We start from the raw sequence: 114,585 nt of genomic DNA, 5'->3' as shown, positions 1-114,585 counted from the left end.
ACTGGCGTAGCTGAAAGCTTCAATGAGAGAACGGCTGTATTGTGAACATTTTGACAGTGTTTAGGAAGAAACCTGGGCTCCGTGAGTTCTGCCCTGATAAAACCACTGGACAACGCTGTATAGGTGAGAGATGGTGTGTTAGTGAAAGCAGGTTCTCAGTGGAGGAAAAACGTGGAAAAGCACAGCGGTGAGTTCTGTCTTTCTGCAGACAGCATCCTTCAACTTGTCCAAATGTCTCTGTCAACATAAAGTGAGAAAAGAACCTAATGCAAGTCTACTAGTCATATTCAATAGACTAGAGAAGACCCTGACACAGTACTAAGTCTTATTTGTTTTGTCATTTTAGACACAGAAATTTTAATCACTTAAAATACATGAAACGGCACATACACTGAGAAAAAACCCAAACTCATCCAAAGTCTATTAATCCTTCAGTCTGCAAACAACAATAATATGAACATCATCAACCAACAAACCTTTAGGTAAAGTCTTTATCATGGTTTTGTAGAACAGCTTCACAGTATGCTACTTGGCTGTGCCATTCATCACACTCAGGTCTTCAGAATTACGTGTCCAGTTAAGGGTCCCAAAACACATATCTTGTTACCCGTGGTGCCTGAGATTACGTGCCATGACCTAAAATCAGCCCCAGGTCTTCTAGTGCAAATGCACCTAGATTTCCTGAGTTAAAGCAGTTTAAAGTTCCTAAAACAGATCCTGGGTTACTGGAAAGGTTTCTGTAGAGGAAATAATCCTCTTCCTTCTGTGGTGGCTTATCTACAGGGGCAGGTGAGACAAAGCCCCACCAATACAGTGAAGTCCAAAAGTCTGAGACCAGTAGTGAAACTGCTTCTGTCTGGCATTCTTTTTCAATTCAACACAAAGGTTTTCATTACAGATGATATCAACAATAACTTGAGTGAAAAATAGAATCTTAGAAATATTTACATGAATTTGACATGAAATAGTTACAATGAGTTTCTTAGTATTCAAGTTGACACAGATGCCACAATTTTGTATAAAACCTGATGATCCATGTTAGATCAAATCCACCAGCAGGTCATCTGAACACGTGCTTCACTGGAAGAGATAAGACTCACGGAAAATCTGGCCCTTCTGGACAAAGCAAGCTTTATAACATGGTCAATATCACAAATTTGCTTACATTTAAATACCTGGAAACTTACCTAGAAATTGTGCAACCGCTTGAATAATGAATAGTTGCACATTTCCTTTTTTATTTTAGAATTTTCAAAATTTTATTTATTAAAATTCTGTTTATTTTCAGTCTTAAAAAAAAAAAAATCCCAGATTTTCAGTGTGTTCTCCGACTTCTGGACCCCACTGTATATCAGCCATTCAACAGCTGTTAATCTTCATAAAATCCTCAATTACAACTCCATACATTTTAAATTCTGTTGAAATACTATTCACCTCTTGAATTTTTTCCACCGATTTGCTTACTTTTCTAGATGTTGCACAATTTTGGGGCAGCATGCTCACTGTTTCCACAGAGTTGGGAAAATGGGAACTACAACAACCCAATAATAGAGGCACATTGGGACAAGTATCACACAACCCCATGCTTGGGGAAATGAAATCAAATAAAGTGCAGTGTGTGTATGATGTACAGAACCATTTCTATTGTAAGATATACATATCAAATTTTATTTAAAAACATTTTATGTTGCAGTTTAGAGTTAAATTGTGATACAGCAGCCTCCTTGACAGTGGCTAATATGTACTAGTTTGATGTGTGTTATTACTACGCTTGTTGGAATTTTTTAACCTGCGATTTCTGAGGCTATTCTCACTCTAGTGGATGGGCTATTAGTCTGGACAGGGTGTTTTTTTTTTTTTGCTTTACTCAATGTGTCAAAAGTGTCATCACTCCATCTCATCAAAATCTTCACATGGTACACTCAGTAAAACAGGCTTTATAGTCTTTAATGTCATATATACACATACAGTAAAAATAAATTCTTTTCGTTGCATATCCCAGCTTATTATTAAGCTAGTGGAGTCAGAGTGCAGGGTCAGCCTTGATATGGCGTCCGTTCAGCAGAGAGGGTTAAGGGCCTTGCTCAAGAGTTTGATGATGCTGGGGCTTGAACTCATGACCTTCTGATCACTAGCCCAGAGCCTTAAGCTATGAGTGACCCCTAAAAGGATTATTTGACAGCAGTGATTTCTTGTTTCTCCCAAAGAGAGATTAAGACTTTCACTTGTACCAGATTCTCAGAACATTAAATATATTTGCAGTATTTATATGCAAAATAAAAAGGAATTGTATTTGAAAATTAAACCTTACTGATAGGAAATGTCCTTTCTATCTTCTTACAAGATAGTAATCAAGATAGTTCTATTTGTAACTATATATACAGTATTGTCTTAAGTCATCCAAATAAACTGTGCTTAAAGTAATTAGCCAGTAAGTGTTTATATAAGTTAGAATAGATTAATATAATACAATTAACAAGATTTACTTTTTCAAAGCAGTTATTGGTATCTTGTGAGATGGTTTTAGAAGAGGACTGCTTGGTTTTCCAATCCCTGGCTGTATTTATATAGTCATGGGTGGGGGAATTTAGCAAATACATAAGTGTCTTGGGATGGTAGTTAAGGACAGATAATGTATGAAGTCCTAAAATCTCTTTGCATCTTAGAGGTAATTTCTTTAAAGGACACAAAGACATCCAGTCAAAGTCATGTTCAGCATCAAAGTCAGTTTGGATGACAAGTCCCAAAGTCCTTTTGAGATTTGAGATTTTGAGTTCACAAAATTCCAAATTTTGGTTTTTTGGTTCACAAAATCATATAACGTAACATATGGCGAAACATATAAAGTATATGTCTGGAGGGTCCTGTGAAAAACAGTGTCATGGTCTGTTGCATTTCAGTCAGTAATGTAGGGGATCTGGTAAAAGTCAGTGAAAGGATGAATGCTGGGAACATCAACATATTTTGCTTCATCATGCTCCATCTTGATAAGTACGACCCAGATACACTGCAAACACAATTAACACACCCGAAATAAATGCCTCAGAGCTTTGTCCTATACAATATGCAATACCAAAGCTGTGTGGATTCACCGGGCAGCTACATCCTTCCTGAATTCATGAATTTATTCTTTCAATACATTACATTAGTGCATTAGTCCTTCAACTGCACATTCTAAGAGAAAAAAAAAACCTTTAAAAACAAACAAAAATGTTTCTTTTTACATTCAAATTGTAGTAATTTTCATTGCTGATTATTGTAATGAAATATGTTGTTTCAGGCAATCATACTATAGTGTATAGTATGTATCTATATTCATATTAATTACTTCACTTAAGATGTAACATGCCATTTAGGAAGCAACCTACTTTTGAGTAAGATATACAGCAGTTTATGTAACTATAATATTTTGTATGTTAAATGTAACACATGGCACTCTTAAAATGTTTTGAAATGTATTCCCTCAAGATGATTTCAATATCTTGTCCACACCTTCTGCATAGCAATGTGTGTATGTGTAATGAGGCAGAGTGTGAACAGAAAGGAGGAGGATGTGCTTATATTAACATGCAGATGAGGGTTGAGAGCTACAGGCCTACTTGAAAAGCATCTGTGCTCCAATGCCCCTGCAATCTGCCACTTCACTGAAAGAGAGAGAGAGAGAGAAACAGATATAGAGAAAGAATGTATGTGGTTAACAGGGTACTGCTTGTCTAAAAACAACACTAACATTTGTGATACAATACCATAGCATCACCTCTTCTGTTTGGCATAATGAAAAAAGAACGATTAAACTGAATCGTAGCTCGTCTATAAATATTAATTTTTTTTTTTTTGGCACAGCTGGTGTTCAGCTCCTTCCACTCTGAACACTAGGGCATTATTAGGCCACTTTAAATACATGTGGCAAGTTTTTATCTTGTGAGAAAATATATTTCTCAGTACACATTGCAAGGTCTCAGACATCAACATTTTTGTCTCAACATCAATGACTTTAAATGTTTTGGTTGCATTCATCATTTGTGATAAATAATTTAGACATTAATCTTTTTTAATTGACTGATTTTGTATTATGCTTCTCTTTCCCTAAATTCTCAGAATACTTGCTTTCTCTATGAAAACATGTAGAATGGTATGTTTATGATCTATCATGATTTTACTGATACTTGTTTGCCACCTAGTGGTGTAAATGTGATGTTATTCTCTTGCCTCTGGCCACATCTATTTCCCCATTTCCTTCCATGTCATATAAACCGTATTTGTGAGGAACACTAAAACTAGAAATCCGACTAGAGCATATCTCCAGTCTCCTCATAGTGAAGTTTGAGAGAGTTTGCTGCCAGCATCACTGGAAAAGAACAGATCCTCAGCAGCTCACTCCTTATTAAAAAAGCACCCTAAAGGGTTCTTTGGTTTGCCCCTCTGGGGGAACCTTTAGGGCAGGGGTCATCAGTGTTATCCAAAAAACAGCCGGTGTGGCTTCAGGCTTTTATTTCAACCAAGCAGGAGCCACACCTGATTCCACATGTTTAATCAGTTCATCCAACCAACTATCAAATGTGCCTTCTATTTGGGTGGAATAAAAGCCAGTAGCCACACCGGCTCTTTGTGGATAAGATTGAAGATCCCTGCCTTAGGGCTTCTATATAGAATCCTGTAGAGATTTTACCTTTCAAAACAATGTCAAGTGGAACCTCTTTACGAAGCTATGAATCTTTAACTATCCAAAGAACCCCTGAAAAAGCCTTTTTTCTAAGTCGTTGCTGTTACGCATGTGATTGTGGCTACAAATGGGACTTGCCTTCAGCTTTATACTGTATATCTTGCACACATTACTGCTTGCTACATATTTGTGCGTGCGGTGTGTTTGATACATGCAGTTCATATAAATCTTTTAATTTTTACAACAAATTTAAATTCACTTATTTTGTATAGATCATCAGCTACCTGTCCCTTTTGTGTTGCAGTGCTGTGTCCAGGTGTTTAGACATTGGCTGGGTGGGACCACCTTAATTATATTTAGGACTGAATTATATAAGGTTACATCCTCAGTAATGTTCTCAGCATACTTGTGTTGACTATTTGTTAAATTTTTCCATCAGTTTCTGTGTGCTGGATTTTTTTAATAAGATAAAATCAGGCTTGGGTGCCACAGTGGCACTGCAGCAGGTAATGTTGCCGCCTCACAGTTCCAGCATCCCCAGTTTAATCCTGAACCCTGGTCACAGTCTGAGTGGAATTTTGCATGTTCTTCATGTGTTTCCTCTGGGTTCTCCGGTTTCCTTCCACTTCCCAAAAACATACCACTTTACCAGAATAAAACGGTTACTGAAGATGAAACACTCAGGTAATTAAAGGTCAGGACTTTGAAGAACACTATACATAATAATTTTGCAGATTACAAAGGACACAATTTGACTACAATATCTATAAAGAAATGTCTACTTTATTACAAAGAGTTTTCAGGAGCAACATTTATGAATCTCATTAACATCGCATGAAAGTTTCATGTTACCAGTATGTCAAACTTTACTCTCACATGGATGCTTGAGGAAGTAGGATTGTCAGTATTTTCTAGTTTATTGTTAAAAACACTCACCAGAGTCTTAGTCAGCTCCAAAACATGAATCATCACTGTGTGATTGCACCATAAGGTGAAAATGAGTAAGATTTAGTAACAAGTACTATTCACTGGAATGAAGCCACTAATACATACACAACAGATTTGTATGTGTTTGTGTTTATGTTTATGTTGACAGAGAGATGCAATGTTCCTCATGTGTAGGAGGGTGGAGTAAGAAAAATTTTATTCATGTATCACATGCTCTGGCCTTTATAAATCATGAGCATGGCCACTGCCTCATCTCTGGTGTGGGAGAGCTAATTATTGGGAATGGAGCTTTAATTAACAGACTTCTTGAAGTGTTCTCTCAAATGCTTTCTCCACCCCCATGGCCAATGAAATCCCTATAAATTGCTAACATCCAGAGAGATTAAGGTAATTAGGGAACCATTGTAACCACCAGATGAGTGAGTGTTCATGTCAGGCTGCCTAACACAAATGACTGCCCTATTTCAGAAGTACTTTAATGTGCATCATTGATTCATACATGGCTAATTACATATACAGTATGTAGTTTAAAACAGCGTCCACTCCTCAAACTCGAATAGACAAAGCAATGCCTTGGGTGTCACACACTGCTTGGATTTTAAGCTTTGCCTCGTCACTCAAAGTTATATCAAATTCATCCCGGTCAAGCACAACTAATGAGATAAACTGCTGTGATGCAACAAGGAACAATTCACTTTTTGTACAGGCATGGAGGGGAAAATGATTCTCACTATTTCACAGTACCATGAATTATTCAACACAATGTTAAACATTACAGTGGCAATGAAAAAATACTGAAATACTATATGAGAGCTAGGTTTCTTTTGGCTAGTATGATTTTTAGCGTGTTTAGGGAATATAAAAATATTGGGGTGGTAGACCTCACCTAGAGGCAGCCCTGGACATACCATTTTAAAAACTATTTTTTTGGAAAGATAAAAAACATGACAAGTTTCATAACAGCCTTACTTACAGGGGTGTAACACAGTGTCACTATGTGTATCTGTGTCTTTTTTAGTGCTGTGTGTATCCTTGTCTTTTTTAGATGTGTGTGGGACTGTTTTAAAGAATCTCACTCACACAGTTATTATTTTTGTTCGTACCTGCCTCGGACATTTCTAATGATTTAGTTGGGTCTTTTCCCAAAATATACCTCAATCAGACAGTTACTCAGGATGAATAAATGAACCCTTAATGAATGTGGTCTTTCTTTGTCCTGCAGACTTCATATCTGGCCACTTGGTTGCAGGATCTCAGTCCCAATTCACACCTCTAGTATCAGCCAGATGGCATGTGAACCTTTCTGGCAAGCTTTATAAAAATAAAAAAATACTGCACCTCCTGTTTGTATGTGTATTGGTATCTGTTCAGAACACATCATCTAAACAGCATGTCTCCTATTCATATTTGTATTTGTATCTGTTTAAAACACTTTATCTGTTCATACTTAATAATGTACTCATATTCAATTTCATCCCTCTTATAAATTTCTCATAGGGTTAGTCACTTAGTCTCTCTTTGTGTCACACGCAATACAGCAAATCCTAACCTCCTAGGTAGAATACAGTATAAACAGTTTATAAGAAAAAAGTTAAATCATTTTTTTAATGAAATCACAGGATTTGCAGAAGGCCTATGATCTTGTGCATTAACATTTCTTGTGAAAGGTAAAGGACAGGGTAAGAGGACAGGGTATCTGAATTTCCTTCTTTGTGAGATCTAGTCTCTGTATGAGTGCAGTGAGAGTTCTTCGTTCTTGGCATTCAAAACCATTTAAGGTGGGTGTTGGACACTGTCAAAGGTGTTTCTTGTCTTCACTCCTGTTTGTGGTTTTCATGGACAGGATATCAAGATGCAACCAAGGTTGGAGAGGTGTCCAATATGGACTGCTAGAAATAACATCCCTGTAATTTGCAGATAATGCTGTTCTCTTGGCACCATCCAACGTGGACCTCCAGGATGCACTCAAAAGTTTTGCTGCTGAGTGGGATGAAGTCAGCTGGGTCTGAGGCCATGGTTCTCTCCCGCAAAAGAGTGAGATGCTACTTTCAGGTGAGAGGAGAGATCATGCCCCTGGAAGAGGAGTTTAAGTATCTGGGATCTTATTCCTGAGTGATGGAAAAAGAGAGAGTGAGATTGACGAACAGATTGAGTCAGCAGTAGCAGTGTTTAGTTTGAAGAGATTTGGGATAGGGTATTGAGGTGTCATGTGACTGTCTATAGCCAATGCTGTGGTTTGCTGTGCAACTTCGATAATAATCTTAGTCAGATTGTTCAAGGGATTTATAGGCTATATAAACAATTGCCTGTAGGGCCAAAACAGCATAAGTGTGCTTTCTAGTGGAGTTTTTGGGTAAATAATTTTAATAATTCCTTTTTATAAACATTTCTTTCCCACAAATACTATAATACTCATATTTACCAAAGATAAACAAATTTACGATTTTAATATTCTCCATACAGTGGGGTCCAAAAGTCTGAGACCACAATGAAAATCTGAGATTTTTTTTTTTTTTGGGAAATAAACAGAAGGTTTTAGAATTTTGAAATATTTAAAACAAAGAAAGTAAATGTTAAATGTCTTGAATATTTACAAATATCTATTTAGTATTCTGCACTATTTCTAGGTCTCTATTTAAATATAAGAATTTTTTTTGATATTGATCATGTTAACTGCTTTGTACAGAAGGTCAGATTTTCCTCATTTCCTAATCTCTTCTACTGAAGCATGTGCTGAGACGACACTCCAATGGATTTGATCTAAAATGGATCATAATGTTTTGCACAAACTTGTGGAGTCCATGCCAGCTCAAGTGCACACTGTCATTAAAGCAAATGGGAAATACCAAATGCTAAGAAACTCTGAAATTCATGTAAATATTTCATAGATTCTACTTTTCACCCGAGTTGTTATTAATTACATAATTTGTAATGAAAATTGTTGTAATAAATTAGAAAAGAATGCAAAATAGAAGCATTTTCACTAATGGTCTCAGACTTTTGTATTCAATATATAATATGATATGAGATTACTCTTCTACTTAATCCATGTTTTTAGTCACCCGACTGTAGGAGTTATTAGCTGGTGATGTTGAATACTGGCATCTTAATTGTTCTCAATATATTTTAAAAAAAAAAGAAGAAAAGCAAGTGCAAAGCAGTTTTGTAGGAAAATACTGAAGGGGTAACCATTTTGAAAACCTCTCCCAATGTCCTACAGACCACAGGCCAGACCTGACGATGATTTTCACTAATGCACTTATAGGAGTGTCTATATAGGACACAGTGTGTAGGTGATGCTCCTGGCAATTTACTGCTCTAGAAAATTGCCATGCCAGGGAACACACTCCTGGTTAGGGAGCATAAATGTGCTGTTGTCGGTTAAAGATAGAAAAGGGTGTACAGCAACCTCACCCACAGACTCAAAAACAAGCTAGTCAACAAAGGTTATTTTCATAAGCATGTCAATTTACAACTCATGAGTAAACTGTGAAAGAAACCAAGACACTGTGAGCCAACAGTCTTTTCCAACCTAAAACTATTTGAACTCTTTCTTTCCTTCTTGCACAAATCTTCCTGAAATTTCTTGCTTTTTTTGTGCATAAATGGACTCTTTTCCCAAATCACACATTCTTCTATAATATACTTTCTGTATGTGGGCAGGAGAGCAAGCACACAACTCATGGTCAATGGGAATCCTGACAAGACAGGCTCTTTATACTCTCTGGCTAAATGAGTAGTAGGTGAGGACACATCCATGTGGAAGAAAGCCATGGCCCATTCCTTACCACTGACACCACCCATAGTAATGACAGCTTTTCTCCACTCTGAAGATGGTATAAATGGCTAAATGGTTCCATTTTTATCACACCTGACCATATGATGCATTTCCATATGATTCTGTTGTTTACCTATAGTTTTAACGTGTGGAAGTGGGAGGCAGGAAGCAAGTGCAGATGCTTAGTATAATATTTCTAAGGACAAATCCAAAAATGTAGGTCGAACAATCTGAGACACACATGGAAACACTGAATGAGACTTTCTGTGTATACACAAAAACGTGGAAAATGCTGGTAAGGTGGTGCCATCTTGTTGTTTTACCTTTCTTTTATGAATGATTGTGACTGGTCCATATTCACACAATGAGCAAAAGGAGTTGCAGAATGGAGGATGTCACCGTAATGCAGCCATTGTATTAAACCCCCTGTAGGTGATATTGGCAATCTTGCTAACCTCTGTTTAGCCACCAGTTGTTTGAGTTTCATCAAATGAGTCCTTCTTCAGTCCCATGTCTTCCATTCAAACGTCTCTCCAAAGACCCTTGGAGAGGTATAGGCTAGGCTAGATAGAAACCCTCGGGTAGATATAAACAAAAGACTAGGTAAGGAAAGATTAAACAGAACAGGAACATAGGTGTGCGTCTAACATAATGTCATGTAGTTTAGTGTCATTTAGTTTAACAGTTTGCAATGGAACACACAATGTGAGCTGTTTAAATATACTGATCAGTGAGCTGGAACAGGAAACAGGTGCACACATACTGCATTTGAATAGAGGTCATAATTCATCATTTCTGACCTCAGATCAAGAAAACCCAAAGAAAATTCTCCCTTAACTCTGAATTCTTACTTAGGAACTTGGCACAGTCTCCTCAAACCTGAGTTCAGGAAGTGAAATCAAATCAACATGGCTGCTCACAGCATCAACAGTAAACAAAGTAGCACCTCTTTCCTTTATTTCCTTTATTATGTATTTGCTTTAGATCAGTCAATATACAGACTTACACTATACAGCCAAATGTTTGTGGACATCTGGCCATCACATTCATGCATGCTTTTTGAATATTCCATTCCAGATTTCACCCCCCACTTGCTGTTATAATAACCTCCACTCTTCTGGGAAGGCTTTCCACTAGATTTTGGAGCATGTGGGGATTTGCCCATTCAACCATAGAGCATTAGTGAGCATTGATGTTGGGCGAGGAGGCTTGGGGTGCAGTCGGTGTTCCAGTTCATCCCAAAGGTGCTCACTGGGGGTGAAGTCACGGCTTTGTGCAGGCCACTCAAGTGTATACATAAATATACATCATTCATCACAGTTAGCTGGCTAGCTTGTTGATAACAAATGATGAATGTGGAGGTGTCCATGTTTTTTTTTTCCATGTTTGTGGATATAGAGTATAATGATATAATATGAAATGTCTGTCTGCAAGCTTTTGTGTCTAAACAAATAATACATTTATCATACTAGACCAACAAACATAGTATACCCACACTGTTTGAAATAGTAGAATTAGGTAGGGATGCAACTTATTGGTTGAATAAAAAAATCTGTTTGGGAGTCCAAAATTTTTTTTGGGAGGATAACAATTAAACCAGAACCTACATGCACAAAATGATTAAAGGGCAGGAAGGACCTCCTCTTTGCAAAGCCAGGGATAGTTACAGAGACAGTTTAACCTAGAGCCATTAACTACCCCAGCCTTAAATATAAAGTAGTTAAGTATAAATATAACATATTCTCAAATGTTGGAACATGATAGTTTATTTAATCTTGCGATTTAATCAAGCAAAGCAGCTACTTTTCATACAGCCATGCTCGTAATTGAACAGAAGTGTGTTTATTGCTGTCAAAGCAGCACTCTGATGTCAATACTGGTAATGCAGTCATTGCACACTCTTCAAACATTTACAAGGACAGCAAGCTGCTTTTATTCTGACCCTTCCAGGGTTGGATAAAGTTACGTTTGATCTTTGTTTACTACAGCTACATCCTCCCAAGTTTGAGATCAGATGTCTTTCACACACCTTTTTAGAGTAGGTTTTATACCAATAATTATCTACATAGAAATGTCAAACTATTTTTCATGTCAAACTGTCTACTATAATTCCAGATGTAGTTCAGATATGATTTATGAGTATGTAGATCTGCAGTCTACGGTACCTGTGAGCTCAATGCTCAGTTCCTATGGTAACGTCCCTGCAGCATGCTCGGGCCTGAGTTTGGAGCACCATGGCCTTTTCAGTTAACAAGAGCTCCAATGCTGTAGGAAGGTGAGAAAAAAACAGATCAGGCTTTTGTGCTCCCACTCACACTCAAGTGAACAGACCTTGTACTGTGCTTGAATTGGCGCATCATGACTTGTCCTTGATTTTTATGTTCCTTTTAGTTATATCAATATGTAAGTGGAGATTAACCCATGAATATTATTTCAAGTGTTTGAACTTTGTTTAGGTAGTGTAATTTAAATGTTTGTCCATTAACCATAAAAATAGCATTTTTTACAAAAGGTAGGCAAAGCCTCAGTGAATCACTTGATGCGTTTCAATTTGTGTTTGCCCTTGATATAAAAATAATAAAGTAAATAGAATAACAAACCTGAATATGAAGGTTAGGCTGTTTTTTTTTTTTTTTTTTTTGGGAGGGTGGGGGTAGGTGCAAGTCATCAATGTTTTAAAATCTATATAGTCAGTGTGTAAACAGAGTGTTATTGCCAGGGAAACCTCTACAGTACCTTTAATAGCAGTAACTTCACTAGCAGTGCTTTTTCAAAACAGATGCTAATGCATAATCATGATGTAGTGAAAGCCAGTCATCTGTAAGTAAATGCCTGGGAGAAGGCAGTGGGTGGTTACTTTCAGTACTCTCAGAATTTAACTGGCTTGAATAAAAGTTGGCACACTCTGCCATAGGGAAAGCTAAAGTACACCAATATTCATAAAATTCAAACATCTACAATAATTCTGAAGTCTACATGTATAAGAGCTTCAGATATTGTTTGCATCAAACATCAGAATAAGGAAAAATCTGACACATTTTTCATGCCATGGTTGTTGATGCCAGACAAGCTACTTTGAGTGTTTCACAAACTGGTGATCTCCTTGGATTTACCTGCACAACAGTCTGTAAATTTTGGTATAAAAAGAATAGTGCAAAAAACAAAAAAACATCCAGTGAACGGTAATTCTGTTGGCAGAAACACATTGTTGATGGCCAGACTGGTTTGAGCTGATGTGACAGTTACGGTAACTCAAATAACCACTCTTTACAACAGTGGAGAGCTGAAAAGCATTTCAGTTTCTAACTTTGAGGTGGATGGGCTACAACAGCAGAAGGCTACACTGATGCTACAGTCGGTACAAGCTCACCAAAACTGTACAGTTGAATATTGGAAAAAGACCAGGAGATGTTTTTTCAGTCTTCAATTTTGCAGTTCAGGTGAACCTGTGAAAACTCTAGAAACTAGATTTAATGCATGAAAATGCCAAGAGCACAGCAGTTTCTGAAATACTCAATCCAACCTGTCTGGCAACAACAACCATGCCAAAAAATCATTAAAATCACATTTTGTCCACATACTGATGTTTCATATAAACATTAACTGAAGCTCTTGTCCTGCATCTGCATGATTTAATGCATTGTGTTGCCCTTTAATTGGTTGATTGGCCTTTCCTTGCTGATTCAATCAAATTTAGGGCTACAGAGAGTTACATGACAGCAGAATAAGAAAAGCCCTGTGCTTTAGTCATGGCACGCAGAGTCACATCAGTGAAAGCTAGCCATATTTAATTTTGTTACATTCTAATGCACAGCTTTTGTTTCATTATACACTCACTGTCCACTTTATTAGGAAGCTCTTGACCTGTGTGTGAAGATCCCAGGAGATCAGCAGTTTGTGAAATACTCAAACCAGCTCATCTGGTACCAACAACCATGCCACTGTTAAAGTCACAGAGATCACACTTTTTCCCCATTCTGATGTTTGATGTGAACATTAACTGAAGCTCTTGACCTGTATCTGCATGATTTTATGCATTCTTCTGCTGCCACATGATTGGCTGACTGGATAACTGTATAAATGAGCAGGTGTACAGGTGTTCCTATTAAAGTGGATGGTGAGTGTATACTGATCATTTTCGACCCACGTGTCTGACTGGATAATTTGTGGAAACATTGCTTCATTAATAAATTGTCTATTCTTATAATTTGGCTGAATGTACATGCATAGGAACATGTACTGGATAGGAACACTGGCTAATTAATAAATACAGGACAAACAGTTTTTTTGGCTTAAACATCATGTGTAGGTGGGGGTCATAATGATATGACATTTAAATGTCATTCTCATCTACCTTCTGTCCTGTAACATAAGTCATGTGATCTTTGACTCCTACACCTTGATTTTAAGCGTGCGTTAAGAGTGCACATGTGGTCCAACGCTTTCATTTTAGTTGTGGCCCTTGCACTGAGCTTCACTCAAACTGACCTCCATCTGACACCAATCAGAAAAGATAGTGCAATAAGGTTCTGATTCACATTTACCCCCTTTATCCACCAATGCTTTACTCCAGTTTACAAAATTACATGGGGAAATGAAAGAAAGAAAAAGGGGTTACCAAGTGATATTTTTCTAGCAAATCATTTCTACTGCCAGTAGCTTACAGTGGCCTTGGGATTGAATGGATATGCTTCACTCCTCCACAACATCAGAAAATTCACTTTGTGTTTACCTGTTGTCCATGGTAACATGGTGTGAGCAGAAAGCTTATAAGAACTCATTTCTATCATCAAGAGAAAAGCATGTTGGCTTTATATGCAGTACAGGCACTTGGATAGCAAAAAAGAGTCATTTTAATCATGTTTTTTTTTTCCTAATTTCCCTTTGTTGTCATGCAATCACATTTGTCGTTATCCTAATAGCTTTCTTTTTTTTGAAAGAACAATATTGTATCTTTTTGAATGCACTCTTTGGGTACTGTAATGAAGGTCATTGCAGTACCCAAAGAGTGCATTCAAAAAGATACAATATTGTTCTCATTAGAGCTGGTCTTTCATCACAACTCTCCTTCTCTGAAGAGCTGTTTCCACTCTGCTCCCCTTTTTCAAAGCTAATTGCAGAGATGCTAAGAATGAAAGAGCATTATTAGTTGCAGAATACCAGACAAGCCACTGCTCTGATATTTACATGGATTTTACTGTATTGTTCCCAGAAATCAATTGCTCCTGATTATGCAGACTTGAGAACAGAGTTGCTGAGAGTTCTGAAGTCAACCCCTTGAAACTCTTATTCAGCTGTTCATCGTAAACCATTAAATTATTAGTAAGTGTTATGAATTATTCAGTAACTACAGTGAAACTTGTAAGAAAGGGATGTAGAGATTGGGTTATGACATTGAGAAAAGTGGACCTACTGAGAAAGGTGGACCTGCTGACTGGGGGTTTAAGGGGTTAACTGTGTCAGGGTGAAAATGTCAAACCATGCCACTTTCAAGAAGTACAATGCTGTAATTCCAATGTGTTTACTTCATTTGACAAATACCCATTGTTCCCAAAATGGCACTGCTGTAATTACGGCTTTGAGGTGCTACTGTGTGTCACTGATACACTACGTACAATTTAAGTGGCTAATCACATGGATGAGGGGGCTGTAAGGGAACACCGATGGACAATCATCTCTGTAATTATGTGCAACGGACTCACACTACTGTGAAACTACTTTACAGAACGCCAGCTTGTATAATATCAAAGCTGTCCTTTTCCATCTCATTCACTTTTTTTGGTGCTACTTAAACCCCCTCAGATCCATTAGCCTAATGTGAGCCGTGAGGACGAGTAAATATTTTGGTGAAATATCAACTAGGGAATAATATTGTAGCTGTGTCATTGAAACAGTTGTGTGGATGCATGATATTCACTTTAGCTTTACTGTATGTGCACACTACCATGCGCACCCACTCACAGCCTGTTGAACTCACAGTGACTACATTGTATTAAAGACATGAATGAATTTATAAAACAGCACAGCAGAGTTAAGTTGTCAGGTGCCAAAGTCAGAATCACTGGTGCTAATGTATTAACACTTGAGTGAGTGGGTTAACAATCAAGGTGGAGAGAGAGTGTTTATCGTGTGCTGTGAGAGCTGAGAAGTGGGGAGGATCTCAGAAAGGGAGGGATAGAGAGTAGGAGAGACAGAGAGAGCGAGAGAGGGAGCTCTGTGTCAGTCTTTCTCTGTGCACTGGCAAATGAGCAGGCCTGGGATGCGGTCAGGACTTTAGAGCTCTCATAAGGGTACTGCAGAGGGGGCAGCCCACCTGCTTCCCAAAACTTCTATTTCTTCATCCTGATCACCCTGACACACACACACACACACACACACACACACACAAAACCACCACATGTTCCTCTGGACCAAGAGAGCAAGTTGTTCATACTCTCCAAACATACACCACGTCTATCTTCAAGGGACACTTGCAGAAGACTGACAACAAGCAAAGAACTATCTATTAAAGCAAGATGACAGAGCCCAGCTCCAAAAAACAAGGATTTAAAAAATGCCGGAGTGCCACGTTCAGCATTGACGGGTTCAGCTTCACGATAGGTAAGAGTGGAAGGAACCATGTGGGGTTGTGGCTGTGTAAAACAACTTCTTATTTTAATCTCATTACTGGCTGTTTGCTTAGTGTATTCTGATTTAAATCTTTGCAGTTAAGAGTAATAACTATTTCTGTGTTAATATCTGAAATACAAAAATAGCAGATATTTGTTTATGAAGCGTTCAAAGAAGTCTTTTTGTGTTAATGTGTCAGTAAAATGGTGAATAAAACAAGAACCAACATTGTGGAAAGTAATACAGTGAATGCTTATGAGGGGTTTTGTGTCTCTACTAAAAATACTTATGTAAGTAATGTTGTTTAAATATTTTCCAAACTTTATTCAACAGCATCCTAACAATTAATGCTTTTTAAAGCTTTTTTCTCTTTGGATCTGATGATAACAGTTGGATTTCATTGAAGTTTACATTTGTGTTATTTAAGACTTCTATCTTTTGAATGTTAAAAATTTCTCATACTCGTGCTGAATAGAATTAGATTACATAATAGCCCTGTTTTTATGTGAAATGAGTCACAGTATCTTGCATTTGTATGGAAGCAGGCACAGAACAATACAGGCGAAGTGGCAAAATGACATGACAGTTGTTTTCAGAGAACATGCAATGGTGGTAATTACAGCCTTACAAAGGTCAAGTGGCACCGCTTATGTTACAGTCGACAATCAGTCTTTATAAAGGCAGCCAAAAGGGCTAAAAAAGCTCTGCACAATTTTACCATGGTTTACATCCAAATAATGTTGCAGTTGTCTGTGAGGTTTTGATGGAGTGCAGATGTGCTCTTCAGCAGATAAGACACTTCCTCTGAGGACCTTCCTGTACCATTCAGTTACCTTTGTGATTAATGTCTCCATGGCCACCAAAGGGGGGGGAGGGGGTGATGTCATCATTACACAGTGATTTCTGTCGCTTTGTAACAAACAAGTCAGTCTCATCCCCTGCCGTGCATTCATGTGTGTGTGTGTGTGTGTGTGTGCTGGGGGGGGGACGACCCAGCAGAGAGCTCATTAGAGTACCTGTTGGCTAATCAGAATCAGGTACAGGAGGTCACTAGAGAGATAGAGAAAAAAAGAAATGGGCTGGAGGAGGAGAGTAAGATGTGTGTCTGTCCCTCAGTGGGAGACCCTCAGTCGTCATGTCATTACTGGAGTAGTCTCAGTAGCTGGGGGGGAATCATTATCACTAATGAAGTGGCCTCTTCCTACTCCTGAGGACACACACATTGAGCACAGTACAGACTCTACCTACTGACTGAGCTAAAAGAGTCCTCTTCTGAAGACCTCTGATCCCTCTTTATTATCCATCTGCCACAATGGAGTGCATGTCCCTACTTACCAGTGTGGTCGTTCAGTCTCTCTTTATCCCTCCCTTCTTCAATCCTTTGGTTTCATTCACCTGTCTGTGTGTTGCATTTTTCTCTTGTAGTCACAACTATGATCCACTACAAATACTACATATACACTTACTGGCCACTTTAATAGGAACACCTATACCCATGCTCATTACATTGTATATTGCTATTACATTGGATGTAATAATCCAATCAGCCAATTATGTGGCAGTAGCTCAGTGCATAAAATCATGCAAATACAAGTCAAGAGCTTCAGTGAATGTTCACATCAACCATCAGAATGGGAAAAAATGTAATCTCAGTGACTATGTCTTTGACTTTGGCCTTGTTGTTGGTGCCAGATGGGTTGCTTTGAATATATAGAGTTTACACTGAATAGTGCGGGGAAAAAAAATAGAGTGGCAGCTCTGCAGGGGGAAACTTGCTGATGAGAGAGGAGAGAGGAGAATGGCCAGCCTGGTTTGAGCTGATAGGAAGGCTATGGTAACACAAACAACCACTCTTTACAAATGTGGTGAGCAGAAAAGCATCTCGGAACACAAAAAAGAACCTTGAGGTGATACAACAGCAGAAGACCCCTTCAGTCAGCCAAGAACAGGAATCTAAGGCTACAGTGGACACAGGATCACTGAAACTGAACAGTTGAAAAATGTTGTCTGGTCTTTTGAAGGTTGGACCTTCAACTGTTCATTTTTGGTGAGCCTGTGCCCATTGTAGCCTCAGATTCCTGTTCCTGTTGTCTGACAGGAGTGAAATGGTCTTCTGCTGTTGTAGCGGTTCCACCTCAAGGTTCGATGTGTGTGCATTCTGATTGCAGTGCATAAGGAAATCTCTCAAGGGTTCTTCCTCATATCGTCTCAGGGAGTTTTTCCTTGCCACCATCACCTCTGGCTTGTTGATTAGGAATAAATTCATAAATTTTACATTTATATCCTGAATTTATATATTTCTGTAAAGCTGCTTTGTGACAATGTCCATTGTTAAAAGTACTACACAAACAAAACTGAATTGAATTGAATTGAATTGAAAATCAGTGCATGGTTCTGTGCATTGCACTGCTGCCACATGATTAGCTGACTGGATAATTGCATGAATGTGCAGGTGTACAAGTGTTCCTATTAAAGTGGATGTTGAATGTAAATTAAGAACTTTACAGTGGTCACCACTTATGTAGTGTTATATATACTTTATAGTGGTCAGTACATATGTATGGAAAGTTACCTGTAATCAGACTAGTGCTAGACAGGTGCATATTTTTGGGTGCCCAATTCAGATTATTGAAATTACCTTCATGAAGGTCACCTCTCTGATTTTGCTAGTTTTTTTTCTAGTATAGTGCTATCAGAGCATCTAGGCTACCTCCTTTAAAAAAAGCACTTGCCTTAATTATGTTAATCTAAAAGGCTAAAGGGCTAAAATGCTAAAAGTCAAATAGCATTGCATTGTTTTTTGTGTATTGTCCAAATCAAATTAGCAGACAGTTCAAAGTTAAGACTTAAGTTCAACGTTTGAATAGTAGATAACTGAGATGCGTCTCTGGGCTGCACAAATTCAGTACATGCAGAATAGATAATTCTGAGGTCTCATACCAAGATGAGCAACTTCCGATTTTGCTAATAAGCATTATCACTCCAAAGTTCACTTTTTCAACATTCTTCACATAGTAAGCACAACAGTGTGGGCCAAACTGTAAATCCTTCTTTATTCCTTTGACACTAAATGCATTTAGTGAACACAGCCTTCAGAATTCTTACATACATTTTGCAATGCATACATGTGTGAGGCTGGACTCAAGTGTGTAAACTCAACGTGTGTATTAGAGCTTCTGTTGATCAAGTTATCATTATTCATTGCAGACGTCAATACACAGTCAGTCAAGGCCATCATAGGAATATTCGTTTAATTTATAGGGAAAAAATAAATTATTAGTATTATTTGCATAAGCGCAGGTTTGGGGGCTTTGAGAAATAAATCCAATATCAACAAAACATGATTGTTTACTTTAATTGTTGGTTACATTTAATTGTGGTTTGTAAATAATTTTGCTTGCTTATTTCTTATGTCAGCTGGTATTTTTATAATGTAATGACCAGCCCACTTTCCCCCTCTGTGTAAATAACACTTCCATGAGTGTTCCTTTTGACCCACGCTGAGCCTCTGCATAGCATTTAAACCAATATCATTTGAGACCTGTGCTGCCTGACACCATAAACATAAAGACTTTCTTGTAACCAGCAGGACTTTTAAGAAAAATACACGTCACATACTCACATAGAGCACATGTCCACTAAACTGTTGATAGCCTGCAGAGCTGTGCAGGCTTAAATTATACCTCATTGCTTCATCTCAGTGTTCTCTCTCAGAGCCAAGCCAGTTCCCTCAGCTCAAAATCCACAGAGGCCACTTACTGATGTTCTCTTATTTTCCATCTTGACACCCACCCACACACATCCCTCCCTAAAGACTGTCTTCACAACCAAACAATAATCTCCCTTCACCTTTACTTTTTGAAAAGTCCCAAAGGACATGTTGGAAAAAGAGCAGCACTGCATCACAGCACTTTCATTTTATTCCATTCACTACTGACAGCTTGAACAACATCAAACTACCATTTCTTTCCTTCGAAAAATATATATTCATATGTAGTGATATCCTTCATACCTAGGTTGTATGTTTCATTCATCACACAGAGGTCAGAGAGTTAAAACTTCCCACCAGGCAAAAGTGCTGGTGTTAAATTATCCTGGTTTACATTTTACTAAAGTGTGTGATGCATTACTTTGAATATAATCAGAACAATTTAAGCTCAACTAAACAAGAGGCTAATATCCAATCACTCATGTCATGGTTAAATATACTATCTTTCAAGAGTGTTAATATGTGAATATTTATTCAAAAACAAGCAAAAAATAACCCAGAATATTTTCATTTACATACTGTCTATTCATTTTTTTTCTAATTTTTCCTTTTTATTATGATTCACTATGTTACATGAAATGTAATGGAACCTTTCCAAAACCATTCCAAAATTGGAACCATGAGTGACATTAAATTCATCATTTAGTAATACAATTCACACATAAACAATTCCCTAAGCCAGCTGATTACTTTATGTCTGTATTTAAAATTTTACACATAACAAGCACGTTAAGTAACTATTTTAAAGTAGTTTTCATCTATGTAAGGTAACATTCCTTATTTTTGTAAATAAAATCAATAAAGTCTGAAAAAGCACAGGCTAGACTACCCATGTTTACTTAGTAACTCACCAAACTATGATGTGCTTCCCTAAGGAGTTTGGTGTGCAATTTGCATAATTCTAACTGGTGTTCTTAAAACTTCTATTCTTTTTTAGCAATGTAAGGAAAACTACCAAACTACTAAAATTTGATGACCAAAAATTGTGCAAAATCATTATTCTCATAAATCTAAAATATTTCACACAAATAAAAATTGTATATCATTATATATATATATATATATATATACAGTACATTTATTACATCTATTGGAACTTACACATAGTATGTTTTTATATGCTTTCCTCAAGGTGTGTGCTTATCCTTCTGTCACTCTTTTGAATTGCAGTCGCAAATGAAACAGGAGAAAGCCACCCCAGGCCTCTGGCCCGCTTTGCACGTGAGTATCTACACTATAACAGTCTGAATATGATATCATTAGACACTATAGTACAAAAGATGTGCATAATAGAGCTTTTAAAATAAATATACTGAAAACTTGAATCTGATTGATCAGAATGTGTTGATAAATTTTCTATAACAACATGGCTCTGACAGTAGTTCAGCTTCAAGGCAAATCACTAATTTTGTTCTAATATGTGATAGTAACAGCTAATTCATGGGGACTTGTATGGAGGAAGTGCCACATAATCTAATGCTAGTAATAAATAGATTTAAGAAGATGTTGTTAAGTAACCAAAAAAAAAACAAAACATATTGTTGATATGGTGAAACTTTCTGCAAGGAGACATTATTTATAACATTTATGGAAGGAGTCACCAGTGTGAGAGCTTTGACAAAATTCAAAGACAAAGCTGTTTGTTCAAGATTTTTTGGCCCATAAAAAGAGAAAACAGATGCTGGAGAGGGAGCAATTGTTTATATAGCTGCAATAACATATGCAGTAACAGGATGTTCCATAACATGTAGATGTAACTATACACTATATACTGTGCTGTAACAGGAAAGAAACACTTTAACATGTACTGGAAATAATCAAATTTGGAGTGTTAACATCTCTGCTTCGTGTTAGGCCACATCACGTTTTAATCATTGTCACTGATTATAACAGCACACCCTGTTATGTATTCCATATATAGTAATATAATAGGCTTTTATAATCTGAATACATCTATGTTTATATTATGTATTGCTGACATTATGATCAAACACCCTGAATGATGAGTGGTATTCAGTTTTCCATTTAATTTTCACTACCCATTTGCTAATCCCCTTATTGCCCCATGTTATTTGTGACAAACGTGAACCTAATGCACAGTGAATGGCTTTCAACATGTATATGTGTAGCAAGTAGGCTAGATGGCAGCATTAGCCAGCATCACCAATGCTCTTTCTTTAGAAAGAGGAATTCATGAATTCCTCACTAGTGGAGCAGCAGTTCTACCAGCACAGATTGAACGGCAGGGGGAGATATAAATCTACAACTGTCATTTCAGTGGGAGTCCATAGCAGTTTTTTTTTTTTTTTGGTGAACATATTGTAAACAAACAAACAAATGCAGAATTGTATTTTTTTGGCTTTGCAAAACACACATTTGTATATACCATGTATAAAAGTTACAGTCAGACAACTTTATTGTTATTATAGCTTTCTAATTAATTGCTCTCTGTTGTACCTTCCTGATCTTGTACCCTCTGTTGATTGCAGGCTCCAAGTCCCAAAATGCCTTGTGGAATGCTATAACAGCGGGCATTGGGATCAGGGACAAAGACAAGAGAGGGATATTAATTGACCCACGCAGTCCTGAGGAGATCCTCTCTGATGAGTTGCCTGCTGTAGACAGTCCTGATGCCATGGAGAAGACTGCAATCAGGTTTGGAAGATGTTACAGTCTTTTATTCTTACTGTTCTTCCATCTCAGCGACACAGGTCCATGCTGCAGAATAAGTGGCTGTTGATTAAAAGGGGGCTAATGGTGCAACCCTATGTCTATTCATTGCTTTGAATCTGACTGGCCAGAATGACCTAATGTTTTGAGAACATACACCCGGTGTTTGTGAATGCTGCCTCTTTAAATAGGGTCAAACTGAAAAAAAATTAGGCTGTCCACATTGTGTTTACAGACATGGCTGTTGTGGGTCAATGGACATGCTACATTGAGCATGCTAGGATTATAGCAATCGAAGTACACTGTTTGTGAACTCACTAAATGTTTGTGTGTGAACGCCTCTTTGTAAGTGCTTAGAGCTTAGTGGAACAGCTGGCAGGTGTTGATTGGAGAGTATTGACTGAACAGATCAATGAGACTTTAAGTCCATATGAGCATGACCTGATTGCTGTGTATGTTCTATGGTAAAATGCTGCCAAGGTTTCTCTAGCAATTTCATTAGATATTCTATGTTGCTTTAGGTGTGTACCATTGACAATAATTGCTACACAGTGAAACAAATAATAATCAGCCATTTAATACATCTCTGTGTATCGGTTACCAAGACCACTGCTTATGGTAAATTCAACTGAGCTACCACCCACTTTCTTTAATGCAATTATGCAGTTTACAGTTGCCATAACTACAGCCAATTGTTTCACCCTGCTCCATTTCTTTTTATTGCAGGCTATCTGTGTATCTATGTAATAACTTTCTTTAGGTATAGTCACTTTGGTTTCATGTGCAGTTTTGCCAAGCGTGTATTCAAGGCATACTGTACCTACTAGTCATACTAGACCACACACAGTATGCAGTATGTGAATAACATACTGCATACTGTGTGTGTGGTATGTGAATAACATAACGTAGCTATTTTCATGTCGTCCTACATCACACATGGCAACACAGCCATTTCTTTTAAAAAAAATATAAATAAAATATAAATAAAATGTGTAAAAGTTGTATATTTTGTAAATATATCCTAGCTAATAAGCCCATGTGAACAGTCAAATGCTAACAGACAACTATTAGCAAAAGCCAAATACAATGCTAGTTTGCTAGTTTTTAATCAGTCTCATGGCTTTAACAATTAATATTTAACAAATTAATCCATTTTATATTTATATTTTTCTTCAGATGCTCAGCAGACCATGATAATACTTCATACAGATGATTTCTGTTCTGCTAGATAGCTTGTTACTGTTACTGTTACTTTATTAGGAACGCTATACTAATACTAAAACAGTCAAAATTCTTCGTGGCATGGATTCCACAAGATGGTGGAAACATTCCTTTGAGATTCTGGTCCATGTTGACATGACTGCATCACACAATTCCTGCAGATTTTTCAGGTGCACTTTCATGCTACGAATCTCCCGTTCTACCGCATCCCAAATGTGCTCTATTGGGTTCAGATCCAGTGACTGATCCGACATGGTCTTCTGTTGTCGTGTCCCATCCCTCTCAGGGTTCGACATGTTGTGCATTTTGAGATGCTTTTCTGCTCACCACAGTTGTACAGAGTGGTTATCTGAGTTACTGTAGCGTTTCTGTCAGCCTGAACCAGTCTGGCCATTCTCCATTGACCTCTCTCATCAACAAAGCGTTTCTGTCCGCAGACCTTCTGCTCACTGGATCTTTTTTCTTTATTGCACCATTCTGAGTAAACTCTACAGACTGTTGTGCATGAAAATCCCAGGAGATCAGCAGTTACAGAAATACTCAAACCAGCCTGTCTGGCACCAACAATCATGCCATGGTCAAAATCACTGAGATCACATTTTTCCTCCATTCTGATGGTTGACGTGAACATTACCCAAAGCTGCTGGCCCGTATGTGCATGATTTTATGCATTGCACTGCTGCCATACGATTAGCTGATTAGATAATTGCATGAATGAGTAGGTGTACAGGTGTTCCTAATAAAGTGCTCAGTGAGTGTATGTTCCCAAATAAAGAATAAAGTGGTTTTTGAGCTTATTTCTGCCATATGCAGAATTTTTTTTTTCCAACACCATCCTTTATCACATTTTTAATCACAGAACTTGAAAATCCACTGCACAAAAGTAAGCAGTGGTAACTCAGAGGTACTTGCATGTACAAATGAATTTGATTAAAAAGAAGTCACATGAAAGTGTACTATATCAAATGATAATTCTTACATACTGTGTACCATACTACAACACATTATGTAAATACGCCATGTTAGACACTATTATTGTACATTATACAGTATTGCTGTAATCCCTCCTACTGATGTTGTCTGATAGTGTCTGTGTATTTCATCAGTTTTGTTTTCTTTTATTACTTTTATTTTTGGTAAACACCATTACTCTGGCTAATGGATACAGCCAGCAATATGGATCTGTGTAGAGTGGAGAAAAAGCAACAGTTATGAACAGTAACCATTGTTAATGCCTAGATCTGTGCTGCTGCATGAACCAACCTACAGTACAAGCTGGTGTTCCTCAGCATGGGAATGGTGTATATAATCATCTTTATGTCCCTCAAGCCAGGATGTTCCAGTGTTTAGTTAGTACAGCCTCAGTTTCTAGATGTTATCTCGATCCATTTCTGACTCAGAGTGCCCAGACCTCAAAGGTATTTGTCTATATTCCAAACTCTGTCATCATTCAAATCTATGCCCACATTCCAGAGTCAGCCAGACAAAATTTAATAATTCTCGCTTCGAATATTAGTGCCAAAACACCTTCCGGTATGTAATATCTAACAGGATCTCCAGTAAACTTCACATGGCAGCCAGTGTCTTGACTTATCTTAACAGTCCCAGCTTGCAGAGCTAGCCTGCTATGGCTCTAGTTATGCCTGTATCAGTGTTTTGCTTTCCTTTATTTATCATCTTTTAATTGCTATCAAACATTTACATCATACATAGTGAGTGTGTGTTCCCACTCTGTGTGGTTAGAGTTAACTGTGGTACCTTTTTAATGTGAATGCATAAAATCTGGACAAGCAGAATACTAAGACGGAAAAAAAAAATACATTTGTTTTAGGTAGACTGTAATGATGACTGCAATTGATTCATCATCAGCTCATGACTGCTGTTAGTTGACCAAGGAAATGTTCATTCTCCAGGCAGAGGACCAGCAAGCAGGAGCAGTCATAGCATCAGTTATTTGATTTGACTTAAAATTCATTTTATTTTTATAACACTTTTAACAGACATTGTCACAGAGCAGCTTTCCAGGTTACGTTCTTATTTTATGCTACACAATATAACCTGGTGTGTGTGCATGTGTGTGTGTGTGTAAGAGATTGATATTTAAATGTTGCAGATGAAATGGCACTCGGTATTTCTGTGACTAAAAGATGCTTTGAAAGCTTAATTATTTTTCATGACCTTTCCAAGTCTTCTGGTGATTAGAAAACACTTTCTGCCAAGAAAATGTGTCTTCATGTGCATGTGCTTGTGTGTGTGTGTTTGTGTGCTTGATTGTATGTGTATCTTTCAGGCTCTTGAGATTATATATGAAAATGTGAATAACATTTGGGGGAAAAACAACTTAGCATACTTACCAGACCAGGACTGAGAACATTTGTGAATTTTAGTTTAAGCTTATGTTATCCATGCTATTTGATAGGCAGGGAATGCACGATAAAGAGACTGAAGAGACTGAATAATGGATAGCAGTGCTCTGAGTGTATAATCCTCTCTCTCATCCACGCTGAAGTGACAGAGAGGGAGCAAGAGTTATAGCAAGCTGCATCATGCACGCAGACCATTTGTGTAAGGTAAACATGTAAGGTCTCCACAAAATGCAGACATATCGGTTTTTTATTCTGCTGTTGCTCCATTATTTAATCTTTTTAATTTCTGTGGCTAGTTACATTGCTTCATAGAGAGCAGCTACAATTACCCTTTTACACTGAGTCTGCATTGTGTTACTGTGAAAGTTATAAGTGCTAATCTATTTTATGAAAATAACATAATTTCCCCCTTTAATACCAGCCATTTGAATGTATAATATTAGAATTCATAACACATTCATATTTTCTATCATTTCAAGTTACTCAAGGAATGTAAGAAATCCTTTTTTGCGAAAGCTTGAATTTCCCATCATGCATATAATATCTGTCTCTCTCTGGAACCTGTCTGCGGTTCTAATGCAGTTATGTTTCAGCAGACAGTAGTGGATGATCCAAGGGGAAGATTATCATCAATCAGTCTAAGTGAGACAGTAAAGGGGTACACATGAGAGACGCGTTTCTGCCTGCCTGCAACACAGTGGCATTAGATCTGACGTCAATGTGCCACTCGGCTTGCTATAAATACCCGGCCATAAACAGCGCTCCAGTGAACTCTATAATGTTCTATTAGCACTTCATTGTGCATGTGGAGGCACTTGTAAAGGGGCACTGGGGAGCAAGCCTGCCTTACTAAAGAGCAGTGCAGTGAAAGTGAGAGGAAGAAAAGCAGTTATTTTTTTAGGTGTTAGGGCTAAGCTGTGTTAGCCTGTCATCACTACCACAAGCCCCACTGCAAAGAGGAGAAAGATGAACTGTGTGCTACATATTCTCTGTTTATTCCCCTCCCTTTTGCAATATATCATAACCCTGTGGCTCCAAACAGCATGGTTGAAAGAATGCTATCCAACCTTTCTCCAGTCTCTCAGGTTGTAACCTCAGCACACACAGTCAAACATCATTTACACAGTAAAAGCATCTCAGTGAGAACATACACAAATGTCACATCAGCAGGGACCCAAAGCTTGTCTTTCAACAGAATGAAAAGATGGAGGAGACCATCAGGGGCTTTGGGATTTTACCCCAACACATTTGTAAGAGTTTAGAGATAGAGGATGAGAGGCAGCTCAGAGAAGAAGAAAAAAAGTTGTAAAGATGAGGACTGTACCAGGGGATTGCTTTCATGAAGATATTGTCAGGAATCCAGACGACCTTTCTTAGAGTGTCTATATAGGAATGGTGATGTCACACCACAGACACTGCTATTCAATGCAAAAGTGGGACCCACATCCTGTATATCTCTTAGTAATGCAAAGGTAAACCTTCAAATTAAGATATAGAAACATTTCATACAAATGTATTTCATACATTTCAGGTCATACAATAAAATAAAAGATTAAAGTAAGTGAAACTCAAAAAAAAAAAAAAAGGAAACCAGTTCTCCAACACCTTTAGTGTAAACTGCAACCTGGTAAACCACTGAGTCCGTCTTCAAAGATTTGGCATTTGCTTGCCTGTAGGTGGATATCCAGATATGTATGCATGTTTTTCATGCTATTTTAGTCAAAGTGTGTGTTGGAACTTGTGACAATATACTGTAGCTTTCTGGATGGTTTTCAAAAAAAAACAAAAAAAAAAAAACATTAGATTGTCTTGGTAACTTCTTCTACAGATAATATGAGCCATCTATCCAACCCCCTGTCATTTGCCAAGATATTATGATGAGATATTAAGACTTTATGTAAAAATCCTAAATGGTAGTCCCATCATGATCTTCAAACATTGGGTTGTCCATCACATGTAGTATAACAATTTTACAGAAGGGGACACTCACTGATGCTGACAGCACAGAAGATCTCAATTTCTGCAAAAGATCTCTCTTTATTCATTGCAGAATAAGGAATTTTATTTTTTCAAAAGTCTAATTACTATTTATTTTATCTTACATATAATCATTTTTTTTCCGTTTCACATTGCTATCAATAGAATTCTTTACACATAGAAAACCCACAGCTCTCTCTGAACATGTGTTGAAATGGAACTGTGGTTTCTGTACGTAAATTCAGATGTGATGCATTTGGCAGTCTGTGGCTTTTGAATGCTCATCAGAAACAGCACTATCTGAAGCAATCTCTCCTATAGTGGATGTATGGGTTGTTGCCTGAAGGTTTCTATGGCATGTATCTTTTGGCGTTTACACATCATATAAGCCAGAAAGGCGAGCACATTTTGTGAGTTCTTTGAGATAACACTGCTGTGCTATAGCAGAATTCATACATTATATTAGAAGCATTGGCCATGCAGACAGATGGTGCTGTCTTGAGATAAGACACAGTGTTATTGTATTGCAATGCATGGAATCTGGAGAAAATAAAAAATAAATGAAGAAATATATAAAATCCATTTCTCGTGTATATGGAAATATTCACAACAGCATGGTGTCAGAATGGAGTCAGAATAGTCTTTCAATGTTAGGTCTGTCATTACCAGGCAGCTCTCATTCCTTCAGATAGCTCTCTTTGCTAACTTATGGATGATTTGACCTTTGCTTTTTTTCCCCACTTCCCAATCTGAAGGCACACAAATCTTCAACAGGAGCACATAAACGTTCATACAGGTGGGTGTAGAATTCTCATTTCACCCAAATGGCTTGGCGTTAATGTTCTTGCGCTCTGCGGATTTTCTCTTGATTATCGTCTCTCTCTTAGCAGAACCTTTTGCCAGCTCCCTGATAGGACTGTGGCAGGCCAGGCTTATTTTAGTGGAGAAACCTAATTTTCCAGTTGACTGCCATCACCCTGGGGAAAATGAGCAGAGGGAAAGCAGAGGTTTGGATTGAGTGAGCGTGTAAAGGCCAGGCCTACTCCCAGGGACAGAGCATACAGCCAGACTGAGCCATTGTATCGCGTAACCAATATAGTGGGCTAGCTGGGCTTTGGGTGTGGATTTAAGCCAAGTTGAGCACACATAAGACAGATTACAGGGGATTTATACTAATAGACTTCTTCCATGCTCTTTAGTGTGTTGGAATTATGATAGAAATTGCATAAATCAGTGATGTAATAATGTTATCCCAGTACACTGTGTATTTAACCCATTCCTAAAACTGATACTGTATAATATTTGAGCTGTGCTTGGACACACACAGTAATTCTTTGTGCTTCCATTTGATTGTCAGATAAGGTTTTCAGGATCAGTGATGAGATTGGATTCTAATAATACTGTACTACTCTATACTGAGAATGCCAATATTATGTAGAACTGAGTAACCTTCAGTGCCTTGTGTGTGCCTGTGTGTGTGTGTGTTATACACTGATACTCTCAACATATTACATCAATTAACAAAGGAATTTAATTCAATTATTTATTTACTTAAATGAATTATTTTCCCATTTGTTGTCTTAGTATATTCCTATGCCCAGTGTATTTCCTTGTCTTGAATATACTATAGCTATTATTTTAAACATTTGCATATAAGATGGTGGGTGATGAAAACATTAGTCATGCTTGACCACCTGTTATTCAGTGATGATTTGTGCCACAATGTCCTTAGATAAACCTTTGTGATTCACATCCTGTGAAATTGCAGCACTAATGGTCACTGTGTAGCCTCTAGCCTTAACAATGACCTCAATTAAAGATCAGTCTGATACTCCTTTTAGCTCTAGATCCAGCAACTTTAGGTCCAGAACGAAACTGAAAACAGTGGGAGGTGTGTGTATGTGTGTGTGTGTGAACATTCTTTGTTCATGGTTTGCACAATTGAGCATTCACAGCCTGTTTTTTCACTCACCAGTGGTTGAAAATCAAAAATCAATTGGCTGGCTTTTTGGGGTTGTACTCAGACTCAGAGTGCATTTAACTATCCACTTGACGCACTGATGATGGTCGGAGCAGAATCATTTATCTGCATGACGTCTACTTAAATGTAGTGTCACCATGTTAGCCATGCATGTGATGAGGACTGGAGTAAATCTCTCCTGGTAAAACACACATACACACACATATAAGCTCACACCTGTTTCTCATTATAAACATTTCCTCTGACTGGGCACTCAATTACTTTGGTGATACGGTAGATTCCCTGTGAAAACACGGCCTCATTAGCATGACTGCCAAGGTCTTTCAAAGGTGGAGAAAGATAATTCATGATTCAAATGAACAAGGACAAGGTGTCCTCATCAACATCCACCTCATTCTATTGGACAAACATAGTAGTGGGGGGTTATCACTGACCACATCATCTATTGACAGGCACAAAACAGGCAAGGACATTCACACAGCAGCAGCCTGAAAGAAACAGCATGGTGCTCAATACAGAGGTGGACGGACGGCAGGCGAGTGCTACATGCAGTGCTGAAGCAGCATGCAATCATTGAGGTGAGGAAACTACAGTGAGTCCATGAGGTTATGCAGAGATAAACTACAGAAACTACTCTTAGTATCTGTAAATCACATGGGTGGGGAAGTGAGATACATGCACAGTACAGTATATTATGGGCCATCCACAGCTGGAGGATTGACCATCAGATGTGGTATAAGCGGAATAACACGCTCCAGACTGTGCAGTTTCCATTTTGGGGTGGTACCTCCCCGATGCGAAGCACATTACCTCACTCCTGAATGGATTTTTGTGCCTCTGCCACTGAGTGATGGAATATGGAATAGTCATTGCAACCAGCAGATGAACTGATTATATTTTGGTATTGATCCAAACAAGGTCAAGGTCACAGCAAGGTCAAATGTCTGAAACAGTTTTTCTTCAATAACTTCTTTCACGTTTGAAATATATTTTAAGAGTATTTCTGACATACAAATTAGCAACAAGAACAACTAGACTTGGTGGTGGTGGAGACATCCCAGTTGGCATCGAGTTCAACTTGTTTTTGTCTGTCATGTGTTATTCCTGACATATTTATTTAGAAGTTTTATCTCTCCATCATTCATTAATGCAACATTATTCATATGTACTATGTTTGGTCTTTCATTCATTCCTCTTGAGTAACTGCTTTATCCTGGTCAGCGTCACAGTGGATACATAACCTATCCTGAGAACACAGGTTACCAGGACCTGAATAGTCCACCAGTCCATTGCAGGGTACCATGTATATACACACATTCACACACACACACCTGGGGGTGATTTTTTTTAGTGTAGCCTAGATTAGCCAGTCCACCTACGGGCATGTTTTTGGGAGGTAGGTTTAAACCAGAGAACCCAGAGGAAACCTACACAGACACAAGAACACATGAAACTCCTCAGTAATCTAACAGTAACCTGAAATCCAAAGTAAACTGGGAATGCTGGAGCTTTGAGGTGGCAACAATGTCCAACCATGCCCATGTTTTTTTTTTTTTGTTTGTTTAAATGAATATTTTATAATTATTTTTCCTGGTTAGTAAATGCCTGAATAAACTGTTGAAACTTTCTCTGATAAGTAAAGGATATGCCTTCATCATGATACATAAGCATCATACTGATGACTGGACATAGCCTGCTACTGAATGTGAAACACTTTGTCACTCAATACGCCTGTGCCTCTTTTAAACTATGTGCAGTGACGGCGGGTCATGATATCAAATGACAGAGCAGAAATCTAATATCTGTCAGCAGCTTGACAATGACCTTATTAGGATTGAGCAATGCATTATATTAGGAGTTCTCATCAATGGCATAATAAGCATTATGTGGGGCAACTATTTTACACACACACAAATGCAGATAGGCAGCTGCTTTTGTGTTTTACATTTGTTTAAGTGATCTATTTTTTTATTTAATTTTTTAAAATGTATATATTATGTGTGTAATACCCTTCTGGCTTCATGCCGTGTTTCCTCCAAATACCAAACATGGTAAACAAAAAAGTTGTAACCCTTTTGTTCAAACCAAAAACACTAAACTTACGGTTTTGTCATCTGTCCTTATGTTTAATTTATACTTTAATTGGACAATCTATTTTTGGTTTCTCTTCCAAACAGATTTTGGGGGGAAAAAGGATGATAGAGTAAATAATCCATGTCATTAGAGATTAATGACGTGTTACAGATGTGTCAGTGACATGGGCTGAACAATATCAGCCCAAATGCACATGAAATCTAGGGTGTGTGTAATCGTGTGACGTGACTGTCACTAACGGTTGCATGAATCTACTTCTCCAGGGTCAGAGGAATCAAACCAGAATTGCATTATACCATTCTGTCTCCACTGGTAGTGCTTTTGCACTTGATTCCACAAAAGTCCAAACTAATCTGCTTATTTGTTAACAGCAAATAATCTGATATGGATGCAAAAAATGAAACCTAACAGTATACTGATGTATTTTTGCTATTGAAAAACAGTATTGCCCTGCTAGCCCATTATACCAGCTACCCCTGACTATGTGCATTGTTTTTGTTTTGTTTGGTCCAATGGGTTTTGAATAAGTATGATGATTAACACACACGACATGACATGACAACTGCATTAGCTCATAGACTGCCAGTGAAGTGGAACGTAGTGTCAAAACTGTAAGGTTCCTAAATAACTTTTATTGAATGACCATATTCCACAGGCTGGAGAAAAGCGTATTTATATCTGGGCCACCTTTTTAATAAATTCATCTTTTTTTCCCTGTGTTTGCTTCTGAAAGCATTTGATGTAGCCTTATTTATCTCCAGTTAACCTAAATGAGCTTGGCTATGCTCTGCTAAATCTGTCAACAGGGATGTCAGTCATCCGTGAAAATTCAAACTACTGAAAGGCACGCAGTGAAATGAGGGCAATTAATCACTTGTTAGAGATATCATCATCCTTTCTTTTCTAGGCTTTGTTCATCTTCTAATTGTTTCATAAAGGGGACCCTGGAGAGTATTCAGTTCCCCTGACCTGCACACGAAAAGGACAAGACGTTGCAGGGTTTGTGAACGAGAGCGGGAGTTTGTTACTCAATATGCCCATGCTCTTTTTAGACACCCAAACCGTGCAGCTCTGAGCTGTCTGCTGGCATTTGGATAGGATTAAAAATTCAATAATACATGAGTCTGCTGGACAATAATTAGCTTGTCCAGTTGGGTTTTTACTCTTACCTTCAGATTCTATCATTCCCTCAGGGTGGCACTGGTTAGGAGGAACAGACCAGGTTTTATCAGCATTCAAAATGTTAGTACCACATAATATAATCTCCTACTAGTTCCAGTGCCTGATATTAGGCAGAAAGAGATGTTTGTTCCCTTTTTATATTTTTGTTGGCCTTTCTTTTGGTACAAATAATTGGAAAAGCCATACTTCAGTAGCAGTTTTATTTCTTGTTGTCTTGTCATTTTTCTTGATCTTTTTGAAAGTGTCTACATGTACAGTCAACAGTTATTGTGATTATTTATTTCATGGTTTTAAATTTTGATATATGCTGTGCTAGGTAATGGTGCTGCTATTTGCTTGCACTGATAGCATAACAGATTTGAATTTCCCTTCGTAATAGCTGTGTTTTGGTTGCAGTTAGTGAGCAATATGAATTATTTTTTAATGAACAGAGAATGTTCGGGTAGGGCATTGATTTCTGGCAGACCAGTGACTGCTAGATTAAATATGCCATTGCTGTTTATTAATAATGCACAAAGGCTGTATTTCTTTTGTCCCGCAATATCTATGTATGTGCATCAGTCACCCTTTTTAAAGAGCACAGGGCTATACATAGACGTGGAGATATCCGGGCACCATTCAGATGAAATTGCCTCTGTAGAGAGGATTGATAAGACTATTGGACTGGTCATCATCTGGCATCCTCTCAGAGGAAGCGCTGGTACATGGGCCCTGTTCTGTGTGTGTGTGTGTGTGTGTGTGTGTGTGTGCGTGTGCATGTGTGCATGCAGTGAGGAATGTGAACAATGTGACTGTGTCCCCAGCAGGCCACAGAGAAAGCCACCAGAACATCACTGCTCAAAAGAAATGAGGCCACATGCATCCGGCACTTTAATCCATTGTTTTATTGCTTTTTTTACCTTATCACTGGCTTCTGTTAAGATGCTCAGTGTTAAACTTTATAATAAAATCTCCTTAAGATGTAAACTGGATAAATTGTCAATATTAATGTGATCTTGCCAAGCTTCACCAGCAAATCACCCAAACTAAAATACTTAAAACAGCACTATTTTAGCAATAAATGTGTAGAGCAGGTCAGAATGAAGGAGCTGTTGGCCATTAAGGTCAAATACTGTTTTGTTAATTGTACAGTCCGGATACAGAAAGAAGACAAATATGAATTTGAGTTAACTTTCAAAACGTTTTTTTTTTTTTTTTTTTTTTTTTTTTTAAATCTGTATAAAAAAATCTATATAAAATCCAACATACATTGATAAATTTTAAACACTGCTTTTACGTTTCTATCCAGTTGTCATGTCATGACCGACTTTGGCCGCAAACTTCACTTCCCACAACGCATGCTGCAAACCAATCACATGACACTTTCACCTGGATTTCCCTTCCCTTGGTTTTCTGATTGCATTCACTTGTGGTTCATAACACTCACTCCATAAATAACACAGGCTTTCACACACTCATTGTGAAGTCTTTCCCTAGCATTTCTAGTGTTGTTACCAAGCCTTCTGTTCTGCTCTTGATTGTGATTGGTTTATTGACTTTGTTTATGTTGTTACTTTGCTCTTTGGCTTTGCCTAGTTTTACCTTAGTGTTTTTTGACTTTAGACTTTCGATTGTGTTTTTGGATTGTTTGATAGTGTTTTTAGTAAACATTAACCTGTACTTGCATCTGTCTCCATCTATACCTGACACCAGTCTGGTTTAATGATGGAAGTACAGTATAAGCAGCTTCTGCAAGGACAAAGGTCCTGCAGCAAATAGATCTCTGAATCCTGCTAGATCTGTTTTAAATGATATATTTATATGTACATTTACAGAATTTAGCAGACAGCCTTATCTAGAATGACTTACGGAAGTGCTTTATGGTTACTATCAAAAATGTATCCTCATTCTAGTTCAATAGGTCAGGGTCTAGGAATAACATCTAGCTAAAACCCAGTTAAAGGGAAGTTTGAGGATAGTACAGCATGGAATGAAATGAAAAGAAGTTAATGGATTTCTTTTAATAAATCAGATTTATCACACTGTTTTTATTTTACTTGATAAGGTCTTGATACTGCTTTGCAAGCAAGAGTTGTCTGTGTCAGTATATAATAATTGTTATTGTTGAGTTGCTTTTTCTGAAATTTGTGCCACCATGAATTTGGGCCACCGTGTTAATGCCTCAACAAAACCATCCTATTAATGCTTTTGTACCCTACTTGCCCTTCAAGTAAAAAAAGGAAATGAGAACCAACTCTGGATATCAGCCAGGGCTGTGTTGTGGGCTGTGGGTTTCCACTGTCCAGATCCATTTTAGAAGCGTGTGTTGGAAACATGGTGCATGTCTCCTGTTGTTAATTGAATTGCGCACAGCTCAAGCCCTCGATCTGAATCTCATTTCAATTGATTTTTCTCTGTCACCCCTTTTACCCCTCAGATAAGCCACAAGGACTGCACAGACTAAGAGCATGTACTTATACAGACACACTCACACTCATTCTCTTTCAGAGATGACAGGGTTAATGGTAATCTCCTGAATGAGGAAGAGGAAATGACATTAATGGAGTTACACATGTTTTCCATTCCACAGTTAGAAAAGGAAAATAAAATAACTCCTGTCCCCTCAAGACATTCCTTCAACATCATGCTGATCTCTCATGCTCAGCTCTCTGTAGTGGAGATAGATGGAGGGGAACAGAGAGACTGGTGAAGTACGGGTAGAGAGGGATGGAGGGAATGATAAAGAAGAAGAAAATGAGTGATGTGATGGAAGGGTAGTGAGCTCCTGTGACACATGAAAAAGAATTGCCCTATTTGTACTTGGTTTGTGACTGTATCCCCCACTTTACATCTGTTTCCTTACATCACCCAATAACAGAAAGAAAAATTGTCAGTTGCGTGTGTGTGCTTGCGGACAGGAAGTGGGTGTTTTTTTTGATTACACATGACTTTCAGTACTGGTTTTGCATAGATTCAGTTCTCTAGTGCAACCATAAACAGAGTCCGGGTTTTAAGCTGGAGGATGCAACAAAAGTGTCCTTTTTCTGACTGATTAAGCTGATTTACTAAAAGGGTCTGTGGCAGAATAGGTCTTTCCCATGAGCAAAATTGAATGTCTTGCGCCTTTTGTGTGTTTGTCTTAATGAATTAGGAAAATACAGGGAAGCATCAATGCAAATAGTTTAGCATTGACATAGTTTAATTGACATAGTTTAGTGCTTGTGGTGTGATATATTAACCTCTTACCAAAGGTTATTCTGTATAACACCAAATAAAGGGTTTTTTTTGTCTTTTTGGTGTCATACAAAACATTTTTAAATGGTTATTTTTCTTCTTTTAAATCTTCTCCATATGGAACCTTTAGGATGCTATAAAGGACCATGTTGGTACGTGTTGGAAACTCAAAATCAGAAATAAGATTGATTACGAAAAATAGCAGTTCAAAGAATTAGAATTTTAGTTATATTAAGTCAACAGTGCTCAAAATTCATATTCACAAATTTAAGAATTCACATTTACCCAGGAACATGTCAGTAACCAACTGCCTTAAAATTTTAAATAAGCTGGAAGAAAAAGTATAAGTTGCTAAAACACAAAGACAGAACATTTTGAAGTGAAAACATTTTGAGGTTGTTCATGCATTACATAAAACAACCTTCAAAGTGAAGGAAATGACTATTTCATGAGAACCTGAAGGCTACATCCACTTACACCAGTATTAACCAGGTCCAGATAGCTAGATGTAACCCTTTATATGGCCTTATTATGGTGACACAGTCTGAACTGGCATCATGGATTACAAAATACTGGTGGTTAAGGTAACAATGTAAAAAAAAAAAAAAAAAGGTCCAGACTGAAGCTTTATTATAAAGATTTTGCAACTTGCAAGACAAAAAAATCTCCTAAAAATTGCTAAGATGCTTAGAAGCTCCACTAACAGAAGACGTTGTAAGAGTGTACAGTGTTCTGTATACTATTTCATCACTTTTCAGCTTTCAGTGTATATGTGTATATTAATAAAATTCACCTGGCAAACAAAATGCGTATTGATAGCATCAATTAATAGAATTGCGGACCAATAGTTTTAAGCAAAAGACAAATGTACCCTGTCAGCCTTAAGTGAATTTTCTGTTCTTTATGTAAAAAATCCTTTCTATTTAATACACTTCCTCATGTTTGCAGTTAAAGGAAAAATGAACTTGTATGCTGAAGAGAATACCTAATTAGTCAAGGTAAAACATTTTCCCAACCCCATGGCATTAACATCTCTAATGCTTCCCCATCAGCAATTATCATGTCTTTCAGGGGATCTGTCACTATCTACCGAGATTTTAATGTAAATCACAGCATGTTGGTCTCATGAATGGTTTAAAAAACAATAATGTAATTTGTGGTGAGTAGACGTAGGGGGAGGATGCAAATGTGGGTGTGTAGAACCCGGTGTGTGAGGGTGGGGAGGAAGACTCGGGAGAAGAGGAATTTTAGCTGAGCTCCAGGCTCGCGTTTAGCAAGGGGAGGAGTTACAGAGCCCATTCCTCCTTCGGCCATTCTCACACAGCTGCCACACACTTGAAGGGCTCCAGGAAGGCCTCCGGATCATCTGTGGAGGCCATCTTGGTGAGTGTGATGTGTGGCATGGTAGCAGGGAACACTGCTGGAGATGTGGTGGGCTGCAGCAGCCTGTGGAGTGGGTTCCTGGCCTGCTCCTGCACAAGGGCTTCAAAGCGCAGCTGCTGCTCACTGTACAGGTCGAGCAGCGCTTGGTGTTGGGTTTGGTGGAGGATGGCGAGGGCCTTGATGATCTTGCTGGGTGGGGAGGCTTCCACGGCAGCGTCGGAGTCTTCCTCAATTCCCGGGTTTCGGCACCACTGTAGAACCCGGGGTGTGAGGGTGTGGAGGAAGACTTGAGAAACAGGCAGAATTTTAGCTGAGCTCTGGACTCGCGTTTATTTAGTCCGTGCTTTTCAGGACACTTTCAAAAACTCAACAAACCCAAAACAACTCAACAGAAACAGGTCTATTCTGGACTCGCGGCTTTTTGTCAAGTTCAAGGTCACACAAGCACCGCCAGCTATATCACCTTCTCTCTTTCTCTCCTCTCTCTTTTACTGGTTACAAGAGTTCCTAAAAGCACATATATAAGTAGACTGGTGGTAAAAAGACTCAGGTGAGAGGGGTTTAAATATTGAAAGTAATATAGTGGTAACAAGAAACAGGTGAAAACAATCAGGGAAAAAATGAGAAAATGAGACTGAAACAGGACTAGAACCAAACCAAAACACACACGCAGCAACAGGGCAGAAAGGAATATGGAATGTCCACAGATGACAGGAAGACTGGAGGTTGGCATAGCTGGGGAGGTGTGGTGACGAGTGCTGGTGGAGGTTCAATGATGTCTGCTGCCAGTAGGCACAGATCAGCGAAGCAGGGTAGCAGGTTAACAAGCACGGTGGCAGGTCAAATCAGCAAAGCTGCCCAGAGGATTTGGAAGCCAACAGGTCAATAAAGGTGGCAGAAGGATCAGGGAACCCAGAAGCCAGCTGAACAGCAAAGCCATCTGGAGGCTCAGGTAATGCTTATTTATACTGATGCTTATTTATACTAATGAATAGAAGCAACATGTCTGAGTTTAGCCACAAACTATCTAGTAAATTAACAATAAGAAAAAGCAGAGCACCTACGATAATGAAAGAAAACTTCTTCAAGATCTGCCTTCTTCACCTAAAAAGTAATCAAGACACAAGCAATAAATAGAAAATGATGCCACTTGCATCAGTCTACAAGTAGATTAGTTGTCCTGTTCCATTACATAACCTTTCACCTTTCTCACCTAATTTACCAATTAATGGCAGAAGTTATAGCTGACATTTTTATGCAATATATTAAGAAATGTACAGCAGTGTATATGCATTTCAGACAAGGACAGTATGGCATAGTGGCTCTGGTCAATGGAAAGGTTGCCTCTAATAGGCAGAATAAGCGTAGTCTCTCTTCATGACTAGCCAATTAGTGTTCACTGCCCTGTACATATGACAGAAAAATTAAGTCAAGTGGCTTTATTTTCATTTCAATCATATACAGCTGGTACAGTACACAGTGAAACAAAACAACGTTCCTCTAGGACAATGGTGCTACATAAAACAACACAGAACTACATGAGACTACACAGAGCTAAATAAGACTACACAGACCTACACAGGCCTACATAAAGCGCATGTGTGCAAACAAGTGCAAACAGGGCTATGCACAAGGCAATTCAACATAGATGTTCACATGAGAGCTTGAAGGAATGCTCCATCATTTTTCATCCTTTCCTCTATCCACTGCATCAGTTGCTTGTGGGTGAAAGCTGAGAATTTTGACTCAAAAATCACTTATAATGAATGTCTAACAACAGCTGTTGAACTCAATCAATAGCCATATCTGTACAATGGTTACACCTCATCAATGCTAGAGAAACACAAGTGAAAAACAATTCTGGTTACTTAGACCTTCCCTAAGGGTTTGTGATATTCATGTACCATCAGGAGTAAACACTAGTGCACTAGTAATACATAATCCCAGATTACTCTCTCTAAAAAAAAGTTCCATTTAAAAAAAAAAGGACCAATTATACACATATAAAACTTAATTTACAAACTTCGCAAATTTACTAAGAATTAATGAAAACATTCTACATTCTATATTGTAGATAAATGTTTATTGACTGCGCCAGCAATTGCCCTTAGGCTTCCATTATCAGTGAATGTTGATTAAACAGATTTTATCTTTAAAAGCGTGTCAGAAATTCTTGTTCCTGGTAGGTGCACATACACTACAGATCCAGTAGATGGAGATTAAGTTGAAAAAAGCTGGGGTGTCCCTTTAAGCTTATGGTGCCTGGCTAGCTCAGTCGATAGCGCATGAAACTTAATTTCAGGGTCGTGGGTTTGAGTCCCACATCGGGTGCCAAACCCAGTCCCTGGCATTGTACGAGCTAATGCACTCTCAGTGCTGGTCCCAATCCTGAATAATGTGGGAGGGTTGCGTCAGGAAGGGCATCCAGCGAAAAGCTGTGCCAAATCAAATAAACTGGATTTCCATAATGGAGCGAGAAGAGCAGCTGAAAGAACATCTCTTTACGTATATGATCTCAGTGTCTTCCACTTCTTGTATGGAGTCATTGAGTCAGACAGGTTGCTGTGAGCAGTGCTGCAGAGCTAAACAGTCCTGAACCTGGCGACCCAGTAGACTAAAACAGTACCATCCTCCTCTTCTACTCATCTCTGCCATGGGAAAAATTGTCTGTGAGGATTCTGGATCAGGTGGTGTAATGTAATGTGTTTTGATTCCTACTATTAAGATAAAGATGTAAGGTTTCCTGACAGAAGAAAACCATAACAAAGTGGGCCTAACACTCAACACTAATGGAGGGTCTCTATTTCTTCTACTAATCTTTGAGTCATCACTTTGAAACGTCAGGGACTCTGTTTGCTGTGATTATGGAGCTCTTTGGAAGTGCCCTTCTTGTCTCAGCCACTTTCTGGAGACGACTGGCTTACCTATTTATGCCCATACACTTTTAATAGTATATGTGCCTATGTCTCATGAATATTTTCTTGTAATTGTATTATGCCTTCTTTTGCTCAGTTATGCTGAAAGGATTATAGCTCAGCCATGCTTGTTTTGCACTGCTTATTTTAATGAAGCGTTTTATTTAATTTAATTTAGTCAAGGTTTTATCATTTTATCAAGGTAATGAATCATCTCCTCTCCTCAGGTTATTTATCATTATTAATAAGATAATGCAGAAGTTGATGTTATCGGCTCTTGGAAAACAAATTCGTGTTCTAGTTTTTAAGTCTCAGTCACACACATGTACATCCATGCACGTAAACACATTCACACAATGGCACACATCTCAACAGAGTGTCAGAGTGCTGTGTTTTTTTCTCTTCCTCATTTCAACACTCACTCATTCTCTCAGTGGCTGACCACACTTTGATTCCTTTGCTCAGAATTGGTATATATAGAGGAAGCTCTCTCTCTCTCTCTCTCTCTCTCTCTCTCTCACTCTGCCAGCCCAAACAGTGTGCTCTGTGCTCAGAGTGCATTGATTGAGTCCCTGCTCTAGCAGAAGGCAGGCTGTGGCACAGGCATGCACTGGTAACTCTTTGATGCACAGATCGTCAGCATTGCTCTAATCCTCTCCGTCTCCACCCCCCTCCCCCTCTTCCTCTTTCTGCATCGTATTCGTCAGAGCAAGCATGGCCCTTCACAGCTCTTACTCGCTCACTGCACACCTGACCACAGAGCTGGTGACAAACACTCTCTCAGCGTGAAGGGGGTAGCCTGCCGAGAGAGAGAGAGAGAGAGAGAGAGAGAGAGAGGGAGAGGGAGAGGATGAGGGACAGGCTCCAGCTGTCACTCTGACAGACTCCGGGCTGTAGCCCACTCACACTCCTACTTTGGAACAACACTTCAGCTGCTGACTCTGTTTTGGACACCGGATAATCCACGTTCATGTCGTTTTGCCTGGTTGACATTTTTGACATGGAATCACCCACCAAGGAGATTGAGGATTTTGAGAACAACTCTCTGAAGTATCTACAGCCGGAGCAGATAGAGAAGATCTGGCTGAGACTGAGAGGACTGTGAGTAGAGCTTTTGCACTTTTTTATATACAAATATGTCTCTTTCTATACAAATCTATGTCCCTGTTTGCTCTTGTATGTGCTTTTGTATGTGCTTTTTTTTTTTTTTTTTTTTTTTTTTTTTTTTTTTTTTTAAATTAAGGCTTTTTAACTTCAGGCACAATCATACTCATGACTTGTAATTATGTTTCATTTTCATTTTCTTTTAACTATGGTAGCAGATGCTTATTTCATAACATTTTCAAGGGTTCTGGGAATTGATTTTGGCAAGCATCCTCTCTCAAAAGTATGTATCCTCTTTTAGAGAGCTACAGTAAATCTCATATATTGCTTCCATTTAAACATGGATAATGTGAGTATTCAGTATACTGTAGTACTAAGTTGAGCTAAACAAAGTTAACTCAAGGCTACCCTGAATTTAACTGACATATTTATTCTTAAATGTGTAGGCAGAAGTTCACTGACCATAATTTAATCATGGTAATTTGAATGAGATATTACAATACAAGGTATCTGCTGATCTCCACAGAATTACAGCCTAATGTAGTAATGTAGTAGAAACAAGCAAAAAGTAGAGAAAGACATTGCCTGGGTTGGATGCATTAATGGAAGCTTTATGTAAAGCCTATAGTCTGTTGCTCTCGGTTATACTGAAGTAGTTAGAAGGAGGTGATGTCCAAATTACACCTGCACACTTTCCTAAATTACAAAAGGAACCATAATAAAAATTCATCTAATATCAACAAGGAAATTAGAGGAAATGAATTTGTGTGGGCAGTGATACACCTTGGAACATGTTTTGTTTCTATTCATTTATACAGATAAAAGTGTAAATCTCAATTTTTGCAATGCAAATCCAGTCTCTGGGATTTTCTGTATTTGCAAATGTATGTATGTGTTCTGATACAAGAGAGCTGGCTACACGCGTGCGTGTGTGTGTGTATGGATGTGTGTGTGTCTGTTTGTGCTTCTGTGTCGTGACAGCCTCAAGACTGTTTCAAATATATTCCCATGTTTCAGTGTAATATTCCAGTTTTTGTATCCAGGTGCTTTTATGACCAGTGGTCTATTTGTAAAAAAATAAAAATTAAATAAATAAATAAATAAATAAATAAATAAAATGATAAGGTGGATGATGGGTTAGTTAACTAGTTAGCATACCTATCAAAATAGAGTAATTAAATATACATTTTTGCTAATGCTGGTTCTAACACCTGCTTTTCCTCTTTTTGAAGAAATTGAAGAAAAGAAACTGACGGCTGAAGCTTGCTGCATCATTAAACATTGCGATTAAAAGCGTGCATTTCTACTTGCCAGTTTGTGATTCACAATTTGGAAAACTTTTAATTTCATTGATTTGGAAATAAATAACTTTATTCTGTTAGATACAATTTAGTATAGATTTAATCTGGCCACCGTGTGACAGTTTATAGTCAAGGGAAGGATTTAAACAGTGATTGGACTCTAAACAGTTAACCCAATCTGGCAACCCTGATTTCTATGCAACTGCATTATCTGCAGAGGGGTGTGTGTGCGTGTGTGTGTTTGTGTGTGTGCTCTTAACTTTACTGATTTGACATGAAATGAAATTCTGATTTGTGCATAGCAAAACTGTGTGAATATTACATTTGGATGGGCTTAAAATATTGATATCGATTAATATCACATGAATTTAAAAGGAATCCAGAGTGAAAGGAAAAAAGAGGGTACAAGGGATATTATTTTATTTCCCTTTTTTAAATAGGGGAAATGCATCCACTATCATCCCCCTTCAGATTGATCTCTGGTTATGACTAAAACACCCCCTTGCCATAGACACACCACTGCAAGGCTTGCCCTAACAATTCATTTTGCAGGACCACAGTCTGAATATACAGGTTCTCCAGAGAGCTATCGCTTGTCCGCTCACTATCTCAGCCCATCAGCAGTGCCATAGACCCAGGCTAATACTGAAGGAGGGGTAAAATGTAAGCCATCATCCATGTTGCACCAAATTACATTTCTCTCCTTGCATTTGTTGAGGCCAGCCACAGGACAACAGATAAGAGTGCTTAAGGAAGGCAAAGTCATGTTCTGGCTGGCTTTATTTCCTTCCTAAATGCTTTTAGTGGGCTCGTTGGTATTTTATGGCTCCCCTGGTACTGCTGGGAGAATTGGGTCTGCTGATGACACACAGGGTCACGGGGAAAGCCAGACTGCCATAAATGCTTCAGTCGGATGATTGAAGCAATGAGAGAGAAAAGGAGCATTGATACATATCAAGATCAATCTAAAGGCCGAGGTGTGTGTGTGTGTCTGTCTGTCTGTCTGTCTTTGTCTTGTGTTTTTGCCATTTGTATGATAGAGATTAAAAGAGATAAGAAGCTTAAATGGTTGAAGATTGAAAAACTGGGGGCCTCCTGTTGTAGTGATGATGATGTGATGAGAGAATTTTTATCACATAGAGTTCATATTTTAGGTTCACCCTAATTTTTTAGAATTTCGACACTATATATAGCCAAGAAAAATCATATAATCAGAGGCACAGATTAATTGGAGTACAGCTTTAGCATAAAACCTAACAATAAAAGGTTATTCAGTATGTAGTTAACTACGAAACAGGCATGGTGCAGTTCCACTTATGCTGTTAGTAATAAAGAAACTAAAAGAAAAAGAACCCAAAAAAATTTACTGAACCTGTATTAATATTTGCGGCTATAGTTAAATTGCAAATTGTCTTGCAAATGTGTGCCTTTTCTTGCCTGTCTCTTCCTTTAAGTCCTTGGCACCTCAATTTGTCCAATTACACAGTTCAAATAAAACAATTCTGAGACATGAACATAGAGACTAATTTGAAGTTTCAATTCAGTATTATTCTCTGATATTTCCTGGCAGTTGTGCAAAGAGGTTACGTCAAAGCTACAGTGGTGACAGTGACACTTACTCCGTACTGTCCAAGTTTTTTCTGTAAATAATTTAAATATCTTAAAATGTCAAAAAATACACCTATATTATTAGTTACATTTTCCAAGAAACATAAATATGTTATCTTTATTAATACAGTATATGTATACATACCGTTGTGTTAATGTGAATACTATATTTTAAAAATATGGGGCTTTTAATATTATTGAATAATTATAATGCATTGTATTACAATGAGCACACAATTTCAATAGCTTTCATGCCAGATATATAAATTAGCAGGTGACTGTATGAAAAGGTATTTGACATTATGAAAAAGTATGTCTTAAACATGCTGGAGTTTCACTGTATCTCTGTTTGTCAGGGAACAATTCATAAGTGCTGAGATGAAAAATGATAAAAAAAAAATATCCTAGTTTTATTGCTGCAGTAAAGGAATGGACAAAAGTCTCTCTTCTACGTACTTTGGCAAGCAACGGTTTGGAGACGCCTGGTCAAAATTTCTGTTACTGTGAATAGTTAAGTGAATAGAAGATGAACTAATCTCCAAAAGGCATAAAGTTAAACACAAAACATTCTTTTCAACATTTTAAACAAGATTAGTATATTATTTTTGTTTTGTACAATTTTAGAGTAGAATCATGCAAAAGTTTGGGTGCCCCAAGAGATTTGAGCTCTCAGATAACTTTTACCAAGGTCTCAGGTCTTAATTAGCTCGTTAAAGCTATAGCTTGTTCACAATCATTGGTGGGAAAGGCCAGTTGATGCAAATTTCAAAGCTTTATAAATACTCTGACTCCTCAAACCTTGTCCCAACAACCAGCAGCCATGGGTTCCTCTAAGCAGCTGTCTAGAACTCTGAAAATTAAAATAATTGATGTCCACAAAGCAGGAGAAGGCTATAAGAAGATAGCAAAGCGTTTTCAAGTAGCCATTTCTTCAGTTCGTAATGTAATTAATAAATGGAAGTTAACAAGAATAGTGGAGGTCAAATTGAGGTCTGGAAGACCAAGGAAACTTTTCAAGAGGACTGCTCATAGCAGTGCTAGAAAAGCAAATCAAAACCCCTGTTTGACTGCAAAAGACCTTCAAGAAGGTTTAGCAAACTCTGGAATGGACTCTGTTCTACTGTGCAGCGACACCTGCACAAATATGACCTTCATGGAAGAGTCATCAGAAGAAAACCTTTCCTGCATCCATAAATATGCCTAATGCATTTTGGAAACAAGTCCTGTGGGCTGATGGAGTTAAAATAGAACTTTCTGGCCGCAATGAGCAAAGGAATGTTTGGACAAAAAAGGGCACAGAATTTTATGAAACGAACACGTCTCCAACTGTTAAGCACGGAAGTGGATTGATCATGTTTGGGCTTGTTTTGCAGCCAGTGGCGCGGGGACCAGTTCACGAGTAGAGGGAAAAATGGATTCAATTAAATACCAGCAAATTCTGGGAGCAAACATCACACCATCTTTAAAAAAAGCTGAAGATGAAAAGAGGATGGCTTTGTACAACAGGATCATGATCCCAAACACACCCCAAAATCCACAATGGATTACCTCAAGAAGCGCAAGCTGAAGGTTTTGGCATGGCCCTCACAGTCCCCTAAACATCATCGAAAAATCTGTGGCTAGACCTCAAAAGAGCAGTGTGGCCCAAGAATCTCACAGAACTAGAAGACTTTTGCAAAGAAGAATGGGTGAAAATCCCCCAAACAAGAATTGAAAGACTCTTAGCTGGCTACAAAAAGCATGTACAAGCTGTGATACTTGCCAAAGGGGGCATTACTAAGTATTGACCACAAAACTTTTGCTTCAGGCCCTTTTCTTTTTTTGTTATTTTGAAACTGTTAAAAGATGGAAATATATTAAAGAAATGTGGCATCTTTATGCATTTTGGAAATTAGGTCATCTTTTACTCACTTAGCTATTCACAGTAACAGAAATTGTGACAAGAGAAGCCTAAACTTTTGCATGCCACTGTAGGTTATTCAGTGTACCATATGTAAGCAGATGCAGGATAGAGGGACTCGTCACTTCAGTGGTCCAGGTCCAGTCTTGGAGGGCTGGAGTCTAGTTTAGTGATTTCTCTTGCTCAAAGACATCTGATTCAACCACCCCAATTAATGACAAGGTTTTTAATAGGTTTGTTAGAGCAGGGAAATCACCAAACTCGGCAGAACTTTGGCCCTCTTGGGCTGGAACTGCTGGAATTGGCGTAGTATGCTATAAGAGAACCATTTTGCAGTACTTTTAGAAATCTTTGTGTGTTTTTTACTGAAGGTACTCTGTCAGCCACAAACATCAGGAATAAGACATATCAAACTTGATAAGTAGCAAAACTCTTATCTCCGTCTGTTATCACTAAGACTGATGATTCAGGGTTTTATGGGAGCCGGCTTTGTGTGGACTAATTAGGATGTTCGGTGAGGAACCAGCAGTACAACTTGCATGATCAGTAAAATGCTGTAAAATCCTATGACCAGATTGCAGATTATCAGTTCATGCAGCAAAGTGAAATAAGGAGTGTTTTATGTTTCTTTTCTCATATTTTTCAGGAGAAAATATAAGAAGACGTCACAGAGGTAAGATCTAAGCCACACAGGATGCAGTGATAGTGGTATCACTGTATAACCTGCCTTCTGTAAAACAAATAAATAAAGAAAAATAAAAAAAATTTAAAAAGTCACTCACACTTAGTAAATACAGCTCTTCCTAACATATCAATATTCCTGTATTTGTATTACATTCAAATACCAAGTATGTGTGTACCATACTATAACCTACTATATGTTTTTTCCAGACATTGTGGTTAAATAATGAGACTTTTTGGATGCCCTCTTAATTGTGTATTTGCTAACTGGAAGCATGTATTTATTAGCACAGACAGAAGGTTTATAATTCGTGTTTGAATAAACTGTCTCTGAGTTCAGTCTAAACCTCAGTGGCTTATTAGGTTTATTTGCTTGTGCATGTATGCTCATACTTGTGCCTGTGTACATTTGTGTACTGTGATGTGTGTGTGTGTGTGTGTATGAGCATGTGTGTGTCTTTGAGCATAAAGTTATGTCAGACAGTTAGGGGGGCGAGGGGCTAATGAGTGCCAGCACGATTATTAGCCGAGTTGATATCACTGCTGTGTCATCTCTGACCTTGGTGTAGGCCTGTCATTCTTTTAACAAATAAAACACACTAGCACATACAAAGGCATAAACTGAGATAAACAAAAATCCTCTCCTGACATTACCCAGAAACAAAACCAAGGAAGTGTTCTGGCCAAAGCTGAATGCAATCCAGCCTGCGAGCTGACATGCAGACATAAACAGCCAGCAATAGCTCCTGTATCTCAGGCCTTCTTCATGTGTCATGGTTTTACGGGTGTGTATGTGTGTCCATTGATAAGTGTTTGATGAGCTGGCAGGGTGTGTAAGAAGAATGCGAGGGCGTCTGTCGGTGTGTATGAGTGTGGACTAATAGCTGTGCAGATGCTGATAACTGTAGGCATCAGATTTAAGGGCAAAACATCAGATAAACAGATAAACTGTACATATAACAACTGAAAAGTAGCAATATTTTAAAAAAAGTTCTATTTTAAAAAATCAACCAAAACCCTAATAGTTTCTTAATGATTTCTTTTTCCCACACGTGCACATAGAAGAGCAACACACAGAACAGCATTGTACCAGGAGAATAAGTCAGATGAAACACTCTATCACCTCCAGGGTGTGTTTGTGTGTGACTTTGGTCTCAGAAGGGTTGTTTTATTGCACATAATTATCACTATCAGCCAGGTTTGTTTGGCTTTCTGTTGTGTTCACACCCAGATAATGCCCTGTCCAAATCCCAACCCAACCTCTCTTCTCATCAGATTCACATACTCACAAACCCATTGATCTCTTGCCCCCTGAGCTAATAGTGTTGACCAGTGTTCACTGAGCAACTCTAGGCTAGGTCACTCTAATGCAGTTACAGAGATCCAAATGAGATGTTCCATGAACTACAGCAGTCATCTACTGTATGATGACTCATACTGTCAGATGAATATTACATTTTGGTCCCAGGTTTATGTGCAATCAGTATGGCTTGAGAAGGTGAGGATGCTCAGAGACGGAGAGACAGATTCATTTAAATCCCAATCATATGGGAGATGGAATCACGACGTCTGTAGCTAAAGTGCAGAGCAGAGCTGTCAGGCTCCTATTGCATCTAAAGTAATCAAGTTCTCAGATGAGCAAATAAATTTACTTACATCTCATTTTCCTTTTTCATCAATAGATGCTTCATTAGATTTTTGAAGCATGTTGCAGTCTGTAGTCCAATGCTTGGCCTGAACAAGTAAAGTAAATAATCACAGAAAACTGCAGAATGTTAAGTATCTGCACTTTTCTGGTTGCTGCATTTTAATAATATATGAATGCATGAATCATGTGTTCAGGAATAACACGTACTTCTTAATGACATCCTTAGTGACACACAGCTCTCTGAATCATAGCATTATTCTAGGCACAGATACGGCCTATTCTGGTCATTTATGAAACCTATTAAAAAAAAAAAAACAGGCAAACTGGCGTAGAAACATTTCTACTTGTTTGTCTCCCTCTGGCTTTTCACTGATTCTTCGGCATTGCTTTAGGAGGAGACAGATTCATAATAACTGATTGACTGCATGCAAAGGCAGCCTTTCCCTTGAGGACTTGGCTGAAGGGAACCTTCTCATATCCACCTTGCTAATATGATCTTATAGGTCTCTGTTTTCATGTTCCAGTCATATTGTTGTCTGGCTGCTACTTTTTCTGTTGAGCTTTCTTAAGAAATTTTAAAAGTTTTTTTTTTTTACCAGAACAGTGACTGCACTTGCATTTTTTGAGTCTGTGTTCTCTACTAACCAAATAGTAACTGAACCAATTTATTATATTAAGTGATTTGACATCACATAGTATTGCGTGTTCTGTACTACTTCAAGTTGGAGTCTCTAAAGAACTTCTTGACTTCTTCCACTGTGTCAAGTACCTCTAGATTTAATTCAGAGTCATTAGTTCCTCATTCTAAACCTTGTTGTAGGCTTTGATGAAGCTCTGTTGCAGGGACACAACAGATCCCTACTGCATAATTAATATATTACATCTCATTCCTCATCTTATCAAGTACTAATTTGAGTCTTTAAATAGATGACACACAGTTTCGCCATTTCACATTGTTCCTTTACTGCTTTGGCCTGGAATTCTTGGTCGATTCACATCTAAGAATTTATCAACAACCTCTTTACATTCAAAACATTTTTCTGGCTACCAGAGCTGAAATATTTTAATTGGCATTGTACAGTTTTTAATTGAACTAGCCATGATCAGGGTTTCAGCTCTCAGCTCTCTAGCACGGATGTTTTTCACTACTTGTCTCTTGACCCAAACTCATTTTCAAGCTATTGAGAAACGGCTCACAGAGTGCATGGTGGATTTAATGGCCATCAGTGTGGCCTTTTCTGATAATCTAATTAGGGCTGGCTGCCCAGTTGGAGGCAGCTCATATTCACACAGCCATAGCAGACCCTCGAACCCTGTCGTCAGCTCAATCTGTTTTTCACACATGGTGTAATAAATGTGATGCTCAAACAGAATGCCCTCCAGATGGGTTTTGTTTACATGCCCTTGTCAGCTTTTAATTATATTTTTCCCGCCTTTCTTTTTAACCTTTTGGCCCTGCATTTCTGGTTCTCCTAATCCAGAACTAACTGAATGGTGAATATGTATTCCACCAATTTGCAATGGCAGTTCTCATTGTAGGGGAGATAAATATTTAGTGACTGCTCTCAAAGAGCAAATTCCTTTGACACATCTGAATGGATTGCAGTGTCTTACCGTTAGACCATGACATTACAAACATGAGTTAGTCACTGACCTAGCACCTTGTATGGTGTTTTATAAGTGCTATTTTCTGTGCTTTCAGAATGCCTAGAGTTGAGACATCTTGCCTCGTCTTGCCTCTCCACTGACTGATTTTCACTTCTTAATTGATTACTTCACACCCAGTGAATCACAGAGTACACATCTGATAATTAAATGAGATAATTATTGAGGCAAACCTGATGTATTTACCCAGTGATTTTAGCCTCACAACTTGACTTTTTCTCCCATGTGCACCCATGGTTCTGTTTTGTGTGAGATGAATGTAAAGAAGGACACTTAAAGCAGCAAAGTAGAGCTTCTCTCACTGACATTGTCATTCATGCATTGTTTCTTCCACTTCCTCATACACCCTAAATGGATGCCTCTAATCCGTTTCACCAATCTTCATAGTTGATCAGATGCTCTGCATGCAACTCATACAGTAATTGCCAGGGGCTATTGGGAATTAAAAATTGTGGTGTTTGTGAAGACAATCCTTCCTGATCTCTTCCTCTCCTCTCCTTCTTTGCCTGCAGAAACAGGGAAAGCATAAATGACTTTTAAGTTTATCTCACAGTGCAGGGAGCACCCTCAGATTAGCCCAGGACTCCTCACGCTCCCTAGGTGTTTTTCACACACTGAGCACAAGAAGACTAAGCTTTCTATTCGTTAAGGTTTCTGTTTACATGGCCGCCTGTCCAATACATAGATTGGACAAAAGAATGTCATAATGTCAAAGGACACACTCAAGGTGAGCCAAGAGGTGATATTCGTGGTTCACATAGATAACATACAATGTTAGTGCTTCACAATATATACATAAAATACACATACATTGTATAATATGTATGTGCAGCCAACCTTTATCTCCCTTATAACACAGTGTGCAAAATTTGAACTTTGCTTTAGTATGTGAAATATAAAATACATGCTATATGACAGTGTTTCTTATTTGCAGTGTAATAAAAATAGCTTTTAATAGCTTTTAATAGACTTTAAATAGCTTAGCGATTTCACCTTAAGTTTGCACCTAAAGGCTTCTTCTTCTTCTTAAGCATATCTGAAAGTATGGACCTTGAAATATCAACACATGAGGTCAGTGAAGAACAGAACAGCTTATCACTCAGTCTATCAGTCCTGCAGGAGGCTTCACATGAAACGTGTTATTGTAGATCAGAATTTGGCACTGAAAACTCATTTTTGGTGAATATAGTACTGGTTTATTTTGACTTCATATAAAGGACTTTCACGAAAGAATATGGTTTGCATATACCTGTAATACTCGAATTTATTCAAAGATTGAAGTTGTTCATGTGATACTAATGTTTTTGCAAGATAATTGAAACCTTTTTTGGCTGTTGTATCTCTAAACATTAACTTACAGCCCATCTCTGTGGATCTCTCTCTCTGTCTCGCCAAACTGTATGGCTTCTTGTCACTGCTTGAATGTAATACCGTCCATGACCCTGGTCAACAATGCACAGATCTGGAGGAAATACAAACTTAACCTTCTCTCAGTTCCAAATATTGGTGGAGAAACAGCAGCATGTTTTCTGGGGGAGGTAGGAGCTTTTGGCAGTGGAAAGAGCAGCAGCTCGGCAGAACTATCCCAGCTGGGCTGGATTTGGCCACAGCTGACTGATCATACACAATACAGCACATCAAGGGCCCAGGTCGTGGGAGCGCAGCAGGGGCAATGTGAAAATATTTTATTTGTGACAGCATTCAGGCCCCAAAGCCAGAAACTAGAACATTGCTCACAGGAAGCTATGTCAACTTTTGGTCCTTGTTCTCCATTGAGATTTGCGTTCTTAAGCTTGTTAGGCAATATATAGGGTTTTAAAGTATCTGATATTATATGCACTTAAGTACTGAAAGTATGCATGCATCAAAAATATTTTTTCAAATAGTAGCAGGATCTTCCAGTGTTTCTTTACATGTTTATGTGGTCAAAACCTTTTCTTATGAACTGTGAACATGGTCCATTAATCTTCTTTATGCTAAACAAGAATGTGTTGTTATAGTAGTAAAGCTATTAACAATAGCACAAAGGGTTTTTCAGTACATAAGCCCATTTCGAAGATGCTTTGCTCTTCAATGGTGGTTGATTTTGCTCGTAGTATGGAGACTTTATATGGGCAATGAAGCTTGAGCATACTTGAGTGACACTCTCCAACTTTACTTTGCCAAGTACGAAGGGCTGAAATGCTTTGGGTCATATTCATACCATCATTTCAGCATAAGCTGGTCAAAACCATGGTAGTGTTACATAACCCTGTTCATTATTTAGTGCACGAGTAGCTAGCAGCCAGTAGCTGATTTTGGAAAAGATTCACTGAATGAAGCAGTGTGTGTGTGTGTGTGTGTGTGTGTGTGTGTGTGTGTGTTTGTGCGCATGTGAGAGAGAGAGAGAGAACTTTTTTAAATTTTGTGACATACTTAAGTTGTGTATCCAACTGTTTTATTGCCTTGGCAACCTCAGTCCACTGTGATCTTCAGGGGTAGTTGACAGCCAGCTTGCCTAATTAGCTAACTTGACAGAATTTCTTAGATTTTAACCATAAAATATGTACACAATTAAAATTTGAGACAAGTAAAAACATGTCATGGACTTTGATGTTCGTGCATGGCTTCCAAAATTGCATACCTTTGCTAAGTTTTGTATTTAGCTAGTTAGCTTGGTTGCCAGTATCATTTATCAGCCTATAAGCCACTAAGAAGTACAGCAGGGGTGCTAAAATATTAATCTTAGAGATCCTAGATTTTCACAGAGTTAAAGGTACACAGAAAGGTAGGACAAATGAGCGAAGATAAGTTCCAAAATATCTAGAATCATGTATATGAAAACGCTGTAATCCATAGGAAAAGCAACAATCAACAAATCAATCAAGTTAATCGTACGTTGCTCATTCTCGCTAGATCATTGTTTTAACCATTATTCTGCTTGTATATGAAATAATGATATTTAGCTGGTTTAAATTTGTAATCTGGTCTGTGGGTAGCCTGGTTCAATATTGCCACGCTTGGTGTCATTGTGACGCTTTGTGTTACCAGTATTCACAATGAACACGATTTCATTCATCAAATATGATTTGTGGGTTTTTCATGGAGAATGAACACATTTTATTAACCTTTCTTTTCTTTATATAGAGCGAGGATGGCACTGTGGGTAGCATTGCCACCTCACAGCTCCAGAGTCCCCTGTTTGATTACTATTTGCACCATTACACCATTCAGTCTGTGTTCTCCCTATCATTTGAGTTTCCTCCTACCTCCCAAAATTTAATGTAAATCGTGAATGAGTGTGTGAATATGTGTACCTGGTACCCTGCTATGGAATCCATCAAGGGTTTATCCCTGCCTTGTTCCCAGTGTATCCAGAACAGGCTTCATTGCAGCTCTAACCATGAGCAAGTGGTTACTGAAGATGTACTGCAATTTTATGTTGTCTTAATTAAAAAATAATCTATATAGCAGATAGGGAGATTTGGTTAATGATTCGGATTATATTGCATCTGGACCGGAGTATACACAGGATAACTAAAGCATGTCTGACAAAACACAGCCAAACATATTTTAGATATAATTTTATTTATTTGTTTATTCTTTTTTTAAACCATTGCAGTTATTTCAGAAACAGGGAGAGAGACTGACAGGCTAAATTTCACCAGCTTTATCAAACTATCACTGTAAAAAATGCATTGTATTCAGTTAAATTTTCTTGGAAACATGGCTGAATCATAATAATAATCAGTTTAAGAACCTTTCTAACAGCCCACAGGAAGCTACATCACATTTTGGCCCTACACAGTATACAGGGTTCCTTGGCTATTTGACATTTCTCTAATTAAGTGTTGCCTTTCTACAGTGCAATTGTATGGAGTTGTATTGTAGAGTATGTGCAATATAAGTAATTTCTGTCTCTTTATTATACACCAGTGATTCTAGTATGCTTGTGATGTAGTCTGTGCTGCAGTCTATACCTTTTACAAATGATGAAATGAAGCAAACTTGCTGTAATCTTATTACTCTAATTCTAGTTCACCACTTAACCTGTTACATGTGATGAATTTATTTTGTTCTCAGTCGTGTCCAGCTGATGCCAGTAGTGGAGCTCCTCCCATTCTGTCATGTGGCTGTCCCTGGGGAAATGATGTCAATACACAGGCAATACAAAAGGGTGTTTTTCTCGACGGAGGACCCTTTGAAACTGACGCTGTGCCCGCAAAATGTCATGTTGTGAAGCATTAGTGAATAAATACTTCCTGCAGCACACAGTCTAAACACGTTCAGCCTCCAAATGTTTTGTTTACCATCTGTGTGTGTAAGAGAAAAGTCACTAGCTGACTGATTAATCTTTGCTTCATAATCGAGTGCACTGGGGAGCTCGGTTGATCTGCAACCTTCCTCATTGCCTTGGGTGCCATTAAATTATACAGACTTTAAGTTTCAGTTCGGAATATATGGTTATGTGCTTTGCTTAATAATTTAAAGCTTCATGTGATGCTATTGACTGACATGGAAATAATTGTTCTGTATGGAATAAACACGTATTCTAAATACTGTGAATGCCAAAGTTTTGTTCTGCTTCTGTTATAAAAATCAGAGCAAAACAGATTGCTTTGAATAATACATATGAAAAGCCTTCAGGCTGAGAGCAAAGATGTGATTGAGGAGTGGAAAACTGAGTTCATGTACAGCCATTGATTCTGTTTATAGGCTGTAACAATATCTGTCAATTGAACGGATTAAGCATTTAGTATTCGGTATTTTCTTTATGAAGGTCGTTGTTATAGAAAAGACAAATGATGCATTAGAAATGACAGCAGCGCAATTGTATGAATTTCATCTAATTGAAATGTTACGTCAATTTTAACGATGTCAGTTAATGTCTGAATTTGGTCTGAAATTGAATTATATGATGAGAACCATGCCAGAACTGGTGCCATTGCTTGCAGTGTTTTGGGATTGTGTGACCCTAATCAGTTCAGTACCCTAACTGGCTGCTCCAAAGGTTTTGCCACTGGACAAAAAAAACTCATACATACTAGACAGCAAACACAAAGGGAACAATGGTCATATTTACATGTTTCTCACCATGGCTATTCCCTTGCCATCCTTCTTAGCATTCATTAGCTGATGTGTGGCTGTAATTGGTGTGCCGTTACACTCATTAAACTCTTCAACCACAGTTATGATTACTAGATGTGCTCCCACGCACTGCAGCTGTTCCCGTGGCTGTGGTTACGGAGGACTCCCCCTATCCCCCTTTCCATCCTGACCCAAGAGGTGTCTTCTGTGTTTATACCTGTTGCAACAAAGACATTTCTTATTTCTTGCATTTATTGAGGTTTTGCATGTTGATTGATTGGCCAATTTCTATATTGTAAATTTATTCTATGACTGTCTGAATACCTTTACCAAAGCTCATATCTTTCACATAATCAGGACGAGTATGTCATCTAATCTGTCAGGTATGATGAAGTCACTGGACATATTGCACACGTTCTGAAACTAGAGCTCCAGCTCATTCTGTCTCTCCTACTCATACAATCACACATGATTGATCATTTGTCACATAGCACTATGTGCGTATGTGTGTGTGTGTGTATTGGGGTATGCCTATGCATGCATGTATGCGCCTGCATGTATGTCTGTGGGCATGCTTCACAGGATATTGATGATTGGGTGTTACAGCAAGACAGAGAGAGTGAGTGAGTGTGAGACGGAAAAGAGAGAGATTATAATGGTGTGTCCCTGCTTGCTGGCTAAAGCTGGGTTGTATCTATGTATTGGATGGTGGGGTTTACACACAAAAGCCGTCTGATGAAATGACCAACACTACAGTAGCGACCAGTAAGGTGTACTGGGTTTCAAAAATAAATTCTCTTTAAATTCCAGCCATACAGGAAATGAAAATAATGTTGTATCTGTTTTCTATGTGAGTGTATTTGCTATGATAATATTTAGAAATGCAGAGCAGGGTGGCTACAGGGGTTATGCTTGTGCTGTGGCAAGAAGAGGCTGGCATGCTGATATGGAATCCTGTTTATGCAGCCTCAATCTGAATATGGCTAAATTTACTGCATAGGACACAGAGGTCATAGAATAGCCTGGGTCATGCTTCATGCTTCAGAGATATGCCACTGCCTCTCAGGCTATGTTTAGACAGCTCACTGTATTTCTCAGATCACACTTTGTTTTTATCACTAGAAGAGAAACCTCTAGGCCAATGCGACCTCTATCATCTGACCTTTACAGGAGAGAGAGAGAGAGAGTAAGAAAGAAAACTAAAGGAGAGGAATAACATCCATTTGCATAAATTACATGATGGTAAGGATTGACTATATGTGTAGCATCTATTGAACCTGAATCAATTAAGAACGTTCAATCTAAATTCACGAATCACCAGTCAGGTGTTACAACTCCAAATAGAGAGGTGAATATTTAATGCATCCTTCTCTTTTCCCCCCTCTCTCTTTCTCTCTCACTCTCGGGCTTTCTCTCTCTGTCTGTCTGTTTTTCTTTCCTAGAAGGGACTTGTTCATAAATAGGTACAAATAAGGACAGTCAAAGTCAACATCAGAGCTGTAATCTGATGACCATCACTTGACTCAACAAGGAGCTTATTCCAAATGTCAGCAGTGGTTAGAAAAAGTCTCATTTTTAAAAGTAAAATTCCATGTTGTAATTTAGTAAATACAGTCAAATAATGCAGAGTTGCTTAAAAAGTGCTGGTTGTACATTTGTGTAATAAATACTGGTTTATCATGGAAAAAATAAATGTACTGTATACAATGTTTAGATGGTAGAGTCTGTACCTCTAGAGATATCAAACAGTCCACCACTAAGAACTGTTTCTCAAAATGTGTTAGAGGGAGAGAACACTGACACAATATGGCTGCAGATTCTCCACTTGTCAACGATCGAAACAGTAATCCTAAGCAGTTAGAAAAGTTTGAATTAAAGAAGAAGAAAAGTTTGAATTAAAGAGAATTCTGATCTGCATCCACAACTGCAGTCTACGCAATTACACCATTGGTGTACTAACATACAATTTAGTAGAATGTGGTTTGGGACACACCCCAATCATTCATGACTCTGGAGATATAATTATCTGGTGTTATCATTGTCCCCACATTTTTACAGAAGTGTTATGAAAATAAAAGCTTCGTAGTTTTATTGATCAGCGAACTCCCATTTGATCAAGTTTGAAATACATAAAGTTCAGAGAAACACCAAACAGGAACTGTGAGCATCTAGTTATAATTATTAAGCACAGCATAAAAAATATGCAGATCCATTGATAAAATACAAACACTAAAGGTGAACAAAAGCTTCATTTGTTTTACTCTTGAGCTTTAAATGTATGAAATACAGAAAAACACTGCTAGCCACTAACGGCCTGTGTTAGCAATTAAAACATTGACAGTAAAGCAAACAGAAATAACTGAGTCTTAAATTCATAAAATTTAGAAGAACACAAAAACCAGTAGCCACTAGCTTACCTATGTTAGCATGCTAGGTAAAAAAAAGAGCATAAATAGACACACATCTGTCAAAACTACATACACTAGTGATGTGAACAGAAGTATTGATCAACTTACTCCTTCCCAATTTAACCAAGTTTGAAATGCAAAAATATAAACATAACTCATCAAACACATCCGTTAGCCACTAGCCGACTATCATGAGGTCTCTAGCTAAAACAAGTCCACAACAAGGATAAGCTGACTATCATTCACTAGCTTCTGAACAAATTAGAGAACAAATAAATGGCTTACATGTTAAGCAAGAACAATCGTAAAACTCTGTGAGTCCTCAATCCATTTTTCTCTTTTAGATCTGACTCTTTAATTCTCTCACATTTACTTACTGTCTTTCTCCTGATTGGCTGTGGCTCCTGCCAATCACTGTATAGTCAGACTTCTTTCATGTCTGAAGTTGGAGCATACTGGCATTTGATACATGAGCTCAATAAAATTGAATGTCAGTGAGGTGTATAGGGCCTATTCTAAACCAAGCTCATGTAACATTCATCCTTAGGATTCATCATTAAAATTTATCCATTCCAACCTCAATCACCTGGCTGTAGTTCTCAATAAATCATATCTAATTATGCCATAGAGGTTTAGTTAACCTCTAGCACTATGTGATGCCTGGGGGCGGGTAGTAATAACATGGTGTTATATGGTGTAATATGGTGTAACATAACTAATAATAATATGTAGAAGGAGATGCAGAGAAACAATCTGCCTGGCCAGCAGCCTGATCTTTAGGGTCTTGCTCATCTTTTTTTTTTTTTTTTCTCAGATAGCAGCTGCTGCTGAGAAAGTCCATCAAAGTGTAGCCTGCACTTCAATCTTCCAATGATGAAAGTAGCCCCTGTCTACCTGAATTCACAAAGGCTTACTGAAAAGCTTCTTAATACTTCTACATTGCTCAACAGGAGAGCAATTATTCCATAGCAGCAAATGGTTTTTTGTTACTAAAAAGCTTTAATTTCAATAGATTTTTTTTTGTGGGTTAAATAATGATTTGAATACTACTTTTAGAAATAGAAATGCATCTGGTTTGCCATTTGTTAACCCTCAATTTCACCCCTACAGTTAAATGCACACTGGTTTAGTCTGGCCATAGAAGTCAAACAAAAGAAAGAATAAAAAAAAAAAGGAAGACAGTATGTTAGCAGTAAATGTCGGTTTTTGCCCAGAGTTTAAGGGCCATAGTTTGGTTAAGTAGCAAACTTGGCAGTAACAATGTAATAGAATAAAAACATTGATAAATTGTAATGAGACATTTCTTTTCAAGAGACTTATGAGTTTACCTGATAGGGGCTAATGTGAGCCCATAGAAGTGATGTTCCACATGTAGATTGTTGTGGAGCTGATGTTTTCGGCTCTCTTGATGATGTTCATTTAGTTCAGATACAGAACACTAATATTTTTTCGCCTCTGTACTCTAGTACATGAACTCAATTTGAACAGATGAGGTTCAAGCTTTAAATCTTAAAGAATTATGGCTCTTACTACATTTCTCCCTATTTCAGCAGACCTTAAATAAATTCATGTAAATAAAATTATGACAGTTTTCCTTGGTAGCACATAATTTACAATTAAAGGCTGTGATCTCACAGACATTTCCAGATACTGGAAATATTCTGTTGTGATTCTATGCCAAGTGTGTGATGAAGCTATTTTCAATTAATGGTTTGGGGATTTTTGTCTGGTCTGTTATCTTGTACATGAAATGCAAGGTCACTGGGATTCAGGTCAGAACTTTCCATGTTTTGGGCCTGAAAACAAGCATAGAATATCTATATGTCTTGTCACCCACAGCGTGCTGAAGCTTTGCCCACTGGGTCTTGAGCCACGCAGTTGGAGCTGAGCAGTTTAGGTGCATGTATACCTTTCAGAAATCACATGAATACAGACAAAGTGAACCATGTCCACTGGCAGCAATACATGCCCATATTACCATCATTTCACAAGTGATGCATCATGCTTGTTCATTTTTTTTCTCAACCCTTTGCTCTTTCTCATAATCTCTCAATAGGACTATACATTTCTGTCTCAGAGCTCAACAGATGTTGGTCATATTGGCTTACCAGTAATTTAAAAGTTTTGTAAAACCTAGGGATATGTTGGTGTATCCTTCTCTTGATTATAGTATTTGATGTTTTTAGGCATATCCTAAATAATAGTCTTGATCTGCTTTTCAACAATTTTGTCTTCAAGGTTGAATGCATTCTTTGTTTATCTACTTTTGACTTTTTCTGGTCTGGGCATTTGTTATTCCCAAGTACACCGATCTGTTCTTGCTTAGGAGTATATGAAGCAGCTGATCTTGACAAAGACATTGTGGTATGGCTTTGGTCTTGAGATGGAAATACAAGACCAACAAACTCCAGATGCAAACGCCTGTAGAGTCATATTTTGTTATGTGTCCAGTCCGTGAAGTAATGATAACGCACAGCTGGTCAGGAAATAACTTTTAAAGTTATTTTTAACTTTTAAATTGTCCCTACAGAAATATTCTACGGAAATACATTTTTGGTGTACCAATATCAGACAAGTTACTGTGTAGTACGTGTGATTTTTTTTTTTCACTATGCAAGGCTGAATTATTTTTCTGACCATGTATGCCGTCCATATCAGTTAAATAATTTTAACGGATTAAAATTATTTATTTTAATAAATAATGGTTGATTCTAGAGAAAATTACAGATAGTTTGTGATAATAAGCAAGTTTCTAGACAGTTGATACACATTTTTCATATGTTACACAAACTACCAGTGAAATAACACATGCTCATTTTCCTTGAGTAATATTTTTTCTTGCAATGCAGTGCATGTATTTTCCCCAGCTAGGATAGTCAGGGTTTCGTTGCACCGTGCAAATTTGCCCATGAAAGTTGAGGCTACTAGAGTTCTTCAATGGAGCTGCATGAAATCAGATTAACTATTTAAAATGGTGGTGAATTGTGCTGCACTGAAAACGTAAAAGGAGATTTGTCTGGCAAATGGAGCAAAACAAGCTATGGTGGAAGGGTCTGGAATTAAACGTAACAAGTTGATCACGGGAAAACCAAAATTATCAACTGTTAATCAAGTTAGTCTAGTTTGATGTGGAACTCAGATGCATATTGCAGTCACAGTTTCATCTACAGATAAATCAAATCCTTTGATAAGTGCATTTTATATTGTCAGTTATCAATTTCAGGTGGCGTGAGAGGATATTTTCTGCATTGACACTCCAATTTCTCTGTCCTGGTCTCTTCTGCGTCTGCACTGGCTGCTTAAGTCTCCTGTTCCCTTGTAGCTTCGCTTCTTCAGACAAAATTCTTCATATATGCATTTTCTGGTTTAAAATGATAAAGCCCTGGCATATATATATTTTTTTTTTATAATTGACCTTATCAATTAAGGTGCGGTGTCATAGCCAGGAATTCATATCAGGTAGAGATGAGGAAATATACTAAATAAAATCACTGTGTGATCTGTACAATGTTGATAAGCCCAACGAATTCCAATGATAATTTGGGTGGATGTCAAACACTGGTAGGAGCTACAAAGGCAGGAATTTGCTATTTAATTATTTAAGGCACAATTTACTCTCAATCAATCTTGCCATTTTAATAACATTGCCTTAAAATACCTTTATGAGACATCCACTGAAAATGATTAAAATAACTAGTAATAGATGAAAATGGGGTTTTAACTTATGAAACCAGATGTACTTTTCTTTTCTCCTCCTGCAGTAAACCACCTGCACTTGGATCTGACCTCACTGTCCCTGTGCTCTAGGGATGTAACCGAATGTGAATAAACATTATTCGAAATGAACACACAGTGTGTTCTAAACAGATAGAAAAACAACTAATAATGGGAGATGTACTATTCTATTTTTTAAGCTTGCCAGAAAGGGTCACAGGGTATCTGGTTGAGACTAGATGGACTGGAATCGGGCAGAACACAAAAATGAAAAAAATAAAATAAAATTTTATGAGCAGGAGGTTTTTACTTTCATGCAAGCACAAGTGGCCACATACAAAGCTTGTTGGTCAATGCAAGACCATATCCAGTAACATTAACACACAGCGTCTGTTTATTTATGATTAGTAACTGGCTATGACTATGCATGATACTAATAGTGCTGGCATTTTCTTTCTACCTTTCTACCTTCTTTCTACCTTTCTACCTTCCGATTTAGGACATGCCCAATTTGAGTTTGAATTCAAATACAGATATGGATATTTGTAAACTGATACAGATGGTGGCATTGCATTACACCCCTAATGTGCATGAATCACATTAAAACATGAAAGTAAGCATTAATACTAGTTTATTAAAAGTATGTTGTAGGCCAATTCGTAGAATAAACTTAGAATAAAATAGTCTCTAAGCATCAGGCAACAAGCTAATAGCCCTCACTCACTGATTTTCAGTAACTGCTTCATCCTAGTCAGGGTTGTGGTGCCTATCCCCGGAACTCTGACATGAGGCAGGAATATACCTTGGATGGGATGCCAGTCCGTTGCAAGGCACCATGCATGCACACACATTCACACACTAATTCACACCTAGAGGCAATTTTTCTTAGCCAGTCCATCTTGGCATGTTTTTGGGAGGAGGAAGGAAACCGGAGATCCTGGGGGCAACCCACGCAGACATGGGGAGAACATACACAGAAACTCCACAGGGAGAGTAACACAAGGTCAGAATAGACCTGGGACCCTGGAGCTGTGAAACAGCAACACTACCCACTGCACCACAGTGCTGCCTCCAAATTAGTAACCATTTCATATAATAATTGCAGTAAGTTACCTTCAGATCCCTGGTTTCCAACACTGTCATTGATAACCTTTGCTGACTCTTCCTCTATGGTAAATTTTTCATCAAAACAATTGAATTTACTCAGTACATCTAAGTAGTGACTGAATGACAGAAATAAAATAATATTTTAAATAGCCATGTTTTCTCTTACACCTACCTTTCCCTTATCTTGCACAAACCCTCTACTGTTCAGTTCATCCTACTGTTCAGTTCATCCAACTCTCCAAAAACAGACAACTCACCGATATTCTGAACAATAACTGACATTCAGCACTGACATTCAGCCGTGGCATTTACACAATGACAAGCACAGTTCTGACACTGATGAACCCAGACTTTATTGCACACTCTGATATATTCAGCTTTCAGATTAACATATGCTGACATTGTGTAATAATTCATATCCCATATATATGCTTTTCTATAATACAATACAGATGGCAGAATATGAAGTTTGAAAGTCACAGTGATTTAATTAATGTGGCTAGAACAAATGAATGCTTTATTAATGTGTGCGTGTGTGTGTGTGTGTGTGTGTGTGTGTGCATGTTGTGATTCCTGATTTGAGTGGATTAGTACACTGTAGTATGGGACTGTGGCATAAGCCTCTAGTTAAGGCTGGGTATTAATAACAAGTTGTCATACAGCATAATGGTTATAGTTAAGGTAATGGCTAAGGTAATGGTTCTTGGTGTTAGATTCGAATCACACCTCCATTATGTCCTGGCATGAATTAAAAGCTTCTGGTTGCTGGACATTTAGAAAGGTGCAGATCTTGTCACCTTGTCAAAGGTGCTCTATATATATATTTGTGTGTGTGTGTGTGTGTGTGCAAAAACACCTAGCTTGATAGTGCTAATATGTGATAAGGGAAAGACCTACAACACTGGGCTGTAGAAAAAAGATAAGATAAGATAATATAAGATAAGATAAGATAAACTTTATGGATCCCACAGTGGGGAAATTCACTTATCACAGCAGCTCACAGACAGTTAAAGTGCAGGTATTAAAGACTAACAATAGGAAGATAGAAAGGGAAAAAAAACTGTACCATAATTATATACATCTTAGGAATAATAAAAGAAATAAAATTATATAAAATGATAAAATATTGCACATTTGAACATCACTGTAATGCAGTGTTGTAAAGTCTGACCGCCACTGGTATGAATGACCTACGGTAGCGCTCCTTCCTACACTGGGGGTGTAACAGTCAGCTACTGAAAGAGCTACACAGGGTCTCCACAATCCCATACAGGGGGTGAGAGGTGTTGTTCATAATAGATGTCAGCTTGGCTAACATCCTCCTCTCACCCACCTCCTCCACAGAGTCCAGTGGGCAGCCCAGGACAGAGCTGGCTCTCCTAACCAGCTTGTTCAGTCTCTTCCTGTCCCGCTCTGTACTGCCTCCCACCCAGCAGACTACAGCGTAGAGAATTGTGGAGGCCACCACAGTATCGAAAAATGTCCTTAATAATGTCCTGCACACTCCAAAGGACCCTAGGCTCCTCAGCAGGTGGAGGAGACTCTGGCCCTTCTTGTACAGAGCATCAGTGTTATCCAGCCAGTCCAATCTATTGTTTAAGTGGACACCTATGTACTTGAACCTATCCAACATCTCAATGTCCAAGCCCTGGATGGTCACTGGTATCAACAAAGTCAACAAAGTCCTTGATGATGTCCCTGTATTCTTGTTCATTCCCATCAGATACACATCCAGCGATGGCTGTATCATCAGGAAATAACCATTAATCACTCAGTTTGAAATCTTCCTACAATATACATATGTATGTTTTGAGTCATCTATGATTACAAGTCCATGTAAAATCTCCATATTTTTTATTATTATTATTATTCTTATATATATATATTTTTTGCCATGAACAGGTTTTAGCATGATTACATTAACAAGTTGATTAACTCTGCAAATAGTTCTAGAAGTTCTAGAAAATCACATGTTGCCCATTCTCCTTCTCCTCCTCCTCTTCTCTCTTTGCTTCTCTTCTCTCAGTCTTACTCTGGCTTTCATCAAGCCTTTCTTTTCTTCTGCTCCCCAACCAATCCATCCATCAACTTGTTATCTCACTAATTGAGTGCTTAAATGAACCAGGCAGCATAGACTATAGATGAGAGTGGAGAAGGATGGAGGTTCCTCCTCTGCTCTCTGCTTGCTCTGTTCACTCAACATTAATGTTGTTTAAACAGTAGCTACACTGATAATGTCTCTGCTTGAAATCAAGTTCCAAATTGTTTCATTAGAAAACAATGCCTCATTCCTATCAGTAAGTGTCTTCTTATGCGTGGTGTCGATGTTTGTAAATATACTAATTTTGCAATATTAACTTGCAGTAGTAAAAATTAAAGACAAGAAATTATATAATATTATTTTAGATGCATATCATTTACACGTAGTTTGACGAGGTACACAGAAACAATAAAAGAAGGTGACTTTTCCGTATATTGCTTAATACGTTACCAATAAACAAACACTTATCAGTGGATATGCTATGAGCATTCAGTTGAACAACCTATAACTTGTTGAATAACCTATATCAAAGGTTAGATTTTGGTTGCACTCTGACCTGTGTTATGGTGGTATTAGAAGATTTTGTAAGTCATTGATGTCTGTTCCTGTCTTTATTTGCACATGAATACTTCTGGCAGGATCCAATCAGGCTGGGGTTAAAGGGGATTATTGCAGCACTTAGGCCGGCTCTCAGGAGCCTGATTAAAGGGTTTAGAGAGCTTTTACATGCAGTGCCTGCTACATGGACAGGTTTAGACCCAATGAGTTTGTACAGATCTAACATGCGGATTTTCCAAGCTACATTAATGGCTGTTCTTTGATGCCATGCTCCATAGACTGCCAAGAGGAAAATGCCTCCTGTATCTTGTGTTATATATCATGATCCTGCTGGTAAATGGTTCAAAACCACTTGTGACAGATGCTGATGGAAGCTCATGACCCTTTCAGAGTGTGAGGTCTTAAATCAAATAAAACATGTCCTAAATATGTAACCATGTACTGTATTGTCACTAAAAATGCTTCCCAGTATCTGAGTTTGGTGATTTTTCCAGACACATAGAATTAAAGGATTCAATTGTAATTTTTTAGAGCTCTTTGTTGTCTGCACTGCATATTATAAGAAAACATTAACAGGGCTTCTCCATCCCCCTAATTCATCCCATGCCATCTGATGAAACTACATATCCCTCAGTGGGTCATCTAAAAGCTTTATTCCAGTCATAAGTGGTGATCATTTCTGAGTGAAGAAAAACAACAACAACAACAAAAAAGATGCCTGAAATGGAGAAACGATCAGATCCATTACAATGGATAAACTACACCTTTAACAATAGAAAGTGGCCAATTATTTATGACTCATTAGTCAGTGGCATGTTTTTAATATGTCTAAAATGTTCACCAGACAGGACAGCAACCAGGAGATCTAGTTTTGTAATGACAGATTTTAAAATCCAAATAAAAAAAGGTTCTGTTGCTGAGTTTAAGACTGCAGCAGTCACCTCTAGTCATTCTTTCTAATTTAGCAACATCCGGCTAGAGATTTAAGTCCATGTGTTTGGAACCTGGCTCCCAGCATGCTCTTATGTTCCTGACCCCCTTCAGTGAGGCAGGAAGATGCTTTGCTCCTCTCCCATGGTCCGCACATATGTCCCAGGATGTGAGAGTCTTATGCAGCCTACCTCACGTGTCACTGTGGCAACTACAATTGTGCTGGAACATAAAGGCAGTGTGTGGTGTGTTTCACAAAGTATGAGTCCACTGGCGAAGGCATGAGTGCTTGAACACAGCTTCATAGTCCCCAGTACACTTCTGCTGCTGAACCATCATAATGCAGAGCACAGCCACTCTATGCCCAATGACCTTGGATAGTAGTCAATAATTAAGGGGAATGTCTGATTGCACATGGCGAATGAAAAGAGGAGGTAGGCAGGAATGAGAGATTTAAATTAAATTGCTAAACAGTGTGAGAGTGTGATGGGAGATAGGGAGGAAAGAAGAAGCTGGTGTAGTGGACATGAAAGGATGGATTAAAAGTCACCTAGCAGCATTACAGAGATGAGAGGGAGACGGGAATCCTGTGCACTCCCATAGATGCTGTGTGTGTAGCATACACGTCAGCCCTTAGCCTTCTTATATACCTATAAATGCACCACTGTCTGCTAAAATAAATAAATAAATAAACTGGTCTTTGAGGATGATGAAATTTTTTTTTTCGTTATTTCGCATTCAGTTCCTGATATTTACATCTAGATGTGTTAAACAACTTAGAACATGGCACCTTTGGTGACAAACAACCCAATTTTTAGGAGTGCAAAATTTTAAGAACATATAGTCTTACAGTAAGTGAAAGTAGATATCATTTAATATTTGTTTGCATATTCCTTGCTTGCAATAACTGCATCAAGCTGGTGACCCACTGACAACTGTTGCATTCTCCATTTGTGACATTTCCAGGCTTGAACTTGGTGATTGACTTGGCCAGTCTAAAATCTTCCACTTTTTCCCCTGATGAAGTCCTTTGTTGTGTTCACTGTGTGTTTTGGGTCATTGTCTTGCTGCAAGATGAAGTTCCTCTGAATGAAGACTGGATGCATTTTTTGTAAATTGGCAGACATAATGTTTTTGTAGACTTCTGAATTCATTCTACTGCTACCATCATGAGTTACAGCATCAGTAAAGATTAGTGAGCCTTTTGCAGAAGCAGCCATGCAAGCCCAAGCCATGACACTACCTCCACCATGCTTGACCAGTGAGCTTGTATGTTTTGGATCATGAGCAGATCCTTTCTTTCTCCACACTTTGGCCTTTCCATCACAATGTTAGTGGTTAATCTTGATTCTAGAACTTTTGTGGCTCATCTCTGTATTTCTTTGCCAATTCCCAAATGGCCTTCCGAGTCTTACTGCTGATAAGTGGTTTGCAACTTGTGGTATGGCCTCTATATTTCTGCTCTCAAAGTCTTTTTCAAATGCTGGATTGTGATACCTTCACCCCTGCCCTGTGGAGGTTGTCGGTAATGTAACTGATTGTTGTTTTTGGGGTTTTCTTCACAGCTCTCACAATGTTTTCCTTGGCTGACCTGTTCCATGTCTGGTTGTTAGTACAAAAGTGGCTCCTTACTTTTTCACGACATTACAAATTGTTATACTGGCTATGCCCAATGCTTGTTCAATTGCTCAGATCAAAATGGCTTGCTTTTCTCCCATAGACAGCTCTCTGGTTTTCATGTTGGTTTATCCTTTTTAATAACAAATGCAGTCTTTACAGGTGAAACCCATGGCTCAAACCAAGAGTAGACATTCAGTGCTATTAATTGTTTATACAGTTAATCTAACAGGGCACACCTTGTCAACAAGAAACATCTGTCAGTACATGAGATATATTAGGCAGCAAGTGAACAGTCAGTTGATGTGTTGGAAGCTGAAAAATGGGCAAGCATAAGGATCTGAGTGACTTTTGACAAGGGCCAAATTGTGGATGCTAGACGACTGGCTCAGAGCATCTCCAAAACGACAGGTCTTGTGGGGTGTTCCCAGTATGCAGTGGTTAGTACCTATGAAAAGTGGTCCAAGGAAGGACAACTGGTGAACAGGTGACATGGTTATGAGCGCCCAAGGCTCACTGATGTGCATGGGGAGCGAAGGCTAGCCCACAGAAGAGCTACTGTAGCACACAATGCTGAAAGAGTTAATGCTGAATTTTCTAGTTGCTCTAGTAGATCCAGCAGTAATCTGAAGATTTGTATAATATTTCCATAAAAATTTGCTTGCTGGTACATTTCATTGTATCAAACATTAAGACTTCAGACACTGAGTATTGCACAGTCAAAGACAAGAGCCCTCACACTCTTACTGAAAAATCTTTCATTAGAAAATCAATACTGAGAAAAGACACACACAAACACTCTCACACACAATGATGTAATTGAATGCTTTCTTATGGTTTTTAAAACCCACACATCTATTCCATACAAGTGTAAAAGCTAAAGCTAACAATATCTGTTTAATCACAGTCTAGCAGCAGAAACACTCAAGAGCTGTTCTCATGACTAATATAGCCTTCCTCTTGCTACATAAGAAAGGTCATACATTATGTGGAGCCTGCACGTTCCTAGAGGCTTTCTTTCTTATCATTCCTGCTTCAACCAGGTTTTGAGAAGTATTAATCCTCTAATGGGATGACATTGATGTGCAGCATTGATTGCTTCTTTATCTGTGTAAGGGACCCACACCCTCACCCGCCCACCCTTTCTCTCATCACCTCACTGATTTTGATAACATTGTCCAAATGCTGCATCTTCAAACCTGCTTCTGACCTTCTGCTATTCAGGCAAGCATGAGCACCCAATACATATCAACACAGCAGCTGTGTGAGCCAGGTGGAACACAGAACAGATGTGCATGGCTCAGAAATGTATTATCAGTCAGCCCTAAAATAAGTAGTGTAAAAGAAACAAACTGATGCCACTGGACAATCATTCATTCATTTATGCATTCAGAAACCACTTTACTCTATATTCTGGGAACACTAGCGATAAGACAGTGTGGATGAGCCACCAGCCCATTGCAGTGCATCTCTCACACACACATGCACACACAAGCGCACACACACGTATACACTCATTCAGAACTGGAGGCAGTTTAATGTAGCCAGTCCACCTACTGATATGTTTTACGGAAGGTGGGAAGAAACTGTAGTACCACAAGGGCACCATCATGCTCCCAATAATAATAATAATAATAATAATAATAATAATAATAATAATAATAATAATAATAATAAAGTTTTATTTGCTAATATTTTGCTTAACTTTTTTTTTTATTTTGAAAGCCCTTAGAAAATATATCTGTGTCTTTGCATTTAAGATTATCTCCTCTCTTTCCACCTCCCAGTTTCCTGTTGGTTGTGAAGGGGTTAAAATACTTTAATCTGAAGAGCACAGTCCATCCCCTTTAATGCTGATGGACAGGAAGTGGGTCAAACCATGTGTACCACACACAGGCACATGCACCTTTCATCACAAGGGTCTCCACGTCAGCAAAGAGGTGCTCTGAGTGGCTGAATACAACTCATAAACAAAAGCTCAATCACAAACAGGGTGATAGAAGAATAACACCCACTTCAGCCGCCACCAGACACAAGCCATTTATCCAGCCATAGCTGTGGCAGCTGTGTTATGTTTATCTACTGGACTGAAACAAGTATGAAGTGGTGCAGACATCACTGGAGAAGACACACTATGATTTAGGGATTCAGCCACTACGTCAGTGTGAGAGCAAGTGGTGTCTGGCAGTCAACATATTGTAGGCTATGAGAGAGGAGAGCAATTGTTTGTTAGACTTAGTAGGATTCGTTGGTCATGCAGAGCTGAATATAAAATGATTTCATGTGGTACAGACATTTACAGGAGGTGACCCAGCCCACAGAATTAGTCCTTATGACCTAAAGGCCCTACAAAAAAACCTGCTGTGTGTGTGAAATACATTAAAATTCTCTGACTGTCTTATTAATGTTTTGTTTGAAAACACAATGCCATTTATGAAGCAGGCTTCCTACTGGTTCAATAAATAGCTTTATTTGTTTTTTATTTTTATTAAAGTGGTTGTGTTTGTTGTGTTTGAGTGCAGATTACGATGTCTGGTGAAACAGCTGGAGCGGGGTGAGGCCTCTGTTGTTGACCTAAAGAAGAACCTGGAGTATGCAGCTTCTGTACTGGAGTCAGTGTACATCGAGGAGACACGGTAATATGAATACCACTGGCACCTGTATCCCTTCATTACTAAATATTGCAAATGTGCACCAGATCTGTAAGGAACACTCTTTTCACTCAGTTTCCTAGTAGCACTTTCTTCCTATGTTTGCTGTTTGTGGAAATGAACTCAGATTTACTCAGAGTGCCAGAAGCCTGAGGCCAAATATAAATGTTATTAACTGCTGTAAACAAGATCATGCACAGACATGCTCCAAGCCTTAATGTTATAAGGTGGAGGAGTGACAAGTGAATGATTGCATGTGTTCAGTGTCCTAATCTGACCATAGATCTCTTGTTGTTTCCTCCTTATAGCCTTTGCCACATGTCTGATTTCTAATGCTTGGAGCTATCTTATTCTGAACTGCCATAGATGATGAGTGACATAAATGTCTGTATGTGTGTGTGTATTTCTCCTCTCCTCCAGACGACTGGTGGACACAGAAGATGAGCTCAGTGACATACAATCGGATTCAGTGCCTTCAGAGGTGCGGGATTGGCTGGCCTCCACCTTTACGAGACAGATGGGGTTGATGCTTAGGCGTACAGAGGAGAAGCCACGTTTCCGCAGCATAGTCCATGCTGTGCAGGCTGGGATATTTGTAGAGAGGTATGTGGTAGACAGGTACATTAGACCTTCAGTATCACAAAGGCAACAGAAGTGAATGATTGACGTAAAAGTTATCGGATGCCTAATACAGATAAAAACATGAAATCTTCATGTAATTTTTTGTAGGGAATTTATATGTGCTCTTATATTTGACTAGTTTATGTTATCTCTCTCTGACAGGATGTACCGGCGGACATCCAACATGGTGGGATTAAGCTATCCGCCCAGCGTGATCGCAGTACTAAAGGTATTAGGAGTTCAAGCTAGGGGTGGGCAATATAACAAAAAATATCTCAATGCCTTGATTCTTGAAGGCATTTCTATGATAAACAAAATGTATCACATTATACAGGTTTGCGAACAATTTCCCACCAATACTGTACTGTTGCATTAAAAAACCTTAAATGATACTTTATTTAATTTAATGTAACATTTAGTTCAAGCTATGGGCCAACCAATTAGGCCCAAAAGACCAAGCAAAGTCAGCCACGTCCATGAACTCAAATTGCCCAATTTAATCTACATTAGTAAGCATATGCTAAAATGTATAACATAGGCTTAATACACACAGAATCTATGTTTACGAATCCATGATTTTATGTTATACTAAGGTTTAGTATACCTGCTTTGCAGCGAACACTGTGCTCTGTATCAGTCTGTGGAAAATAGCTGCTCTCCTGGGAGATGACAGAATCACAGCAAAGCAAACACAACTGTTTAATCAACCAAAGTGCAAAATTGATCTGAGTTACATGGCAAGCAAGAGGCCTGAAAGAGTTTACCTGTAAAATAGATTGATATATACAGATACAATATACAGATATAACAGATATAATAAGTGTACATTGTGTATTCTCCATGGACTTCATTTTTAATTTCCACTTGCTCTATAACTACTGAAAAGGCAGTGTAGAATCCTCTTGCATCTTGCATCAATATCTATTAGCATTAGCATTATCTATTAACATTATCTGCATCTGTCAGGGTTATTTACTTTGTGCAGCTTCCCCAGTCTTTGCTAGTAAAAACATGTCAGTGGATTTGACAAATGTGGGTTTGGATTGGATATGACATCTTAGCCACTGATGTTATGCTTGGCCCAGGGTGTCTGACTGATGGAGCTTGTTCTCTGGGCTTCAGCAATAGAGGCATGGTGCTGCCGTTGGTCTGGACCCCAGGGTCCTCCAAGCCTCTCGTCTCCGACAGAGACTGAGCACAGGAGAAACCTTTCAATTTTGAAATTTAAATCTTTAATGTGCCATATTTCAGATGGTAGCTGTGCAGCCCTGTCAAATCTATATGGAACTTTATTTCAGAGGAAAAGCAGAGAGGAAGGGAAAGAAGTTAGTTTAATAAATTAGCCACAGGCATTGTGTGGTGTAGTTCGGTTGCTGTGCTTTATTATTGGAATTCATTTAATACGTCCAGCAAATTCCTACAGGGCTTTTATAGAGAACGTTCACTGGTTCACTGAGTATGTTCACTCTCTCTGCCTCATCCCTTCATCTTTATTGTAATGATGATTAGCTAATAACCCCATACAAAATTAGGTTTTTGAAACCTTGTATATGTGAATGAGCTCTGAAAATCACATCATGTAATACATGATGTGTAAAATTTAAAACTATTAGCCCACATGAATATATATATATATAAAAGGACATGGCCACTAATTTGAAGATTTTGTGTTTTTGTCATTTGATTCAACATCAAATTTTGGATTTGACTATTCCTAGAATGGACTCATATTCTTATATTCTTATATTCAGTCCTAAAGACTGATTGTACCATTTCTTTTAGCATGTGGATACATGGTCATTTGATGTGTTTGCGCTGAATGATGCAAGTGGAGATCATGCACTGAAATTTATATTTTACGAGCTCCTCACCAGATATGACCTGATCAGCCGCTTCAAGGTAAGCTATTGAAGTGATTGTCTTTTACTTGTTCTTTTTTTTTTTAATTCATATTTCGTAACTCTGCATTACAGTATGATAGGTCAATCACATAGTTGAATATGCTGTGAAAACAGTCATAAATTTGCTATAAAAATGTAGCTATAACTGTTCTTTTTTCACAAACTAAATATGCTTCATGTGTTTGTGCTGCTTTTAAATTCCTCAGATCCCCATCTCTGCACTGGTGTCATTTGTAGAGGCTCTGGAAGTGGGCTACAGTAAACACAAAAACCCCTACCATAACCTTGTCCATGCAGCAGATGTCACGCAGACTGTACACTACTTTTTGCTCAAAACAGGCATGGTGGTACGTAAACCTGAGGGCTTAGAGCCTACGACCTGTATAACCGCATTTACTCTTTATGCGTGTTTGTGCGTATGGATGTATGTATGAGCGTGAAATGCATTAAAACCGACAGTGCAAAATATATGGGGTATGGAAGCAAGCTTCAGTAGGGTATACAAGGTAGAATGAACGCTTGGCTCACAACACAGTGTTGTGCTCGGGCGCCTATCGATTGGGAGTTAATCTCCTCTGACTTCCTCAAAATGAGGCCTGGCACTGTTAGAGTTATGCTCATTAACCCCTTGGTGATGTGTGTTGCCATTAAATTGGCATTCAGAAGAATGATAGTAATACAGCATTGAGTATGATTACTCATTGTTCTGGGAGTTTATATCAGAAGGACATTTATTGTGTAGTAAAACTTTTGCAGCAAAGAGAAAATATTTTAATATTGTGATAATTTTGGAATAATAAAAAAACAATCATTTTTTTTCTTATTCCAATTTTAAAAACACAAGAGGTTTTTTTTTTTTTTTTTTTTTTTTTTTTTTTGTATTTACAGTATTTAAAAAACTGGAAGGCCATTTCTTTATTCATTCATCTTTACTAGCCACTTTAGTCAAGGTCATGGTGGATCCAGAGCCTCAGATGGGGCAAAGTATGTTAAATTTACTGGATAAGGGTAGTATACGACAGGGTTTTAAACTGATTGTAGCATATTTACTGTCCCTGCAATGTGTTGTTTTGTCATACAAAGCTGTTAGCATATGAAAAAGCCAAGTTTGCTCATTTTCCTTAGTAATGGTTTTAATATGAAGCTACTTTCAGCACAGCTTATGTTAGTACAGGACTGGTTCTAGTGGCTGCACCAGCACAGATTTATTTAGCTAGCCAGATAATGATCACACTTATGTTACCAATAGATCTAAGTATTTTAACTTACGTTACCTAATTTTATATAGCTGAATCCATCAATATAGTTTCATTAAAATAACAGATTTTTTAAATATTGAATATACATATTTTAAATATTTAAATATGAACATTAATATATTTCATGTTAAAGCTTTATGTCTGTTATCTGATAACTGCCCTTCACTTAAAAGAAACTTATAATACTAAGGCCAGTTATGGAGATCTGTGTTTTAAAATTGATAAATTAGAACTAATTGAAATATTGGTCTGTCACTTTAGCGAGAGGAAGCATATAGCAATAACAGTTTATTGCTGGAACACATTTTCTTGTTTTGGTCACATAATTTACTCAAGTAAGCAGTAAAATACAAAAACGCAGTATTATAATTCAAAGCTTCATGATCACATATGACTTAATGACTTAGCGTATTTTTGACTATACAAATATACTCCCTGTGCTTCTTTTCTTTTCTTGCAGCACTGGCTGACAGAGTTAGAAATCTTCGCGATGATATTTGCAGCATCAATACATGATTATGAACACACCGGAACCACTAACAATTTCCACATTCAAACAAGGTATCAAGTATTATTTTTACATGTGGAAAGAACTCATTAGTCCCAAAATGTGAATGGCCCAGCCCATATTATGTTTTATGTATTTCATTAGATCAGACACTGCAATATTGTACAATGACCGTGCAGTGCAGGAGAACCATCACGTGAGTTCTGCTTATCGACTCTTACAGGAGGACGATGAAATGAATATTCTCTATAACTTATCAAAAGATGACTGGAGGTAAGAGAAGAGAATTAATCTATATATATGTGTGTATGTGTTTGTGTGTGTGAGTAAAAGGTACCCTTTCACTCTTCTTTTCACTATCTCTCTGCCTTTAGAGAGTTCCGAACACTGGTAGTTGAGATGGTTTTGGCCACAGACATGTCCTGTCACTTCCAACAGATCAAAGCCATGAAGAACTTCCTTCAGCAGCCAGAGGCGTGAGTGTGTTACCTTTTCACAGTCCTACTTATCTGAATGTTGAGAGAATGTTGAGAGGAGTCATTCTGGCTATGGTCTGTAGGATTGACAAACCAAAGGCTTTATCACTGTTACTGCACACGGCGGACATTAGCCACCCTGCCAAAAAGTGGGATTTGCATCACCGCTGGACCACATCCCTGCTGGAGGAGTTCTTCAGACAGGTTTGTTCCCTCCTTCACACATGCCACGCATTCCATTAATCTCCATTAAGGTTTGACAGAAATTTGCACTTGCAGCCTTGTGGATATTTCTTTTGCCAACAACACTGCTGGACCTAAATGTGTTAGTTCGATTAATGACTACAGTGTGTGTGAAACCAAATGTTCACCCCTTTTAAATGCCTTGGTGGGGCAGTGTGAAACATCTGGATACCTATTTGTGTATGTGCGCACACATACCAAGATCTTGACATAGTATTTGCAAAAAAATATTGCTATCATACAGCCATCATATCATTTTTTTTCCCTTTTACTTGTAGAATGCTACTGAGTTCCATAACAGGCATTTACCCTTGAGTTGTTTTTCCCTAGTTAGCCTTGCTTCCCTGCCTTTAGCTAGTCACTTGTTAGCATTATAAACCCTGCATTTATTAAGTTAGTAATGCTAACCCTTGTTACTATTACTAGCCTCGGATTTAGCTAGTTACTCACCATTCCTTGTATGCAGATTTTCTACTTTATGAGTCCCATATAGGTGAACTTCATATAGGTGAATGTCTTTTATCCACAGTACCAATAATTTGCCTCCATTGAGGAATTTTGTATTCTCTGTATGGTGAGAGGCACACAATGCTATTTTTTCCTGCTGTTCTAGTATCTCCCACTGCATTTTTTCCAACATTTTCTGCCAACTAGCTGGCTAACATTGATAGCATAGTACAGTGGTGTTCCCTTGGCACACAATGCGTAATTTATTACTAACCTGCTAACTCTATTCACTATTACATGGGATTAGTGCAGTATTAGTGCTTATTTTCTCCTGCTGAGTCAATTCCTCCCTCTGCTTTTTCTCCTTATTAAGGTTTCTGCCAACTAACTGGCTGCAGAGCTTGTAGCAAACATTGATAATGTAGCAGAGTGGTACTCCCTTAACATACTACATGCTATTTATTGCTGATTATGTTAATTCTATTCAGTTAGCAGCATGTACCCCCTTTTAACCTGCTTAGTCAGTTCTAGCCTTAGCATTTTTTCTACATTCTCTGCTTAGTGGCTGGTGGTGCATGTAGCTTAGCATGGCTGGTGTGATACTCCCACAAAAGTATTTTGGAAGGGGATAACCTTCACAAAAACATCCACTTTCTCAATACATGTGGGTTGTTTTCCCTCACAGTGGATAAACATGCTTACAAGACTTGTATTCCTGAAATCAGTGTCACAGTTCCTCCAATCTGCAGATGTTAACTCCCTTGTAAGGGAGTTTGATTGACACCTCAGTCCTGGCAGTGGGACCAGAATATGGGGCCATATGCTTCACCAGGTGTGGTCTGCACAGTGTACCCTTGCACAAAGACATCACAGACTTGGAACGTTCTCATAATGTCCTATTCTCCGATGTCTAAAAGAACCTGCCTGCCTTTTTGGGGCATAGGGCATTGTTGATCTTAGATCGCATAAAATAGCAGGTCTGTCAATTCTAGGCCTAAGGGGGCTAGTTCAAGCCATCCAACCACAGGACTTGGTTAAGTCCATGGACCTGTGTTACACTTATTTTCGTGTTCCAATATGTGTGCTAGTAACTCCATCGCCCCAATGTGTGACAGATAATATTACACTTGCCAATCAGACTTAGTCAGGCTGCCATATATGGGTACCACAATATAGTAAGGATGTTTGGACAGGTGCCAGCAGCTGCATCAGTTATCGCCCTAGGTGTACTAGAACAATGGGCATTCCTTCAGCTGGACAAAAAAACACGACAGGCAGTAATGTGTCCTACATTACAAGCCCAAGCATGCCTTTTAGGTTGTTTCTAACAAAAGCGTCCAGTTGGGAATGGTGTCCCACTGGATAGTAAGAATCACTACAGACACCTTCCTCACAGGTTGGGGGTGGTGTTGTACCACAGCAACACTGATGTCCCCCTGGGCTCAGAACACAGTTCACACCATATCAACCAGCTGTTTTTCAGGGTGGTCTATCTGGCCCTGAATTTCTTCTTGCTAGTTCTCAGATGACATCAAATGGTGGTTCAATCAAACACTGTTGTGACAGTCAGCTATATCAGCCATCATGGTCAAGGGGTTCTCTCCGCTCACTCTTCACAGGCCTCACTCTCCACTGCCAGTTCATCCGGAGCTGCACAGTAGTGCACTGGGTGCACTGTTGAGACAAATAGATATGTTCAGAGGAGTGGCGTCTGCAGTCAGAACATTTTTGCCAGAGCACATTGCTGGTTGTGAGCTGGGCAGCACACTGGGACAAGAAGCCCTGACCCATTGCTGGTCTTACCCCTTGTTATATGCCTTTCCTTCTCTATTCCTGACTTTTCACAAGATTCAGCAGCTAGGCCACATAGTCCTACTTGTGGTTCCAAGATTTAGCCAGGTTGCCTGTGCCTGTGGACCTGGTCAATCAGACTGATTTCAAATGAGGACTGCAATCCAACAGTCCAGGAAGCATTTGAGCCCTCTGTACACAGATTTAGTACGCCCTTAACTGTAAACTATTCTATGAGTGGTATTCGTCTTATTGGCTAGGATTTTGGCTTTTTCCAGGGACTTAAAAAAAAGTCCCATCCACCTTAACTGTATGTGGCAGCCAGGGGATTACTTCTACTTGTCTGAAGGGAGCAAGGCACCTCTACCCGCCATGGTCCCCTGGAAACACAGTTGTAATTAAAATTGTAATTGAAAATTCAAACCAAACCTAACATCTTGCACTGGACTCCCCTCCAATTCTGCAAGATTCCCAAATGTCAATGCAAATGAGGCATTAATCTCATTCAGAGAGCACATACAACCTCATTTTCATTCAGCAATCATAATCCCTTCCCACTGTGGTATAACGCTACTCTTACTTAATATTCACCAGCTCCTCACTTCCAGGAGCATTATCTTCATCTGCTCTATCCTTACCCCCCATTAATTAGGTGATTGACCAAAACATTTGCTACATTGGAATCTGAACACCTGCGTCCCATTAACAACTGTTCCACAGATAATAATTTAATATCTTCTGGTGATGTTTTTAAACAGTCTTTTTGTAGTATAGTTACCTTTGAAATCCTTTCTTTCAGTATTCCTGCCCAACACATGGCTTTTGATTTAACTGTCTTCAGGATGTTGCAGTGTAAGATGGAAAGTCTTTGGAGAGAATTATTAGTCAAAAGGGAAGGGGAGGAAACTACCATTTAACTATTCAATACTGTTTAATTTGGAACTATTTAAGCATGGCTGTATCATCATAATGAAAATGTTAAAGAAAGAAAGTTGTTGCTTAAGGTTTTTAGATAGAAATGATTATATACTGAAAAAAATATATACTGGCTAAGTCTGTGTCCCACTTACACACAAACAACCATGGTCACTGCAGAATAATCACTGTTTTATCTCAATTTTCACCTGCATCTAAGTGGCCCTATGTCTTTGTAATTCCTGAGATGTAAGCCATATGCATGCTAATGTGGTGAAGTAAATAGGCATTTCATTGGCGGAAATGCTGCTCTTCTTAAGAATACAAAAATGAACCCTTTGATGTGCTAAGGTAATATCTAATAAGTCTTACATGATATGGAACCACTAATCAAATTAATAGAAATGCCAGGAGCAAGAAATGAAAGTGCTTAACAAGTTGTTTTCATTACAATTTTTTTTTTCTCTCAAACCTGCCAACTTTACACCATTTGCCTGAAGGTAAGCGACAGTGTGCAGTGGAGAGTTCTGTCTGCAAAATCCTTTATGAGCAGTTAGCGTATTTGTGAAAAGTGTATATCTTTTTGAGATTTCAGTATTGCAGTCTTACATATATAAAGCAACATACCATATATTGCAGCCTTACAGATATAAAGCAACACAATCCCACGAATGATACTTGGGGTATTAATTTGTAGGAATTGCAAATGAAACTGGCAAGTTGTAACCAAAATAATAAACACTGTACAATACAATCCAGGAACTGTATTATTGTATTTGTATTATTGATATGACACGGGTCTAGTGTGGTATGAATTGGATTGAATCTGCCAGGATAAATATCCCAGGTAAATAGTTAGTGTCGCATTCCATTTTGTTATAGAAGATTTTGATATAGATTATTCCATTTTGATATAGAAGGCCTCTTGTACTCCTATTTTAGCTTTTTTCCTTAGTTCAGAATGTTTATTTTTGTCCAGGAAAAAAAGTCTTATGCCATTCAGGTATAGGCAGACATTTAGATAAGTCCTAACCTCAGCAATCTGCTCACCTATGCTGGGTCATTCACTTATGAAGTGGTTGTTTCATTTCACCAATGTGCAAACCTGTTCCTTCCTATGGACAGCTTACATTATGTTGGTCTGCTTGTGTTTTCTTGCCTGCTCTCTAAAGACTGCTCTCTAATTGACTGTTTGCTCTGTTCTTCTTTTTCAGTTGTTGCTCTTTTGTTTCTGTTGGGCATAACTAATAACTAATTTACCTTCTGTCAGGTGTTTGCTCTCCTAATCTTTGAACCTACATCTGAATCCAAATACAAGAACAAAGCAGTCCAAATCCCAAGATGTAATAATACAAATAATTTCTGGAGCTATATTCTATATACTGCACTGGAATACATAAAAAATATTTATTACACCAAGTTCTGCTTATTTACACAGAAGTTTTCCATTTGTTCAAATGTCCCATTTATAATAATCACGATCCCTGAACATCACTGCATAGTGACAAAATGAATGGTGTATATTCCAGGGGGATAAAGAGGCAGAACTGGGCCTTGCTTTCTCTCCTCTTTGTGACCGCAAGTCCACCATGGTGGCCCAGTCTCAGATTGGTGAGTGTGGGTTGTGTGTCCACTCCTCTTTCCAGTGTAATACAATAACAGCAGGAATCAGAACCATATATTTGTTTTTCTCCAACCTTCAGGCTTTATTGACTTCATTGTGGAGCCCACGTTCACTGTGCTGTCAGACATGGCAGAGAAAATAGTGACTCCACTCATTGACGAGGCGTCACGCTCAGGGCTGGCCAGCTTCAGACGCTCCAGGTGAGCTAGTTTAGTTGTACATAAAACTAAATCATTTGTCCATCACACCCACTGAACTAATGTGCTGAATGTGTTGGAGAAATGAGTATAGACTGATGTACACGGATGCATGTTTAAACTTTATATGGTCACATCTGACAACTGGAAATGACTTCTGTAGAGTAACTAGCGGAGGGCTAAAATGTAGTAAATTGTACAGAAGTGCATATGTACAGAAGGACAACACCTGCACTTGTGCATCGGTGGGCTTAGGAGTTGAACTGTCATTCATAATTAAGGATGTTACTGTTCTTGTCTGAGTTTATACAGAGGAGTTATTAATCACTACACATATACCACATGCCGAGTACAAGTTAATTTTTCATTCACTTTCATGTGCACATATACACACAGGCCATGAAAAGCTGCCAGTGTAGAACACTAGGCACACTGATATATCTGAATGCTCATTAAGGCATTCGGTATTACAAATACAACAGCCCAACATCATAGCTTTCAATCTTCAAAGAGCCACTTTTATATTATTTATTTTCAGCACATTTTACTAGGATGCATGTGCTTATAGCGTAAGAATATATGCGTTGAAGTAAACCCTTATGGTTCTACGAAGGAGCAATCAAGGAGTACAAGGACATGGATAAAGACCTGAGGAGGGTAGACAAAGACAATTTTATTACCTTTTATTACCTGCCCCTGGAGACCAATAGGAACACTCCCGGGGTGACAATATGTTTTTTTAAATACAGATAGCACCTATATATCTATCAATGGTTATGAAAAAAGCTTGCATTATAAAAAAAATAACTGAAGCTTGAGAGAAAGATCATGACTCAAGCTCTACGTTAGTTTTCTGTAAATTCCCATCTCTGTTTTTTCCACTAGTGACAACATTTCCGCATTCCATTCAGATTTTCCCACTTACCGTGGAAATCCTAGTAGATCTCTACACACACACGGCCGGGCAACCACTGAAAGTTTAAAGAGCCAAGGAAATCTACAAGCAAAATGGTTTAAAAATTATTTTCATTTTACCTCAATTTTGTGAAAGGTAAACAACACTAGGCCTCTTGCATGTATCAGCAAGATAATATCACCAAGGCGATTCCGCCCTACAAATCTACCTATCTGAAATGAACTGCTTCAAGCAGGTCTTTAACTGAATCCCTTCACCCCTCCTGCAAAGACCTTAGGTCACAGTTCGAGATCACTTCACCAGGAGCGTATCGTCTCGGCAGACTACAGCTACATCCAGACCAAGATATAGAACCTCTGAAAATCTTGCACAATCTGGCTTCTTCTTAACGTCTTTATGGGCCTGGCTATGTAAAACAAAGCAGAAGCTGCCCAGAACTCCAGCCCAGTTTCTTAGAGTTCTCCCCTTTGACTGTTACACAAATCACACTTCATGTCATTTAGTTGAGGGCATGCTCTGCACACACAAAATGGCGTTATGAAGTAACTGGGAGTTTGGCAGAAAGTCCACGCCTAATACTCCACCTTCTTTCTAGTTAACTTCCTACAAATTCCTATCTCTCTTTCTCCACTAGGGAGTTTCAGCACCTACCAATTGCCTGTCTTCTCTAACTATTCAACAGCTCCTACCCAGGATTCTTTAGTGGGGAGCATGGATATCTAGAAGCTGTCCAGAATTTCAGCCCAAGTTTCAGAGTTTTCACCATTTTTACACTTCCCAAGTTGAGGGCATGTTAATATATATTATGCAAGCAAGTATAACTTACAAATGCCAAATGCATTGGTTTTCCTCAGTAAACATCACGTTACAAATGTTACTATTGTATATACTACTGTATATAAAACTGTATATATACTACTGTATATAAAAGAAATTTATAAATGAAATAAAAAAGAAAATTTTCTTTTTTGTTGTGTGTTGAATAAAATACACTATTATAGTATTTGTTTTATACAAGAATAGACACAAAATGTATCTAAAAACAAGTATCTAATAAATGTATTTTATGGTAAAATAAATTTTAACTAAAAGTATACTTCCCAGTAATGTATTTATAATTAATGATACTATAATACAATTGTATTTAATACAAATATGAGCAAAGTATACTTGTTTGCATTTAAGATGACAATTTTTAGCATATGTTAATTAAAAACATAAATTTATTAGTATATTTAAAACATACTTAGACAAAGTTCATATTATTTTAAATACTAGTAAGTGCATTTTTTTTTTTTTACTAGTGTCTATATGCTTCTGTGCCTTCCTCTTTGTATGTGACTGTGATAGTTTATCTGGATAAAGAAGCTTAAATATCACATGGATGTTTGAAGTGCAAGAGGCTTATCATCATCATCATCCCTTGTTTTAATTTTACAGTGTTCCATACACACAAACCTCTGCAGGCTTCTGTTTTGTCCCTCAATAAGTGCTCCCATTCAGCTCTGTATCATCCGAGTAAACTGCTTTAAAGAAGCAGTTTGTAATTTTAGATCTTTTCGCCGCCTGCAAACCAATTTGCAATTGCAATGAAAACACGGACAGCTTCTCCTTCACCCCAAATGATCCCTCCTCAGTTTCCTATAAAAGAAAAGGGGCAGGGTTGAGCACTTCAGTCACAGATATTTTTGAAATTATATAATTATTAGAGGGTTGAAAAACACTTCTAATCAGCCAGATTACAGCGGTGATATGTATCATTTTTTTTTGTAATACAGCTTCCTACATTAGGTTGGGTGAGAGTGCTCCTAGGGGCACCACATAGTCGTATTATAGTCATGTAGAGGATTCTCCCAGTGTCAGGCTGCAGTAGGAGGCATGACTTATTTGACTTACTACGTTGCTTGAAAACAAAAATATAAATTGCAGACAACAATCATGAAAAGTTTTGTTTTATGTGGGACTTAATATATAATGTAAAATATATATGTAAAATATATTTACAGCCTGAATAACATCCCATCTGATGGCAAGAGGACCAATGTGAAGAGCACTGGCTCAGAAGGCAGCACCGCTCACAACTGCTCCCTGCTTAGCGTTGACTTCAAGAATTTCAAGGGTACCTGGAATGAAGAAGTGCAACAGAACAGAGAGAAGTGGAAAACTCGGGCAGCCAAAGGTGCCTGCATATGCTGGGTTTAATTTGCCTGAAACCTTGTGATATATTTGCTTTAATTTAGAGATTCAGACATTATCTGGCATAACATTTTTCTCAAAAATAAACAATTTGTAATGCTAGGTTTACATGTTGTTTATGATCTCTTATACACATAGAGGAGAAGGCCAAAAAGGAGGAAGAAGAGAAGGCCAATGAGAAAGAGGCTGATACGAAACAGGACACAAGTGAAGAGAAAACGGACACCACACAGGACAAAGACAAGACTGAGAAAGACCCAAAAGACAAATCACCAAACAAAGACAAGAAAGATTCATCATTCGCAGAATATAACAAAGTCAGCAAAGAGAGGGTCACAAAACCAGAGCCAGCAGACTCCACCAAGGCCAAAGTGGATAAGAAAGAGCCCACAGAACAGCAACCCAAAGAGGTGGAGGGCAATAAGGACCCAGGGGGAGTGAATGGAACAAAACCAGAGGCTGCTAACGAGCAGGAGGATGCAAAAGAGCCGGACACCAGCAGTGATACAGACAATAGCCAGCAAGTTCAAAATGGTACGTGTAGAAAATTTCATATTAGATCCTTGTTTCACCTGTTCAGACTAAAAAACACACTAAAACACCTTATGGATTGATGTCACGTATTTATGCCTTTAGTGTTCACACTTCATAACATGAAAGAATAACACAGGATTCAGGTGGATCTGATGGCACATGGTTGGTATAGTTAGATGTGTTCTCTGCTTGGATGTAGAAATAACAGGTGTAACTCACTAAAGGTGGTGTAAGTAGTATATAAACAAGTAACTTGGTTTTTATCTGAATGTCAGGGGAAGAGGTGGACTTACCCAACAGTGACGACAGTGACACAAAGAGCTCCGATGGTAACTCTAGCATTTCCTTTATCCCACCCATGAGTCAGAATCACTCAGATTCTCCATAACATTACACAACTTCTCCATAACCATTGACGCAGCCGCTATTTAGATATTTCAGCTGAGACCCAAGGCATGTCTCATCTAAGCAAAAGAAAGAATGTGGTTGCTTGCTTTGTATGCTGTTGCTGGTGACATGTTTAGCTTGGCCAACTCTCTTCCATCTAAATGCTTGAAAATATATATAAAAAAAAATTCCCAGAAGATCTGTTCATTGAGATTCCACAGTATAGTGCATCATCATCATCATCATTAGCATCATCGTCACCTACAGATCAGCAGGATCCATTTCCTGAGGTGATCAATAGAGTAAGCTCACAATAAAATAAAATGCAATCATGTTGAGTTTGTGTGGGTTTCTACCATCATGTCTCAGATGTGTACTATAATTACGGCCTCCTAATAACACTCCTGTCATTCCATCCCATTTCTTCATCCAGCAGCTCAGGAGAAGGCGCCCATGCCATTAAATGTGCCATATATCTCCTCTTTTCTACAGATGCAGACAAGGAGCACAGCACTCATGAAAGTTCAGCCACCTCCCTAGTAGCCAGTGCTGCAGCTGCCTCCACGCCTGATGCACACTAACCACTCTTTCATTTCTCAACAAGGACTCCATCTGCTGGGCAACACTCTCACTCCTGCACAATGGCACCATCTGGTGTCTGCTTTGATATTTATAGAACTGTTTTGTTTTTTTTTTCTTGTTTTCTTGTCTCTTGGATTTCTTTTGCAAATAGACTTTCCTTTTTTTTTTACTTTTATAATTTTCCTTTTGTTGCCTGATACTCTCCTGCTTTTACTGATATGTTTTTATGGCTTAATTGTCAGGCTTTGATATTGCAGTGAAACCCAGAAAGGGGTGCAGCATGGAGACCTTGCCCTAGAGTTAACCCAATACAGGGTCATATTAGCCCAGTGGGCGTTGCCATAGAGGCACGGAGCGTCTATTAGCACTGCAGCCAGAAGGGAGCATATGGCAGTATGGCCATTGTAGTATCCTCTCCAGCTGAGCTCTCCCTAGAGATGATGTACGCACGCTTATATACACACACACAAACACGCAAACACATATAGCTGACTGCCGAGCCTATAAAGCTGCACATGTTGCAGAGCTGTCCAGACATTGCCAGAGATGGGAACAGGCACACACACAGCCTAGAACTGACACACAGCCAGCTGAACTTGGCTTTGTTTCCCAATGGAATGCTCTTCCTGTGACAGAACCCAGAGCTGAGTGCACATTTGTGTGGAAAAACAAGCTGAAGAATGTCTGCTTAAATTTGTTTTGTTGTTATTCTCTGTAAATAACTACCTGGTTGATATGCATTGTGTCCTGTACAATATGCTGGTCAGGACTTCACTAGCTCTCAGTTGACAATAGCAGTATTCAGTAAATGTGCGTTCTTGTTAACGCTTTTATTTACTGCACGTTTGCTGATTGATATGACATCTGTTGTCTGATGAAACAGTAAATTTTGCCTGTATAATGTCGCTTTGGTCATAGAACACATTTTTTTGTTTATTTTATTTGTCCATAAATCAGTTCTAAGTGCTTAAATTGTAATAAGCTCAGTGTGAAAGACTAAAAATGTGTAAATCTGATAAATGCCATTTGGTTGACATTTCTATTTTGCCAAAATAATGTAGATTTGTGTGGTACAATATATTCCTGTGAACATAAAAATTAAAAAAGGGAAAAGATATTTAAATATATAATGCAGGGCAGTCTAACCTCATAATCTAATGACCAAACTTGTGGCCATGTGTCCATTTCTCCAGTATAGAACGCTGCACTTGTAACTCTAGACACTGTACACGCTGCAGTGCCAGCTTAGGAACAACACTGCTCTATGCCTCACTGTTAAAAATTTCAGTTGATCAGAACTTGTAATATAGTATATGTACTTTCTGATTTGAACAGTCAGTTGAATTTTTCAGGCATTCTGTATATAATTACTGTATATAAATAAGAAAATATTATTTATAACCAGTTGTGTACAGATACAGTCAGTAGACTGATGACTGCAATCAGCAGTGAACATTAGACTTATTAAGATGTGGAAAGTCAGCATCATTTTAAGTTAACCAAGTTATTTTGATTGAAGTGTATTATAGAAGGGATAACATTTTTTATTTTTCATATGTCTGGAGTTGCTTCTCCAGCTTTTCTCAGACTGTTTTATCTTACAAATGATGAAAAAAAAAAAATCATGCCACTTCCTTTGATGCACTTAATTAAATTCTTAAGTATATGAGCCACCACAACTTCTAAGTAGTTATTCCCTAGATAGTTATTCCCAAGCCATAATAATTCTGTGAGTTTATGTATTTTGTAAAGTCTAACATTCCCTATTAACTACTTTTTGACTGGATACTATATGGAGGATATTGTCTATTAGGAACAATTTTCAAATTGCAAGTGATAAAGGTGAATGTAATCAAAAGCACATACTCACTGTGCTGCACATCAAGTAAAATTCCACCAGAAATAATAAAGAGCATCTTTTATTTTTTTATTTTATTTAATTTTATTTTTATTTGGTGTTGTATGTTAAATAGTCAACTAACTCACTGTGTAAAATGTTATTGCTGCCTTTACCAAAGAGATAAATAAATAGATTTATTTTGTAGATTAATTCTTTGTCCCTTAGCACAACCCATTAGAGAAGAAAATGAGTCATGAGATACTGTGCTAATTGTTTTTATGAGGTTTATTATGCTTAACAATAATTGCTGCCTTAAATTCATTTTATTATACCACTGATGTGTGATCCTTCAAAACCTCAGTGTAGTATCAGGTGTTTATTTTCAGTTTCTTGTGGAAAGATTTTTTTTTTTTTCACAAGAATGTATGCTAAATGTCAGTCCTTGTATGCCAATCATTATTTGTATCAATTGTGTGTTATGAGACAAATATTTAGTCTATTTTCTATTTGTGTAGTGTTCAGTGAAAAGCAGGCAATCATGCATCAAAACAGTCACCAAGTTAACCTTATTCTGTCTCTGACCATCTGTAAATGGACTGTTTTAAGCAACGTAGTAAGCATACATCAAATTGTTCTTCATGGTTATGCTGATATTAAATGTGAGTGAATTCATTTTTCCTCATATCCTGTCACCAGCAAGCTCAGTAGGCTGATGCAGAGCTGGGCATGGCATTATAACCTGTTGACAACAGTACTGTACAAAAGTATTAGGCACATGTTAAGAAAGTCTGTGTTGTGAAGATGCTTTCAAAATAATTACATTTTTAAAATTACATATGAAATTAAACACTGTAAACAGAAAAATATGGGCATGACCACTCTTTACCATTTAAAACAGCATCAATTCTCTTAGGTCATGTGTTTTTCTAAGGAAAATGGCTGGTTACTGAGTTCAAGCATGTTGGAGAACTTGCCATGACTCTTTTGTAGACTTTGCCTGTCTCATTTTCTTCTGGGACAGGAGAATCCTCTGATGTTTTTATCTGAAAAGTGGTCTGTTAGTTAAAATGCTCCTTTCTTTAATGAAAAAATGGCAACATTTTCCCTGTATTCCTGAATTTTTTGGAAAATCCATTTTTGGTCTTTTCTATTGACACACTAAAGCGGAGAATGTAAAATAATCAGAAAATAAAGAATGCCTGCAAGACTTTTGCACAATACTGTAAACACATGCCTAGAGTTGCTAATACAATCCAAATGGCTGTTATATTATGTTTTCCTTTGACATTAAAGGTCACTTTGAGAGTACTGTTGTCCTCAGGGGTGAGAGGACAGATAGACCTGTTAACTGCAAAGCATGTGAAGTATTTTTCTTTTTCCTTACTAACCACTCACCTCATCAGGTATCAGCTGTGACATGCAGTGTGCAGTGAAATATTCTCAGTAGAATACAGCAGTAAATATGGTACAGTGAAATATTGCCTTAATGAATTTGTTTTTAGTTTTGCTGCTTTATAATAGCAAACTGCCAGGTGTTTAGATCAGTTATGAAGTCATGTCTTTCAACCTCTATGTTTCTGTCATGGTGTTGTCTGGTTTTCACTTCTTTGGAATTTGTACTGACAAAATGATTATAGGCGTAATAATAATAATAATAATAATAATAATAATAATAATAATAATAATATATGATCTTACTGGTAAAAGTGAAATGTGAATTCATAGATTATCAGGATCAGATTTGTTTAAGTAATCTCAGTGACATCCCCTGCAGGTTGTCTTATGTACTGCATCAGAAACCATGAAAATCTGTTTTCATGTTGTTTTTTTATGTTCATTTTTGTGCACTCTTCCCAAAGCATAAGCCATATAATGATCTAATTATATGTATCCTTTGCAAATTTGACATATTTAGACTCCACACTAATGTCCTGTTCAAACCTCTTTTTTTTCTTTCCAAATGGGGGAAACAATCACAAACCAAGAGAGACACATGGTGGTGCGTTCCTGTTTGTTTCAGATGCTCCATTATTGCACTGTTGTGCCAATAAATCTAAACTCAAAGGGCTCAGATGATGACTCTGTGTTTTTATTTAGCTACATTCCTGCACCTAAGATCTGTATCTTAACATGTGGAAAGACAGAAAATCTGATTAATACCACAGCCCTCCTCGAGCTAACGGCTGGCTCTTTTGTCTTGCAGGTGAGAGGACGAGGTACCTGATTCGCTTCACTAAGAAGCCCAGTTACTGTGCCAGTTCCTACCCACTGCCCCGAGAGAAAGGAGCAGAGAGCAAGCTCACTGATGCCCGGAGCAAAGCCATGCATCTGCAGTGTATATCTCTTAGACGTGGCAGGTGATAAACCACCAAGTAGCAGGATCCACACACTCTTTACAGCATTCCTACATTCACAAAGCCAAAATAGTAATATTTAATGTACGAACCAGACACATGATATGTAGGCCACCAAATATGCTTTTTGTTACAATATTCAGAATAAAACAAAACTGTCCAACAAAACAAGTTTGCAGAAATTTGTAAACATGTGAAACGACAGATTAACCACAGAAATGTCTCAGACACAGAGAGAACAAATAACAGTAACAGCAACACTTTCAAAGTCTAAAAATACAGCTATTTCTTTGTCTCCTTTTCTTCATCTTCCAAGTGAATCAGACGTGTTTCGCCTTTCATTAACCTTACCCCTGGTGAACAAAGAACCTTTATTACAATTCTGTAAGAGATTGATGAAGATTTTTTTAACAATTGGAATCATGAAAACAAGCAAACGGACATCTACCTGGTATGAGAGGAGGGGAGTTGAGCACAGGCGTGTCTTTCCTGCGTGGTTTCTTTTGTCCCAGTTCTTCTTGCTGATTGTCCTCTGAGCTGCTGAGCTTCTGACTGTCCATCTCGGTGTCCTCATCTGTAGGGACACAGTGAGGGTGCTTTAGGACAGTATACTGAAACTCGACAAACACTCCCTCCACACCCAGAGACAAGGGTTTGTGTGTGAGAAGCAGCACACCATCTGTCATGTCCTTTGTTGTTCCCTACTGATACATCTCCCGTTCTAGCATCGACCCACAATGCTCAATTTTCTCCTAAAATTCTAAGGAATAAAGTCAAATGAAGGGAAACAAACAAACACACGCACACACACAAACACACACACACACACAGAGAAAGTGAGAGAAAGATTGAGGGATACTTACAGGGATGCTCCTGCTTGTTGAGTCTGTGCTCGGCTGTCTCCGAGAGTGACCTCACACAGCCTGTAGACATGCTGGCAGTCTGTTCACATATCAGATAACAGAGCTTACTCTCTCACTGCACCCACATCCATTATTTAGGCCACAGTCAGTACCATGGACTCACAAACACAACACTTTAAATGCACTTTGGTTTTTAGGCAAAAATTAAAATGAAGTCAGTGTAATTCTCACTTAATTCAGTTCATTAAGTGAAAACATGTCATCTCTTCACAATGGAGAAAATATAGTGTTCTATATCCAAGTTTTCTATAGAGTCCTATATCTAAGTTGCCAATTTTGCTATGCAAATTGGTAATTCAACCACAAAACAGACAGATTACTTTGTTTAGAAAAGATTGACTAAATAAGACTGATATTTTCACACATCATAATAGTATTTTTCCAAAAAATTATTAAGAGAGTGTACGTTCGAATTAAAGAGAGAATAATGTGACACTTACCCCGGTGGTGCAGAGAGGTAGAGATGGAAAGAGTGGAAGGTCACATCAAAGCAAAGACGGTTTATGTACCAAAGAGGAGGGGCACGCTCCAACCCCGACTCTATTAGGGCCAGTTGTCACGACGACTGAAGACCTTATGATGTACCATGTATGAATATCAAAGGGTCTCTAATGAACCTATTTCAACAGTTTGAATTATTTTTTCAACATGTTAAGCAGAGTGGACAGAGTGGCCTCACCAAGAGGAGGGTCGATGGGGAGGATACCATAAATGGGGAAGGGTGGGCCTGGAGTGACGCGAGGGGAAAAAATAGCAGAAAAAAAAACTAAAGATTTTACTTATTCCAGCTAAAGGTGATTTTGATGTGTACAATCCCAATTAGTCACTTTGTGTATCTGGAATTTGTGTAAAGAGCTTTATTATTATTATTATTATTATTATTATTATTATAAAAATAATCTAATAATAGACCCATGATAATGTAATATTAAAATGATAATAAGAGCTTAGAGAAGATAAATATACTTAGTGTCTGTGTATTGTTTGTGATTCACTAAGTGGCACCAGTGCTTGTAGAGTTTAAAACAGGATGAGAGCTTTGATGTCACTGCTGTTGAGCTGTGAATCGTATTTACTCCACTTCAGCACTTCAGCGAAGTGTGTGTCTACGCATGTTTGAAGGGGCTTTGAATATCATATAATAAATGAGAAGTTTTGGAATACGTTGGCACACAAAATTACCCTGATAATATTACCTACATAATAACAAAAAAATAATCATTGGCAAACATTATTATTTTTTATAGTGTTTTCAAAATATACATACACTATAAATGTCTTCCCCTAAACATGTTACCACCAAAAATAATTAAATGTCTTCATAATTTATGACTGTGTATTTTACTTCAGGATTTACAGGTCTGTGCTTCCAAATTATTAGGAGCAATACCACAACACCGTAGACATCTGTAAATTTCTTACAGTGACTGATTTTATTGGTCTTGGATTCAAGACATACATAACATTTCACTGAATTTGACTAAAAAAATAATTCAGCTTATAAAATATTTTACATTAAAAAATATAATTATAATAACACATCAAAATACTACACCAAGAGTCATTTATCCTCCTCAGTCCTGATGTTGAAGAACTGAAAATAAAAATAAAAATAAGCTCTAAAACCTTTTATAGGATGTTAACTCAAAAATAGACTTTAATATTATCCTTTACCTTTAAATTAAGACAAATCTAAAATTATTAAAATAATTTCATTAAAAGCCAAACAAATCACAAATGTTTTACTGAACACAAAGCAACAAAGCATTATTTTACTGACACTTACTTTTTTCATTCTAATGAATCATTGCTGATGGGTCCATCCTTTAACTGAGAAGAAATAGAGGAATGAAACAATATTCATAATATTACAATACTCACAATATTAGAGACCTGAAAAGTGAATTAAATACATACGCTTTTGATAAATCCTACAAAGTCTAGCTTGTCGGCCTTGCCGCCAGGGCTCCATTCGCTGCTGTGGATTAGCCTTGTGTCGTCTGTGAGCTGTGTAGACAGACATGACTCAGGGCTGTCTGTCAGCAAGGTGCACTGAATGCCCACACTTTTTTTGGAGATATGTCCCGGTTGGGGTGTAAACCTCAGCTGAGTGCACAGGTGGGACTGCTCATCCAAAAGTCTGTTCATCTTCTACAAAACATAGCCCAAACAAATACAATAATACAATTTCCATAATACACTGCATTTAAAGTTAGTTGTTTTAATTGGGGCGGTGATATATTCACAGATAAAACCTCTGCTCTCATGACCAGGCACCTTTAGGTTCAAAATCCCTAGTCTTCCAGAATTGGTGATGCCTTGAGCAGGTTAGGATACTAAGCTGGAATGTGAAAAATCAAGAACTTTCTCTCAGAGACTAATTACATAGTGATGTGTATATCACACTTTTCCAGTTTATACAATATTGTTAATAGGGCTCAAAATATCACCCGATACCCAGTACTGAGCCGATACTGACAACCTGACAGTAAACAAACTGACTCTTCGGAAGCTTCTGTTGCCAAGTAATGTGAGACATCACAGGCATGAGGACAGCAAGCGTTAAGACAATCTGTGTCCTACAATAACATGCAAGATGTGTGTCATGTCTTTCAACAGCAGCATAAAATGCACTGGAAAATGTCAGATAGATCTGCTACTAATCCAGCCTTTCAGTCCTGGTACCGATACTGTGTATCGGATGGTTACAGCCAATTTATATTCATTATCTAAAGATAAGAATAAGATGGATTAATGAAAAGGAGCTGGATACCATTTTTACGTTGTCATCATAGGCCTCGACCAAATCACTGAGCTGTTGTTCCAACATTTCAGATTCCTTTTTGACAGCTGTTCTCAGCTTCAGAATGTCCTGAACCTCTGCCCTGTAAGAGAAAGACACCTTAAGACAATCTGAGATTAAGAATCGAAACAACCCTATAAAACGTTTTTGTAGTATTATTTTATATATTTTTTGAACAAGCAGAAATGTAGAATGTCAGCTGTGTCCAAGGGGATGCCTCCACTGCCAAAAATGGGCCTTGAATTCCTGAACATGAGTGTATCTTATGTGTGAGAAACAGGAAGGAAGCCATTGAAGAAAAATTATTTCACCTATTTGACCTTGCTGTGACCTTGACTCTGTTTGGATCAATTCCAATACTTAATCAGTTCATTTCCATATAAATCCTACAAACATTCAACCACTCGTTCTTGAGATATTGATCTAATGAGAAGCTCAGATGGACAGACGGACACAAGGACCCAAAAATCCAAAACCATAATGCCTCCCTCACCTAGTGGCAGAGTCATAAAAGCATGCAGGTGGAGTCTCTGTATACAATACATTTAAGATACATAATACATAATTACAAACAGGACAATTTGACAAAAAGAAGAAAGATTGTGGAAAATGTAGCAAAAAGGAGTTGACTCAATAATTGGAGGGAAATTTAAAAAATGTGCCTATGATGCTTCTTAATTTCAACTATCTTGCTATGGATGCTATGGTCTATATTTTTAATCACAAATAGGATCAAAGGCCTTATATACAGGACATCCGTACACATAGAGGACATCATTAGTAATGTTCTAATTAATTACAGGCATCACAATTAATCGATTATATATTGTTATTAACTGCATTTGAATATGAAACAAAACTATAAAATGAATGTGAAACACATGACATCTTACCATCTAATATAAAAAGAATATGTTTAAATTCTTGTTGTCTCATCCTATATTATGCTTCATAATATTATAAATAATAATAAATGTATATTATTTCAGTAGTGCATAATGCTATAAGAATATTGATAATTATTGTAGGGCAGAAAGAATGAAGACCAACCTGTGTTCTTCTGAGATAGAACTATTCACCGACTCCTGCTCCTCCTCCAGCCTCTCCTCGATCTCTGTCAACATCTTCCGGAACTTCCACATACATCTCATCATGCCTATCAGTTCCTCCATGGAATACTACAGAAACAAAGATAAAGCAGCCACTTGAAGCCTCAGCTCTTTGTGTTAGCAACGAATGTGTGTTTGAGTGTGTTTATCGGTGAAGCCGGAGCCTCTGGAGTCTATGCAAGTGCTGTAGGGAGCGCTGAAGTGGTCAGCAATCTCCACTCCCTTGCATCACACATGCAAATAAGCTATTCAAATGAAAATCTGCTCCATTTATGAAAGCTAGCTCTTAACCCTTTTAAACAACACTTCTCTTTAGAAAAATGAACAACTGTCTAATTTACACTGGATATATACCATAGCATACAATTTGCTTATTTTAACGCCATGGTTAAGGCTCTGGACTAACATAGATTAAAAAAAACAGGAGATCTTAAATTCATCCTGAGAGGGGCCAGCAGTGGAAAAATGTCTCAAACCAAATTTGCCCTTGGGCTACTGATCTATCCTTGAGCTATGAGTGACTCACAGGCAGGCTGGAGGCTGGGTGTAGCTGTTCTGGGCTGCCAGAGTACTGTTCCTCACTGTTCTTATTCTGGCAGCAGAATCGCTGTTTATGCCCACAGGAGCCACAACTCTGAGCCCCTGACCAAAGCGCTGTCTCCCACCGTGTGTCCTCCTCATAAGACCGGCCCTTATCGAGTGATGTCGAGTGTGGTCCCTTGAAACTCTCCTTAGATTGCCATGGGTTGGGTAATGTGTGTTCCATTGTTGTAGGAATGTTTGTGCTTAGGGCGCTGTCTGGGATATTAGCCACATCTGAGTCTAACTGTTCCCTGCACTCTCTTCTGAGCTGAACATCACTGATGGGACTTTGCCCTGTTGATGAGTTGTGGCTGATGCTGCCTCTCAGAGAACTCTGTGAGGCCAAGCTCGAGCACATCTGCACTGAGACAGAACGTCCATAGTATCCTTCTGTGGGGGATGGGACCTTGTTCTCTGTACCTGCTTTTGGGTCAGTGGAAGAAGAGTCTGTTTTAAACACAGAAACATCTGAGCTCTGTATCTTCATCTGTGAATCACCTCCCACAACCACATCATGAGATGGATTTAGTGAGTTCTTTTGAAATGTGATACTTTCTCCAAAACTGGCACCATAGTCATGTAGAACTGGTGAGTCCTGTTGAAATGTGGTACTCTGTATGGTACTGGTGCCATAGTCAACTAGACCTGGTGAGTCCTTTTGTAATGTGGTATTTTGTACAGCATTGGCACTGTAGTCATGTAGACCTGCTGAGTCCTCTTGTAATGTGGTGCTTTTTAAACTATTGGTGCTGTAGTCATATAGACCTGGTGAGTCCTTTTTTAATGTAGTACTTTGTACAATATTGGCACCACAGCCACATAGACCCGGTGAGTCTTTCAGTAATGTAGTACTTTCTCCCACATAGTCACCAACAATGTCCTTCTGCACAACTTCCTTATTTACCAAACAATCTGTTCTATTAGTGTCTTGTAAGTGCCTCTTTGTAGTGTCTTCTGTACTTATTATCATCCCAATATGTGCTGGTCCCATTGCTTTATCAACATTTGAGTCTGTTGCAGACGATTCAGTCTGTTTAAGCAACTTATCAGAATCCTGGGTATATGGAGAGGGGACTGCTGTCTCCTGCAGGTCCACACTCTTCTGTGGGCTTTCTGTACTATCCCCTGACATGGCATTCAGCACCTGCATCACACACATTAAGATGTGGAACAGATATGTCCATTTAATTATAGGAAAACTTGCTGAACTATGCAAAAAATTTATTATTCCTCAAACACATTTCTTTTTTCTTTCCATAGCTGCAAAGGTATTTGCAGTAGTCAGTCTTACCTTCATGAGCTCAGGTCCGGGGTTGGGGTAAGCAGGAACGAATGGTTCCTCCAAAAATCCACTACTGTCAGACTGACAGCTATTTGTCCTCACTCGTGAGAGACATGCCCGCTCGTTACCTACACAAACCACAGTAACAACTGTCTGAAGTTGATCACTTTTTCTATTGCATAATGTAGCATAAATACACCTCAATTAAGACTACATCAGGCCATTAAACCTAAATAAATACAAGCCATTAGTGCTTCTGCATAGACACAAAGCAGACTTTACATCACCTATGCTCAAAGGAGCAACAAAATTTTTGAGCAAGCCTAATGTCAGTTTTACATCAACATGATTTGCTCCCAATTAAACAATTCCATTAAATTACAGTGACATACTGCAGTAACGCTTGCTTTTCAAGCAGATATAGTCCTAGAAGAGGTTTCATATTTATACATTAACCATCACACCTGCTCACATATAATTCCTACAACTTTAAAACATCTGAAACCTCACTTAATAGTTAATGATTGGACCTAATTAAAACTATTTAAAAAAAATCAGCACACAAACCTGGCTGATCAGGAGTGCCAGTGCAGGTTCCTCCTATGCTTCCCTCATCAAAGCTCTGGATCTGAGGGCAGAAAACAAATAGAACTAATTAGGACAATTCTAGCATTCTGTCTGATAAATATCTGATGACCCTCACATCCTTTTCTTAATGATGTGTTACAATCTGGCACTTTACCACAGCAATCCTGTTAATAAGCTAATTTCAGGGTTTTTGGTGGTTTTAACCTCATCAAGGGCTTGTTAATTAGCTCAAAAGCTGAGTCAGGTGCCTTGATAAAATGTAGTTCGTGGAGTATCAGGATTAGGAAACACTGCACGAGAGGAAAACATTTTGTCGCATGGCTTAATGATTGATGCTTTCATAAACAAGAATTAGGGTTGTATATGTAAATAAATTGGAGGGGAGTCATTAGAAAACAAATTCTCATCGGAGCCCGAACAGGAGCAAAATACAATCATACAATAGTAAAAATATGAAAATACACATATAGCATTACCTCTTCCAGCTCAAAAGACTCTGCTGGCACTCCTGTACCCTCTTTTGCAGAGGTGATGGCTGATGTAACATTCTTCATTTCTCTACTTCCCCTTGGACTGCTGCTCTTAACCTGAGGGAGGGTTGTGGTCTCAGTGCATTCAGCTTCTTCTGAGACAAAGGTCTGCTCCTCTACCAGAGGGCTAAGGCTGGCACGTTTCAGCGGAATTCGTTTGTCAAGAGGAAGATCTCCAGGCAATTCTGGGCTGGAGGATTGGCCTGCCAATGAAGGGCAGAGTGGCTGCTTGTCTCGGGAATGGCCCAGTTGGCTAAGCGACTTCTTGGAGGCATTCCGGAAGAGCATGCCAACCCGTTTCCTCCTCAACCTGGCTTCTTCTGAGAGTTGAGATTCCACAGGTCCCTGTGCACCTGGACTGACACTTCCGACCAAGGAATTGAAGGCTGTAGTGACCTGCTGTAGCACCTCTATCTGCCTAAACCGATCTGCATAGAGGGAGAGGGAGAGGGAGGGAGAGTGAAATAACAACAAAATAGAGATTGAGGTCTATTTCGTCACACTTGCAAAATTTTAAATAGCATTCAAACAGGCACCGGTTATTAGGCCTTCACTACACTCCAGTCATCCAGAAAATGAATAGACAACATTTCCCTTTGCTGCAGGACACTAAAGTGCTGTTTTTCAACAACAAGCTTTTGTTAACATTTGTAAAAGGAGCTAGGCTGCTTTCTAATTAAATTAAGTAGTGCTCACTTCTGACATCTGGATTCTCTATATCTATGCGATTCTGCTGAGCCTCTAAGAAGACCTGGACGTTGATGCCGCGGGCCTGGGACTGATGGTTTATAAAACGGGCTGGGATCTTCACTGTGATGTCAGGCTCCTCAGCACCGAAACCCAGATCCAGTAGCAACTCCTCTGGATCATCCTGCCAGAGGGTCAGCACATCCATGGCACTAGAAAAGTCACATTACTGAGAGTTTCAAATCCAGTATAAACCATAGTCAAGAAACATGACTAAGTGAATGAAAGAAAGGTACCTTGGTGGTCCAGACTGACTTGAAATTCCTGATGCCAAGCTGTTCCAGGCAGAGGTCAGAGGAGGTCTTTCTGGATATGTCCTGAAGTGTGAACAGACCATGACAGCACATTAGAAAATTCAGCCCCAGGCCTGTAAGTGCTCAGTGTTCACCTGAAGCCACTACATATTACAACCCTAAATCCTGTTTCCAATCCCACCCTGTTTCCCATGTCTCGTATCTTTCCCAGCAAACCTCATGCAAACCAACGCAGTCTGTACATTTGCATGGGAAATATGAGGCCCTGTCCCATTTCACACCAACGTCACAAACATCACATGACCCTCACGCACATCCCTTCATTCTTATGTGTCACATCCTGGGACACCACTACAGCAGTGACTCCCAATTCTGCTTAAAGAGCAACCTTGCAATATTAATTTTAGTGCTTTCCCTGAACTTCCACACCGATTTAACCCCATTCAGACAGGTGTTATGCAGGGAAAACACTACACTACAGTTTCTAGTGTGCTCATGAAGAAAATATTCAAAAATACTCAAATTAAACATAAATATTTGTAGCATGATTGGGCTAAAGCCAAATTTTTATGAAAGTTGATTTTATAAGCTAGGACTTGCTATAAGTAGCTGAAATGTTTTATTAGATACCAATAAACAAATTCTCATCTGAGCCTCAAACAAAAGAAACTAGTTTAAAAAAAAGATTAAAACTGGCCAGGAGTAAAACATATACACATTGTGCCATAAATAAATAATACAGTATGTAGAAATGGAATTGTCAAATGCATGTTACTGAGATTTCTGAAATGAACTATTGTTTTTATTGATCACATTCCTATTTATATTTTGCTGAAAAATAAAAACAGATAAGAGACGGTCTTACCTAAGAAATCCTTGCACGGTGTTCACTGTCGTTTTACCATATAAAGATGCTGTTTTGGAAACAGGCAAAAAAGAAAGAACGTCATCTTCAACTGCAATCTAACAAACTCTGAAACCCAGTCTCTGTTTGGTGTCATGGACATTAAGGCAGTACAGTAGCTATATTAGGAAAGAGTTGCTCTCCTTGTTGCTTTCATTTGGCTGTCCTCTCACACTGCACCATCAAGATCTTTCCTTCAACTTTCTCCCTTTGGCATGATGTCAGGGACAAATTGAGCCTCAGTATCTTCTCATAAGGGCATTCTTAATGCAGGCCTATCCTATTATGTCGCCTCTTATTCTGCCAAAGCATTAGCTGTGTTTGATTCTGTGGAGCACTGGCAATCTGTTCCTTTCAGGGTTTCTTTCCCTTTCTAAGACTTATGAACTTCTTGGCTGCCATTTTAAAACCACTACTCCAGATCCATTAATAATGATGTGCTTGACAGCAGACAAAGAACCCAGAAAGATTCACAAAGCTTCACAGTACACATTTCTGTGTGTGGAAAAGAAGCTTTAAAAAAAACGAGACAAGTATCTCAACAGATAAATACACATGGAAAGTCAAACAACTATAGCAGGTAGCATTGAAATCCAGTCCATGAATGTTGGTTACTAAGAATACAAAAATGCCTGATTTTTATTCTGAACAAGAAGCAACACAGCTCCATAAAAACACAATATTTTAACCCACTGAATCTCCCATTAGCGAGTCGCATTACTCAATCGCAAAACTGCATTCCTTTCCTATTCCTTTTTTTTGGAGCATTTGAATAATTCACAGTAACTACTGCAATAAATAACACTTAAACAACACAAATGACACTTCAAGAGGGTATTCAGCAAAGCCATCTCAAAGTGATGCCAATAGCTTTTTGGGTTAGCTGTTACAAAATCTCTGTGGTGTTGGCATATTTGTGCTTGCGAAGATGGTAGGAATTGTAGCTGTTCTGTCCCTGTGAGAGAGACTTGCTGACGTTGTCCACTATGGAGGAACACAGAGTCAAATCTCCTCGATTTCTGTAGTCTCATAACTTCATGTTGAGTCCTTCTTACCTTATTATGTCCCTCTTTTGTGCCATTTATGAGGAGCATCCAGAGCAGGCATGGTGATTCTTTACTTGCATAGACACACAGAGTCAAATGCTTGACTCAGACAGAAGTGACAGACAGCAGCGTACTGGTGTGTCTCACACCATGATGGTGTTTGGACAAGAGCAGTGTGATAGTTCTTGCCAAAGCTAGCAGAGTTCCTTGGCACGGTTAAACATCCAGTCAGGGGAGAGAGGCTTAATGCTGTATCCCTGAACCTTTCCTCCTGCTTATGTCCTCTCTCACAGGCAGCTGACTCCACATGAACTTATTCCACATGCCCCAGTGTTGTGCCAATACATTTCACTCTAATCTAAATAAGCCAGCTCCGGAATGAGGTTTGCTCTGTGTGTGTCAGAGCTTGAAAGCTAAAATAATGAAACTTCAAGCACCTTACAGATAAATCAGAGGTATGTTTAAAACCAAAATTCCTGTTTTAGCCCAGTATTTTCATTTTAATTCATCCTCAAAGCCTGAAAAATTCAAAAGAGCAAAGTGTTTACCTTTTAAAAGAAGTGCCAAGTCATCTTCAGACATGCCAGTCTTCCTCAGATGCTGTGCTATAAGCAAAGTGTCACTGTTTACTTTACAGCATATACAAAATCAATTATAGTGTAAACTAACAGTCAAGGAATCCCCAGGTCACCAATTTAAGCACAACACAAGCTTAGCTTAGCTGCTGCAACAGGTTTAAAATCTGTGAACTTACCCCTTTAGTTGCATAGTATTTTCTTATCTCTCTCATGTAACAGTTGGAGCACTACATCATAAAACTACACTGACCTATATTGATGGTATATTTCATAGTGACGGAGCCTAAACCTTGCGTTTAGTGCCAATAACCCTCAATAGATTGAATTACAGTGTAAACTTTCCAGCCGAGACTTGTTCCAGCCCAGGACTACTTTGCATGTTGTTTGACTGGATCAGGCATGCAGAGCCACTGCCCATTAAGTGGCGTCTTAAAATGGCTAGAATCAGTTCCCAAGGGAAAATCTGAACACATGTAATTTATAATGTTCTTTTAATCAATGGTACCTGAATATCACATCATTTCAATATCATAAAATTCATTTTCAATTAAACCGGCAGATGTTATGAATTCCATTGACATACTATATATTCCCATTCCAGTATGACACTTGACACACTGCCACGTGATGCCTGATGAGTCAAATGCTTTTGTAACATGTTCAAAGTCTGTCTTACCTGCATAATCCTGGATATTCTCTTGTTGAGCGTCTTCACTAAAAGAGGAAGTCAAAATTGTAAAAGATTTATCATACTGTATGTCTAATGCTGTATAGACTCACACAGCCTTGATACATTCATGAAAATCAGATCAAAACAGAGTCAATCAAAACAGCTAGGTGAATCAATACTCACTCAGTGATATGAATATGCCACTGATTAATGCTGTCTTGATTACACTTTTCTGTAGAAAACAAATAGTAAAATAGCTAAATATTAATACCCGATGTGCTCTCAGTTTCTGTGTTCACTTTACATTTGGATTAGAATAACTGGGTCTGTTTTATGTAAGGCCTCTTGGATTATTTCTGCGACAGATAAATTGTACATGACCAACACCATCATTCATCATTCACAAAGGTAATGCACCAAGAACAATGTTTCTTACGCCACAGTCTTACGCCAGAGTTTAAGTCTGTCAAGCCACCATTATTATTAAAGGCTCATCCTACCTGCATCCGCACTGATGAGTGGCTGAGTAGCGGTTACGTCATCCATCTCACTCCATCTGGTTTTAGACGCCAGTAGCCTCACTCTTTTATCACTCACATGATCTGCATCCATTCCTGCAGTCACAAAATTCCACCTCATCACAGGTCAAAGACTTCCAAACAACAGCTACAGTCTGTAATCCAGCAAGCAACTTGCGACCAACCTGACAATGCTGAGTAAACAGAGAGTGACTCAGTCAGAGCTGTGTTAATCAGAAATCATCCAGGTTACAAACCAGCCTTTCCTTCCTTACTTACAATTGTTGTAGTTTCCTGCTGCAGTGGTTATCAGGACTGAGCAAACTACTGAGCATGAAAACTTACTAAAAAGCAGCTAAATAAAGTCAGTATGGTTCTGTACAGAAAATATTTTTTTTGTTCCATGTATTTTTACCTTTACACTACATAATTTTATACTTCGAGTTTAATAACAGCTAATTTCATAATTATAATTTTACATTTCCCTCTTAAACTGTTGAACTGAGAAAAGGGCTCTGTCGTGCTGTGTGGTACATTTTGCTGGCATGCTTACCCCCCTCCCAGTCCTGCTCCCATCACACTTAATTCAATTAATCAGCTAAGTAATAGCCCTTCCTGGTTTAAAGCAGGTGTTTCAGCACAAGGAAAACACTAAACAGGATACAGGATAGGGGATACTCCAGGACCAGGGTTCAGCACCTGTTCCTTAGAGGAAAGGGTCACTATAAATCAATAAAGTATTTCTGACTGATCGATTTGTTTCCTGTGATGAAACATTTTTATCCTCTTCCTGGATGCCAATGTTCCCATAAGGCACAAGGGCTTCCAGAAAGGTTTGATGATTATGAAAATGTTGTAAATCATATGGTATGGCCTTCACTGTCACAATGCCAACAGATAGATAGATAGATAGATAGATAGATCCCAATGGAATAGTGTCCCAATAGTGTTACAGCAGTAGTAAAAACAAACGTTTACAGATAAACAAAGGCCATATGTTATAAAATACCAAACATGGACCACTATGCCATCACAATGCCTCCTCCCTCTGCATAACAGTTTAGTTAAACCAGTAAATGCTTTAAAATAATAATCCCTGATGGAGTAACAACACATGAAGGAAATAAGCAGGTCAGTAAAGCACTAATAATAATACATTTCTCTGTATTACACTGGCACTGTGTTGGTCAGGTGTACTAGTGGCTCCAAGTCCCTGTAGGTTGATGCGCAATGAGCAGAGCAGCGTTCACTAGCTTTATAAGCCCTATTCAAAAGAGACTTAAAAGCTTCTACGTGCAATTCAAGCTTTAGCAGACTTCATTTATCAATTTCTAGGCGCATACTGAAATTAAGGACCTTAACAATAGAGAGGCTGTAGTATATGGTTCGCCGTAAAACATGTATGAAACAGTATTTCCAACGAATAAAAAGCCGACGCGCTAATTCTCCTCATAGTGAACCGGTAAGGTAGACTCCACCCAGCCACAATTATGGATTTGTGAAGGTTTAACAAGCCAGAGAGGCAAAATACTCACTCTAGTAAAGATTCCAGCACTGAGTTAAACTCACCTTAACTCGTATCCATATGTCGGCCAGCGGGTTTCCGTTGAAACCTAAAGCTTTATTTTACGGTTATTTGACTTCCGGATTCAGGCTGTCTAATTTGGGCTCGTGCCCACAGGTCAGAACTTTATTCAAATAACTAGCCAAGGACGTCACTAGACTTCCCGAGCGCGCGCGCTAAAGAGAAGCTCGCTTAGGACCAGCCTTGATTTGTAGGTATTTGAAGAATTACTGGTTTATCATAATTTATAAGTAATGTGCAAAAATGTTAGGTAATGTAGTTATCTTTTTCATGATCTGGCTGTAGTTACAAAGAAAAAAAAAGGTTTTTCAGGAAATATGATGCGCCTTGTCGTTCATATGTGTAACAGCAGATGGCAATAAAAGACCACTGGGAAATTAAAGGAGCTTTCCTAAACCGTAGACTGATATTTATTCTGCGTAGAAAATAGTTAAAATAAGTGAAAATGTATTATTAAATATTCCTTCTGTAAAATGCTGTAAATTGTATCTTTCATGTAGTATAATATATAATGTGTATAAATATATAGAATACTGGATAGTGCACCTATAAATGATTTAAGGTTCACTTGAGTTTAGGGATCACAGTTGCACCTTTCAGTATTTTTTAAAATAAATGGTATGATACACTTCAACAGTCCACTATAGCACCTTCCCAGGTAAATTATATATACTGAAGGTACAAAAGATGTGCCCTTTAGGGTATCCAATAATGAGGAAATGCACAGTTTAGCACCTTTTCTTGTCTGGAAGTCTGACTGTGGAATTTGGACCAGGTTACAGCTAGAAATTCCGTGCCCCCTGGGATACTTGGTTCAGGGCCCCAGATTTTAAGCTCAGCTACAGAATTTGAACACATTTTATGTTACAGGTTAATGGACCTGTTTTTTTTTTTAAACATAAATAAGTCCTACATCCATATATATATATATATATATATATATATATATATATATATATATATATATATATCCACTGTAAGTGTAATGTTGTCTAAGGCCAGGTGTAAGATCTGTTCTTAAATCAGTTTTCACACATAAAATATATTACACCAGTGTCTAACACAAAGTACCCTCTCCCTCCAAACCATATGTGAAGAAAACAAAAGCACAGAATAATTAAGCAGCATTGGCTGGAATTTGTTTATAATGGTACACATTCTTGACGTGACATGAATATTTGAACAGCCAACAACTGCTAATTTAATCATTCAACATCTGTTACGGTTACTCCAGCTTCCACACCAAGCTTTGTCTAAAGGCATTAAGCTATGGGAGAGAGAGAGCCTTACTGTGTAGAGCAAAAAAAAGGCCCACAACTATGGGATTTAAACATGGTTCTCTTTATCTTTTATATTTTCTGTTCATTCAATTAATTCAATTGTCTAATTAATAAAAGACACATATATACATTTCTTTTATTTGATGAAATGATATTTTGTGTTAAATCTTTTTTTTTTTTTCATTTACATTTTTACATTTTACACTGCATTTTACTGTAGCATATTTATTCAATTTGATATGTCTATTTTATATCTGTGTCCATATCATGTGTGACTATGTGTGGGATTGAAGCCCATTTGTGGCCAATTGTCAAGGATCTGTGCAACAAGAAGGTGGTGGCAGTTTTGAGCGCGCTGTTGTGTTCTCGCTGGTTTTGGACAGGACCGGCTACAGCCTGTCTGTGGGTGGCACGCACAGAGCCTGGCGAGGCTGTCGGGTGGTCACAGGGTCCAGACCATGACTAATCCAGACCCCAACCAGGCTGACCAGATGGGGCCATCAGATTGGCTGCGAAGACAAGCAGGCCAACATTTCAGTAGAGGCAATAACAAATACACAGCAATGGCAATGTGACTATTACATAACTTTTTTTTTTGTCTTATATACTGTAGGTATTATACACATGTCACAACAGGCATGACCACACACAAGCCACCAGCATCTTAAAAATGAATCTGTTCTTTCATCGATAGTGTCAGCTGCCTTAAATGATCAGTGTGCTCACTGTTTCTACAGGTAGAAAGTGTAGGTTTCTACAGGTAAAAAGTGTCATAGATGTACAGGACATATGCTGTACCTAAGCATTTTACCAGAATGTTCTGTGGATGGTTATATTAACCGAGCCATCAGTGGGCAGGCTGGGAGCTACGTTGCCAGAGCCTTGTTTTCCACTGAATTCACAGGATCCACAGAGGGAAGGAGAGTGGAGATGAAATTAGGGCTTAAGTGGGGACAGCTGCCTGCTGAAACCAAGGACATTTAGGCCTGTTCCTGAGGGTCCAGCAGTGGCCATGCGTTCCAATACCTCTCCAGCACAAATCTCCAAGCAGTGGTACCAGCAGAGGTTAAATTAGTTACATCAAGGAAGAGATTACTACAGCCAGATGGTTTGGTACACAAGTGGAACAATGTATGAGCAACGCTAAATAGAACAAATGGGAATAAAACCATGTGTGTGTGTATGTGTGTGTATGTGTGTGTGTGTGTGTGTCTGCTTGATCAACTGTGCACTAAACACAAAATAATATCTATTCAGAAAAAAATATATAGAACTTTATTCATAAAAAGCACATAGCCTCACACACAGATTTGTGTTTGAATTTGTGTTTGGATGTGCTGTATCATTTGCATTTGATCCCCTTTCTTTCTCAAAACTACTCCATTTCAACATGGATCATTAGCAAACACAATTAGACAGCAAGACTATTAGCTGCCAAAGGCTTAATATAATACCTCCATCGAAAGAGGACAGCTGTCACTAAGATAAGGTTGTAAGAGTCAAGTAAGGAGTAAGGCAGTGGGTAGAGAGGTGTCCAGAAACAACGTTTTCACATAGGAAGAGTCATGCCTCAAGCGTTTATCTCGTCCTTTCTTTCTCTTTAAGAGTGTATAATAAGTCACAGTGAAAGGGTAAAATAGGATTGCTTCCAAAGTAATATTTGTTGTGTGTGTCTCTCTGTGCAATGGGGTGCCATTCCAGTTTAGACAATTAGATAAGCTTGGGAAAGCGTCTGATGGCAAATGATGAAATGACATTCAAAGAACCAGCTGGGGCCACACCAAGTCATAATATTTTCACATTACTGAGAGCGAACACAGCATCTAGGATGTCGGAGTTGCTACCCTACAAATGTCATAGTGATATAAGCTTACTTATACAATATAAGCTTATTTATAATAATAATAATAATAATAATAATAATAATAATTTCTCTGGCAATTTTAGCAGTCACAACCTTCTCCACATTTTTGTTTCCACTAACATTATCTCCTCTGGTCACCAAATGTATTTGAGTATTTACCAGCCCCAAATTTTCATTCATCCAATATATGTATATATAAGATGTGCAGGCATCAAATGGACTTTCCTATTCAGAGCAACATGTAACCACATGCAGTCACCTGACAGCAGTACAGGAGCTACACTGTGCTCTTCCATATAAAAACTCCTGCAGGACTGCAGGTTAGCCAGCAGCCAAAGGCCGGGAACAAAGCAATTCCTGATGGCCAGATCTGGCACAGTCCTGATATCAGCAATACTCAAATCAACATTCCTGGCACCATGTAACACTTCCTTGCTCCCTCACACCCACACAAATACAATCTTGCATATCTCTCAGCTATTATCACCTTATAAAACAGTACTATAAAATTGGTAGGTTAATACATTTGCATGTTTGCCAAAGTTTTTTCTTAGTTATGAACTTCCCATGAGTAATATTTACCTTTGAAAACATAAAATAAGTGTAAGCCCCATAAATTTACAAAAAAACTCATAACCTTATAAATCTCAAAAAGTCAAGAGTCAAAAACACACATTTTATATAAATTATTTCAAAGGTGAACCACCCAGGATTCACAGAGAAAAGCAGACATTTTTGGAGTGGCCAAACAAATAATAATAATAAAAAAGTTTTTATGTTCTACCCAAATAGCTAGTTTTAATTTTCGGTGCTCAGTATATGCTCAGCATAGCTGTTTAGGTAATGGTCTAGTTAGTTAGGCTATGCTATCATTGGTTTGCTGGTAAAATTATGGTAGGAACTGCAATTCAGTAGAACATGAAAAAAAACTATAGATGCACTGACATCATTAGAGTTCATATCTTCCATTTTGACTCCACTGAACTCTACTCCATGTCGGATTTAGTCCTGATGAAAGTGCTGAGTCTGATCACTCTCAGAGTGTGCAGTTTTTCCTAGGAATCTGAGATGTTTCACCTTAAAATCTGTATTTCTGAGATTTGAATTTTTGAGATTTGTATTTAGGGTTGTGTTTTTTAAAATCTCAAAACCTTAAACCCTTATTTTGAATTATATGGTTTAAGCAAATCTTACCTCTATAGCAAATTCAGAATAAAGAAAAAACATAGGCACATTGATAGTACATTGATTAAATACACCACAGATTTTTTTTTTTTAATTTAATCTGTCATGTTCATAATTCAAATATACAAAATTCATATTCAAATGCTTTTGTCAGCTTCCCACCCCTCACAAAATACGGCTGGTTTAAACAGCCTCCAGATCAGGCCAACATGTCAGTACTCTTTGTACATTATAACAAGTGGCACGGGTTTACATATTGATATTAATATCTTACTTCATATTTTTTATATATTCTTATAAAAAATTCTATGCAATACACTGGCTAATGAAATCTAACTAATAAGTTGTCAAAAGACTTTCAGGGTGAATGTTGTGACTTCTGGTTTTTCAGCTCATCTGCATGATTCATTTATTTTCCCTGGTGTCAAGGAAGCCAACTTCAAATAATTTAATATGATATGATTATACCTTATTATCTTATAATTAAGCCTCAAATTATGTTCATAATCAGAATGATGAAAACAGTGGATCACATTTACAAGAAGAATGATTTATTTCTGATTTCAAAGAATCCCTAGCTGGTTCAGTGAGAGGACATATTCCTTTGGAAAATATGATATTTTAAAGCAACAGTTTCCACTGCTGGCATTCCTCCTGCACCTCTGAGATATTAACATTATGCATTTTTAAAGACATACATTATTCATGTGCCACACTGTCTAACCATTAACACAGTGACAGCCTTACACCTCTGTACCTGTCTGTGTTGACACATTTGATTTTATTTTATCATATTTTCACATCACTGGAACAACATCATGCTGGAGTTTACTCACATAAAAATGATTATTTGGAAATGCATAAACTAGTAAAACTCTCTAATACGAGCCTTTTCTCTCCAGTTCTAGAAATAGAACAAATATTGATATTATGCCTAATTAAAAATACAAATATGTTTTCAATATGCAAACGGAATATAATAGAGTGCACATCCCATATGCAGATAAAAGCCTTCCTCTGCAGTAGGTCCCCTCACTATCAGTTGGTGTCATGGCTAAGCAGGCAGCTGAGATTCCCAAAAGCCATCTTTAGCAGAGCTGATCTCAATGAGCGTCTGCTTTGCATGTGTGCGTGTGCATGTGCGTGTGTGTGTGTGCGCGTGTGTGTGTGCATGCCACTTGACGTGTGAACATCACTACCTTCATTTGCATCCTGGGCCTGGCATCCCTCTGTCTTTAAAAGTTGATAATGTGTTAATTAAATCACTGGCAGACAGCGTGTCTGATACATGTGCTCTCCCTGTGAAAGCCCCATTTCTCCTCATTTTGTCTGCTGGGTCTGAGGCCTGTGCTGCTGGGGAGCAGGCGTCAACTCCACGCACCGCTTTTAGGGAGCTTTTCTCTATTCTTTTTTTGGCAGCAGGCAGAGTCTATTTCTAAGTGTGCTTGCTAAATTTTTTATGGGAAATGGGCCGGGTCTGCACTCTCTGCTTTCTCCTGCACAATGATTTATTGCCCAAAAAGACCAGAGAACTAATTAACAGAGTAATTAATTAATATGAATTTGCATATTTGCATTTGCAATTAGTGCAGTCAAGTGATTAGTCTGAAATGGGAAGTTTGACTCATCAGATGTTGGTGTGTGTACTGGACCAGAAAGCCCGTCACCAGCTGAGGCATGAGAGGGTGGAGGGCAACGATTTATGTTGTTGTTATTGTTGTTGTTGTAGTTGTTGTAGTAGTTGTTTTGTGTGTGTGTTTGTATGTGCGTGTGTGGGTGTGTGTCTTTGTCTTTCTGTCTGTGCATCTGTGCTGTGTTAGACCACAAAAACCCAAACATGTAAAGAGACACACCAGGCAAGTTTAAACTGTTATGGTGCTATTGAATGCAGTTAAATCCCTTAAAGCGCTCAAAAAGTCTCACTCTTATAATTATAGCCCTTTCCAGTTAGTTTTTTTTGTAGTTATTGAAAGTTATTCGATAATACGTAATAGTTTGTGAACAATAGGCTTTGATATGAATAGCTGAATAATAAGATCAGATTTTAAGGAGTTAAAGATATGAATAATTTGCCCGAAGTTCACTTGGTCTAACTGACTCATGCACTAATACTCTTGTTTACACATTACTGCACCAAACAGGCACAGCATACCAAACTTCACCGTAACCTCAGTGACAACAATTGTACAATACAGAGTATTATCTCTAATAAATTATTCTTCTTAGTCTTTGTTGACATAGTATTGTAACATCAGGTAAAACAACAGAATAATCACAAACAATAATTATGTGTATGTTTTTGTTTGCTATGTATGCATGGTTTGGCATTTCTGACCGCCTTTCAAATCTGTGCAAGGTAGCACCTGGGGCATTTTCACAAACTCTGTCTCTGATGTGAATAATAAATGAGCAAGGTTTTGTGTGTGTGTGTGTGTGTGTGTGTGTCTGCAGGAGCTTTCACTGATAATGGAATGTATGGGTGTCATGTCTCAGCATGGAAAGAGTCACAGTGCAGGCCAATTACTGCTACAAGGAACGGCCAGATGCACAAGTCACCAAGGCCATCAGACCAAAATCTGTCTCTCTTTCACCATTAGTATATTTGTGTGTGTGTGTGTGTGTGTGTGTGAGAGAGAGAGAGAGAGAAAGAGAGAGAGAGAGAGAGAGAGAGAGAGAGGACACAGGGAATACAGACTACAGATTTTGCTTAGCAGGACTCAGGGGGTCTGGATGAGATTCAGACCTTTTCCACCAAACGCTTGGAACAGCAAGGACAAAACGATTATGCTCCGTATCACGTGCAAAGCAGAACCAATGCACACAGATTCATTTCTCACTAAATTTAAAATCAAAGGGCCAAAAAATCTTACTGTTCTCCCTGTCATAGATATCCTTCAATGGTTTATTGTTTTCCCCGCTGATTTTTCTATGTCTAATCAGCTTGTCTTCATAATGACATTCAGCTGAAAGTCAACTCTGGATGGCCTTGATGGTGAGAATCAGCACAGGCTCAGCCAGTTGGCAAATGCCCTTGATGGGATTGACCCAGCAGACAACAGCTATCAATCATCCAGCACTTGCTGTCATGAGGCTTTTTTATAACAACAGCAAAAAAAAAAAATACATTTTCCATTTTATTGCCTTTGAAAAACATCATGGCTTCCTGATTTCATAAACATTCATCAAAAATAATTTCTATTTTTCTGTTGTATTATGTGTATGATGCATTTGGCCCAATACGGAAGATGAATTTTCTGTTTTTTTCCAGCAACAATTTTGAAATGCATATTTTTACTAAACACACATCTGATTTTGATGGTGTGTGGTATTTCTCTGTTGTCGTTTTTATTCTGGTTTTACCAGTGCTACCCAGCTACAGGCATGCCAGATGATCAGGGAGAAATAATGTCTCCAGGGACCCAACCACGTGACAGCCACTGCCACGTGACGTCAGCAGCAGATGGCATGGGTACCAGCTCTGGCAGTTGGCATCGGTGTCATTTCTCTAAGAGCGACGGAGAGGTGAGAGAATCGCATTTGGCCGGGCGCGCCTGCAGCAGGCAGGAGAAGTTCTTAACACTGAGAAAAATGGACATCGCCTGTTGACCCAGAAGATCCAGGTAGGCTAAAAGTGAACGCGCTTTCAGCGTGTGTGTGCGTGTGCGTGTGTGTGTGTTTTGTCATGTTTCCTGTGCCTTTCAAACTCGCGTATTATAGAGAATAATTGAACAAACACGTTTTGCAAGAAGATGCCAAATAGACAAGACGGATGCTTTGACACTGTGGACAGCTCTGTCTATAGGCTTTTATTTTCTAGTTTCTTTTTTTTTTTTTTTTAATTATCATATATTTTAGATAGTGATATTATATGAATAGTTGATCTGTGTATTTCTCGGTGATGTAAATGCTGATCTTATATTCGTCACTGGTTTAGGTGAGCTTTGACAGAATGGATGCAATTTCAAAAATAAGATAAACAAATAATATAATGCAGAGTGTGTACGGTGCGCAGGAGCTTGATGATGCTCTTAGATAGACTCCGGATAAAATGTCTTGCACTGAAAGCCTTTCATGGCTGTTATTTCTCCACCATGTCTAGCAGGACTACAATGCTGACTTTACCGTTTGAAGAGCCGGTGATGATGGACACTCAGTTCGTGGCAAACTTTCCGCGGGACTGCGTGGGCGAGGCGAAGGTCACCAAACACGACGCCTTCAAAAAAGACGAGCCGCTCTCGCACTCGGACCTTAAGGCGATGGACGACGACGAGTCGGAGAAGGACGAGGACGAGCGGGATGAAGGCCCAGACGAGCACGACGCGCCGCGGCGGCGAGGGCCCCGCAAAAAGAAGCTGACCAAAGAGCGGATCGACCGCGTGAAGCTGCGGCGCATGGAGGCCAACGCGCGGGAGAGGAACCGCATGCACGGCCTCAACAACGCGCTGGACAGCCTGCGCAAAGTGGTACCGTGCTACTCCAAAACGCAGAAACTGTCCAAGATCGAGACGCTGCGTCTAGCCAAGAACTACATCTGGGCCCTTTCGGAAATCCTCAGCACTGGTAAGAGGCCTGACCTCTTGAGCTTCGTCCAGACGTTGTGCAAGGGCCTTTCCCAGCCCACTACCAACCTGGTGGCGGGATGCCTGCAGCTCAACGCCCGCAGCTTCATCACCGATCACGGCGCCGAGGCGTCCTTCTCGGCCCGATCGCCGTACGACGCCGTGTACCCGGCCTACCACGACGACCTGGCAGCTACCGGGCACGGCGGAAGTGGCAGCAGTGGCGGGGCGGACGGTGTCAAACCCTTCAGGCCGTACGGCTACTGTGGCGCCTACGAGTCATTCTACGAGTCGGCGTCTCCTGAGTGCGCGAGCCCGCAGTTTGACGGACCTCTTAGCCCGCCGCTGAACTTCAACGGGATTTTCTCGCTCAAACACGAGGAGCCGGGTGACTATGGGAAGAGCTGCCATTACGGCATGCGCTACTGCGCTGTACCGGGCCGCTCCTCCATCAGCCAGAGCGCGGTGGCGCGCGCCTCCTCCGACCTGCACTTCCCTTACGACCTCCACCTGCGCGGCCAGTTCTACCCTGCGCAAGACGAACTCAACGCCACTTTTCATAATTAGAGCGGGGATAAGGCAAACTTATCCCCTCTTCCCTTCCCCTCCTTTCCCTTCCCCTCCCTTCTCTCACCTTTTTCGGGGTAATTACTGAAAACAACGAACATAAGCCCGCAACATGTATTATTTACGTCGCGCTCCATTAGGAGCTCTTTGGTTGTAGGCCAGCTGATGTTTTATGTATTCGACTTAACTGGATGGAGTGATTTGCTTAGGGCGGGCATTTTGGCGTGGAATGTCCTTGAAAACCAGAACCATAAATGATGCTCTTGTTTAGTTTCATTTAATATCATAATCCCGAGAAAAAAAGAATGCAATCAGAAAAAATACCACAATGCTGATTTAAAAAAAACAAAATCGGACATGTCGGATCTCATCTGTATAATGAGTCTTTAAGCAGGCCTACTATATGTTTTTTCCACTCGAGTATCCTGCAATAATTGTCCACATTTCTTTCATGAAAATTTACAGTAAGCTAAAAAAAAAGGCTCATGTTATCAAATCGTCCAGTACAAAACAAGGCTCATAATTTTGGAATAAATTCAGAAGAAAAAAAAAAAAAAACGAGAGCAATAAATGCAAAGGCATCTATGCAACACACGGGCTTTTCCAAGTCCAAACCAATGATCACGCCACCAGGCCCTGCATTTCTCCAGTAAAATAACCTGATGTAAAAGCATCCACATCATCACTACGTCTTTTATTAATATCACCTGACACGTGGGATACTGCCGACAATTCCATTTATGTATGTACATCTATTTATTTACATTCCAAGAGTTTATTTTACTGCTCTTAATGCTCCAAGGAGGAAAAAAAACGCCATTTTCAGTGTCGTTGTCTGTTTCCTGTTTGAAATGAAATGTGTGAACGACTGAATGTCTGGATTGATTAGTTGGCGTATGGCCTATTTCATATCTTCAGTAAATAACTTATAGAAATATATATAAATATATATAGAAATATATATATATCCCTTAAAAATAACAAGTTGACAAAACTTATTAACTATGCTCTTAATTTGTTTTAGTGTTTCTTTGACCTTGCAAATTTGGGACATGGACAATCTAATTTCTAGGAGATGTTCTAGCTATAATAAATTCCCACTTGTTTAGAGTTTTCTGCAGGCCTGCACAAGCAGTGCGCACAATGCATCCATGCCATTCAATTCATGATCAGTGGAAAGTTTAAAGCTTGTTAATGTGACTACATTATGCAACAGCTTGTTCGACATTTCTTCTGTTTGTATATCTTTTGAAAATGTACAGTCAGTTAATGATATGATGTTGGAGATGTTGCGCACAGGCTCGAAACAATCACATCTACAAACTGATTCCAACTGATTCGCTTTTTTTATTATTATTTTTATTTGAAGCATGTAAAAATGTTTTGATTGAAGGGTTTGTGTCATGTATAGTGAACTCATGTCATGGGAATTCCTTGCCTTAATGATTCTA

At 38.5% G+C, this 114,585-nt stretch overlaps 4 protein-coding genes across 11 annotated transcripts; 2 read left to right on the top strand and 2 right to left on the bottom strand.

Annotated features, from left to right (window-relative positions):
• Window positions 1–15,623: 15,623 nt before the first annotated feature.
• Window positions 15,624–89,576, top strand: pde1ca (phosphodiesterase 1C, calmodulin-dependent a). 6 transcript variants are annotated; one of them, XM_053234300.1, is made up of 18 exons: window positions 15,624–15,989; window positions 20,938–20,988; window positions 22,257–22,422; window positions 70,641–70,754; window positions 71,190–71,372; window positions 71,553–71,619; window positions 73,173–73,289; window positions 73,498–73,638; window positions 75,011–75,111; window positions 75,203–75,331; window positions 75,433–75,534; window positions 75,618–75,738; window positions 80,460–80,541; window positions 80,634–80,754; window positions 83,674–83,846; window positions 84,002–84,397; window positions 84,673–84,726; window positions 89,410–89,576. In XM_053234300.1, exons 1-18 carry the CDS (start codon window positions 15,905–15,907, stop codon window positions 89,565–89,567), a joined length of 2,361 nt encoding a protein of 786 aa, XP_053090275.1. In that variant the 5' UTR covers window positions 15,624–15,904; the 3' UTR covers window positions 89,568–89,576. The 6 variants fall into 6 exon arrangements, with proteins under 6 accessions (XP_053090275.1, XP_053090282.1, XP_053090279.1 ...); XM_053234307.1 differs by lacking the exon at window positions 89,410–89,576 and adding an exon at window positions 85,277–89,277; XM_053234304.1 differs by lacking the exon at window positions 84,673–84,726.
• Window positions 89,577–89,611: 35 nt separating this feature from the next.
• On the bottom strand, window positions 89,612–91,070 carry ppp1r17 (protein phosphatase 1 regulatory subunit 17). Its single transcript, XM_026926322.3, has 4 exons — window positions 90,924–91,070; window positions 90,424–90,502; window positions 90,009–90,134; window positions 89,612–89,913 (listed from the first exon to the last, which is right to left on the bottom strand). Exons 2-4 carry the CDS (start codon window positions 90,491–90,493, stop codon window positions 89,843–89,845), a joined length of 267 nt encoding a protein of 88 aa, XP_026782123.1. The 5' UTR covers window positions 90,494–90,502; window positions 90,924–91,070; the 3' UTR covers window positions 89,612–89,842.
• Window positions 91,071–91,309: 239 nt separating this feature from the next.
• On the bottom strand, window positions 91,310–104,474 carry itprid1 (ITPR interacting domain containing 1). 2 transcript variants are annotated; one of them, XM_053234292.1, is made up of 17 exons: window positions 103,664–104,474; window positions 102,077–102,288; window positions 101,760–101,808; window positions 101,583–101,620; window positions 100,877–100,933; window positions 99,244–99,292; window positions 98,361–98,441; window positions 98,074–98,276; window positions 97,324–97,805; window positions 96,827–96,887; window positions 96,269–96,387; window positions 94,922–96,121; window positions 94,337–94,464; window positions 93,257–93,368; window positions 92,401–92,634; window positions 92,270–92,313; window positions 91,310–92,077 (listed from the first exon to the last, which is right to left on the bottom strand). In XM_053234292.1, exons 2-16 carry the CDS (start codon window positions 102,213–102,215, stop codon window positions 92,275–92,277), a joined length of 2,991 nt encoding a protein of 996 aa, XP_053090267.1. In that variant the 5' UTR covers window positions 102,216–102,288; window positions 103,664–104,474; the 3' UTR covers window positions 91,310–92,077; window positions 92,270–92,274. The 2 variants fall into 2 exon arrangements, with proteins under 2 accessions (XP_053090267.1, XP_053090270.1); XM_053234295.1 differs by having other exon boundaries at window positions 102,077–102,190.
• A 7,033-nt stretch (window positions 104,475–111,507) lies between these two features.
• Window positions 111,508–113,570, top strand: neurod6a (neuronal differentiation 6a). Of its 2 annotated transcripts, none has more exons than XM_026926090.3 (2): window positions 111,508–111,628; window positions 112,108–113,570. In XM_026926090.3, the coding sequence occupies exon 2, from the start codon at window positions 112,118–112,120 to the stop codon at window positions 113,132–113,134; it is 1,017 nt and encodes a 338-aa protein (XP_026781891.3). In that variant the 5' UTR covers window positions 111,508–111,628; window positions 112,108–112,117; the 3' UTR covers window positions 113,135–113,570. The 2 variants fall into 2 exon arrangements, with proteins under 2 accessions (XP_026781891.3, XP_026781892.3); XM_026926091.3 differs by having other exon boundaries at window positions 111,509–111,628; window positions 112,111–113,570.
• The last annotated feature ends 1,015 nt before the right edge of the window (window positions 113,571–114,585 follow it).

The sequence above is a fragment of the Pangasianodon hypophthalmus genome, chromosome 1, assembly GCF_027358585.1.
Source record: "Pangasianodon hypophthalmus isolate fPanHyp1 chromosome 1, fPanHyp1.pri, whole genome shotgun sequence".
NCBI lineage: Eukaryota > Metazoa > Chordata > Actinopteri > Siluriformes > Pangasiidae > Pangasianodon > Pangasianodon hypophthalmus.
Note: the sequence above shows the minus strand (reverse complement) of the source record. Positions and strands in the feature narration are given on the sequence as shown.

What these genes read in the sequence shown, in the direction of transcription:
- ppp1r17 (XM_026926322.3), bottom strand. Translation starts at nt 90,493, where the DNA reads ATGTCTACAGGCTGTGTGAGGTCACTCTCGGAGACAGCCGAGCACAGA. An exon ending in CAACAAGCAGGAGCATCCCT is followed by an intron (nt 90,135 to 90,423) that starts GTAAGTATCCCT and finishes GTGTCCCTACAG; the next exon opens with ATGAGGACACCGAGATGGAC. An exon ending in CTCCCCTCCTCTCATACCAG is followed by an intron (nt 89,914 to 90,008) that starts GTAGATGTCCGT and finishes TTTGTTCACCAG; the next exon opens with GGGTAAGGTTAATGAAAGGC.
- pde1ca (XM_053234300.1), top strand. Translation starts at nt 15,905, where the DNA reads ATGACAGAGCCCAGCTCCAAAAAACAAGGATTTAAAAAATGCCGGAGT. An exon ending in CGGGTTCAGCTTCACGATAG is followed by an intron (nt 15,990 to 20,937) that starts GTAAGAGTGGAA and finishes TTTGAATTGCAG; the next exon opens with TCGCAAATGAAACAGGAGAA. An exon ending in GAAAACTCGGGCAGCCAAAG is followed by an intron (nt 83,847 to 84,001) that starts GTGCCTGCATAT and finishes TTATACACATAG; the next exon opens with AGGAGAAGGCCAAAAAGGAG.
- neurod6a (XM_026926090.3), top strand. Translation starts at nt 112,118, where the DNA reads ATGCTGACTTTACCGTTTGAAGAGCCGGTGATGATGGACACTCAGTTC.
- itprid1 (XM_053234292.1), bottom strand. Translation starts at nt 102,215, where the DNA reads ATGAGGTGGAATTTTGTGACTGCAGGAATGGATGCAGATCATGTGAGT. An exon ending in ACTCATCAGTGCGGATGCAG is followed by an intron (nt 101,809 to 102,076) that starts GTAGGATGAGCC and finishes TGTTTTCTACAG; the next exon opens with AAAAGTGTAATCAAGACAGC. An exon ending in CCGGACCTGAGCTCATGAAG is followed by an intron (nt 96,122 to 96,268) that starts GTAAGACTGACT and finishes TGTGTGATGCAG; the next exon opens with GTGCTGAATGCCATGTCAGG.